Raw genomic sequence first — 121,896 nt, 5'->3', positions numbered from 1 at the left:
GCTACGATGAAACTGTCTCGCATGAGGATGGCCCCAGGAAAGGAAGACCAAGAGTCACCTCTGCTGCTGAGGATAAATTAATCTGAGTCACCAGCCTCAGAAATCGCAAGTTAACAGCACCTCAGATTAGAGCCCAGAGAAATGCCTCAGAGTTCCAGTATGAGAGGAATCTCTACAGCAACTGATCAGAGGAGACTGGGGGAATCAGGCCCTTATGGTCAAATAGCTGTTAAGAAACCACTACTAAGGAGAAGCAAAGAGCAGAAGAGATTTGTCTGGGCTAAGAAACACAAGGAATGGACATTAGACCAGTGGAAATCTGAGCTTTGGTCTGATGAGTCCAAATTTGAGATCTTTGCTTCCAGTGGTACTGGTACATTGCACAAGGTGAAGGGAATAACGACTAAGAAGAACTACCTCCAAAGCATTAAATTTTTACTTAGATCAGTGGCTAGATGTTTAAAACTTGGACAAAAATGACAGTCATGACTAAACCCATCAAAAGTGGTTTTGAAATGGATCAAGCAGGCTAACACTAAGCTTCTAGAATGGCCTTCCCAAAAGGTACATGCCAGGAACCCAACCAATTTAAATAAATGATCTCAATTCCTTCAAGAAGGATGATCAAATATCCAAACAATTATGTCAGAAGCTTGTTGATGGCTACAAAAAGCATCTGATGAAGGTGCAACTTGTTATAGGACATTTCACCAAATATTAGTGGGCGGAGTTATGAGTGTATTTGAGTTCAAATACATAAAAATCTCAACTTCTGCACCTAATTCTTGTTTTTTTAACAACTGTACCCATTATTTAGTTACTGTATAGTAAAAAAAAATCCAGGATGAATGAGAAACCATGTCGTAACAAATTATATTGGTAAGTTCTCCCAGTTTGAAGATGTGGTAGAGGATAGAGAGGCAGACACAACTAACAACAAATTATCATTTATTGAAATTGTAGGTGGAAAATTCAGATAAATAAACTGCACCACAAGTTAAAAGTCCAGCTGTCTTTCTCCAGATCTCCACAACACAAATGTTTTTTCTGTACCACTAAAGCAGTGTTAAAGTGAGGTGGCTCACGCAGTATTCTATCACTCGTAATTTTTTACATATTACAAACTTACTGCCTGTATCCTGCGTTGTTCATCAGATGCCACCGGAGGGCGACAGAAATACCTAAAAAAACAAAAACAAATCACATGTTTATGTTTACCTCCAGCTGTTTCACCATTGATCAAAAGGACGGGGCCACAGCTGTGAGCTGAGCAACTCTGAGTAAGATATCCCGCATGCGCTTTCTAACACTTCACTGTTACCTCACACAGATAGTCACCGAGACAGAAACACACTATTTTTCCCCTCTTGCGTGTGTGTTTGTGTGGCTCTGTGGGGAGAAAGTCAGTCACAAAAGAAAGTACTCAAACAGTGAGCGCACGCTGTCGACCTCCACCTCCGTTTTTTCCTTTCATGGCTGATCTTTGAACCTCGTTAACTCCACACAGATTACTCAGAGCACCGCAGCGGAAACTGTACCTCTATAATAATTTAGGCAACTGGATAAAACCCCGATATCTCCGACCCTGGAATGGATCTGCCTCTGCGCTGCGTGCGGTTTCCACGGACAGCCTAATTCTTATTTCCTGGAGGATCGGTGAAATGCTTTGAGTAAAGCAGAAGTAAAAAAAAGAAAAAAAAGAAAAAAGATTTATGTCCACTAGAAGAAACTACATCGCGTAAAAGTAGAAACTACATCGCTTAAAAGTAGACAATGTTGAACCTCATATGTTTTCTAACGTGCGTCTTGGCTTTTATCACAACTTCCCAGAGTGTGCGTGGGAATGTCACTGATGGAGACGCGTTTTTGGAGAATATTATCCACTACTATGGTGAAAATAATTCCATTACAACAACGAATCTTGAAGATTTACTGCTGTTGATCTCAGCCAGACGATCTGACTTAATAAGTAAGGAAAATCCACTGGAAGAGCAAGAGGTACAAACGTATTCTATTTCCTATATACTGCAGTTTTTATTATTTAAAGTTATTGATCATTAAAGTTGCTTACGACCAAGAATGTTTCTCTGGGGCTTACAACCACACACTATTTGACCTTGCATGTAATCCTTGAAATATTGTGTAGCAATGATATATGAGTAGTCTTGTAGTGTAATTACTCATTTCTTACCCCCATATATGCAATTATAGAACATTTTAACCTTTATTTTATTACTTTTTATTATCATTATTTTTTTTATTTTTTTTTACATTTTTACTCAAGTCCTCAAAGTTTCTCCATGTGCCATATGGTATCATTTCTGCCTTTAAAAAGACTCTAAATGACCTTAAACTTTCATTACTGAGCAGAATTGTCTTCAAATATTTCTTTACTGCATGTCTCTTCTGCCACTTATAATGAAAGTTTTAATTACACAGCATATCCAAGTACATGCATCACAAAGGGCTTCAGAAAAGAAGCCGGTACATTTATATTTAAATGCATGAAAATTATGTCTAATAACAACTTTCTGTCCCTCAGTGTCTCTCTGCAAAGCAGATCTTATCCCAGTTTGGCTACAATAATGTCAGTCAGCTGACTGTGGAACATCTGGAGAAGATCTGCCCTGCTGTGTTGACCCAGGTGCTGCTGCCTTCCTGCCCTTACATTGCCCCCGAGGAACTGCTTCATGTGGACTACTCTGGTGAGCCAAATCATCCCAACGTGTCTATTTGTCAAGACCTCTGTAAATTAAATAATTTGCCAGGGTTTGCTTGTTTACTTGAATTGGGTCAAGAAAATTTTTGTGGACAGTCCCATTTATGGCGAATGATTTTTAAAGCTGCTGTTGATAGGTTTTTTTTCTTATACTGACCCTGATAAAGAAAATGTGGGACATTCTTGATTCTGATTGCTTAGAGATGGTTTGAGAATGGTAATAATAATTTATTCCTGCTGGACAGTGCAGAAGAAGAATGTTGTAGTTGTGAAGCTATAACGTGCCACATTGTCGGACTCACAGAGCCACTGACCTCGCAGATATCGGCCATATCAACAGTCCTGCTCAGTGCTGTTGACACAGTTATAGCCAACTGTGACTGTTGTTCAGCATGTTGTTCCCGAATCATGCTGTTTCCTCTGCTGGCCTGAGAAGAATTTCTCTCAGGCAAATAAATAGTAATAGTATGTTTTAAAATCTCGAAATAAAAGAGGCCTGGCACTGAAAATAAGAAAATCTATTCACCATTAGATTATATTTAAGAAAAGTAATTTGTGCCCACATTAAAATAATAACTTATATCGTCATATTTCACTAAATAGCATTATTGCTGGTCTAATAACAATGTCTGGCACATTTATTGAAGTTCTTTTAAAAAAAACTGGCAATTTTTCAAAAACAATAAAACACACACATTTGCAGATGGTGTTACAAATGCATTTAAGAAGGTATATTTATTTCTGCAGGTGAGTTTGGTTAGCTAGGGTTTAATACTGCAGTGTTTCACAGGTTGCACATTCCAGGTTCTTGTCACATTGCCAGGCCCCATTTTAGTAGGTATGTTGGAGGTATCGAGGCTGCATTTAAGAGTCCAGAAAGAAGTAAAAACCTTGAATTCTCGAGAACCTTTTCTTTTCGTTTTGTGCCGTGACAGTGTGGGGTTATGGGTTTCTGGCCGTTACTGTGATCAACCTGGCATCCCTGCTTGGTCTCCTGCTCATCCCGTTCATCAAGAAGTCTTATTTCCCCAAAGTGCTGACCTACTTCATTGGTCTGGCCATCGGGACGCTTTTCTCTAATGCTGTTCTTCAGCTCATACCAGAGGTTTGTAAATGGATGAGTGAGTAAAATTAAGCTTGTCACTGGTTTTTTGAGAGATGTTTAATTGTTTCATAGAATAATACCTATGAATGCACACACACACTCTAGAAGTCTTCTCTGCACCACTGACATTCTCGTTTTTTCCATAGGCCCTGGGGTTTGATCCTAAAGTGGATCACTATGCGACAAATGCAGCTGCAATATTTGGAGGGTTTTACCTCCTGTTCTTTATGGAAAAGATACTGAAATTATGCCTCCGGATGGACCACGAGGTAAGATAACAGTGCAGGAAGTTTCTCAGGTTCAAAGAACTATAATGTTCTCATTCCCTCCTGTTTTACATCTGACATTGAGTATGTCTGTTTTATTGGATAATTTGATCACTCTAATAACACTTCAAGGTAGTCATGTGTACATAAATAATTTCTTATCAGAAATGACATGCGAGATATTGAAGTTCACAGCAATTAGGTGCATTTACAGTTTGGACAGTGACACAGTTTCTGCAGTATGTGCACATTACAGTGACTAGACTGACTGTTTTAAAATACACTATGATGATGTAGTGAGGCAAATCTGCAAAATAAAAAATGTGTCATTGTCTCATTATTCATGGATCTAACTGCATGCTGACCTTATTATTTGAAACCCAGCCCATGTTTAGCACGAGTAATCGTATATTTAGGGCACATTTAGGGCAAAAGTCCAACACTGAAATCTTTATCTTTTGGGTCATCCACACATGATCACTCAAAGAGTGTTCAAAGAGCAGTCCAAAAGTTGTACAAAAGGAGAAAAGATGTGGAAAATAACAAAGCGGTAGTATGCAAAATCGAAACTAGAAGAAAAAGAAAACATGAGGAAACCCACCAAAACCATAAATCATGACACAGATAACAAGTAAACACCTAAAATAGCCTAAATGTAATGTGTTTTTAAGTTCCTGAAGTGGAAAAGGCTTCTTTAACCTGAATTTGATGTCTGTCTTTTTAGCACGGCCACAGCCACTTCACACTTTCAGAGACATCTCAGGAAAACTCTATCCACAACGGAGACGTGGTGGCAACAAAGGACTCCATCATTTTAACTGCCATCACCACCGTCGCTACAGACAAGAGCAGCCCAATCCTAGATACAAACGTGGAAACTTCTCAGGTAACATTTGACACATGATTGCTCTTTAACAGCAGAATAAACTGCGCAGGTTTGGAAGCCAACAGGTATCAGCTCTAGGTCACATCAACCTTTGGAACAATCAATTTTATAATCAAAGACATTTTATCTAGAGTAGCTCAAATGTTTTGTTTTTATCAGCTTATGATAAGCTTGTCAATCTACTGAACCTCCGTTGAAATTATATCTACAGCATGTGTTTGATTGATAGAGACTTGCTGTCCAGCAAATTTTGCTATAAAAGACACACCTCACAGGAAGCAATCATGATATGCTGTTAGGATGTGTGATATGCATAAATAAATTGAAAATTTAGGCAATATTTAAAAATATTTAATAAGTAAACAGCGATAGTTTTTTTCCTGGAGCCGTTTATTGAGCTGTTTTCAGGCTGATTGGCGTGTCTGTTAATATTTAACAACATTTCTTGTGCCATATGGAGGCCAAGCAAACAGACTTGCTGATGACAAGAAGGGACCGAGCAGCGAAACCAAGCTTCAGGTCTTTCCCCTCGGTCTAAACGCTGGAATTGTCAAAGGAGCACAAAGACTCCTTGTGTGCCCACTGCTAGTAAAAGGGGTTTATTGTTACTGCAGAATGTCTTTAATCAAATCCCAAAGGCGCTGTTTGTGTCCACATGTTCTCAGGTTTCCTATTAACAGCACGCGTGCCATTATATGTGTAAGCGAGGAGTTGTGTGAGTAATGCAGTGCATCCACTTAGAGAAAATATTTCCTGTTTTCAATTAATCAGTATTATTCTGTGGGTTAAAGATGAAGACTCTTTCATGATTAAAGCCTTTAGTACCATCTTTATTTTTGGACTTTCTAGCTGCGTTACTCTTTCTATGACTGTGTAACTATCGCTCAACCTTGAGATCCAACTATTAATAGGACTGCTGATAAATTTCTTAGAAACACACATTCATTTAGCATCATGTCCATGTTCTGTGGTAAATGTCGTAAGAACTGGATGAAATCGTTTAATATCAAGATTTGTGTGTATCCTTTACAGTGGATTGCAACAACATTGGCATTAGCATCATAATTCAGTCAGAATTTAACATTCCAAACTAAGATGTCAAACTATATTAACGCTTAGTTTACTTTTTATAATTATCCGAAACATTCACCAACAGGGGGCAGCATTTTCCTGGTGGGTGTGTTTAGTCTTTGATATGACTTTATAGCTATCCTCATTTCCTCAAAAGACTATGGCAGGTTTGTAAATAATAATAATAAGTTCTGTTGTTGTTGTGTTCTTATTCATGTGAGGTTCTATTTATCTGATCCTGTTAGAACAAGATCATTTTTATTGTGTCATGATAATATAAAACCTTAGAATTGAAAGAGGATGTGCTTTCCTCTCACTGTGAAAGTATGTGATGTAGCTACATGTTGTCTTTCACACTCACTATCAAAACACAATCAGGCATTAGTCGTAGCCGTGTATGTGTAACTTCTCCTGCCACTCTTCCAGGATGCCGAGGTGCCTGATGTCATGTGCCGCTGGTTGCGGGGCCAGCGCATCCGCAGCATCAAGACTGTGGCGTGGATGATAACTCTAAGTGACGCACTCCATAACTTCATAGATGGTCTGGCTATCGGCGCTTCCTTCACAGTGTCTGTCTTGACAGGGTTCAGTACATCCACTGCCATCGTGTGTGAGGAGTTTCCCCATGAGCTGGGTGAGTGATATGTAGCGGAAAATCAGTTTCAGCCTCCTCATGAGTCATTCCAAACTCTGCTGTGCAGCCAAACTTTGCATTGAATGTGCCTGTACATCCTGTATCTATGGGCATGTAGAGACAAGCTGCAGAAGTGCCCCAAGAATACATGTTCTTAGAAATAATGGAAAATATGACTTGCAACTAAAAAACTTCAGAAAAGACATGAGTGGAAGGAACATGTATATATTTACAGTTAGAGTTCAAACTTGCTTTCTGGGTATAAAAATGAAAATAAATCTTTTCATGAAATATACTGTAGCTCGCTTTAAAGGGGGAAATGTGACTAACAGACAAGACAGAAAGAAAAAATGTTGCTTTAAGTATAATGTTCAATCTGCTTGTGTAAAAGAGCTATTTTGACCTCTCAAGGTGACTTCGTCATCCTGCTGAATGCTGGAATGAGCATCCCGCAAGCCATTTTCTTCAACCTGTTGTCAGCCGTGTCGTGTTACATCGGCCTTGTGTTTGGCATCCTGCTCGGCAGCAACTTTGCCCCCAATGCGATCTTTGCCATTGCAGGAGGAATGTTTCTGTATATCGCTCTGGCGGACATGGTGAGTTGAGTTCTCTTGATGGCAGATACAAAAAAAAGCAGAACCAACATTTATTTAGTCAGTCACTGGACTTCCCCAACATGTTCGAGGCTTCCACTCTATTAAATTACTGATGGGTTTCATGGTTGTCTGCATGTAGTTTTTTATGATCATTCAGCTCCATTGTCTTTGTTTTACAATGCACAACTTTTCAGCTTAAAATCGCTCGTGTTGAGTTTATCAGTGTTATTCCTAGAAAAAGTTGTGTGCTATCTGTGTGAAGCCTCTGATACCTGTAAACTCTGTGTACACTCCTCCTGTTCAAACACGCTGTGACCAAAATGGAGCATTAAGACAAACATTTCATGTGAATTAAAAGTAGAGAACATATTGGACCTATCTTTAGCAGATACTGGAGAGACTGTCAGCTGTGGATGGTTTGATAAAAAATTCAGTATGCCAGCTTATATAATATGATAATATATGTCAGTTACACTCTGTGACCACTATGTTAGGTACAGCTATTCAGCTGCTCGTTAACCTTGATTCATTTAGGATCAAAAAAGAACTGCTGAAGTTTAAACCCAGCATCTGAATGGTGATTTAAATTACTTTCAATGGTATGAGTTTTGCAGAAGGTGCTGATTTACTGGGATTTTCCTCCACAACCATCTCTAACATTTAAAATAAAATACCTTGTTGATATCAGAAATCAGAGGAGAATGCTAAGAGTTCTTCAAGTTGATAGTAAGGTGGCAGTAATTCAAAACCAAGGTATGCAGAAGAGCATCTCTGATAGTCTTTAGAAACAAAAGGCAAAATGAAAGAACAGGAAACTGAGCCTGCATTTTGTGTGGGCTCACCAATATTGGACAATAGAAAGGAAAATCTGGTTGGAAGAGCAGGTCAACAACTTGAAACAACTATTAACAACTTGAAAACAGTGAGTTTGTGCACATATACAACTTGAAAACATGGGAAGGTGAGGGAGAACATTTCTTGACTCCTTAGTACCAAGTGAGCATTGTTTAAACATGGCAGACTACTATTGCCAACCATCTCCACCCCTTTATGACCACAGTGTGTCCATTCTGATGATGGCTTCTTTCAGCAGGTTAATGCACCATGTCCCAAAGCTCAGATCTTCTGAAACTAGTTTCTTGATCAAAACAGTGAGTTCTCGGTACTCAAATGTGCTCCACAGTCAGAGCTCAATGTAACAGAACACTTTTAGGATGTGGTGGAATGGGAGATTCATATTATTGATGTACAGCTGTACAGCTACAACTGTGTGATACTGTTATGTCAATATGCACCATAATTTATGAGGAATGTTTCCAGCAACTTGTTGAATCTATGCCAGTTTTTCTGAAGGAAAAAGACGCTGAACTGGTACTTACACCTAATACCTAATAAAGTGGCCAGCAAATATAGCAGTATCCTGGTAATATTCAAGTGTAGGTTTAAAATTAAGTCAAAAATACATATTTAATTAAAAGGTTCAGAAATGTGTATGGCACCAAATAACCTTATATTTTCCTGTATTTCTGTAAGCTGTCAGTGCCTTTTCTACCTTTTAAGTTTGGTTAATTAAGGCCAGTGAAATAAAAATATTCACTGCAGTATTTGGTATTATAAGTACAATGTGTTGTGTGAAGAACTTTGTTTTTGTTCCTGTTTTGTTAATCAACTCAAACCTTCAGCTGTTTCATGTAAAGGAACGTATTTAAGAAGGGCAATTTATTTAGTTTTGGTTTTCATGGAATTTGTTAACAATGAGAAAACTTCCCTCGTTTCATATGAACCACATGAGAACAATATAACTGTAGCCATACAAACCTGAATATTTACACTTCTTCTTTTTATATTGTTGCTTCCCAAATCTAAACCTCAACCTTGCTAATTGCTATTCCTCATTTCAGTTCCCAGAGATGGACAGCATAGCACGGGAACAAAAAAAAACTTCTACGAAGATTGTTTTCTTCCTGATCCAAAATGCAGGGCTGCTAACCGGGTTTACCATCATACTTCTGATCACCATGTTCGCAGGAGAGATCAACCTGGGCTAGAGGACACAGAGACACAAGCTGGAAATAAAAATAGATTCGAGCTGCTTCTGTTTCTGCTCACAGCTCACAGAGCTGGACTGCAAAGTAAATTTAAAGTGAAATCCTGATGTTAAAAGTTAAAACAATACTTTTCTACCTTTGTACAATCAATATAGTGGAAGTGTTTACTCCATAAAAAGGGAATACCTTTACATCGTCATGTATGAAATCTAGATGTATTTTAAGGAGACAATAAATTATTTTTTCAGCCTTCATGTATTGTGAACTATTTTATTTTTTAACCTTTTCAGTGCTACACTGTAAACCAAATTTTTTGTTTCCCTTTGTGGCAGGAAAATGAAAATGTTTGACCTCTCTGACCTTTTCCAGGTTGTGTTGCTGCGGCTGTATTTCAAACGTGCAGATTTCTTTTCGCTGCCCTTTCTCGTTTAGGGATTTAACTGAATGATAATTACACCAAGACTGAACTGTGATTGATATAGCAACTCTTTTAATACAGCAATTAATGTAGCACAATATAACCTAGTTATTATGCTCCACTGGACAAAGACATATAACAAAAAAGCTTATCAGAATATGTTTTCTTACTTTTTTATGAGCTCTCTTCATTATCCTCAGGGTGACCTGACAATGGAGTGATTAGGACACATAAGACATGGGAGAAAATGCCTTCAGTGGTGGTTCCTGTTTAGCTGGGCAGTCTGCTCCCCTATCCATCCTCTAAATACCCTCATTTCCCATCTCTCTTCACTGTCTTTGTTAAGTTAAAGCATTCAAATATTTTCAGAAATGAAATAAAAAGTGATTATCGTAATATGTGTGACACTTTAAAAAATAAATTACTTTGCAATGAAAAATTTTAAAAATGGTTTCTATATACAGACTATGAAATCATGAAATGTACAAAAAAATGCTGATTACATAAGTATATGTGTATCTGAGGATATAAACAGTGATTGAGCAGAAGAATACTGCATATTAGGGCTATACATAGTTGATGTGTGAGGACATCTTAATTTTTTAACTCATGAAGGTGAGTCTTCAAAACAATACTCTTAAGCAGTAACATGTATATGCAGTGTACTTCTGAATCTGCAATACAACTTACACATCACAGAGAAGGCTAGGGATACTATTTATCCTTGTAATGTAGTGAAGTTGTTTGGAAACGTAGCAGGAAACCTGGCAGTGCACCACTGCAAAACTGTGATATTACAATGATATTGCAAGTAAAGATTTAAACTTTACCCAACATTATCTCCTTATCTGGAACAATATCTCCAAAAAGGCTGTAGCAACAGCCTAAAACAGTAACAGTAAAAATACATTAATACATTAAATGCATTAATATCAACCCTAAAACACTTTCACGCCAGCTTTCAAAGTTCTTCCGACGATCCCTGAATGTAGCACGGTAGACATGAGGAAGTAGTTTAGGAGCCAAGCGAAATGAAGGGCTTTTGACTTGGGTAAACTGAATTTACACTCCACTTTCAAGGACTGGCATAAAACAGGTAAGTCGCATTTATTTTGTGGTTTTTGTGAGTCATAAAATATCAGAGCAAACTGCAGTCCAATCCTCAGCGCCTTTGTGAGGTTAGCACTGATGCTAGCTTCTGTTGGCTAATCTGGATTGTTTATTCACCTTTTCTGAAAGGACACGACGAGTTTAATATGTGAACGTGTCCCGTCTAATATCTGGTCAAATAGCGGACAGTTAGCATTACTAAAGCTTATTTCGGTTTTGGGCTAACTCATGTGATGTGCCTTCAGGTGTGTTTAACGGACATTTCGATCAGAGATGAAACTGTTTAATTTTTAAAATAGCTTCCAACTCCAGCCACACCGTGTTTGTTTATTTATGTTTACACTGTTTATTCTGGTGCATACTTTACGAGTCATTTAAGCCAGCAGGGTTTTCTTAATCTTTGTGATGGTCGACATTTTCGCTTATATTTGGAAATAGACTACAGTCAACAGGATTTATAAAGGGGTTGCATATGAAATAAAGAAGAAACCTGTTCTGCAAGTGTCTTAATGACTCTGTTATTGTACTCACATTACAATAAATCAAGCCATCCGATGGAGGATTTCATTATTATTAACATTTATTTCGAGAATAAAGTCAAAATGTGGAGATTGCATTTGTTGTTTCAAGTGCCACGGCTGTTTTACCCTGTACAATATGCCTTGTGCAGAAGAGTTGGTGAAACAACGTGATCAGCTGTGTCTTAAAAAAGAGGTAACGGAACAGGGCATTTGCATCACGGGTGTGCGACCGATAAATCTGCAACAGCTGTGTGATGCTGTCGTGTCAACATGGACCAAAGAAGAAGAATTAAGGGAATTCTAAAGGCAAATCGGTGTCTAACCCGATACCAGAAAGGTGTACCTAATAAAGCAGATGTTGAGTGTATTATCTCACTGAAATATATTGGTGTCTGTATTTTTAGGTTATAATTTCTGCAAAGACAAAATATATTTTTCTGGAAATTGAATTGCATTCAAGTGTTGATGATTAGATGTCTTTACTACCACTAATTACTACAGAAAATGATTGTTTTCGCCTGAGATAAAGAAAGCTTTTGTCAGAGTGAAAAAAGTGATTTTGTATTGCAGATTTGTTTGATCCCTGCTTGTATTTTGACATCTCTCATGTCTTTACCTCTGTGATTGAAAAGCTGAACGAGCCATGGACAACATTCAGATCCGGAAGTTTAATGATGAAGATGCTGATGTTGTGAAGGAGCTCTTCACCTTGGGGATGAGTGAGCACGTGCCTTCATCCTTTGTGCACGTTCTGAAGCAGCCGCTGACCCAGATGGTCCTCATGTGCATGTTCTGCGCTCTCCTGACCAGCTCTAAGTCCTTCTTGCTTCCCGTCTTGGCCGTCACCTTCTGCCTGGCTGGAGCCCGGCAGATGGTCGTCTACATGTTCAACAAATACATCGAATCCACGCTCGGAAAGGACCTCAACAACATCAGTGAGACCTACCTGAAAGGGAAAGACTCATGCTTTTGGGTGGCTGATAGCGATGGCCGGGTAGTGGGTTCGGTGGCTTGTCTTCCTGCTGAGGATGCTCCTGGTTGCTTGAAGCTGAAACGCATGTCGGTCCGCCGCAGTCACCGCGGGATGGGCATCGCAAAGGCTCTGTGTCGTACAGTGGCTGAATTTACTCGCGACAGGGGTTACGGAGCTGTAATACTGCAGACTTCTGTGGTGCAGACAGATGCTCAGAAGCTGTACGAGCACATGGGCTACAAAAAGATAAGAGAGTTTGTCGTTCCAGAGTTTCTTGCCAAAATCCTAAACTTCACCCTGCTTGAGTACAGACTTGATTTACAGCAGGACTGAAGAATGGACTGAATCAGATATAAACACTGACAACCATTTCAGGGCAGCAGTACAACACATTTATCTAGTTCCTCCACTCTGTGTTTTCCCAGCATGTATTTGATTGAGGCAGAAACACTCTGGACAGGTCGGGCATGGGGGGTTGAGATGGGGGTGTGTTTACTCAACACTTGTAGAGCTGGTCCAGTTGTGTTTTCTCCTGTTTCAAACACACACAAGATCGTTACTGTTTTATTTGTGTGTAAAATAGTTGGTTCCACAAAATGTTAAAGTAGAAAAACTCAGCTTTTGTTAAGGGTTTTGTGTTGATTTGTCATTTTATTTAACTTCTACATGATTTTAACAATAAATGTATACATCTGAACACAAAAGCTGCGATCACTTTTGCAGTGTTATTTCAAATCTGTTGTTTTTGCTCAGTTTGTGATGCATTGATCCAATACAGGAGATCACTAGAGGCCCTTTTAGTAACTTAGCCACAACAATCTCTGGTGTCATTAAAATATTCATAATAGTTTGGTTATAAATTTCTCTCACTGTACTTTTCTGTGTTCATAATTCTATTAATTTGGACAAGATCTTTAACATCACCAGATGTTAGCTAGGTCCAAACAATGAGAGAGCCTCCACTGTTTTTAACAGATGGCTCTACACTCTCACTGTTGCATGTCTCTCCTTACCTCCTCCATATATGTATTGAAACATTTTCTAATTTGGAATAATCTCTCCATCATCTCCTTCGACCTGTTACCACTGATTTTCAGTCCAGTTCTTATATCATTTGCCATACCTTATCCTTGACAGCCACTTTTCCACTGGTCAGGTACAAAGACTGGACTGAAAATACACGAAAAAGCAGTCAATGCCGACAGAAAACTTTAAAAGAACTTTAGAAACCTTGAAGAAGTATTCCTCAAGGCCCTCTTAAAAATGTTAAGATAGTCTGGCTGCTTGGAGTAAAATATAGATAAGTGAGGGGTAGCTTAGGACTTTTGCACAGTGGTGTGTAATGTTACAATGCATGCACTACTTCTGTTTTATCCAGAAATACACTCATATATGTACAAATCACTTAATACCTCTATGCATGGAAAACTACCTGAAGTCATCTTTATTTCTATGGTCCTCTGAGCAGAGTGTTGAGACTATAGATTGTACTGCTGGAGGCCCAAAAAGGAAGCTGACAGCTGTTCAGCCCAACAGTGTCTACTGTGGGCCAGGGGGAGGTTGTGGCTGCAGGGTGAAGAACCCAAACAGATATTTTGGGTCACTGCTTTGGTTTGAGTTTATTTTACATGCTATATGCCTCGCTGTAAATGACTACCACCTCAATGATGCTCACCTGTGTCAGGTTGTTGTTTTATTCCTTAAAAAAATAATTAAAGCTGTGAAGAGTATTTTTGTTTCATTTAAAATTTATACTTAAATTGTGATATAAGGTACTTTTGTACTTGCCTGTAATCAGGAAATAAGTACAAAATAATGCCACGATAAATAGCACAAAAATGACAGAAAAAAGCAAAATTTAAATTAAAAAGTTATTTCATTTTTTATTGATATAGCCTCAGTCTGTATGTGTTTAAACCGTGTCATCTTTGTGCTGCTGAGCTCGTTTAAATACTTGAGTTTTCATCGGGCCCCTGAGTTTGTGTCAGGCGGGCTGAGTCAGGCAGCAGCTCGGCCACCTCGAAGCGGATGTGTCCGGCCAGACCTCCATGGATGGATGTAGCCTGTCAGGGACGAAGCGGAGCAGTTAGCCGGATATTTTGACGTAAGCAGGTAGGTATTAGTGCATATTTATCATCTGACCGTCGGGGTTTTAACTCAGAATACACACACACACACCTGTCTTAAACTATAAGCTTGTGGGGTTTCTTAATATTATCTCTTGGATATTATTATTTTTATTCATTTATTGAAATTGCCAAACGAAGCTAACGAACGTTGCTGCTAGCAGCTGATCAGGGAGTGTCTGCCTGACAGCTGACAGCACCAAATGTGAGCGTTAAAATTAAGGTTTAGTATTAGTTACAGCTGTTAAAATTAAATGTTCTCACATTAAAACGACTAATAATGAAGAACATGGCAAGTGTAATGAGCCTTGCTTGCTATTAAGGCGGCTGTGTCGATATCCAATCCTAAAGGGATGATTATTCTCGGTTAAATTAAATAATCTTCTAATCCAGATTGTTTTTCTTAATTTGTCATCCAGTTTGGTTAATCTGTCGGGAGAAAATGTCCTGTAGGGCTTCAGCCACACCCATGCTGTGATTTATTGTGATTACCAGCAGAAGCAATACGCAGAAATGTATATAGTTATTATTTTAATGTGTAGTAGTATCTTAATTCTTTCCCAGTAATACATGTATAAATAAGATATCATTGTATGTCCCGATTATTGCAGCAGAATTTCAGCCTTCAGTAGATTTTATACACACTAGATGGCACCAGATTACATATGTAAACATATGGTACAGACTATAGACATGCACACTATAAATACTTTATACCAGTTTATACTAAGGGTGCTTTGTGTTTTATGCACTCAAATCCTAATTGAATGCATACAGGGTTGAAGTGCTGGCTTTACACAACTATTCAACTGATGACCTACTTTTCTTTTATGCATTGCTCAGTGATGAGACCATCCTGAATATCATTGACATGCAAGCATTACAGGCTGTAATTCCCCCAGTATTCTCCAGCAATTAGACACATTTAAAAACATTGTTTGAAAAAAGGTTTGCATGGTCACATCTGCTGTTTTAATCTCACTTCAAATAAACTTGAGTGACACTGCTCAATTACACTGATTACAATTTAAATGTATAATTCAGTGACTCAAGTAAGTCCATTAATTATGTTTGTTATTCACATAAAGATTAATAAACCAAGCTAAAAATAATCACAGTAACCTCAATATTTCCTGACCTAAAATGAACAAATTATTTATTCAATTTATTTCAGTTAGTTTCTTTTCTTTAACGTAGTGTCTCCTTTTAAAAATGGTCACCTCTAAAACTCTACCTGGATGATGCTGCAGTTTCTTTTTCAGTCGACCGTCAGCTGCTGTGTCCATATTGGCAAAATTTGTGTCATATAAGCCAAGCTTGTGCTAAATAAAAGCTGCCTTGGAGCAATAGTTATGCTCGTTTTTACCTTGTTGAGTGATATTGATTTGTTCCTCCCGGACAGACAGACAGAGGTGCAGTGTGGCTGTAATTTTCCTGCTTAAAATCCCAGAGTGTCACCTCTGTTCCTGCGTCCTTCCCGTTCGCTGGTCTGAGTGGGCTCAAAGCAGCAGCACCGCCTCTTTCTCAGTTTCTCTTCCATCATCTTCTATAAGGAGGACGAGCTTTGAATTAGACTGTCTGCTAGTCTTTAGAGAGATAAGAGGCTCCCCTTCTCTATTTCTTCCCACAAATGCCCAACACCCCCGTTTTTTGGTTCTGCCTCCATCATTTGCATAAAAGGGTGCAAAGACACTGCAGAGGTTTGTTTTGTCCCTAAACATCCCCAGCTATCCCCCAGCTGAAATATTAGTCTGTGGATTGCATATATGGCTGGTTTTTGTTGTTATCCTGGCCCATGTTTGTTGCTGAAGCTTAATATGTCCTGCATCATTTTGAAAGGAAAAATATTCTCCTCTTGAAGGCTTGGGTGCCAGCGTTTCTCATCAGCCTCTAAGCTGAAAGCTTTTACACAGAAACCCTGCAGCGCTTGCTTCCATTGCAAAGAGATGACAGCAGAGAAACAGAGATGACTGGGAGTTGAAAAGCTCCAGCCATGCAGTTAGCAGATAAAAGAACTAATCCTTGCTCTGTGATGGGCCACAGTTTTAGGCTGGACCCTAATGCAACCTCTGCTGCTTTTTGCTTACAATGTGCTGTGTTATGGAGCATCACCTGGACCTTTTGTGTTCAACCACAATGAAACAGCAGTTGATTAACTTGAACTGGTTCACCTCCCACTGGATGAAAAATGCTTAGCACCTGTTTTTTTCTTGACTTCCCCCCCCTCCCAGTTCTCACTCTAGCAGATGAAAGAAAGCGGAATGCTTTGTAATAAAAAAAAACACACAAAAAAACCCTGGAAATCCATTATAGGCTGCAGTGCAGCGAGAAATTAGGCTTAGTGTAATTTCAGCCTTTTCTTTTGATGTATTTACGACCCCGTATGTTTTTTCTTTTTCCATTCCCTGACTGATTAATCATAACTTGAGTCAATATTATTAATTTTTACCTTAAAAGTCTGTGTTGCCGAGGCTGAAAGTAGCCTTTGATCAGTGCACTCATGATAAGAAGTAAAAAACAAGCCTGAACCTCTGCATCATCCTAAACAATGAGGGCATGCACGGGAATAATAGCTGTCTATTTTGAGAAGCATGTCTGCAGGCTTTAGGACCCAGCAGCACTGTCTGGGCCTAAACCACCCTCCCTCCTGCAGAAGCCAGCTTAGACACAGCACAGTGCAGTGCTGCCCCTCAGCTGATGCGCTCACAGCAGACCCAGCTTGGCTTTATTTTTTTCCCCCGTCTTCATATCGCTGCTGTTCGCCTTTGGCACCTTTAATCAGAGGGCTGGATTGGCAGCATCCTCCCCAGCAGAGACTTCCTGATATGGTGAAAAAAGCTCCCGCAGACTTTGGCTTGTGGGCAGCAGAGAGGCGGGACGGTGGAGTTTTGGGAGCTCGGGCTGTACTGTGAGCAATAGGAGAGGGATGGTGTGATTCTGCAAGGAGACAGAGAGGAAGAGGGAGACGCTCCGGCAGCATCACTGAACCCCACTCCCCTCTCCTCGACCCCCTTCTGTCTGGCTGACGCTCTCCCCAATAACACGCTCTTTCAGTCAAGACTGGCAGTTTTGAGTGGGGGGCTCAGCAACCAGAAATCATGTCACACACTAGGAGGAATACGTACACCCGGGTGAGTGGATATATATATACGCTCAAGGTAGTTGAATGAACGGTCTGAGTGGCGTTTAAGTTTGTCCTGCTCAGCGGGCCATTGTTTCTGTAAGGTTTCTTTGATTTGTTTCACTCTGTCATCCCCTCCTTGTCAATTCCTGCCTTCAATAGGAGGGTTTCTAATCCATTTCACTGCTGCATTCCTCTGTCTGAATTGTCGCCTCTTTGTTCGGCTCAAATGCCCCTCTGGGGAAATATCAACATTGCTGCTGCGATGTTGAGAGCTCATACCTTTGCTATGACTTGACTCTGACGACCTGTGAACTAGTAGGTAGGTAGTTGGCTCGCTTTTTGTTATCAGCTAAACACACAATCCATGAGCCCAGAAGACTTCCTGTTTGTCATCCGTGTCTGAGTCAGGCGACTTTGCTGTCAATGGGAGGGATGACATCAGTGTGTGATCTTACATGTCAGCTTACTAAGCAAAAATAGCTCCTAGACTGTATGGATTTTAACTTATATGGAGGCGGTCTGTGGCAAGCACGCATATGACAGCTTTTCTTGCTTAAATACAACATCGTGCTGACAATCAGAAAGCTACATGCGTGTTTTTCATCTTATTTCAGCTTTAAAGTCAGTGCGAGCCTTGCGTGTGTTGTAAGAGTAGAGTGGCACTAAATAATTCAGCACGCCCTCCTTGGGTCTTCTGCCTCCAGCACATGGCAAACGGTTCTAAGCAATGACTGAACATCGGTGAATACATCATTACAGACTCGTTAGCTTTCAAGTTTTCATTATGACTTCAAGTATAATCCCCTGATGGATGTGTGATTGCAGATTGTTGAGCTGTGTTGCCCTGTGAAGCCATGTAGACTGAAGTGATTTGACGCTTTAAGTAAAAGCTTCAAGGACTCAGCTGTGACGTAGAAACTGTGGAAGCATCATTTATTGCTCATGACTAGTTAAAATGTCTCGCTCCATGTTGGTCATGAATTATAAGAGGAGTTAATTCGACTTTAAACAATTAAGGGGATCCAGGCTTTGAATAAAAGCTGCCACTTAAGTGAATATCAGCAGTGACTGTCTGACTTTATGTGTGAGGAGCTATGGTTGTTTATAATAAAGATACATGTATGTAACTTTCATTCAGTGTGAGGTGAGTGCCTTTAAATCATTGAAACACCAACTTTATACTTAAATATGTTTTTCAAGCCAGGATTTTATGACCATTAAAATTCTTGGAGTGATTGTGCAAAGCGCTCCTTACTTTACAGCATTCCAATGTATACTTTGCAAAGTTTCAGTGACCTTACATTAGGGTACTGATTGTCTAAGACCTTTAGGCATGTGGTTTAACCAGATTTTATGTTTTAATGTTTTCATGAATACTGAAACTCAAGAATAATGCACAATGTAGTGGAAGCTTCATGCTTTATGTGGAGCAGATGATCAGATTAGATTTTGAAGACCTAAAAGCTAACAAGTTCAAACTTATACCAAATATGTAGTACGGTAAGCCACATGTTTGAATAAAGGGGTTTCCTTGAACGCATGAAATTATAATCCAGTTAACAAAATGTGTGTCTTGGTCCATAAATCACATCAACTGTTTTTGAAGCTTTTGCTATCTGAAGAACAAATGGCAGTCCAGTGTACTTGTGTTGATTTCTTTTGAAGAGAGTAGACACCTGTTCATAATACGTTTTGCCTTTATTGAGGACCTTCACTGTAGACTTAGACGCCACTTTAATCACCATGCAGGCCAGAGAGGACATTAACTGAGGCTCACTAAAACAGGACTGGAAAACTTGTTCAGCTGGTGTTAACTGTTTGGACATTTTTGGAGCGAGTGTGTCACAGAAAACAAGAAGTAAAGTCAAATGTTTGAGGTTTATGTTTAGAACTAGAATGACCATAATGTACATTTGTGTTCAGAAATTTACATCGACTCATTGTGGACATACATGTCACAGGGCTTTGAATTATTTCTTTAAATTGTTCTTTTTGCAGAGTGGAATAATTGTACAGCATACATCTTCATTGACTTTAAAAGCAAGAACTGGGAACACAAGTTTAAATTTATTTTGGACTTTCTCTATTCCACACAGGGCAAAAAAAGTTACAACCACCTCCAGTTTGGTTAAATGTCCCTTAGCAGGTTGCACCTTGACCAGGTGCTTTGGCTGAATATTTGACAACATTTCTTGGAAAAATTGGTAGAGTTCATTTACATTTTAAACTGGTTTATTGCCTTCCTTTTGGGAAGGCTGTTCCAGAAACTTAATGTCAGCCTGCTTTTTTTAAATTCCAAACCAGTTTTGATGTGTGTTTGAGATGATTGTCCTGTTAGAATACTGTGTTCAAGTTTCAACCGTAGCTGTTGATTTGAGGTGAAGTTGAAGGATTTGGAGGTAGTCCTCTTCCTTCATTGTTCCATTCACTTTTTTCAGTGTACCAGTACCACTGTCAGCAGAACAGCCCCAGAGCATGATGCTACAGTTGGTACAGTGTACTTAGGTTTGAAAACCTCACCTTTACTCTTTCAAACATACCTTTTGTCGTGACCAAATAGTGCTGTCTTTGTTCTGTCTGACCAAAAAACCTTTCTCCAGAATTAGTTTGATTTATTAATGTGGGCAGCTACAAATTTAAATCAAGCTTAAAGGTGTTGATTTTACACAGGCCCAATGTGTAGTGGATTTGAAGCAGAGGTTTCTTTCTTGGGTGGCACAAAAGATGGCTCTTAGTCCATTGCAACGTGAAACTGGCTTCACTGTGGACAGTGACGCTGTCATGTTGTGCTGCGTGGAAGGCAGGAGATTGGACCCAAATGCAGGACTCGGAAAAGGTTAAACTAAAGTGCAGCATTTATTGCTGGACGAACTCTTCATGAATACAGGGCAAAAAAACAAGAACTCAAAGCACTAAGCATTACCTTGGAAACTGGAAAGCTAAGCTTTGAACGGAGAACTAGAAAACTATCGTAACACAGCGGTGAAGACACAACAGGGAAAGGGTACGACGTGACAACAAGCTGGGGATGACAGGGGTAATCAAGAACGGGAGACAGAAGGGAAACACAGCTGGGACTAATTCTGCAGGATAAGACAAGGGAAGCAACACAGAATACAGACACAGACTTTCAAAGTAAAACAGGAAGCACAACAACTGAACTTACAGACTCAGAGACCCGATACTGACACGGTACAGAGGGAACTTAGACAGGAGATGTGGGACCAGGGCAGGCACCGAGACACAGACTAGACACTAAACAGAGGGAGCACAGAAATCAAACCTAGGAACTAGCAAATCTTAATAAGAATTAATCAGAAACATAAGCAACTCTTAATCAAAACAAAAACACTGAGTCAGCAGTCCCAGGACCATGACAGATGCTGGTGTTCCTGTAGTTTTCAGCTCATGGCAGGCTTGAGCCTTGGTGGTTCCTGGGTTGATCCTAACCAATTTTCCCACAACTGATGATAACAGTTTAGGTCTTTTTCCAGACAAAGGCAGAGTGGTGACTCATCCAAATAACATCGGGATCATCAGGTCAAGCAATTGTACTCATTCTTCGATCTTCACTGAGTTTGTTCGACTTTAATACTGTGCCTATATGACTATTGGGCAGTCCAGTGAGATGCAGACAAAGCAAAACTATCAGTTCCTGTCAGTCATGATCGCTAACGACAAGTTAATAGGGCTTGGCATTATCAAGTTAAAAGACACAGACCTCTTTTTAGAACCTTCATCACCACTTGTTACCAGATTTGAGCGAGTTTATGTATATATTTAAGGCTGTATACTTTTCAACATGCGTAGATTACAGTTATTCCAAAATAAACTAGATAAAAAACTTGTGCACGCAACTCTTGTTTGTTAAAGTCAGTAAAGATGTACGATGTACTATCATTCCACTCTGAAAATGAACACTTCTAAGAAATCATTAAAAGCCCCAAATTAACATAACAGCACAGCTTCTTGCAGCAGTAGTGACAGCAGAGGATACAGTGTCTGTCGAAGAGTCTTCATGCTATAGGTGTTTTTCTGTTTTTGGTTAAACTTTCACAAAGGTTTTTGTGTAGTTTAACCTTTAAGTTAAACAGCAACACATAGACAGTGTGTGTTTAGCTGAAGCAGAGAATGATATCTGCTCCTCTCTGCACTGTTCTGCTGAGTCACCATCAATTCTAGGACATTGCTCTGTAAATTGGGTTATGCAGTATTATTTGATTACAAAATATTGTAGCTGAAGCCAATTTGAAAATGTTCTTGTGTGCATTTTGTTCTTCACACATCCAAATTGCATTGTGACGTCTCAGGTGTTTGTTGCCATGGAATTACCATAAAGTTTGCCTCCTCAGCTAGAAAGAAAGAGCAGTGCTGTTCAAGCGTGCACTGACATTTAGAGAGAGCAGCATCAGGATGAGGCCTGGTCCTCTGTCCCTCAAAGGTGAGCCACTGTGTCTCATAAAAGCACCCGCTGTTGTATCACCCAACCAACCCTAATCCCTGAGCTAATCGGTCTTTGCTACAGTCACACAGTGATTGAAAACAGCAACTTGACCAAAAATTACTATTAACATGTGCAATCATCTTGCAATATTGTTGCCTGTTAAGGTCGGCGACCACGCCTGTGACCACTCGCGGTCAGTTACTCTCTTCTAAGAGTCTTAGGTGCATCAGGAGTGCAAGAAAATAACAATAAGACTGAGTCAGTTTGCTGTCAGTCTGCTATCAGATTAAATTGGGTTAAGTTGGTAGTTACATGCAGTTGTTTGTTATAATGTGATGATTAACTGTGATAAATTGGGGAAAATCACAATTTCAAATTCATTTGAACTTTTTATTTTATTTTTATTTTTTAAAGAAATTCAGACGTTCCCTCACAAATTGTGACAGAGTTTCTGCATGACTATGATTTAACTGCAAAAGGACACAAGTGTTTGGCGACCTTACTTTTATATAGAAATATAACCAGAACACAACCAGTTCAGTCATCTTGACAATCTATTGAATGTGAAACATCAATTTTTTGCAAACCTTTGCCAACACAATGTGGAAAATGGTTCTTTCAAAGTAAACTAAACAGTAGCATTTAACATAAATACATTAACCTAAATCTAATGCTAAACATTAAATACCTCTTAATACCACTCAAACTAAATCACCTGTGATGTTGAGCTGATTATAAATGCCTGTTTTAACAGCCCAGGTCTGTGTTTTCTTTCCTCATCCCACCCAGACCACCAGCAGTGGCAGCAGCAGGATGAGCTCAGACGGGGGCGGGCGGCCCGTCAAAGTGGGCTCCCTGGTGGAGGTGATTGGGAAGGGGCAGCGTGGCACAGTGGCCTACATCGGGACCACCCTCTTTGCCTCTGGAAAATGGGTGGGGGTCATCCTGGATGAAGCCAAGGGCAAAAATGACGGCACCGTACAGGGAAAGCGTTACTTCACCTGTGAAGAGAATCATGGGATTTTTGTGAGACAGTCACAGGTAAATACAGGTGTATTAAGTAAATGTCTTTACCCCAGTTATTTTTTTTAACACATAAGAGATTTTGTTTTCCTTTTATGTGGCACAGTGTGCTGTGTGTGTGGGCTGATATTTTCCTTTATTGTCTTCTGTGGTGCTTTTGGTTTTTGTTGCTTCGGGGTCTTTGGTTATTCTTTTTGATCTGCAACAGCTCCGAGTTTCTCTCCCTCAAAATTCTGCATAATGTGACCATAATTCAACTATAGTGACCTGGAGGAGATGATAGAATAAACTAAAATTACAATAGTTTAACTTTTTTGCTACTTATGTTTTTTGGTTTTTTTGTAAATTAAAACTTCTTTCTTGTGAAACCGTCCATCTATATTCTTAACTGCTGAACCTGATCAGAGTTGCAGAGGGTTTAATTCAGTTCCATTTTATTTACATAGAACTAATGCACAGCAACAGTTCAAGCTCAGAGAAACGGGTATAGGTGTACAATATGCTCTAAATAAAGAGATCTTCACTCTGTCCTTACATGCATTAAATATTCATTAATGGAAGCTTGGTTATGATTACATCATCCAGCTGTGCCTGTAAATAACTTTGTCATCCATCATTTGATCTATAATAACATGTTCAAGATATTTGACCTTATTGCAGACAGCGTTAATATCTGAGTATTCAAATTCTGGAAATACTAGGTGTTTATCTCCTTGGTTCTATAACCATGTGTATATGTTCCACACCATGAGGAGAACATATGTGAAGGAGCTGCTGGCGACCAGCGGTACGAGGACACAAGATCATCTGCATACATAATATGGTTCAGAATATCTAGAATATTATCAACCATGCACACAGTTTTACAGGCACGCAAAATCTTCAACCAAAATATTAAAAAGAACCGGGATAAAATTCTTCCTCCTCTAACACTATTAGGGCTGAAATGCTGTCTCTTCATTTTACTTGTAACGTCTGTTTGGAATAGAAATAAATCAGAACTCTCACAATGTATTCAGGCATCCCTTTATGACTCAGCTCAGCAAAATAACTCTGTTTTACACAATCAAAGGTTTGCAGGCATAGAAATAAAACAAATACAAACTGATGACTTCTTTTCTTGTGTTTGTTTATAATTTCCTTCAAAATATACATACACAGACCAGTTCCATGTTTGGGTTTAAATTTAAAAAATGTATTTATCCTGCAAAAGTCTTTCTGAAATATTATACTGGCTAAGGTTATGGACCTGTGATTATTACGATGGCTTACTTTACCTGTTTTATCCTTCATAAGTAGCGCTAAGAGAATAGGCCACACTGAGTCTGGCAATAAATAAATAAATCTGTTTGGGAGGAGCAAGTTTACAGTGAGGTTTATGTTAATCATATGACTGTAATCTACATCTCTAGGGTTGCCAACCTAATGTGGAACTGGACTGTTACTACTAAAAAGAAAAAGTCAAAAGATTGGAAGAAATGGTACCTGCAGGATATCTCTTATGTGCGGGCTCACAATAATAAACAGTCAGTGTAATGTAACTTGCAGTATTGTCATATCTGTCTTTGTGACTGTCAGTTTAATTCTATTTGTTTTAGTGCTGGGACAAGCACCATTTTACGGTAGCTTATTATGATCAAATTACACAAAGTTGTTGCAGTCATCAAATCAGAACGAGATGTCTACATTGCTGAATCCAAACACATCAATCACTCTTTGGCTGCTCGTCAAATCCATCCACTTCAGGGCTAAAAAATCATTACCAATTAATGTGATGGTGGTTGTACTTAAATGTTAGCAGAGAACAGTTTATACTTTGTGTGTTCTGTTACAGTTACCAGTAACTGTTAAAGCTTTTTACCTTTTGACTGTGCTGAAAAAAAGTGATACGAATTTAATGCTAAAAAGAAACATCAAACCTATGTAGAATTACACGTTTATGCATAAGATTCAGCTTTACTGTAGATTAGCAGTTGTGTCACTAATCCTCTTCAGCGTGTCTCCTGCTTGGCTTAAAAGGCTCGCTTGTGGCTCTTCTTCTCTGTCACCTCTTTCATTTAACAGCAGCACTCACAGTTGTGTTTTTGGAAGACATGACTAAACGTCTCTCTCCCGCTGTCTCAGATCCAGCTGGTAGATGATGGGGCAGACACAACGTCTCCTGAGACACCTGAGCCCGGCACTGGCAAGGTTCCCAAACGAGGTGAGAACGCACACACACATCCAGATGGTCATATTTGCAGGTCGTCTTTAGTATTCTGCTGGTACTGCTTTATCAGTAAAATTTAAAAAAATGCCCAAACACAGTAAAATCCAGTCTATCCTGTCCTTATAGAGCCTGATAGTAAGTGTGCATGCCATATTTGAAACCAATAAGCAGGGTTTATTCTCACCTGCTCTCCTGCTGTAGTTTAGATAGACAGCTGAAGATCTAAGATATAAAAGCACTTTGGTACATTTAGTATCTTATTACAGGGATGCTGCCTGGTTTTACTTATGTGATGAGTGAATAACAAGTAAAAATTGTGGATTTGAATCCCACGTACGGTAAGTTAGCCACCACCAGATGTCAAAATCTTTATCGGTGGTTGTTTTAAAGTGCTTTATAGATAAAGGTGATGATCATGCCACAGTTTAAACAATAGCTGTGTCTTTATTTAAGAGTACTTTGCTATATCTTGAGCCACCCCTCATATCTTTGTATTTGTCTTCTAAGGAGCCCGACTTTTTTGCAAATCTTTTGAGCAGTAGTTCTCCAAACTTCATTTCTCTGGCTGTTTTCAGAGGAATGTTTTTATATATTTATTTTTTTAAAGTCACGTAACACTGACCCGTAAATCGCTCAAGCATAAAAAAGGCACTTAACTTGTGTCTATGTCTCTACGCATTACAGATAACTTGGCACAGAACAAACTTTAAATTCCCATTTTATGCATGTTGTTACTAACAGCCTGTCACAAGAACATGTAATGTGCTCCACTTCTTGAATCTATATAAAATGTTAAAGATAACATAGTTTAACAGGCATAAAATTGATTTTTTTTGCACAAATAAGGTGATTTCGAAAGACTTATTAGCTGAAAACTTGGTGTGTAGCATGTCCTTAGAAAAATTAGGAAACTGGATAAATGAAGGACAAAAGAAGTGGCAGGTCTAAAAAACATAAAACGATCTACAGCAGATTAACATTACGAGGAAATATGTTATCATGTCATGTCTTATCAAGTGAGGGAATTATGAATGTGGATCCCAATGTGGATTTGAGATCTTAACACACATATATGTGGATAACACATTATTTTCTCCCCACTAAACTCGTGATGTTTCAGTGGTAAACACTTTTTTTGTGAGATTTTTGATGGACATCTGGGCCATGAAAAGGCAGATTAAATGAGACTGGACAGTTGATTCAGATGTAACCTGGCAACAAGACACTTTTTCATTTAAAGCAGTGACGCGAAGAAAAGGCCTTGAAACGCTGAGTGCTTCTGTAAATGCTGCTATGCACCAAAATGCAAAGGGAAAGATGAGCAGTAAGTGTAGCTGACAGGTATAAGTAATAACATTCAAAAGGCTCCAGTCTATTTAGGTGAGCTACTTTTTTTTACACCCCATAAATATATTTAAAAAATGTCTGTCTCTTGTTCTGGTACCTTTTTCAGTGAGTTTTATATCCACTCTGGCTTTACCGTTATCCATTCAATGTTATTGAATTCTTATAACATGCCTTCCCAAGTCTTCCCATATTACATCTTCATATCTTCAAATATATTCAGCCACTGTGGGTCTCAACTTTACAGTTTTCTCTTGTTTTGCCTGTTGTTGCTAATTTGCGGCAAGGCACATTGTACACATTGTAATTTTACCTCTGCCTTATTGCCAATATTTTCTTATTTTTAAACATGAAGGGCCTCCAAGACACAAATGAAATCAATCAGCCAACTGAAAACAAGAAAATATCGGCATTGGAACATCCGGTTCTGTCGCCCTTTCATAATAATCTCTGACACGCAAGTTTGTAAACCACAATCACATTTCTATTAGTTTTATTTTGTGTGAGTGGAAGAAAGAGACATTATTCAGATTATTACTATTACACAAATCTTCCAGGATGCAGATTTTTGTCTCTCTTACCTGCTGCTGCAGCCATTATGTGAGTTAGGGCCTTTAATTTGGAACTCTGCCAGCCTGAAAGCCAGAAAGAAAAGTTATTGTCTTACGATCTGGCTTTTGTCTGAAAGTAAATGGGGCTCTGAAAGTGATGGTGAGATCACCAGCATGCAAATAACACTTTCCCTCAATAACTTGAGTAGGGAAAAAAGGGCATGGAGAAGTGAATTTTAAATAAGGGTGCATACAGGTTTCAACAGCTGCCAGTCAGGTTTGACCATCTGGTGAATGAACAATAAATTATGTTGACTCTGTTTGCGCCATAGCCTGCTGTGGGACTTTTATAACTCTTAAAGATTTTTATCTTAATGTTCTGGGAATGTGTTTCTTCTTTATCTCGTCAGAAATCCTGGAGTCAGCCAAGTCTGCTAAACTGGTGAGTCAGATAACGCTGCACTGTGACGCAAAGTTTGCAGGAAAGCCGAGGCAAACGTGCCGCCTGACACCTGAATACACACACACCCACACTGCACGTACACACATTTATGCATACAGACTTCCACCTGCACACACACACACACACTCACACATAGACGTACTAAAGTAAGTGCTATGTGTTGGTGTTTATTGTTTGGCGATTTGCACTCTGCAGGGAGATTCATATGTGAGATATTTAATTTATTTCTGACGGCTGCTGTTTTGTTAGGTTTTGTTAGGATCAGGTGTTTGGGGAAAGTGCCTGCAGTAGATTAACATTTAATTTGGCTTCATCATAGCATGGCTGGGAATTTAAAAGGTGATTCCTACATGAAACTAGTGTAACATAACACTGTGATGTGGTAATTAGTTTTAATTTACAATAAAAAAAATAAAGTAATGGGATTATTAAACAATATGCAATATTATATGAGGCTCTTGCATATTTACATCTGTAAATATTTCCATTTAATTCATCTTAATGCAATTACAGTTTAATCTGAGTTTACCAAATTCAGAAATGTGCTAAACCAAATTGTAGCTCTAGAGCTGAATGAGTTCTCTCTGTCCAGTAGAGGGCGCCGTTTACTCACGTAAGTCCAGTGTTACTCTGCATGTTTGGTAGACACTAAGAAAAATGTAGAAAGAATCCAGCACATCAGAGCCATGACTCAGGAGTAAAAAAGCACTGATCTAACTAATAATTTATTTAGTGTGCTTGACTTTTGCCTTCACGTCAAACTGACACTTAAATCCATTGCAGTAATTTTTCATAGGAATTGTTATATGTTTTAATAGAAATCTGGTGCTGAAGAGAAGTATACTGGTTAAATTTACCTTAAACCTGCAGTCTGTTAATATGGTGTGAGTTCACTTTTGATGAAAAGAGCAAAAGCAAACATGGTTTATGGATGTGACTATAGTGATGTATGGATATCTGGATTTAAAGGAATTTTGAGAAGTTTTGGGTTTGAATTAAACTTTAAAGTTGTACACATCAAGGAAAAAAAAATCTCTTTGCTGTTAAAGGTTAATCCACTGACAGTCCTGGATTCAAATGTCAGCATTTTGAGAGAATCTTTGCACAGGGAATAACCTGTAATGATAAGTTCACTCTGTCAAGTGGAAACCAGAACGGAGGCATTTGATTTAAAAAGTATATTCCAAATTAGTCACATTTAAATGACTTTTTTCTATGACCAGATATGTTGTTTTATTTATGCAAATTGTACGGTCATTGTAAAAAGAAAGTTAACTGTAAGGTTTCATGTATGAGGACATAATGAAAATAATCTGGTCCTTAGTAAGTGATAAAGTGAAAACAGTCACTTCAGGTTTTTGTTGCTGTTGGTGGTTTTACAAGGTACTGAATCATGGGGTGTGCTTCTGTTTTTCACAGGCTGCTTCTGATTTTTCACTCAGTTTTTGTTAAATATATTACAACTTGTACTGTGTCCTGTTTATTGTTCATCTCAGGTTGTGTTGATCTAATTTTAATACCTGGTAATGACCAGATAATCTTTTATGTCCTAATATGTAAAACCTTACCCTTGAAAGAAGTAGTACTTCATGTTTACATATACTGTATTTGTAGGATCTCATTGTTTCCATTTTTATTGCTTGTGTCATAGAAAATGGAAGAATAATTTTTTTTGTTGACCAGCCATGGGAGAATGGCTCAAATTATTTTAATAATAGGCAATGAAAATATTTTTACACGAAAGTGTAGTTTAATGTGTTTTTAATGTGGAGAAAATGAACAAAATGAGAATGAAGAAGTGAGTATGAAGAGATTTGTGTTTGTGAAAGTTATTGAGGTCCAACACACAGGTCCAAACCACCACAGTTCCCATCACCTCTGGCATGCTGCTGACAAACTCCTGATCTTTAACCTTCACCCTCCCTCCCTCCTCCTTCCTTTCCTCGTCTCCTTACCTCCTTTGACCGACGCAGCGAGGAGTGAAACCCAAAAAGGTGCTGCATGTTTCTCTAACCTCGGTACAGTGGTAATGTTATGATGATGACCGTAGTAACCGTGGTAACCGTGGCTCTGAATGGCCTCGCTGCTGCATGGCAACAGAGCCTCACCCCTCATTTTACCCATGACTCCTCGCAGCCATCTCTGGTCTCTACTGAAGCGCTCTGTGTTTGTATGAATGAAAGCTGTGTCCCATCACCTCACCGCCCTCTCTGCTCTCTGTTCGGTGCAGCTCTGTCCAACATTGTCTGCTTGGTCTTCTGCTTTCTGTGCACATTCAAACATGCTAAGTTTGCTAAGTGTCCAAAGGTTTTTCAGAGGCTCTGTGAACGTGCAGTGGTTCCTGCATGGAACCATTGTTTTTTAACAATAATGGTTACCACTTACCACCTACTTCCTCTGCAAGGTTGCATCTATAAAAGTAAAATGACACACACGAGCTAACAAAAAGGACAAAAAGCAGTCCATCATTATCATGTAACTATCTTAGGCTTCTGACCAGGGATGTCAAACAGATTTTACATTATGCACCACATACAGCACTTTTTGGATGGGCCACAGTGGTGAAAATCCTCTTTGTGTCGATGTAAAGAAGTTTAACTGCACATTTAATCTCCGCAATATCAAATTAAGAAAAAGAAGTATGATTTTAACAGTATGTCTCAGGTTTTCTACATGATAAAGAAATCTGTCAACACAACTGTTACGATCTCCCCCCACCCGTTAAAGCCATGGTCTGCTGTTTGGTTTGTATGGGAGGGGAGGGTCACCTGTGTCTTACAGGCTGTAAAAGGTGTAGAAGTTGTGGCAGCATGTTACCCACACTGTCCTGTAATTGTAAAGCACAATGTTTTTGTTAATTCACAGACACACTTTTAAAAAAAATGTATAGTAGACAATGAAAAAACAGGAAATTGTCTTACTTAACTGTTTTTCTATTGGTTAATTACTTTGGTGTTGAATGAATGGCCATGGGGAGGTCTTTGTTTAGTAGGAAATGTTGTAAAAAATACTTTCAAAAATGTATATCCTCCGTCACATTCTCCAAAGACCGGCCAGATTTGAGTCTTTGCCAGGCCGTTTCTGGATCTTATGTTCTACACCTTAGCTTTGGACTTTTTGGTTGGCAATAGATATTTTTTGCAGCAGATTAATTGCATGAAATAAAAATAACTGTAAAGATCGGGACATGTTTTGGGGTTCATGGGTTTTGGTCCTGCCCTCTCATTCACTCCTCTGTCACTTTTGGGATATTTCTGCTCAGTCTAGATACTAAGTTGTATATTCACGCATTTTTGATAACATTAACATATCTTGCAACCTATTATGGAAGTTAACACTTTTATATTAAACCCTGAAGTCTCTGTTTTTGTGAATGAGATGGATTAGTTCGGTTGTTGTTGAAAAGTCCAGTGATTCAGCCTTTGATTCTTGAATGAAAGCCTTACTAAATCACTTTAATTTATTACTAACTAAAGCATTAGTATTAAGAGAACAAACTAAATTAAACCAGTCTTTGGTGTGACCGTCACCAAGTTTCCAAGGTTGTTTTAAGCATCTTAGAGAACTGCAGTTCTTCTGTCTTTTCATGTAATCCTACACTGACTGCATGATGCTGACTTCACTGCTCTGTGAGGGCTGGACCATCTGTTGCACCACTCCCTATTACTCTTGTTAATAAAGGTCTTTATTAAAGACAGGGTGGTGTGTACATTATCCTGTTACACAATAATTTTGAGACCAGCCACAAAGTTAGAAAATATAATTTCCTTATAATATTGTATTTGTTCCCACACGTCTATCATGAGATCCAAGCTGGCTGTCCGCTGCTCTTTGTCATTCCTGGCTGACTCATACATGCAGGCGTTCCTTGAAAATGTCAGAATGCGACTGAGGTGAAATGAGCTGCCCTCCTGCCTGCAGTAACCTGCAGAGTATAGATTTCCCGTCAGCTCGGTTCTTCTTTATCGTCTCCTGGTCTGCATCTCCTCCTTGGCAAGCTGACTTTGAACATCAGGAGGGAACTTTAAAGCAGGAGGATCAAATGTTCAGTCACAGAGCCGGTGAAACTGAGGAAGAGTAGGAAATGTTAGACAAGACCAAAATGGAAACTCAGCGAAGGAAAAGCAAAGTAAAATGCTTTTGTACTGCTGTTCTGAAGCTTGACCCATAAGCCATTATTTTTCTCAGCTAAGGTTTTGGGCTTATTTATGCTTTCTGGACAGTAATTTTATCTCCTTTCGTTTCGTTGAAGCTGCATTGCAGTGACCTCGGAGGCAGCGATCCTCCCTCTGTGTGCTGGGAAAGCAGGAACCTGATACATCTCCACCCATCTCCGCATCCACTCTGTCTGTCGGCCGCTCTCACTCCATCGCTCTCAGAGTAGCACTTAGTCTGTGTGCTGGAGAGAATTTGAGTGGATTATGAAAAGATATGTTTAATATTTGAACAGGACAGTTTTCTCTAAGCTGCTCTGTAATAGATACTCATAAGCTGTTTTTCTTTCTGCCTCTGCTGCCTGACGTCCTGTTGTTTGTTTTGTTTTTTTCTCTCCACAATCAGATTCCTAATACTCTTAAACATCGCCCGTTTACTAAAACCTCATTGGACATTTTCTCCCCATGTTATTTTTGCCCATGACGTGAAAGTATTCGAGGTTTAAAGCTCACAACTAATCAGAGTATCTTATACTTTGTGGATTAATCCTCTTAGATATCCCTCTCTCTTCCTGCTGAGCTGTTGGTGCAGAGCAACAGATTAGTGAGGAAGGTATCACGATTGCTTCCTTAGACGGCTCTTTAGGAGACTGTCGAACTATTAAATCTCCCTTTTAAATAAAAAAAAAAAAAATCCTTTTGCTACAGTTAATGTTACTTTTAAAGTTCGGATCTTATCTCTGGCTGTCATGATGTTTGCATTTCTGAGTTTTTATGTGAGGCTTTCTTAACCTCTGTACTCTGGGTATGTGTCTATGTAAAGCACGGTTAGGCGCAGTTCAAAAATAGCAAGACTCACTAAGAAAGGTAGACCTCATAAAGCCGCTCAGGTGTCGCCCCCCCCCCCCCCCCCCCCCCACCCCTTTTGTTTTCATCAGCCTCATTTTAATGAACCTTTTTGAGGATCTGCCAGCGTTGCTAGGAGATAAGAGAGGCTTGCATCAGCATGGCTGCTCATTTTCCCCTCTCACCTCCATTTACAGTCCCGCCCTCCTCTCCCTCACATCATCCCTTTCCTCCCCTGTCTGTCCCCAATCACCACTTTACACCCATCCCTCCCTCCCCCTCTCCCTCCCTCCCCCCTGTCTGTCTGTGTTAGAGGTGGTGATGAGTGGGTGAGCAGCAGGGAGGGAGGAGGGCACACAGTGATGTAATGCAGGAGCAGCTGACAAATCCCAACAAGCGAGAGAGAGAAGAGGGGGGGAAATGAGACAGAGGGTTGGAGAGAGAGGTTAGGGGAGGAGAGGCGTCTCCGGTGTAGCAGGAAACGGCAGCAGGCTGGAGGCTCGTGGCAGAGGGATGTTCGAGTCCTAATCAGAGGCGAGAGCAGAAGAGAGGTGCTGACAGAGGGCGCCGGCAAATGGATTATGAGAGAAAGAGGACATAAAGGAGGACGATAGCAGGAGGAAGGGACGAACAGAAGGAGGGAGGGGGAGCCTGGGAATAAATCGCCGCGGCCATTTGCACCACTGCAGCTCCCCGGCCTGAGCCGCTGCCTGTCTGACTGTTCAGCTTCAGCTTTCCGCCTGTCTGTTCTGAACCCGCTGTCTGTGGATCTTTGCCTGTTTTATCAGCTTCCTGTTTGTGTGTGTGTGTTTGTATGTTTCTGGGTGACCGTGTGTGTGTATGTCTTCTTCCCTTGCAAAAATGATGAGACAGACTCCTGCACCCCGGAAGGTACAGAACTCCATGTGATGCTCTTTTTCTGTTGGGTTTCTTGTGTTGATGTTATCATCCTTTTCGTTTTGTTGGCAGAGCTGTTGTAAAGGTCATGTGTCCTCATTTTGTTTAAGGTGGAATTGCCTTTTTTCCCATTTTTTTCCCCAGACCATTGATATTTAATATTCCCAGCATAAAAGTAAAAGTGTTTGCAGCTCAGCTGTGCTCTTTCTTTGACTTCTAAGTTTATTTTGCCCATGCTGTCGGTAGCTGTCCATGCTTCTACATGTGTTTGCAGTTGTTGAGTTGCCTTGTATCATATTTATTGTTTTATTTAGCCTCATCATACAGAAGCTATGTCTTACTCAAGACTATACGTTGATTTCCATCACTGTTTGCAGATGTGGCAAGCAGGCAGATGTGGTTTGAGTACAGTTTGTTCTGGCAACTATAGCACAACATGGTGGTTTAAGAGGACTGACAGATCTTAGGTGGTACAGCTATAAGCTTGGGCAAGTTTCTGTTGGATGGTAGTGCTTTAATCCAATAAAGAACAATAACAAGCCAAAGCCCAGATGGAGATGGATATTGATTGAGTGTACTGAGGGCAGATAGTGGAAGATAATTGGATGCAACAGATCATTTTACATGAATATGGTAGAAAGTATACAAGTGTCTGGTCAGGCTTGGGTTAAGTTTAAATCATCATCATAGACGTACTTTAATATGAAGTGATAGTCACAAGAAAAGATTAATATTGTTAACTGTAGATTTATTGTAGCAGTGCCTGAATGCTTCAGAATTTTCTGGTATCGTCAAAGATGGTTTCCTCTGTAATTTAACACTAATTACAGGTAACAGAGACAATGGTTAATTGGTACATTTGTAATATATTAGAAATCTTTTCCATGTGCAAATCTAGACTTACTAGTCGCAAGACTTACTTCCAGGATCTTTAAAGAAAATAATTTGAACTTTAGTATGTTGTAGAAAAACAGACTATGATTTTAATCTGCTGAATAGCGACTCAGTTTCTCAGTTTCATGTCGCTGGAAAATAATTAGGTCATGTAACCTGGGCCTAGAGATCAGTCTATGAAGCCCTGATAACCTTTGGTTAGTTGGGGAAAAATGTATTTCTACCAGTCGAATGTTGGAGGTTTTTTGCTGTTAGTAGGTGAAGTTGGGTTACAGTGCTGTACCGAGCACCTCCTTGCAGACTTATGAAAGATGCCAGCTTGTCTGCATATACTCCCCAAATACTTGCTAAGCAGTCGTAAAACTACAGAGTGTAACACAAACCATAAATGGAGACCACCAAAGTAAAAGTTTTAAAATGTATTGCTTTCAATCTCTTATTTTGGAGGCATTCCCAGTTTGCATAAGTTTTACTACTGGTAGTGGTTAGATGGCAAGTGTTTGCAGACAAGTTGGTATCTTCCATGAAAACTGTAGTCGGCCGTGGTAGTCTGCTACCAAAACCAATCACAAGGGCATTTGTGTTGCAGCAACTTTGCAACTGGTTTCAAAAACCACTCTCCAACCCACTGAGGAATACACATTCCTCACAGGGGATTGTTGGCTAGTCTATAGGCCTGGGTGACTGAAGACTTGTGGACAAGTTACCAGGGAATCTATAGTTTAACTGCATTTGTCATTGTCATCCTCGAGGTAGGAAATCAAAAATAGTGTAACCCATGTGTGTTATACAGTGCAAAGTGTTTCTTTACAAGCTCAACTGCAAATCTTGTCATCCACCCTGCGGTGTAGCATGTCTGAAACACATGTTGTACCTGAATGCTGCTGTTACCTCAGCAGTATGAGTGTAGTTCGACATAGATGAAGCTAACTGAGATACAATGCGGTCATTGAGGTCACAGCGGCAGTACCAGTCAGTGTCTCTGTTGTTGCCAAGACTGTGGTCATATGGGTGGATGAGATGAGGCCCAGAGATGAGTTAAGACAATAAAGATCATTAGAGAAACAGAGCAGAGATCTGTGTAGATGTTATTATGATAGATGATAGTAATATAAGTAGGGGCGTCTTGTCAAGAAGAATACATTAACAGGGTTTCAACTGTGAGTGAAGCAGCAAATATTCAACAATGGCCTAAAGTCATATCAGCTTCATCCACTCATTCTTACTTTTTATTTTTTTGGAATCTTTCTTTACTATGACTTTGCCTTGAATTACTAACCCTGGTTGTTTGTTTCCTTCCCTTCCCTCCTCTCCTCCTGCTGCCCTTTGACCTTTACCTGCTTCCTCTCCTCTTCTTCAGACCACGGCCAGAAGGCCAAAGGTGAGCCCAGTCTTCAACATCATCAGGGTTTCCACCTTTTGTCAGCCTGCGTTATTTGAACATGCGATTATTATTTTCACTTCACGAGGCAGATCAGATTTATGCACATAACTCATAACACGAATCATATTTTTGTTCAAAAGCATAAAAGATGGTCCACTTTAATCTTACAGATTTTACACTTTTTAAAACATCTTATGTTTATGTCAACACTACATTTATTCATCTAAAGTTTGCTTTATTTCTTATTGCTTTCCATCTGCTGCACACCTTTTTTCATATATTTTTAGCACTTCTCATTTAGTATTACATCGGTATTTGTTTTCTCTATTTTAAGGTCTTAATTGTGTCTGAGGTCACTATTGAGTTCTACTGAAGAAGGGCCCATTTGTATATTTCTTTGGGAAATTTACAACAGCTAATAAACAACTCAGTCAATTTTTAGATAAACTGAAATTCTCTTTTTAAGGTCTGAAGCTAACAAAACAATGAGCATGAATAATCAAATATCTGTTAATATACTGTATAGACATTTAATATTATACAGATGTTCAGGTCTCAGCTAGTAGAATAAAAAAATGTAATGATAAATAATTTAACAATTATTTTGATGTAGGTGATTTTATAGAGAAGCTAAATCCAGCCCCAAAGTTGAGTTAAATTAAGAGCACAGTGCAAAAGTGGTGAACTTTACCCAATGTCTTTACATTTCGCTTGGAAAGAGAAAGAGGTGCAGTGATTAATTAAATCATGCACAAACATGAAAGAAAATGCAGCATCTATGGCAGAGTTCGTACAATTTTAAAGACCGTGTTGTTATGACCATGTTTTATTCTTCAACATATTTATTTTATTGAGCTATACATTTTTTTTGCAGTCTGTTAGTAACAATGTGCTTAATGGTACAGTTTAAAAGTTGTCCTGTTTAATCGGGATCCTTGGAAAGAAAATATAAAGAAATGAGGGAAGACTTTTCCACAGCACTGTAACTCAGTCAGATGCAGCTATTAACATTTCTCATGGTGCTTCTTCTCATGTTGCTTGTAGACACCACATCCTGAATCACAGCTGTCAAGCCAAAAAAACCCCAACTACAATAATTAAATGCAGTCAGCTTGCAGAGGGACACCTTTTTTGGCCTCATCCACACAAATGATTTACTCTTAGCTGCTTTTTGCAAAGTGTTTCTCTCTTTTAAAAAAAAAAAATGTAATTCTTGTTGTTGATTGGACTTTTTTCTCGATTCCTTCAGCAGCCCAGCCGACCTGCAGGAGGGAAGGGGGCCGCGTCTGGCTCGGCTTCAGCCTCTGCTGGGGAGATGAGCAGCAGCGAGCCCAGCACGCCGGCACAGACCCCCCTGGCTGCTCCGGTCATCCCCACCCTCCACTCCCCTGGAAACCCTCCAGCTCCCATCCCCAGCAAGGTCAGTGTGTGTCTGGATCAGAAGTTCTATTCACCCTGCGTTGGACAGATCTGATGTGTTTTACTGTTTATCTATACATTTTTCTTTTCTTTGAATGCTTATTGACCCATTATGAAGGAAGCTTCTGTGGCAGCACTTAGTCCACAACAAGTATTTATGCGAATGAGCAAAGCCTGCTTAAAAAGGCACTACCCATAGTCACATTAATTCATTCATACATTTTGTTTAGCAGGATTTAATGTACCACCACAGTCAGTGGACTCTGAGTATAACCCACACAAGCCCAGCGAAGGAGTAAAATCAGATGTGACAACGTTGTCAGTATCTCTCCTCTAAATTTAAGTGTATTTTTTGACCCAGCTGTCACTTTGTGTTGACATCATCCAGCAGAGTCAGAACGAGAGCCGAAGGCCTGAAACGCTTTTTAGGCAACGTGACAGAATTTACCTTTGTTTTTGTGAATTATCTGCCTGTTAATGTGCTGATAACAAATCAACACCAAGATTTTATCTGTGTCTCTCGTTTTCTTTTGCATATTAAGTTGTATTTAAACATCAGAGATTATCACATCAACCTTTTGTAAAAATCGCCTTCTGAGTGTGTTGTTTTTTTTTTTGTTTTTTTTTAATGAAATGTTAAAGTCGGAATAATCAGTCTAATTGGTATTTTGTCCCCTCAGGAAGATGTCACTATGGAAACACAGGTGCAGCGAGGTGGTGTGATGTGATGTTTCTGCACTTGAAGTATTGAAGTGTTGTTCTGCTCTCACTAACGTTTTAATCAGCTGAGGCGTGGCTCCTTTTTTAACCTGTGTGTGTGCAGTGATTGTCTCTGCTGCACGTTTATCACAGGATTCAGAGAGTGTTTAGAGGAGTGTGATTATCTGTGTGTGCACACTGGATGTGTAATACAGCATGTGTGTGTGTTAGAGATGGACCGATCCGATATTACGTATCGGTATCGGTCCGATACTGACCTAAATTACTGGATCGGATATCGGAGAAAAATAAAAAATGTAATCCGATCCATTAAATATCACGAAAGCACCTCACAAAACTTGCAACACGCCGTAACTCACCTCAGAACGTTAGCACGTCGGAGCAGTATGCATCACGTGATAGAGCGGCTGTGGCATGCAGGACCTGTCGGTGGTCTGGATAGCATGTGGAGCTTCGCTAGCAACCCGGCATTTCATCTCCGACAAAGTTATCCCCGAGAGAAGTAAAGCAAGTGTGTAAGTCCATCTCTGAATGTTTGTAAAGCATTCCTGCGTTAAGCTTAACAAGCGATATATGGAGCGACTGCCTCTCCTGCTGCTACTTCAATCATGAAACTGCTTAACGATCAGCTGATCGGCTTTTCTGTCGCCAGTCGTGTCTCTAGTTTGCTTTTGGCCCACTTTGCACCAGAAAGAGGAAACCAGCGGCTGAACAACAGCAGCACGTTTAAGCTTGATCAGCTGTTGTTAGAATTTATTTAATATTACTTTCTACTCGAGAATCGTTTTCTACGTAGCTGACGCTGGTAACTGTGCAGGGGCGGATCTAGCAAAGTTTAGCCAGGGGGGCCGATAGGGCATTAACTGGGAAAAGGGGGCACAAAGACATACTTTTCTTTCTTATTCTCATTTAAAATGTCTAGCTTTTAATAAATAATTATCTGACACCCAAAGTTTTAATTTGATGTAAAATGAATAGAAGTCAATTACTGTATATAGTAACTATTAAGTCTAATATACCCTAGTAAGCTATAGTACTTTTTCCTTTGGGAAGGTACCATCTGTGCAGTCTGCAATTTTGTTGAAGAAAGATGTTGAATCTATTTAATATTTCTTGAAAAATAATTGATTTCTGTGCATTTTTTTTCACACTGCATCAAATTAAGGTTGATTACGTCGATTAAGCATCATGAGGTGGCGCGTGAGGGGTGGTTCCCTATTTTTTATTTATTTATTTTTGTTGTTGCTGGGAGTTGGAGCCCTATTAGTTAGGTTGCTTAATATTTATGCTAAGTACTCTTTAAAATACCAGAATAGGGAGGATGGTGTAGGTTTAAGTTTATTAGATTGATCAGTATTGCTGAACTATGAAATATTTTTTTTTTGCATATAGGTATAACAGAATAGCTTTAGTGTAGTTGTTGTTTTAAACTTGAGTATGAACTTATACAAAATGCAGCAAGATATTTTAAAAACAGTTTTGTTGATTAAAAAACACTATATCGGATTCATATCGGTATCGGCAGATATTCAAATTTATGATATCGGTATCGGTATCGGACATAAAAAAGTGGTATCGTGCCATCTCTAGTGTGTGTGCGTGTGTTTTCTCTCCACAGGTGAATTTTCTGCAGGTTTAATATTTAATGCGTAAGTGCTTCTAACACAAGACTTTAAACCTGATTCACTGCTTTCGGTCTTCACTCTGAAGAATCATTAAAGAGAAATGATTCATAAAAAGAAAAGAAAATGGAAGTTTGAATCCTCCTTTTGTGTTTTAGAGAGTTTCCTCTAATATGTGTTTATTTAAATCTCACTTTTCCCCTTCATCTTGTCCATATAACTGTTACCCAGGAAGAGGAGGCGCTGCGTAATCAAGTGAAGGATCTGGAGGAGAAGCTGGAGACCCTGAAGATGAAGCGCACGGAGGACAAAGCAAAACTGAAGGAGCTGGAGAAGCACAAGATCCAGCTGGAGCAGCTGCAGGAGTGGAAGACCAAGATGCAAGAGCAGCAGGCCGAACTGCAGAAGCAGCTCAAGGAGGCCAAGAGGGTAAGGAGCCACAGATGGAGGAGGGAGGGGAGTGTAGATGCTCAGGCTCAGCTGAAAAAGTGTTAAAAAGCAGCAGTTGACTGCTAACAAAAACTATCCAGCAATTGCATTCCTTCCTTAGCTTCCAATGAACTACAAATTTAAAAATCTTATTAATTACTCTTAATTTAAGTCTGTAGGTTTTGAGATTATTGGGCCTAAACTCATCTCAACCTTTATTGCAGATTATTTATTTATTTTGGTGAAGTGTTCACAGTGTGTTTGATTAACAGCACCTGGCTGCCACATACCTTCTTACTTTCTGTAAAATTATTATTAAAGGGGAATAAGGGGAAAAGTATACGATTTGCATGCAGTTTAAATAACATGCAGTTATGTAATACTTTGTTGAAACTAAGCTTTTCTGTGTGTAGGAGGCTAAAGAAGCTCTGGAGGCAAAGGAGCGTTATATGGAGGAAATGTCGGACACAGCGGACGCCATCGAGATGGCGACGCTGGATAAGGAGATGGCTGAGGAGAGAGCAGAGTCTCTGCAGCTGGAGGTGGATTCCCTCAAGGAGAAAGTGGATGAGCTCACCATGGACCTGGAGATCCTCAAGCATGAGATTGAGGAGAAAGGTACTGAAGAGCTGATTTTATCATTGCAGATGTTGTATCCAGGCCTCATTTCTGTTAAATCAGGACATGAACAATCAATACAAATACTGAAGTTTGAGTCTGGGTTTTAAAGTATGTAAAATGAACATCAATTTAGAGTGAAAAGTTTGCAAGCTTTAATGACGAGCTTTTCTTTTTTGTATTGTTTTTGGGTTTCTGTCAGGCTCAGATGGTGCCGCCTCCAGTTACCATGTGAAACAGCTGGAGGAGCAGAACAGCAGGTTGAAGGAAGCTCTGGTCAGGTAGGTCCGCTGATGTCTTCATGAAAGCCACAATTATACTGAACTGAACTTTAATTCAGAACTTTACAAGCTCCAAAACACTGATGCGTGTTTTTGTGTCCAGGATGCGTGACCTGTCTGCGTCAGAGAAGCAGGAACACGTGAAGTTGCAGAAGCAGATGGAGAAGAAGAACGTGGAACTTGACTGTTTGAGAAGCCAGAAGGAGAAACTGCAGGAAGAGATGAAAGCGGCAGAAAAGACCATCGATGAGCTGAAAGAGCAGGTCAGTGGACCTTATGACTCAGCTGTATGTAGAGGAAGTGAAAGGTAGCTCCCCCCAGGCCTGTGATCTTTTAATTCGTGGGATGGATAACAGCAGAAAAACAACATGTGCTCTGTTTCAGGTGGATGCAGCCTTAGGCGCAGAGGAGATGGTGGAGACTCTGACAGAGAGGAACTTGGACCTGGAGGAGAAAGTCAGAGAGCTGAGAGAGACAGTCACAGATCTGGTGAGTGACAATCGCCCAGAACAAACATGGCTAAAAAAAAAATCCCAAAGTGATTTTCAGTCCATAAACACTCTGATTTATTTCTCACTATCTCGTTTTACTGCTCAGACTGGCCTACCTGCATACATTCATAGTAATAAGGTCTGAAAAAATTGAAGTATTGCTGTTTGCTGACTCATTTCATTAATAATATGGGGCCGGGGTCATTAATATGCATTTGGAGCCATCTGGTGTTTGTCATCACTGCAGCTTTTGTTGGATTAAAGTGCTCCTTTGGTGTGCACTGACCTAGAACAATGATCATATGATCCTACACAAGAAACTCGTCTGTCTTGTGCCTGTCATTAAAGAACGTTGTTTTTTCCAAGAATAAACAAAACATGAGTTTATACAAGCTGCAAAATCTCATTATTATCCCACAAGAATTAATTGATCTAGAAAAACAGAGACAGATTTCAAAAATCAAATTCAAAAAAAGGAGGTGGCCCTGATTGTTTGTGTGCACATCTCCTTTGTGCAGGAAGCTATAAATGAGATGAACGACGAGCTGCAGGAGAACGCCAGAGAGACGGAGCTGGAGCTGAGGGAGATGCTGGATCTGGGAGCAGCGAGAGTCCGAGAGGCAGAGAAACGTGTTGAAGCCGCACAGGAGACCGTAGCCGATTACCAGCAGACCATCAAGAAGTACCGCGAGCTCACAGCTCACCTACAGGTAAACATGTAGAGGAAATATGTAAAATGTGTTTTCACATCTAACCTGTTAATCACGTGTTGGTGTCCTACAGTCAGTCAGTCACGATTGTTCTCATGTGTTTGCTGCAGGAGGTGAACAGAGAGCTGACCAGCCAGCAGGAAGCCTCAGCAGAGCTGCAGCAGCAGCCGCCAGCAGAGATGTTTGATTTCAAGATTAAATTTGCAGAGACGAAGGCCTACGCCAAGGTCAGAAACAATCACAGGGTTTTGGTCTGAATAATAAGTAGCTCTCATCCTCTTTTCACGTGTTTACAGGTTTTAAATCAAAACTTCTGATTTTAACTTTGGAGTTTAACAAAACTTCTAATGTCTGTGTATGTTTTAGGCTATTGAGATGGAGCTGAGGAAGATGGAGGTGGGTCAGGCCAACAGACACGTTTCTCTTCTGACCTCCTTCATGCCAGAGTCCTTCCTCCGTCACGGTGGAGACCACGACTGCATCCTGGTGTTGTTGCTCATCCCCAGACTCATCTGCAAGGTAAAAGCCACTGCATCTTTTAGAAACTGGAGACTTGCTCTTCGTGAGGTTTAAATATGTTTTTGTAACTGTTTACATGTCTTTTAGGCCGAGCTGATCAGCAAACAGGCACAGGAGAAATTTGACCTGAATGAAAACTGTGTGGAGCGAGCCGGCTTGAAGGGAGCTTTGGGTGAGCAGCTGAGCTTCGCGGGTGGTCTCGTCTACTCGCTCAGTCTGCTGCAGGCCACGCTGCACAAATATGAGCAGTAAGTTTCACCACAGACTCTAAACTAAAGATTAACAACTATTCTATCAGTTTTTTAAGTTGTAACTGTATTTTCAGTGTTAATGTCCTGGCTGTGCCGGACGCTGTTTCACTGCTTCCAAATAAAGAATTTTTTCAGGGGTTGCTTATCATTAGAGTAACTCCTCCATACGCTCTTCTTGTGCTTGTCAGAGCTCTGTCTCAGTGCAGCGTGGAGGTCTATAAGAAGATCGGCTCTCTGTACCCAGAGATGAGCGTCCATGAGCGATCTCTGGACTTCCTTATTGACCTGCTGCACAAAGACCAGCTGGATGAGACGGTCAATGTGGAGCCGCTCACCAAGGCCATTAAATATTATCAGGTACACACAAACAAACGTAATGCGTGATTACTGCAGTTTAATATAACTGTGTTTTATTAAAACATAAAGTATTTAATGTCTAATATTCTGCCTTATTTTCATTATATTTATATTATTTATTTTTATACTATAATACATTTTCAATATATTATGGTATATTTTTCTATATTGTATTACAAAATTCATTTGCATTATGATGAAAACATGCAATTTATACTCCTACTGCTTGTTTAATGATATTTGTCCTTTTTCAGCACCTGTACAGCATCCACCTGGCAGATCAGAATGAGGACTGCACCATGCAGCTCGCTGATCACATCAGAGTGAGTATCGACATCACCTGCAGTCTCCGAGGAATCTGTAGGAAGTTTATAAACCCCATCGGCCCTCAATCCAGCTTTGTTTCAATCTTTTTTTCATGTATTTTTATTAAGATGCTTCTGTTTCTGCTGCCTAAAGAAAATAGACTTCACTGGTTACTCGTGGCTTATGTTCATGTGCAGTTTACCCAGAGTGCCTTGGACTGCATGGCTGTGGAGGTGGGTCGTCTGCGGGCATTCCTGCACGCGGGTCAGGAAAAAGCCGATCTCGCCGTGCTGCTGAAGGATCTGGAGACATCCTGTAGTGACATCAGGCAGTTCTGCAAGAAGATCCGTCGCAGAATGCCTGGAACTGACGCGCCCGGCATCCCAGCGGCACTTAGCTTCGGACAGCAGGTAACCATAGTGACCAAACCATCAAGTTAAAAAAAAAAACCCCAAAACAACAAGAACCCCAGATCTATGGTGAAAGTCACAGTAAAAAAAATAAATTTTTTTAAAATCTTTTTTTCATTTCATGTTCGTTTTTACCTTTTTACCCAACAGGTGTCAGACACCCTTTCAGACTGCAGGAAACACCTGACCTGGGTGGTGGCAGTCCTGCAAGAAGTGGCAGCAGCCGGAGCTCAGATGATGTCACCTCTCGGTGAACAGGAGGGGCTGTCGGCCGTCAAACTGGAGGACGTGGCGTTCAAAGCTGGAGAACAAGTACATTACATTACATTAGTACTTAATTAATAAAGGCCAAGTGACCTGACTGAGACGTATGTCCAGGACACTGCTTAGAGTCATTTGTAATTCAGAATTGTGGCTGACAACAAAAAGTAATATTGATTTAGGTGCAAAAATTCTTTTATAGCAGAATATTTCAATTAAATGAATTAAAAACAATGCAGTGACACAGTGACAACAGTTTCCATTAGAAGTCATCTTGCAGCAGGAATTATTGGAAATTTTGCAAGCCAGCAATTTTTTGAATGAACTCAATGTGAGCTGAGAAAGTGTTTATGTAACGGAAACTATTATAAAAGTCTCACCTGCTAATCGAGGAGTTCATGCACTTTGACTTTTGTTGTGTGTCTGAGCATGTTTATGGACAACTGTTTTGACAGCCTCCTGGACAATCATACTTTCGTTTTCAGATCTATGGATCCCAGGGTGCCAACCCCTACGAGTATCTGCGACAGTCCTGTAGCATCGTCATAGCAACCATGAACAAGATGGCGACTGCTATGCAGGAGGGAGAGTATGACTCAGAGAAGCCTCAAAACAAGGTAATTAGCTCAGTCTGGGGCCACTGTGAAGGTGTGTCGGTATTTTAGTTCTGGCTTTGTGAACCCAGAATATTATTTTCATATTACTCCGTTTTTCTTCCAGAACCCTCCGCCAGTAGATGTGCGAGCGGCAGCTCTTCGAGCAGAAATCACAGATGCAGAAGGACTCGGCTTGAAGCTGGAGGACAGAGAGACGGTCATCAAGGAGCTGAAGAAGTCTCTCAAGATCAAGGTAGAGAGAAGCAGCAAATTCACTGTGAATAAAAACATTAAAAACACAGAACTGCCGAATCTTTTGTCAGGTTAGAGCTCATGCAGCTGAAATGATAGGTATGTATCTGGAGTTTATTGTGTAATCGTGTTTTCTGAACTGGTCAACGTTCACATCTGTACACACTGAGGGAATCTGCTCCAAAATATCTGAAGAAAAGTCACAAATTCTGCAGAGACACAGTGTTTTGATTTAGGGGGGTATGTGTGCTTTTTCAGGGAGAAGAGCTGAGCGAGGCGAACGTGCGTCTCAGTCTGCTAGAAAAGAAGCTGGACAGTTCATCCAAAGATGCAGACGAACGTGTTGAGAAGATCCAGACTCGACTGGATGAAGCCCAGACTCTGCTGAAGAAGAAGGAGAAGTAAGAATAAGAACACGTCTGTAGATTACTGAGATCTACAATTGTGTGATGTTGTCCTCTCCTCTGCAGAGAGTTCGAGGAGACGATGGACGCTCTGCAGGCCGACATCGATCAGCTTGAGGCAGAGAAGGCCGAACTGAAGCAGAGAATCAACAGCCAATCAAAGATGACCATCGATGGGCTGAGAGGAACCGGGCCGTCAGGAATCGCTTCCATTGTCACAGGAATGGCCGGAGGTGAGTGAAGCAGCTGCATAACATGCTCTTAGTTTGGTGGTTCTCTGGTAATAGATAAATTCCCACTTTAACTAACCTACCTGATAATCACACTGCAGGATTGATACTGAATTTTGTGGTTATATATCATTATTTTAACTCCAGTTTAATACCTTTCCTCAACAACCAATGATTCTTCTCTCCGTATAACTCTGCTTTAATTCCTCTTATTTTCACCTACTCATTCTTCAGAGGAACAAAAAGGTATCTACTTGCTTCTATTGGCATCTGATGTGATGATGCATGCTTATTTATTTTATTTTTTTACCTTTAGTGGTTCACTCGCATGATATGAGAGGAGTTAAACATGACATGCATGTGTCACTACAAATAATAATACCACTAAACCAGGACGTTGTAGCACAAGAAAGAGCTTTGAATTAAATTGAAATAAATAATCTGACGGTGGATCAAACAGCATCATATTGTTTGTGTTGTACTCAGTATCTAAAAGTCTTAGTAAACCTTGTAGGAACTCATTTTTGTGTATATGCATTGTTTTGGCATGCACACCATATCCCTCCCATGTCTTTAAGGACATCTGCTTATTATTTATGCATATGTTTGTATGCAAGTCAGTCAGAATGCACAGGAATGGCATCTGCCAAGTAAATGCAGTGGAATAAAAAGTCAAATGTATTTTTGCTTCCACCGCCGTGCACCTCTAGCATGCAAGAGGATTATTTACTTTTTCATCAGAACTCAATGTTAAAGACGAGAGTGCAAAGCTGTGGTCAGAGGGTCAAACGAATGTGAAAATACTGCCAACATTCAGGTTTAAATAAAGCTTTGGCTGCACTCAAATACTCATAAGGCGTTCCTGTTATCGTTCACAGCAAACATGGTGTCAGGTGTCGGCTCTGGATCGGGCGTTCAAGTGATCGACTCACCTCTGCTGACTCAGCAGATCGAAGCTCAGAGGCTCTGCATCAAACACCTGAAGAACGAGAACAACAGGCTGAAGGTAACGAATGCCTCTCCACCACCTCAGCATGCGACGGATGCAACAGTGAAGTCACACTTTAGAGGTCAAAGAACCTGCAGAGGCTACACAAATAACTGAAGAGTGAAATTATTCCTTCATTAAACACAACAAATATGGTTAAAAAAAACCCCAAACTTGTAGATTTTCAAAGCTGAGATTTTACTTCGACTTCCACATGGTTTGAGGCTTTTTGAGTTAAGATCACCACACCTAAAATTAGATGGATTATTTTTATTCACCATCAACATGTGTTCTCCAACAGGCGGAGAAGATGCGTGCTCAGCTCGCCTCTCTGCCTCCTCTCAATGTGACCAAGCTTCCCTCCAAAGACGGACGTCCTGAAGTGCTCTCCAGCGCCCTCTACCGTAAGACCGATCAGCTCCTTGAGACACTGCTGCAAATGAGTGCCAATGTCAAGGTGGTGGACATCACTGGAAAATCTCCTGGTATGTGACATTTCTTCCTCGAGGAAAGGAATTCATAAATATTTGACACGACAGTGTCAAAAGCAGCACAGTTAGACTGAATAACTTTTAGCTGAGTGAAGAATTAATGTGCAAAGAAAACTAAAATGTTCTCCTACCTGATATCTCACCACCAAGAGTAATTATTTTGATTAAACTGGCATTTTCCCATTTCTGTAGGCTAAAGCAGGTTAGGTAACAGGAAGTCTTCATAATATTTGCCTTGTATTGTTTGTGTTGTCTGCTAAATCTATAGAATCCTGGATGATCTTAACTTAATTACACCAGAAATCATGTGCAAATATTTAGAACTGATTGTTGGGCACTGATTTCAGAGATTTTCTCATTTTGTTTTTGCCCTGCAGTGACCCCTGGTGCTCAGCTTCTGGAACAGACAGCTAGACTGCAGTCCCTGAATGACACTCTGGACAGACTGAAGGTGCAAATAAAACACAAAGCTGTGAAGCACAGAGAGAATAAGCTGATAAAAATGCACAAAAGTTACATTAAAACATTACTGTTCAAGCTGATGCTGAACTTGAAGTACTCACCTTAGTCTTCATCTCTTCTGCTTCTGTCAGGACGAGGTAGCAGAACATGTCGTCAACCTGCAGCCCGGAGCCCGAGTCTCATCTGATTTCGCCACGTTCCCTTCGACCTCATTTGTTAAGGTAAGTCTGCTGGTCCATGCACTCTGGTAAAGCTCTGTTTTGACTTGGAGGTGGATGAATGAAAGCTTTTGGAGGTCTCACAGTAGCAACAGGGTACAAATACTTGTGAATTTAAAGTTCTAAAGCCGACTGCTTTTCTGTGTTTAGGTGAAGGAGGAGAAGAAGGGTGACACTGTGCTGGTGGGAAGGGTCATGGTGCCGTGTCCCCGCGGTCAGGAGCAGGTCCACCGCCTCGTCCTGTCACAGTCGGAGCTTTGGCGAGTTCACAGTCTGCTGCGGACCTAAACATCACATGCCCCGCCTTCCCGCCAGCCGCACCAAAACACTCCACCACCATCAGCTTTTTCTCCAGGGCCAAACAAGTCAAACCAGGAGGCTTTTTAGGTTATTAGCTATGAGATTACAACCTGCAGCTCTGGCATCAAAGTGCACAGGTGAAGGCTAAAACGTAGAAATATAGAAGTCTGAATTTGTTAGTCGACTGACAAGCAGCTTATTGGCAACTGTGTTAGTCATTGTCACATTAAGTTTTGAAGACTGAGAAGTCTTCCTCAGATTTTTAGCGTTTTTAAATGTCGAGGGTTTTCATGTGTTATTTGAATATCAGTGGAATCTACACTGATGGCTTGAAAAACATTTATTGTAATTATTCCTATTTTAAGACATTTTAAAAGAACTGAGAAAATAACTGGGGAGATTAACTACTAGTGATTACTTTCAGTCCAGGTCAGAGGCTAAAGAGAAGGACTGTTCTGTTTTTTCACACAGCCAAAATCAGACTGCACATCTTTGCACATGTGACTTGTTTCAGGCAACTCTGCATTTGACTGAGGCCTTGCTGGCTGTAAATTGGAACCTGGATGATGAGATTGTGATGCCATCCTTGTAATTTACGTCTAGATTTTGTTTTATGGCCAGAAAAACAGAGATACAAGCGACAATGCTCTTGCATGCTGCCCAGATTCACCAAATCTATGTAGTAGAAAATGAGCCAGCCTCCTCCTGCACCCTGGTGTGGTTTATATTTGGCCAGAACATTGGATGTTGTTTCATATTTCCCGTTTGCAGTTATTGCCTAACGAGATGTGAAGAATCATGAGCCTGTGCTGTAAACTTTCATGAGGTGTCACAGTGACGTTCTCCGTTTTAAGAACATTGCTGTAAAAGGAAAGGAGCACTGAAATGATGGATTTGCCAGTTTAAGTGAGCGGGCATTGACACGGTTTTTTTGGGGTTTTTTTGCACATTTAATTTAAATACTGAGCCTTCTGAAGTTAAATACAAACTGAGGGTTTTAGTGTTTACCTCTGTGGCTTTGCTGGCTGCACAGAACAGAAAAATAAAACAAAAACATTAAGCTCAGTGGTTTTCCTGAAATTCTTCTGCAGATTTACACACAATCTGGCTGCACTTTAGCCAGAGCATTACATGGTTTAAATGATTTCACATATACTACACTTTTGGTGTAACCTGTAACTGTGTACTTTATTGGCTTGGTATAAATGACACACTGGTCGCACTGGTGATATTCGACTGCATTGCTTGTGTTCTGCCGAGCTTCCCGTTGCTGTAGATTTTGTAAACTTTGTCCGAGCCTTAAACCTGCAGAGAGCCTTTTGGTAAAGATCAGTCACCTGTCTTATTTTCAATTTGTTTCAACCAAACATTGTTTAAGCAAAGCAACATCTTTGCCAAAGAGTCTTTGTTTTTCTTCTCTTCACATCTGCCATGTTTGATTTTCAAGGAGCTTTTAATTTATTATTAATTTGTCTAATAGACTGTTTTGTTTACACAGTGCTGTCATAACTTGAAGTTTTATTTATTAATGGGAATCTAAGTAACTGTAGTTAAAGAGGGAAATGCAGACATCTCTTATTTATTGGTTGTAATATTTATCTGTGCTCTCAGTGAGCAGCTGATGTACTGAAACTGCAGCTTGTCTTACCTTTTTCCTTGTGTGGCTTCTTGCTCATGCACAACCAATAACTGATCAATAAAGACATTAAAACAAGCATTTCACCGTCTTGAATCTACTGTGGGTTAAGCAAAAACAATAATTTACATCTAAAACATGTAAATTTGTTCAAATTTAGTTTATTTTAACATAAAAACATTTTCTAGTTGCGAATTTGACCTTAAAAACAAACAAACAAAAACATCAGAGATGTTTCCATTTAAATGTAATTCTAATTTCAACATAATCTTTAAATTAAAAATATGTACATTAAAAGTGTAAAAAATAGTTTCACGTCGTTGATTTCAATATCCAGTCTCTTGTTCTGATTATTGCCACGCTGATCTTCTGCCCAGGAGTCTGTTTGTGATTCTCTAAAAGAGACACAAAACACAGTCATTGATTCGATTCACACAACGTTACAGTTTGACACAGCAAGCAGTCTTAAAGACATCTGTGGTTTCAATCATACAAACTGCTTTAACACACAACTTTCTTCTAATTTGAGCGCGTGAGGCTTATTTATAGGAACATGTAATTGGAGTGCTCGAAGCACGGACACATGAATGACAAAAGGTGTTTGTACCTTGTTGAAAAGTTGTGCATTCAGTCGGTAAGTGTGATACTCTGCTTTCCTTCGTTCCTCCTCTCTCCTCCTCTGCACCTCTGGCAGATTCTCGTATATCCTGACGGAGAGACAGTGTTCAGTAGAAGATAGACTGACACTGATACTGTGTGAGGTACAGTTATGGTTCTGATGTCGTCACATAAAATGAATCATAACAGCAGCTTACTGTTTGGACCTCTGGATCATCTCCTTCCTGGGAACGGCCCTCTGGAGCAGAGCAGCGCCTTCAGAGAGAGAAACAAACCATAATTAAAAACTAACTGAATAACTCTCTAAGCTAAATCAAAAAAGACCTTATAGTCCCTCAGGTAACATTTACTGGATATAAGAAGGACAAGTGGACAGATTATCAGCTCAGTAAACTAAAAGTTCTTTGAGCAGCATCCATCCCCTCCGCTGTTTGGTACCTGCAGGCCTTGGCAGCCTCCCAGCTCCTCCTGGGTGGTTAAATAGATCCCCCCTCTCTTGGATTAAAGCAGCTTGTAGCTTCCTCTCCTCCACCTGCAGAAACAGACGATTCACCCTCTGCATGGACCGGGAAATAAACTCTGGACGATGCATCTCCAAGGCCTCCTGCAAAGTAACAGGAAACCGACAGTGTTACCTTTTTAATTGGTATTATGATGGTAAAGTTTATCTTGCTGACACCCATGATAGAAGCCTTTAAGTAGGTAAGTTACACGTCTGAAATTCAAATCTTTTCATACAATTCCTACGACTATAATTCTCTAAAGAGGAATATAAGCTAACCTGAAGTGACATGTATGCTGGACCAGAAGACATCATGTGTTTAGGATCAGGCTCCGGCTCCAGTTCAGGCTCAGAGTGATGTTTGTTTGTGTCCTCATGCACTTGTCTCTGTCTGAGCGGCTGTCTCCATGGGTTGATTCTGCTGTACGGTTCAAACCAGGCGATGTTTGGTCTCTCTTCCTCCGGCTGGTTCTCCTTCCTTGCCTCTGACAGCAGGCCGTCAGCAGAGATGAACCATGAAACGGCTGAAAAAGCCCACAGAAAAAATTTAACCAAGAATAAAACAGGGATTTAATTTAGAAAATGAAAATTTACAGTTAGCTACAAACAGGGATGGGCACCGGTTCTAACATAAACGGTAGTAACCAGACCGAAAAGCAGCGCACATTTCCTGAGATTTTTTTCCCTGAGATGCCGTACACTTTTAATTCTAGCCAATCATTTTACCCTTGCAAGCGTAGTAGGCGGGCCCAGGTACATACGTTCTTTTAGAGCAGAGCTACAGATTAAAAATGTCCAAGGCGAAGCGGTCAAAGTCTGGCTGTACTTCACAGCAAAAGATGCAAACTCAGCAGCCTGCAACAAGTGCTTTAAGGTGATACTGTGCAAAGGAGGTAACACCTCGAATCTGATGAAACACCTGGCGAAGCATAGCGTTATTTTTAAAAGCCGAAAAATGCACCGTATTTGATAACTTGCTGCAAGACCTCACACCGAGTGCAGGTGTGGGGTGTGCACCTGTTATCGGACCCGGAGTTAGCAACATCCCCCAAGAACCCGAAGAATAGAGTCCTGGTCCCTAGCCCTGCCAGTGTAGCAGAAATGATGATGGATGATGATGGCAGCAGCCGTTCTTCTCTGCGTGAGTAGCTTAATGTTGTTCGTGTGTATTTTACGTTGAGTAGGCTAACCACGTTATTACATTAATGCACGTAAGGTGAACTAGCAAACACCGTCGTAGTTACATGCGGCTGTCTTCTTGTTTGATGGCAGATACTCTCTTCACCCTGGCCAAAAAGGCTAAAATGACCAAAGAAAAAGTAGAAAACAGCTAAACATGAGAGGTTTTTGGACAAAGTTTGTGTTCTCCATTCTTTAAGCACCGGCACCGTTTCAAAAGTACTGGTTTGACACCGGTATCGATAAAACCTAAACGATACCCACCCCTAGCTACAAATCGTTGCTAGTTTACAAACCTTTAGGGTAAGGCTTTGGTGGGGTTCTCTTGCTCCTCCTCCGCCCTCCTCTTTCTCTCACTACGCTGGACGAAGACAACGAGATCTGCTTGAAAGCTCTAGCTCCTCCCGGGGAAGGGAACGTGGTTCCAACATCTCTGGTGTGTCGTCGAGTCCCGTTATGAACAATCTCCAGGTCACCTGTGTGAATTTGGACTGAATGTATATTAACTCCATCACATGTGCTTCACTCGTGTTAAAAAACACTCCTGCCTTATTTTCAGGAGAAAGCCTTAAAAGCGTGACAAACACAAATGAATACATTTTATGCCAAGGAATTTTAACAGAAATGTAATCTTAGCACAGACGATTTCACAAAGATTTTACAGCACCAGCAGCTGGTGCCAATAAACCTTTACAAAAAGGACCAGAATGTTCTTGTATATCACAATTTTAACTAAATCTGATGAATCAGTGGGACATGCGTCTTCTCTGACCTGCCTGGATTCTTTTGTTCACCAGTTTAATGGCCTTCCTACCCGGCAGACTCCGGGAAGGCCTGTGGTGTGAAGGGACGCTGTAAGTGCTGGTCGACGATACAGAGTCAGCAGCAACCTGAAGACGAATACAGTAACATCAAATGTTATAAAAAGTTATAATTTTTCACTCACCTGCCACTTTGTTAGGTAATGTTCAACTACTCATTATTGTAAATATCTAATTAGTCAATTATATGGCAACAACTTTGTGCTTTTAGGCATGTGGAGATGGTCAAAATGACTCGCTGAAATTCAAACTTGTTGGTACCAGACGGGCTAGTCAAAGTATTTCAGAACTTGCTGATCTACTGAAACACAACCATCTCTAGTGTTTACTTTTGCTTTACAGATTAGTGAACATTCCTTAAGATCGGTTTAATAATCTCTTACTCAGCAGCACGCAGATATACATACCGACTGATCAGTGCTGGTTGTCACTGACAGTGCAGAGGCGTGAGGAGGCTTTCTGTTTCTTCCTCCACTGTCCTTCCTCTCTTCTTTTTGCTTGTTGATGGTGTTGTACAGTTTACTGAGGCTTGGGGCGCTTTTCAGGTGCTGTACTTTGTGGGGGCCAAAGACTCGGATCAGTCGGGCTGTGTCCACAGTGGACATGGAGCCAGACGTGGTAGACAGGGTCTCCAACACATGTCTGTCTCTGGGAGAGGCGTACTGGCTCGGGGAGGAGCTGTGGGAGAAGCTGGAGGTGAGGGAGGCATGGCTGCCATCCTCTGTAGACCGGCAGGTTTCATCAACACGAAAGCTCAGTTGAATGGGAGATTCAGTTTTTCTCTGTCCTCTTAATTTACTCCCATCTTCTCTGACTTCACCTCCTACACTCCTCTTAATCTCCCCCAAAGTCTGCTTTATTTCTTTCTTCCTCTTTGACACATCCTCTCTCCTCCTCTCCTGTTCTGGATGATAACCAGTCACCTTCTGTGCATCACACACATTAAATCCCCTTGCACTTTGAATAAGGCGAGAAAGGTGCTCTAAACGCTCCAGAAGTGATGCTTCTCTGTCACTGCTGGGATGCAACTCCTCCGTGGTCCACTGATCGCAGAACTTTTGCCACAACTGGTCCAGAGGGTGCTCAGAACCCCTCTGCTGCTCGCTTCCTGTCTGAGGCTCAGAGGTTTGGACCCAGTGATTGTTTCCTTTACCGTAGTCCATTTCAGAAATAAACGGCTGAAACCTCTCAGGGTGAGACTCGCTTTGATGGTGTTGGGTGAACTGGATTGGGCTGGTCCCCTGGTCTCTCTTGAAGGTTTCTTGATTCCTCAGTAACGATTCCTCGATAAAAGTGACAGAAACCTGAGAAGAAGGCTTTAGTCTTTGGCTCACAGTCTGCAAGCTTTTATTCGATGTTGTAGAGGCATCTGTCAGGAGACACACACACAGAAAAATTACACACAGTAACAGGACACCAAGAACCAGCTAGTTTTCAGACACAAAACTGTCCAACTTAACATTTACAGCAACTTCAAAAAAATTAATGAACTCACATGATTACCTTTTTTCCACATACTAGTAACATAATGTTTCAGAATCAAACCAAAGAAATAAAGGAGGTATCCAGTGTGAATATGCATGCGTCGTGTTCAGGTTACCTCTCTTCCTATTTTCTTGCATGGTCAAGTTGGCAGTTTTCAGCCTCTTGCTGTAGATGCCCTCTGTGTGTCTGATGGTCACTCCGCGGTCCAACCCTGGGTCCTTGTTCCCGAGGACGTCACTGCTAAAGTGAGGAGGCACGGCGTCGTCTGAGCCTAGTTAGAATTCAATACTCTCTGTTATCTCATGAGGAGTGGCATTCAGAGCAAAACACGACTATTCTTCTTGTAAAAGCAAAACAACAACAAAAAAAACCAGTTAAAAAAAGTAAGCGAAATATTTTGGGTAAATATTTTGAAAAGATGTTCAGGGACAGCCTGCGCTTGTCGTCTCAGGGTCTCAGCCCTGCCTTTGTTTCACCCAGCCCCTGAACATGAATAATTAATGTGCTGCTTGGTGTACATTACAAAGAACCAGCTGCTACCCATTCAAGCACAGGAGAAATGAGAGCTCACAATTCAATTCCCAGCATGCCTCTGAATTCTTATTTCTAATCCTTTGAACATGTTTTACAGCTTGCAGTGTGATTTACGAAAGCATTAAAGATGCAAAAATGGCCCCAAAAATTCACGTTATAGACATAAATAATATATTTTATTAATAATATATATTAACAGACCTCTCTGCATTGAATCATATCTGTTATTAACCTCTGTCTCTCTTCCACAGCGTGTCTTTTATCCTGTCTTCCTTCTCTCACCCCAACCGGTCGCAGCAGATGGCCGCCCCTCCCTGAGCCTGGTTCTGCTGGAGGTTTCTTCCTGTTAAAAGGGAGTTTTTCCTCCCCACTGTTGCCAAAGTGCTTGCTCATAGGGGGTCATATGATTGTTGGGTTTTTCTCTGTATCTATGAAGCGCCTTGAGGCGACTTATGTTGTGATTTGGCGCTATATAAATAAAATTGAATTGAATTGAATTTTGTTCAAAGAAAAGAAAAAAACCACCCTAAACTCACCAGGTATGAAACTGTGGTTTAAGATCTAACAGTGTGAACAGACTACAAGCTGCGAGCTGAACTGCAGATGTTAAAATCCTCATCTTGTGACACTTCAGCACAGCAATATGGGAACAAGGCTGAAAAAGAAAAAAAAATCTGTGATAAATGTACCTGTGTGGGTGCTCTCCATGGTGGTGTCAGATGCCTCTGTGGAGGAGAGATCAGCCTCTATGTGAGGGACATAGAAGACCTCCTCACTGCCATGAGGTTTATAAGGCAGCAGGACAGGCACTGAAGTAGGAGGGAGATGCAGTTGGAATCAGTTGGTATTATGACTGATGTATTGCTGAAATTACAGACAATTAAAAAAGGGAAAAAAAAAAACTACCTGGGGTTTCGGTGTTAAAGGGTCTTGTTGAAATTTCAGATCTTTCACGTGGTGTAAAGGGCTGTGCAGACGTGGTGGTCATCCTCTCCTGAGGCACAACAGTTTTAAAAACAGTAGAGCTGTTGGATCTTTCAGGCAGCCGCTGTCGTGATGGCTCTCTGGTGTCGCACCACTCAGGTGGACTGGACAAACCGACACCTTCATCCGGACTGCTGGCGGCTGATAAAGAATTTGTCCCCCTGAGACATTCATTAGGTGGCAGCCTTGAGATTACATCAGCCTGACTGGAGTAGACTATAGAGGTGAAGCTGGGATCTGTAGCTTTGGGGGGCAGAGTGAGATCGACATGTGAGCTGTGACCTGTATGGGCGGAGGTTTCAACTACAGATGAGCCTGTGGCCTGATCTAAAGCATGACTAACACCCATACCAGAAGCAGATAACTTACTATCTGGCCTGAATGACTGTGTGCTGTTGTATCTGACAGTCACATCTACTTTATCTAAACCCTGTGAGGGAGGAAGCGGCTCTTCAAACTGGCCTCCCTCAGTGTCTTGCCTCTTCTGATTGGCTGGTGCAGACTGAGTCACATTTTGATTCGTGCTGTGCAAACTGTTACTAGGTCCATGCACTGATGATTGTTCCCTGGTTGTTGTTTGTAGTAAATCAACCCCATGCTCTTCAGTCAGTTGCCTGTCTGTTGTTGTGGTTCTGACGGCTCCTGATGAGAGCTCGGTCAGGCGGAGGGGCTCTGGGGCTGGGCTGATGGGAGGTGGGGAAGTGGAATTTGAGGGGGAGGTGGAGCTTCTGTGGGTGGCGATAGTGATGGATGTGAAGACCTGAGGTTTTTTAGTAGGAAGCGTCACTCCTTCTCTGGCAGCAATTTCACACACTCGAGCTTCTAGGTCTGACTGAAGAGCAGTTTGTAGCAGTGTCCTGGAGTCGCGGGTGGTCCTACTCAGGCTGTGCAGCAGCTGGATTGGCTCATTTATAGCATCCCTAGGAACAGCAAACGTCTCCGCAGATTGAGATGGATCAAGCTCCCTCGAGATTTTAACACTGGATGCTACACTGCTCTCTGTATCTGTGCTGAACTGGCTCTGAAAGAGGCAAAAAACAAGTCTGTGTCAAATAGGGAGACCAGGAAAGGACATTGTTGGTGTTATACGTGTTCTTCATTCACCACACATCAAATATTTTTGCACTGCAAACCTGCATGTGAACCATAACTGGTGACAGTTTTATTATTATTATAATTTGTCTACAACAAATTAACATTTGCCCACAGCAGTCCTGCAACACACCAGTTACCTTGAGTATGAGAGCTGTCCAGACACGTTTAGCAGATGATAAATAAACGTTTACACAAATTTAGTTTAAAATGCATACAAACGTACGTATTTACATTTTATAATTCACTATATTTAAGTACATTGCTACAAATTACATACGGCGGTTGCCTACTTTGTAAAGTGCAGTAATTAAGAGTCGTTCTTATAATAATTACCTTTATGGGATTTTTTAACAGCAGTTCTCGCTTGATCTCTTCTATCCGCCTTCTATCTTCTTCGTCCAGCTGCAGAGGCTCACACTGCTGTCCTGATAGCTTCAGCTTAATCCATTCTGCAACATTAAGACACGCTTTTTCATCTGACAAAGACGTCTTTGATGTCTTAAGCTACAATTTAAATAGGATCACAATTTAAACTAGATCAAATCTAAACAAATTTGAAGGGTCAAGTTGTGCAGCTAGTGGTCAGTGCGGCAGGTGAATTTTTGAAATTATCTAAAATGTTAAAACCTTAGATGTAAGAAACTCATTCATGAGTGTATGTTAATTGTTTTACCTCTAGCTTTGCTCTCCTCTTGGTCTGAAATGCTCGGTGTACTGGAGACCATGGTGGATGGAGATTCACTCTGCAGCAACTTGGCCACTCTGGCTGTCAGTGAGCTTTCACAGCTCCCATCACTCATCACTCCTTGATCAGCATCCTTGAGGATGGGTGAGGAGGACCTGCTCTGTGAAGCACCTTCAGAGGGAGTGTTTTCCTCCTCCTCCTCTGGGACATCAACTGAATCTGTAGGCGTAGAAGTGAGCTCTTGTGTACTCACAGCTGGTGGAGGTTTGATGGCCACCGGCTGTGTGGGGGCTTTGTCAGGAGGTGCAGCACTGCAGCCCTCAGGCTCTGTCCGGAAGGCTGATTTGGAGAGGACAAGTGACATCCCTGCACCATTAACATTGCTATCTTGTGGTGTTTTGTATGCCACTTTGGTTGGTGCAGTAAAAACAGCTTGTGTGGATAAATAATCAGATTGCAACGATCGATTTACACCTTTCTGACCAAAAGAGCTTTTCCTCATCTTCTCTGAGGTCAGCATGGAGTCAGAGGAGGATCTGGTCCAAAGCAGTGAGGAACATGTTCTTTGGTCTCCAGTTGTAGAGGACGAGGACAAATCCTCAAGTCTGCTGGTTTTCTTCTTCAGTAATGGGGATATGTCCTGATCGGGGAGAAGACGGGGGCTAATGGGGGAGGTTGAGGAAGCCGCAGAAGACCCAGTGGACATTATGGTCTCTGTATGAGAGACCAGTTTACGGATTTCCAACAAGGCCTTGGAGCTAACGAAAGAATCTTCTGCACTTTGATCTGCACTACGACTTGTTTGTAAAAGCAACTCCAAGCTTCTTTCTCTGTGCCTCTCCTTGACAGCTGGTGGCATGTCAGGGTTAAATTTGTCTTCTACCTGGCTGATTCCCCCACTGCTGCTTAAACTGCTGTCCTTCTGCTGTTGGCAAGGCTGCGGTATGGAAGAACGAGTGTTTTCATTGGGTGAGGTGTAAGGTGCCAGTTTGTGTTTACTCTGTCTAGCTTCTGTATGTGATGTAGGAGAAGTCCACCTGGCCTGCTCTGGGATAGTTGCCGCTGGACAGAGACTGTCCAGGCTGAACGGTATGGATATGCTGGAGTCTACTGACAGAATGCTGGACTGGGAAAACTCCTCTTTGTGGGGACTGCCACCTGAAAACACAATACCATATTTCAAACTGTAAAACCCCTCAAATTTGGGTACTTAAATGGGTGTGTGAACAGGATATATGACCATATTTTCATTGCCTGAGGAATTTTTAAAATCTCAACAGCTTTTCATAAAAGTAAACCTGTAATAGTAATTGTTGAGGTTAGATACCCTCGGAGGGTTGAGTGCTTTTAGTTGGGGTTCCAGTAGATCCTTTAATTGTGCAGAACTCAGTGGGAGAGAATTCAGGCTCTCTGATTGGTCCCCTGGGCACAAACGGAGTCAGGATTGTAGATGGAGACTGGTCTATACCCAAGTTACGAAGATACAACTGGAAAAAAAAAAAAAAAAAAACAGAGAGAAGACCAGATAATAAAGTGTAAGTCTAAACATAGAGTATTTTTCCCAGGTTGTTTTTTTTTTTTTTTTTTTTTAAATTTACCGGAATTCGTTCATCAATGTTGAGCTCTCGAGGCTTGGGGAGAGGTGGTGTTGACAGTTTTGAAGTCCACGAGGGTACGTAGTTATCAATTTCTAGGCTGACAACAGATGACGTCCCAATGGAAGTTCCTAACTTTACTCCGCTGCAACTATCTTGAGAACTCGAAAGTGTCAAGTCTCGATCAAGTGACACATCACTGAAGTGACCGAGGCTTGTGAGATGTGAGGTTTGAATTGTATTGGTTTGATCATGATGATGAGCATCATCATCCTGGTTTTGACTCTTGTCTCTTTCTGAAGGGCTGTCGATCTGCTGATCTTTTTGAACTGACATCACAACTGTGCTAAGAGAAGAGTGAGACTGTGACCTGCCTAGGGGTGAGGCAGAGGGTGGTACTGCAGACCCCGTGTTCTCCTCATCAGCAAGAGCACTGCCCACTGCCTCCGTTCTTCTTGGAGAAGAATAGCCAGAAGGTGCTGTTGAGGAGGTCTGTGTGGCAGCACCTGAAACAAGAGGCTGCTGTAAACTCCTAATCTTCTGACTAACCAGTTCATTCAGGCTGCCAGATACTGCGTCATAACCTTTCTGTTTAGAGGGGATGCTAGAAAATCCCTGCAGTGACAGTCTATCAAACAAAGACACCTTGCCTGAACTCTGATTTGCCCTCCACGCATCTACTTTCTGCATATAGTTTAGACTTGGGAGGGACTGGACTTTTGCAGAGGCAGCATCCTCTTGGCACTGAGTGGCTGTGTTTGTGTTATGGGTGCAAACTACAGGAAAAGCTGGTTGTTGAGAAATTTTTGTGACTGACTGATAAGAGTTCTCTTTACTAGATTCAATGGAGGAAAGGTGCCCCAATTTATCCTTAACACTGGATTTGGTTGGGGCATTAAAAATCCCTGGAGTGGACTGAGACTGTGGAAGAAAACCCAGGTAGGAGCCATCCAACCCTGTATGGTTTCCTGAGGACCAGAGGTCTTGCTCTCTGCAAACCCGTTCAACACCTGTTGAAAATGGCCCTGTCCATTGCATACCAACCACATTTGTTCTACTCGCACTTGGCTTCCCCTCAGACATCTGTTTGAGATTAGGTGTGAGAGATGGACCAGGTGGCGTAGGACGTTTTTGCTGTTTGTTTTTGGATTCAGCTTCAATCCTGCTGCGTTTCTCTACTTCAGAGAGCAGCTCTCTATGTAACATTTCACTACTCTCATCAGGCTGAGTACTGCGGGAACCCACAGTGATGTTAGACACTTCAGATAACACTGTTTGTGGTTGGTCAGGATCTGAAACTTTGTGCTGCTGTTGTGTCTGCTGCTGGGGAAAAGAGACTTCACCTGGAGGGTGTTCTCTTACATCAGTAGTTTGCTGAGTGGTCAGTTCACAAACCTCAGTACTTTTAGACTCTTCTGTAGAAGGCTCTGTTCTCTTCACAGAGGTTTCAGAGGCAGAGGAAGTAGCACTGCTATTGCTGCTAAGCATCCCAACATCTTTCTGCAGGAGCTTCAGAAGATGCTGAGCAGGTATATTCTTACTCAGAAAGAAAGTCTCATCTTCAACAGGTTCTCCTTCTAGCTTTGCTCCAGGTTTAATCAAGGTCTCTAGGTCCTTCTCTCTGCTACTCATATCAATGACAATCACTGGGGGATGAACCCTTTCCTCTCGTTTACTTTGCTCCCCTGGTGATAGACTGTGCTGAGAGAGGGAGCAGCAGCTGCTTTCTCCTTCTTCAGAAAGGATGCTTGCCTGGGCCAATGGGTGCTGGGATAATGAGCCACGCTCAGAGGTACAAGTGGTGTGATCCTGGGATAAAAACTGAAACCGCTCTGAAGCCATGGAAACATCAGGGTATGCCCTTAAAACGTAAATAATAATTATCCATCTACATGTTATACATTCACACAATATGTAGAAAACTATGCACACAGAGCAAGCGATTAAGATGACTTTTTTTTCTTACCTTAGAGGGGCAAATTCTGTCTCACTTTGTTGTAATAAAGAAAACTCAGTGAGGTTGTGATCAACTCCAGGTAATAGGGAAAGGGCTGGAGACATGTTACTGTCCTGAACATCTAACAAAGTGCAGAATGAACACACACAAATTAAAAAAAGCAGCAATCTAACATAAAACTATGGTAAGACCCATCAGTGTTGGCAGCCTCCTGTTGTCATGAATAAATCATACATCAAACAAAATCTGTTTGATGACAAAGTCAGAGTTAAGTGGGCTGAGACACTTGCAAAAGATGAAGAGATTAAAGCTCTGCTGACACTCCAGTAGTATACAATCTGCAAACTCTACTTTGTCTATACCAAATCTACCAAATGTATCATGCAGAGGAAATAGGGGTTTAATATACTGATAGCATTGCAATCTACAATCATTACTGTGTTAATATCCATACCTAACTGTAGAGCAGGTGTTCTTGGCTGCTGAAGTTCAGAATGTCTTTGTGTTCCTAGTTGGCTTATGTGTGTTTGTCCAGCGGAACGGCTCACATCTTCATCTGCTGTCAACTCAGGAGATGCTGCCCTCCTCTGTGAAAAGAATCACACTTTAATTCTGGCAGCATTTCATTTACAGGAGGTCCCGCATTACTACATGGTGGTTTGAGGGCATCAAACGAAACTGAGCAATCAATAACTCTGCTTGAGACAAGCCAATGTCTGTTGAGAAAAACGTCTGTTACTTGATGAGCAAAGTGGAAAGCAGAAAGTTCATACATTCATCCCATGCAGCTCTGATTCCAGTTTGATTACACCAGTATTACACTGTTGTCAGTCAGAAGTCAGAGGAAAATTCCCAGACTGATTTGAGCTGATAGGAAGGCAACAGCAACTCAAACAAGTGTTTGTTACAACCAAAGTATGCAGAAGATGTACAATACATGAAACCTTTAACAAATAAGCTACGGTAGGACCAGCAAGACCAGACCACGTGCCTTTGGTATCACAGGAAAGCAAGAAACTGAAACCAAAGTCTGCAACGGGCTCACCCAAACGGGACAAAATAAGACGAGAAAAACGTTGTTTGGTTTGGTTTCAGGTGGGTCCTTTCTTACCAAATGAGCATCATTTAAACACCGCAGTTTACCTGAGTATTGTTGCTGATCATCTCAGTACATAATACAATTATCGACACTCTTCTATTTTGGATAAAGAACACGCTCTTCTCCTCGTTTCTTCATTCGTAAAATTTTTGGAGTTCTTCCTTTTAGAAATGATGGTGGATAGCTACAGACTGTAATGATCCTCATAGCAAGTCTGTGTTTTTTTGGTTTTTTTTTTAACTATATAAACAAAGCATTATTGTAATCTAACATCTCTATCTCAGTTAATTTTATAAACAAATCTGCGGTTTTTCGAGTCGGCACATTAGCAGCATTTAGTCATCAAAGTGATTTATTTATAACTAACAGACTAAATGGACTGACAAACTAGAAGCAACAGGTTACATTTAACCTGGTGTAACTCAAGAGACTAACCATTGACTAATGTGCATATTCTTTACGTTTGTTGCAACTGGACATGGAACAAGGAACATTATACTGGAGAGACTTGGGTAACGTTAAATGCTAGTTAGCAAAGCGGTTAGCATTTAGCTAGCTAGCCAGCTAGCTACTAATATCGCCAACACTGTGATTATATTCACATTTCCCGCCTTGAGAATTACTTTAAAGGCTCCCGAACCACGAGTTCCAATATTATCACACCAGAAGACAAGCTGCAATCGTGCAAATTACCTCTGGAGGTTCCATGCTGTCGTTTTTGTTGTTGTTGTTGTTGTTACTGCTGACAGTCCGCCACAACGAGCGCGCCTCCACCTTTTCCTAGCAACAAGGGGCGTTGCTAGGAAATACAAGCTCCTCAGCAAGGGACGTTCTTCTTCTTCTGTGGTGTTGGCACTTGGCACTTTACATCTCCTTATGTTATCTTACTGCCTCCTTTTGATTCTTTCAGTCGTAATTTATATTCGTGAAAAAGTCCCATTCCCTCCACTGATCTATAGACAGACGAGCTCACTTTTAGATTGATGTCCAGTATCTCCGAACTTTGTATAGTTGGGTCTTGTTTTACAGCACTCAGGAATGAAGACATGCTCCTGATACATGTTATAATAGTCATAAATGATTTTTTATTATTATTTTTTTGTGCATACTTGTCCCACTTACATTATTCAGATAATCAAATAAATGTTTAATATTAGACAAAGATCTATCTCTCTATCTGGTAGTTAATTAGTTTGAGCAGCAGGTGGCGGTGCTGCATAAAATAAATGAATTCACCTAAGACTCAAACATATTTCAGCTCCTATCCTTAATAACTGGTCCCAAATCAATTACAAGTCATGAATTAGCCCGCTTAAATGATGAGACCAGCTAATTTATCAACACTAACACAGCATTGTAAATCTGAATATTTCTATTTTAAAATCTACAACATTATGAGTAACTAAAACTTTAATAAGTTTACTCAGAAACTTTTCCTTTTGGCTTGTCAGAGTAAAAGTTTGATGTACCAGATGTAACATCTGCTACATCTTTTTCCAAAACAGCAGCCAAGGGCTGTGAGTGAGCTAAGGGGTAAATTGAGTTAGCAGTTCACCTTATCCCACCATAAGCCACTGAAATTGAATTAAATCTCGGAAATATAAACTGGTATTTTAATGTAATATCACATAATTGGCTTGGTTTTAGTAATTTATTTTAGTTTACTGGGTTTATTTGATTGGTGTATGTGTGCTCTGTCCCAAACTCCTCCTGTCATGAGAAGCAGAAGATGCTTTGAACCAGATTATAATCATAAATACATTTCCACCTGTAGTCCTTAATAGCCTGACAAGTTAGATATGACAGAAAAGCTATTGTGTTAAGAAACTAAACAATAAAAGACTGGGGTTCATTGTCCCTTTATACAGTCATTGGTTTGAATCTTTGTCTACTAAAGCTGTGTGACTAAGAATCAGCTGCTTTTTTTTTTTTTTTGCAGGTTGTAGGCCCTTGTCTGTATTTTTTCCAGCCCTTGTAAGTTTATAAATCTAAGTGATAGACACACTAAAGTCTCAGGGTAATACAGTGCAATACACCAGTGATCAGCTATAATCCTTAACTTTACTAAAGGATTTATGCAGCACATTAGGTTCTTTCAGCGTGTTTCCTTTTCTGCTTTTTTAACTTTACTGAAGACATAGAGCATAATTTCAGTGAGGATCTTGTCAGGTCAAAGGTCAAAGCTGCCACTTCCCTTCCTGGAAGCTTGTGGTCAACATAAGCAGCTGTTACCGGCAGTGTTGAAAGCTGCTCCATTTCTTTCTTTCCCATCCCTTTCTTTAAAAAGCACTGGGCAACGTGCCAGTGTACTTTTTGCGTCTTCATTTGCCCTCTCTCACATCCACAGCACGCTCGCACACTAACGCCCGGTGGAGTGCATGAACACATGAGTACACACATGCAAAGCAAGCCCCCGAGGGGTGCCCAAAAGTTTCCGGTCCGGAAGGCCGGACACAGAAACTCAGGAAACAATTGGGTGTCAGAGAGGTCCATGGAGTATTCGCTCCCTCCTGAAGTGTCGTTGCTGTTTTCCAGGCAGCAGAAACAACTCTCCATCTGGTTCCCCGTCTTCCTTTGTTGACAGGAGAGCGTGCTGGCATCATTCTGTCTCAGGATGAATGTGCTGCTGATACACAATGGAAGATGGCATTTATGTATTTATACATGCTATTAGCCACCGCTTTGAGCTTTTGGCTTTTGTTTTGCAGGTTCTAGACAAACATGTGTAACGTCATAGGTGCCATTCAGACTTTTGTTGTGTTATTAAAATAAAACAAAATAACAAATTTTTTTTAATGGCATGTTAAGTTGTTCTCTACCACATTTTGGGTTGGAACAATGTGTAAAAAGTAAATAGAGGTAAAAAAACAAACAAACAAAGTTTTTTTTTATCACTTTGTCATTAAAATTCCACATTTGATTTAAAACAGTAAAAAGAGAATGTGTAAAAATCTGAAACTGACAGAGCTATAGTTTTATTAAATAATGTACACTCTTTGTTCTAGGTTTACTTGCTCATATGCTCATTGTTCTAAATGCAGTATGTAATTGCATGGCAGCAGCTCAGTGCATTCAGGCATTTAGACATGATTAGTCACATCTTCCTTCCTCATCTGCTTGACCTCCAGTTTCCTTCATGTTAGTTTTGTTATGCCTATTTCCCATGCTTTTTTTCAACTCAGTATTTTTGGTGTAATTACTTTTGGTCTTTTTTGTATTTGGCATCCTAGTCTGCCATATGATGGCCCAATTTAAACTACATCTTAACAGGAAGACGTCTAAAAACCATTGTCAGTGAGCATAGTCCAAAATTTAGATTCAAACTTTAGCGTGCAAAGGGAAAACAAAGACTAAAAAGAACATGAAATGCTATCAGCCACCTTCTCTGGAAACACGTCCCATGGATGCTGCAGAAAAGGGACCAGCTAGCTTGTTATCAGCATTGGTGAAGGTGTGGCGGGTGGTCATTAGTACACTTTTCATAGATAACTTGTACATCTGCGAAGGCACCATTAATGCTAACTGATGTGTACAGGTTTGTGGGGAGCATATGCTACAGATGTGTTTCAGCAAGACAATAATAAACTTAATAATAAAGGTTTTCATGCATTCTGCACAGTAAAAGACTCCAGGCCCATAAGAAACATTATACAAAGTAAGTAAGGACAAGGGAGGCACCAAACTGTCAAGCACCTGATATATCAAACAAGGTAAAAGTACAATACCAAGCCCCCACTTAAACAACTTGTTTTTTTTTCTATTTACCCCCCCCCCCCCACACACACACACACACTATTCTGCTTAACTCCAAACCCGTTTTGTAACGAGGTTACCAAAGGTTTCAGTTTTCTGACAGAAAGAGCTTGCTAAGCAGTCTTTGACATTTCACAATCGTTTCACATGAAATCTGCAATGTTAAACAAAAACCTTTTAAGGAAACTCTGCAGGGTGCAGGTCCTTGCATAACCATATCACAACCATATAATTATATAAAGTAAAAAAGCTGTGCAGCTTTTAGGTGTTCTTGAGTCTCTTCATTTGAGTATTTAACCTGATCTTTTCTTTGTTTTCTGGTCTTTTGAAACAGCTTCAAATAACTGTCGCAGCAGTGCAAGGAAGGAAGCGCTTTTGAAATGAATAATAACATTTCAGCTTCAGTCTATGATATGCTGTCATTATATCTTAAATCACTCTATCTCGCTTGAATCTGCATTTTACAAAGCGGGTAAACTTTGTAAAAGGTGATAGGCTTCAGTGTGATTCTAAATGTTTTCCCAGAAGTCTTGCAGCTGCTGTCTTACTGTAATCTATTACACAAGCTAATAAGGAAGCTGTGCCAGAAAGTGCTTTGCTGATGGGATAGACAGAGGAGGCTTTGAAGCGTGGTTTAGGTCATTCTTGCATTATCGTACTCCCTAAACGAACAGCACAGAGCACACCCATGAAGAATGGAAAACATGCAGGTCATTTGATGTGCTAAACAAGGATAAAGTTAAAGTTTTACTGTAATATAGATATAATTATTTGAGTATTAGCAGTTAAACTTTATCTCATCATTGCTACTTTGTGGCTATCCATGGAGGACCGATACAGGTTTGATTTTCCACCACGCCCTCTACACCTAGAGAAAGGTGTTTGTGTTTTTAAATTCTCTTATAGTCTTGATTTGTTCCACTGTTTCATGTAGAAAGTAATTTTATGACATTATATAGAGATATTAACTTCAAATTGATACACATGATTTCTTTTTTCCATGATGTGATCAGAATATCTAAAATACCCGCTGAATATTTGATCCTGTTTTGTGCGTCTTTGTTCTTTATGAGCTTATAAAAAGCTGCAGGAATGTAGATTCAAAGGTCAGACTCTTTTATGACAGGTGAACTCTGAACTTTACAAGTTGAGATTCTAGGTGACAAGTGCCAATGTGCAACCCTTTTGCTTTATATTACTTCTAATTATAACATAAACTTTATAAACTTTGGACCATAAACCTTAGGGTATTTAGTGTGGCTCAGATTCAAGTTTCCAGATAGAGCCAGCACACTTGATGGAGGCATGTTCTATCTAAAGTGCAAACAAACCTCTCACCCTGATCTAATCTGACTCCAAAAATCCCCTAACCATATAAAATCTTCATGGCTGACATTGTGATAAAATGTGTGAAGCGTAAGCACCATGAAACCAAAGACACGAGACCCTCTGATCCTCCTTCACCTGTCCTTTTTCTAACCCGGTCACTTTTTGTTACTCCCCCCTCACCGCCTAGACCCCTCAGGGGAACGTAACAGTTATCGCCCCATGAGCATGACGGCACACACAGCCACCAAACAAGCTGCTCCCTTTTGAGCCGAGTGCCAGACAACACTGACTCTTTGAGTCCGATCACAAAGACCAACTGAGACTTGTCTCAGACCAAATGCCAAGTATCCCGAAGGCATCTTGCACATTGCAGTTACTCTTATGATGAAGAGAAAAGCCTTGAATACACTCTTTGCACACATTTGTACTGTGATGTTCAACACGTGCTGCCTCTCCACAACTGCCTGGTATTCCTGGCTCTAATAATAAAACCATGAAATAATTGCTCACGTACATGCAGTACGATTGAGGCTCTTTTAGCTGCACATTCAGATGGTAAATAGACAGTATTTCAGACTATATTTTTTTCAGACTTGCAGACAAAGTGCTGTTTTTCTGATCGTAGCTTTTAAAAACCTTCCAATTCAATTTTGTTTTTGTAGCAATAATTCATAAGAGTTGCTTTCAGGTAAGAGGATCAGATCAGTCAATCAATCCACTTTGAACAGCAGTTGGTGACAGTGGGATGAAGAACTCCCATTTAACAGAAAGAGATCTCCAGCAGAGGCAGACTTGTGAAGGGCCAGCCATCTATAACAACTGATTGGAGGGTGAGGGCAAAGAAAAGAGAACAAATGGATCATTGAATAAATGACATTAATTGATTTTCTTAATGAATATGTCTAAACACAGGAGGAGTGATGATGTTTCTCCATTTCACAGCTTTATTTGCAAGTGTTAAACGATGCCTATTTTAGAATGGAATCACAACTGGAGGATAGCCGGGTAACAAACTGTAGGTAAAAATGAGGCCTTTCATATGATAGAACCTGTTTTAACCAGCAGCCCATCTCATATGGTGATGTGACCCTTGAAATGCACTTTTTGAATCTTCCTTCAGTGCATATCAGAAACTGGATCGAACATCCAGAGCACCAAAGCTTGTTTCTGTTACTCCATCTCACAGCCATTATACATCATTGCTGTTTAATGTTTATGTTATAGCCCATTATTTTGATGCTTCGATTTATGGTGACGATTGGAGTGAGTGTAAGACTGTATTTCTCCCTGATTTTTAAAGCGATTGAAATCTTTTTTTTCTGTCCTGACCTTTTTCATATGGATAAATCATGTACTTATTAACTTATAAAGGACTAGATCTCTAGAAGTGGTAAACTTTTACCTACTCTTGTTTGGGTATAGTAGCTATATAATATGTAAAAGTTTAGATTTGAGATATTTAATAGTTTGTTACATATGGCACAGGGAGTGTAAGCATTTACGCAGATGGTACTTATATTCCCCTTTGTTTTAATTTGACTTTGAATTTGTTTTCTTGATATGAAAGTATCCACAGAATAAACCAAGATAAAACAAGAATCTAAGGCTCAAAAATACTCAAAGTTTGAATGAAAAAGTGGAACATTTCAAGCCACCCCCGTATACTTCTGTGAGTTAGATATGCAAGAGTTATTGCATAGAAAATGTGCTTATTTAGAGGTGGCAACATTTGTTTTAAGACTTTGTTGATTTTAATTGAACTGACCACTTAAGAAATTGATTCAAAAAACTCAGACTGAGTCGTTTTGACGAAGTTGCAGAGTGATGATTTAAGTTTTGCTTCAACCGCACTGTAATAGGAGACGTTTGTGTTTCTGCCACGCTCAGCACGTTTTCATGCTGAGCTCTCCTTTTAGTTCGGTTCAGTGAGAATCATCAGTGCTCAGCATCGGCTCATATTCAAAGTGTGAGCACTTTCGGATCTTTAAATTGTGTTTCGGCTCCGCTACCCAAACGACAGATACGGGAAATCTGTCACAGCTCATGCAGTAACTCTACAGTGTAGCAGATATGTATGAATAATAATCTGTTCTCACGTTAATAGTTTATCTAAGTGTTTGAACGATGAGTATTATTTCAGTGATTTCATTAACTATGTAATTACACTTGGTGCCACTTGCAACATTTTCTCCCATCAAGTGAGAAAGACAGGTGTTAGGACCCCTCCCTTGTCTGTGAAGTATAGGGGGCACACTGGCTGGCCACAAAACAGGAGAAACAAACTACGTCCCACAAATTTGCCACCTTAATCTTCAATAACAACTGAAGCTAGACAGGACTAACGCAACACTTCCCAGCACTTAATGGTTAAAAGAGAGGGCGAAGCACTTGTTGCTAGAGCTATATGTACTTTTCCACAAATGATCTTGATGCTGCTCTGCTGTGGCAAACGGGTGTGGTAACCTGGAACAGAGAGGGAGGGAGGGAGAGCAGCTCTCTTCTAAGAAGAGGCTAAAAGGTCAGTGGACATAACAACAGTTAAGAAACTCATTATTCTCACTTCTGAGTAAAACCCCCTGTTATAACCTCTGAGATGGTGGATTTGAACCTATGACCTTGTTAATATGATGCAACAGTTCTAACCACTGCTCCACTATTGCTCAGTGTCAGTGTGCTGTTTTATTAATTTCCCCCAACTACATGATGTTCATCTTACACCATTTTCACACACCTTCAAACGGAGACGCAACAAAAGAAAAAGAAAAAAAGTTTTAAATAGAGATTAAAAATATCAGCCGCTGTCCGTTTTAAGCCTTTTCTACAACTTTTTGGAGGCTCTCTGAGCAGATTTCTTGTAAGTGGAAGACGATCATAGTTTCTGTGGGCGACTGTGCCAACAAAAACTGGTTGTCAAGCAAACATTAACCTTATGTTCTTTTAGCAGATCAGATGTCAGCAGCCTGGCTCCACCCTTATGAATAAACTGAGTGTCATTATCATAGCTGCTTTTATTGCTTTTAGCTGCTGTGTCTGTGTTTACTTGTTGTCTGCCAGCATGACCATGACCCTGTACAGACTGAATTAGTGTTTCCAAAAAAAGGGGGGAAATAACACAATTACAGTATTTTTAATACTGTAAATGTAACTTGAAGCGTTACGTTCTTATAATAAAGGACAGACTGTAGAAGATGAAATGAAAGTATCATTAAACCTTTGAAGGATACTTAAGATGCATTCCAATATGGATTCAGTTTAAAAGGAAGTCATTCTGCTCATTTCCAGAGTAGCTTTGCAAGATTCACAACTCAAAGTAAATTATCAATTTAGTATTATTTATCTCATAATTTTATTGAATCCTTAGTTTAGTATTTTAAGCCAACTTTCTTCTGATCGACTGGCTCTCACTATCATAAGATAGAACAGAAAATGGTTGGAACTAGTGAGTGTCCTTGACTCACTCCATAAATTAGGTGTTGAGAAGGAAAAACAAATTATGCCCACTTTAATGGATAGTCTATGTGTGCTACACAACTTCTGGGGCTGCATAGCAAAGATGGTGTTAAAAACATGTTTGCAATCCATTTTTTTGCTCCTAGCATAGATAAATAACAGAAGAAGAAGAAATCTATAATGGGTGCACAATGCCAAAAGCTGGACTTTTCCCTCTAACGGCCACTTGAGGCTGGCTCCAAAAGTGAGTCAATGCCCAGACTTGCGTGTTTAAATGTCCAAATTTTGCAGCATGCAACACCAAATGCTTTAGATCTCTGACCAGTTTATATTTAGGCTTGAGCTACAACTGGTATGAAATTGTTACAAAATGGGAAATGGCAGATTACACGGTCACTCATCATTGAAATGATGCCATCCCTGGAATTTATTGTCTGCAAACATGGAAGCATTCAATTCATTGAGGATTCACCATCCAGTTTAATTTTGTCATTCATGGAAGTGGGAATACTGTGGAACTCATCTGGCAATTAGCATGGCTTGCTGAAGTATAAAAGAACATTAATCCAAAATTTCAACTTCTCTCATAAATACATAGGGGTAATTATTTTTTTTTTAAAGTAACTTGCCCTCTGAAGTACATTTAGTCGAGCAAGTGTTACCAAGAACAAAGCACTTTTATTTTTAGCTATACAACCATAACCTGCATGTTATGGTTGCCAAAATTTTACAACAGCACAGTTTTTAAAACACCGTTCGTCTATTGTGGCATGACTCAAGAGCTGAGACATGAAGACGTGAGGAAACCATCTGAGATCATTTCATGATATGAGCAGGAAACCCCCCCCCCCCCCCAAAAAAAACAAACACCCACAGTGGGGTGACCAGGATAGATTTGTGGTCATTTTTGGGCAGCATACACAAAAAATACAGGACTATTTAATCCCCTAAACCACCCATGACTACAACATTTGGAATGCAGCTAGTGATGGAAAGGATATTTGGTGTATCCAACTGTTTTTCCTTATTTGTGAAAATAGGGTTTACAAATGTAGCATAATTTGAACTGTGTATTACTACCTGCGCAGAGGAAATGCCCTTCAAAACAAAGGGCAGTGCAAAGTTACATTCAAAAACTTAAAATATCTGCACCAAAATGCCCCCCCCTCCCTCTTTCAGTTATATGATGCATGGCCACAGCCAACCATGAACTAAGAGCTACCTCATACCTCCACCACTGGAAAAGACATCAATGCATTACCAGTCCAATAAATGGAGGGGGAAAAAAAAACAAAAAACAAAAAACAAACAAACCTCAAGATTTCATTCAGTGTTTATTTTTAACGAAATATACAGTTTTGTTCAGAACTCATATACAAAATTTACACAAAAACATGAATAACTTAATCATAACAAAAAGAAACTTACAGACGAGTATAATGGAGTTTTATTACACCATGGAGCAACATTAGGAAGGAAACAATGAACAATGGCCCTAAATCTACCTAACTTGTTCTTAAGTAATCATTTTTTGCTAGAAATTCAGTCCACACACACACACACACACACACACACACCCCAATGCTGCACTAACACATCTCAGAAAATGTGAAAAGAAAGAAAAATAAAAAGTGGCTCTGATGAAACACAAGAGAGGAAGCAGAACTTATTTCCTCATCTTCTTTCACCCAGTGTGAAAGAACTTTTCAGTGAGTCACATTCAACAGATGTTACAGTGATGTTCATCTACTGCTTCACAGTGGATTTAAAGCCATTTCAGGTGATGGCGGTCACCTGCAAGGCAGTTTTCATGTTTACATGAGGAAAACAAAACAAAACGTTTTAATGTGTATTTTATGAGTTTTTAATGAACTTTACTAAATTTAGTTGGCTTTAGATTTAAAGTAGCCCTTTGTGGCACTGGATCTCTGCCATTTTACCATTCGGAGTAATACTGTTTCAAGTTTGTGTGCCAGTTCACGTGCAAAAAAGGCAGAAATAATTAAGGCTGAGACGCATCAGACATCAACAACTGACAGGCCTGTGCAGGCACGGCTGAAACATGCGTCAAAGAGGATCGATCTGCTCCGAGTTAACCTTGGCTCCCTTTCACAAGCGGCACTTCAATCATTGACGGCAGTGCGAGCCCCCCGAAGGCAAACATGAGTAGCAAGGCCGCGTCCCAAGCCCGAGCCATGTTTGAGGCTACTGACGGGCCTTCAGCCAATATTTACATGGCAAATAAAAATCATGTAAGAGTGGTAAGGAGGAATGTTTTTACTGTTAAAGGCTTGTTCCAGTCAGGCAGCGCCATCCCAAGTCAAAATACCAACTTTAGGAAGCAAATGCCTAAGGAGGCATCGAACAGATGTGCACAAAACCACAACACCGCCCCACAACTTCACAAGTTTGGAGTCTGTTCACAAAGACGTTTGTTCTAGGACGCATGTGTAGCAGAGTACAGTCATATCTGTTTCTTACAGTCAAAATAAATTGAAATCTCAGACACAGCAATAAGATTTGGCCCTTCATTTTTTTTAAGACATGCTTGGCTCAGATTATATAAAGAACAATGTGCACTGGGATGAACTTTGGTCTATCCTCACTTGGTGGAATTGTGCAACGGGAAACATAAACCCACGTAGCCACTGAATAAAAGCTACCCTTTCCTTCATTTGAATAAATATATTAAAAACCAAAACAAAACACCAATATGGTGATTATAAATACATGAAAATACAGGAAATCAGAAGAAATCCCATGTGAAAGTAGAAAAAAACAAAACAAAGAAATACTTGCTTCTTTGGACATGACAAAATGTTGCTTATAGTTTTTCCAAACCGTATAAAACAAAGAAACAGATCAGTCGTTAAATACTCCTGGGGTTATGTGTCACGTACTTTGCAGTTCAGATTCAGCAAGACAAAGAACACGTGCTCAAGAGTTTGATTTGAAATTTGATCTTGACTTCTCATGATCAGACCCCTTCAAAGTGCAATGCAACTTTCCTCTCAAACACTTCACATTACAATGCTTCACGTGTGTTGCCTTCACGTGTCAGGAGTCTGTGTTTTCCTCCTTTGCATATTCCTCTACCAGTTTCTCGTACGAGTGGCTGTGTTCTGAACCGTCACTCGTGAAGACAGATCCTTCGGACTCGGAGCTTTGCTCCTCCTTGGAGTTCGTCTCAATGTTTTCGTCGCACGTGGTGATGGAGAGTTTTGCTTTAGAATCGTCGTCGTCGTCCTCGAGCTCCTCAGAGTTATTGCTGAGGAAGTTCTCCTCGTCGATAAAGGTGATGTTGGCATTTTGGAACATTAGAGAATGGTACTCCTTGGAGTCCCACGCCCTGTGACCGACTGATACACATTCTCTCTCTCCTCCATTCTCCAGATTCACATCCTTGTCAAGCTGGTTCTCAAACATTTGATCATGGTTTAGTTCTAGGTCACCCTCCACCTGATCTTCCTTTAGCAGTAAACCATTGTCTGAGCCCAGGAGGTAGTTCTTAGACTTAGAAAATGCAACAGTGACGCAGTCACTAAAGCTATAGCGCCTCTTTTGACGTGGCGAGCGGTCCAGGCTGAGGATGGTATGGCCGTTAAACATAGGAGCATCGGTGCAACTCTTCAAGCGACCGATCTCTTTAGAGTTACAGACCGTTTTGCTGCCATCTTTTTTGTTGCCAATCTGTTTAATCAGGTCATTGTAGCCTTCCTTCTTCTTGGACAAGAAGCTGAAAATGTTGACATCATTCAGAGTGGGAGGCGAAGTAGGGGAAACTTTGTTAGACTCTTTGTAGTGGCGGAGCTCTTCGAGAGATAGCTTGCGCAGCTTGCGGCGTTTCTTCAGGGCTTTGTGGGCTTCAATCACCATCCGAACTTTCCAGTTAAAGAACAAAGAAAGCCAGGCCAAGCCTAGATAAATCCAAACCTCCACAAAGTAACGATACAGAGGTGGATATTGTTTGTTTGGATCCACACCTGCATGGACAAAGAACAGTGTGAGTGATTTGCATTGAAGTTCAAGGTCATCAAGAGGCACCTTTTACTATACTAACTTAACTGTCTAAATTTTAGAAGCCAGCTTACCTGCCACCATGTCTCCAAATCCAATTGTGGTCAAGGTAACAAATGAGAAGTACAAGCCATCAATGTAACTCCAACCCTCCTGAGACATGAAGACTAAAGGCGGGAGGACTAAATGGATCAGGACACCCCAAAGAAGAAAGATAGCCGTGCAGGTAAACTGAGATTTCCTCTGGAGGGAAGAAAAAAAAAAGTTACTTCAGCTGAACAACAGATTAAAGTACTTTTCAAAGAAATTAAAGAAGGGAGTGAGGGGAAAAAAAAAAAAAAAAAAAAAAAAGGAGTATCAGCATACCAGTGATAGGCCTTTTTTGGTTAAAAATAGGCCCAGGTGCTTGGCTCTACCGCCAAAAAACTTCCCCAGTTCACTGATCCAGGTAAGACACAAAGGCACACCAAACAGGCCATAGAAGATGCAAAACACACGTCCTGCTGATGTTTTCGGAGAAATGTTCCCATAGCCTTAAAAGAGAGAGAGAGAGAGAGAGAGAGAGAGAGAGAGAGAGAGAGAGAGAGAGAGAGAGAGAGAGAGAGAGAGAGAGAGAGAGAGAGAGAGAGAGAGAGAGAGAGAGAGAGAGAGAGAGAGAGAGAGAGGGGGGTAAAAAACAAACAAACAAAAAAACCCCCCAAAACAACCTCCATTGTATTATACAAATAAGTGGCTCATGATCAAATCTGCAAAACTATGCGGACTGACTACCGTCAGAGTTACAACATCTGATACTCCTGTTGGCTAATTTGTAAATAATTTGTTTTTCTGATTTATCTTTGAATTTACTTTTATTATCATTCCTAACAGCATGCTTACATTTGGACAACCTATTGGTTCCTGACTACTCCCTGAAATGTCCTGCGTTGTATAATCAGAAAACAAGAGGCCATTTAATGCAACATGCAAAGATAATTTAAGAGGATTTGAGAGTCCTACATTAGAGGTAAGCAAGTTATAAAAGACTCCAAGACGCCACTTGAGCATCTCTTACAATTTGAAGATAAGCACACTGTTGAAACGTATAAAAATGCATGATGTAATGTTACTTTCAAGCAATAAACAATTTTACTGTTCACATCTGAATGGATTGTAAGTTGCTCTGTTGCCTCCAAGAGCTTTTGGACTAAATTCTGTGTAATGGAATCCAAAGGATGTGAAGCTTTTAGGTTTGTTCCCAAGTGTCTCTTCCACTTACAGCTTCAACAGTGAGCAACACTTCACTAATCACAAATGCGAACAAACATTCAGCTCCCGGGACAACACGAAGTCCTTAAAAGGACAACACTAAAAACATAGATTTTGCTAAAATGTTAGCTAGCATCTGCCCTACCAACTCAGCTGCCCATTTTCCAGTCACCAAAAGCTTGCTGGCTCACGATATCACCAGCAAAAGAAAAAGCATATCCGAGTGGAAACACTAGTTGACTAGTTTGCCAAATTACTTCAATATTTAACTCTACAGTACTGATTTTAGAAATCACGTAATGGCACAAAACAAAGAAAAGCAACTAAAACTGGCTTTCTACAGCAAACTGTTACCCATCAATCTGTTACTTGGCTACATAATCACAAAACCATCTGAGATCAGTAGCTTCACAATGTCCAAGTAAACTCTGCCGTCAATATGCTGATACTCGGCTCAGTCTCTAAGTGGTTGCATGACATACACTACAAACAGGACAGACTGTATATCTCATCGCTTTGACTGATACAAACGAGCACGATCTGGTGTCATTAATAACTGTCCTCTAAGTTTACACGGTGCTCCTTTAAGATTAAATTTGAGTGTAAATATAAAGACATTTAAAATATAAAAACCACCAAGAGCCCAGCTCTAAAGTGATCCTGCATCCGTTTTATAAATCCAGCTGTCAAACATCCAGAAGAACTTACCGATGGTGGTAATAACTGTAGCGGCAAAGATAACGGCATTTGGCCAGTTCCAGTTATTGAAAGTCTTATTGCCTGTTATTGTGACCCCTTGGCCTGCAGCATCTGACACCACCTGGGGACAATAAACATAGACTGTGCATGAGAAAAGGCTGGACTTTGTCTTAGAGAGAATTAAAGATAGAACAACAGATGGGTGCTATCAACTAGCATTTAGAAAACAGTCCACCGAGCTCAGTACAAGATAGCAGGAAGTGCATCCTGTGCAACCTGCGTTTCTTCTAGCACATCCTTCCTGTGATATGCTGACAGTATCTAGAGTACTACTGATGAGCTGAAACGTCACTCTGGCACCCTTGAGACTCATCTTTAACCTGAGGGCTTCTAAGTCTAAGCCTTTGCTTACTTTGGTAGAGAAACAGGAAGGCAAGCACTGCAAACCTAAACACCCATTTCATAATCGCATGATTATGCAGCATTAAAAAGATCAGGTAGTTTGAAAGCAGTTCTTTTGTTGGACTGTTTTTCCTTTTCCCAAGACCCAAAAACCCGGTTTAACCAAGTTATGTGTGGAATATGTCAGCCAACTCTTTCAATGACATTTTGAAATCCAGATGATGAGGCAAAAGGCGCTTAATCAATCATCCCCAACCATACGTGTCCATCCGCAACCACAACAAAAACTGAATTTTTCCTCCTGGGAATTAGCAAACACCCAACCATGTGTGCCGGGACAATGCACTACCCCACGCTCTCTCTCCCCGAGGGCTGAAAAGGGGGGAAATGTGCAGGCGTTGGCAAAATTCACATAAGCCCTCAAGTCCTGAAAGATGCTTGGTTCTCTAATAATAACAGGCCTGTTACAGTTCTCCTCTGTAATTACCAGAACAAGGGGAGGCCAGTCTTTTGTCTTCTGAAACAACACAGTTGGACTGTTGGGCTTTAGGATGACAGCGGTGATGACCAAGTTTGTTTTCAATCCATGACTAGAAATTAAAGAGGAAAAACCTCAGTCGTTTGCTGTTCGCTTACGCACTTTTGCCAATCCTCCCAGCAACCCAGCACATCTAATGACTGCTTACATTTATATGCATGAGGTAAACTACTTATTGGCCATGTTGAGGCTTAAATTTTGCTTGTATAAAACTGATTACAGGAACTGCAACTGCATGTACCAGATGATCAGAGCAAGCATCTAACTTAGAGAATAATCTACCTGCATAAAAGAAAGAAAATGTAGTATTGTATCTAGGGATGGGTACCGGTGTCCGGTGCCATGATGGCACCGGTTCTGACATAAACGGTAGTAACCAGACCGAAAAGCAGCGCACATTTCGGTGCTTTATTTCGGTGCTTTTTTTTCCTGAGCTGTGATACACTTCTAGCCAATCATTTTACGTTTCCCAGGATAGTAGGCGGGGCCAGGTACGTACGTTCAGTTAGAGCAGAGCTACAGATTAAAAATGTCCAAGGCGAAGCGGTCAAAAGTCTGGTTGTACTTCACAGCAAAAGATGCAAACTCAGCAGCCTGCAACAAGTGCTTTAAGCTGATACTGTGATACTGTCAAAGGAGGTAACACCTCGAAACTGATGAAACACCTGGCGACGCATAGCGTTTTTTTTTTAAAAGCCGAGAAATCCGCCGTATTTGATAGCTTGCTGCGAGACCTCACACTGTGCACGTTGGGTGGGTTGCCAGTTATCGGACCCGGAGCAACATCCCCCAAAAACCCGAAGAATAGAGTCCTGGCCCCTAGCCCTGCCAGTGTAGCAGAAATGATGAGGATGATGATGCAGCAGCAGCCGTTCTTCTCTGCGTGAGTAGCTAAATGTTGTTCGTGTGTAATTTACGTTGAGTAGGCTAACCACGTTATTACATTAATGCATGTAAGGTGAACTAGCAAACATCATCATAGCTACATGCGGCTGTCCTCTTGTTTGATGGCAGATACTCCCTTCACCCTGGCCAAAAAGGCTAAAATGACCAAAGAAAAAGTGGGAAACAGCTGAACATGAGAGGTTTTTGGACAAAGTTTGTGTTTTTTTTCCATTGTTTAAGCACTTCTTCCAGCCAAGAGTGATACCATATATGCCCCATAGCTGCAGAAAAGGCTAACATTGTTATCTTTTTACAAAAACAAAACAAAACAGCTGAACATGGGAGGTTTTTGGACAAAGTTTGTGTTCTCCATTCTTTAAGCACCGGTTCGAGCACCGTTTAAGCACCGGCACAGTTTCAAAAGTACCGATTTGGCACCGGTATCGGATAAAACCTAAACGATACCCATCCCTAATTGTATCAGACTCCTCTTGGTTAGAGGTAGGAAAAAGAGTTTAGGATCTAAGAGGATTTTTAGAATATGTGTCACAGATAAACAGGCTAATTGGCTGGATATAAACAATGTTTGGTCAAGTCTACGGTCAGCCTTTTTTTGGGCACGTATAAAAATATGCTAATTCCATCATCCTTTTTATTTTGCTGACCTTGAGTGGAGAGCTGTACACCTACACTCGCGTGCGACTACAGTGCGATCCATTTTTCTTTCACTTTTGTCCACTTTTTCCCCCACAATCAAAGGATCCCTAAAAGTTTGAGGATTTTGAATTCTTGCATGCATTGCACATCCATGCTTGTGCAACATATCCCCAATCGCTGCACTGTCGGCAAAAAAAACTAGAAAGTTTTAACATATGTTAAAAAGCTATTACGCAAGCTGCCAGGGTGGAGAGATCTATGTACAGATCTCCTCTCTCGATGAACAAAACAGGTGGCACCGAAACCAGCAAGCTGAGGAACCTGAATAAGATGAAGGATGCTTTGCAGCCTCTAAATGAACAGATGGGAAAAACACATGGTATTAGCTAGCTTACCAGGCATGTGAATCATGTTAGAAAGTGTAACAGAGACTCCCACATAGGTGCTTTGTTCCACAGTACTACTCACTAATCTTTTCAAAGGCTGTGTCATAGAGTGTATTAAAAAAAATGCACCTATTCAGCTGATCAACAAAGGTCTCTTTAACCTTATAAATTCTAGATACAGATATAACGTGTCATCTTCTAGATGATGACGACGACTCTCCAAGAATCTAATATGCGCAACAAACACAGCTCTAATCTGAGCAATGCACTTTTTAGACCTGAAAAACCTGTCTGGTTTTTGTTCTTTGTCAGACTTTGATAGCTTGGGCTGCTTTAATGCAGAGTGATGGCATTTCTAATAACACAGCTAACTTTCTGGAAATCATGGTGGATATTTAATCTCAAGATGAAGCAATAAATAATAAGCGATTCGTTCATTACTCTGAAACTGATGTGAACTCTTCACCTCATTCTCGCATTATACAGAAGATCTGAGGATGTTCATAGTCTGTCTGGCAGATATACATGGCTCAAGTTTAGCACATATAAAGCTACTGATTCACCTGAATGGAATGAGCACAGCAAAGGCTGACGCATGGAAGCAAGTACCACATACCTCCGGTGTATGTCAGTCAAATAGAAAATGTGATGACATCTAAAATTAAAGCAGACTGAAAATGCAAGTCTTCAAATTTCTTGTGTTTCCACAACTAAACTTTCTCTCGAACAAGCTCTGCAGAGCTAAAAGTCCGTGAAAGGTTAAAAGGTCAGCCAGAGGCCACCTCAGGTCACTAATGAGCATGAGGAATGAGCAAAAAGCACAAAAGTGTGTTTGTGTCAAAACGGGACCAAACAAGCTCAGGAGGAAGCTGTTAAACTGGCTTCATCACATGTCTGCCACTGTCCAAATAGTAGCTAAACCACACAGATTAAACTCCCACGGGGCAGCTTATTTTGCAAATAAAGTGATCACAGAATGTAAAGTTTATTTATAAAACGTTTATCTCTAAATGCACAAATTTAAAAAAAAAAAAAAGAAAAAAAAAGGGTAAAATAAAAAGAAATTTGGCAAATCTTGTTAAGCAAACTACATTTTCCCCAATTTGCACACAGAGCACATGACAAATTAAATGAGGGAAAATGAATAAAATGCTGCTTTCAATAAAATGAACCACACAAAGACTTCATTGCATTACTGGACTATAACATTAATGACAGCAAGATGCTTGTAACTTTAAGCAGGTTTAACATGCTTTAACGCCTCTCTATCATGATAAAGTTTTATGTGAGGAATTCTGAATGGCACACTTTTAGTTAGGTCGGAATCAAAGACTGCTTATTAATTAGAGAAAGAACAAACAAATTTAACTACTGTGGAGTTGGGCAATATCTTCAAATCTTCCAAATGGAGATCTGTGTGCGACCGCTCTCCCCACTGCCTCATTCACAAAATGAGAGAGAGAGGAAAATAAATTAAAAAAAATCAAAAAAAAAAAAAAAATCCACCCCTTGCCAGAACCGTTTTCACATAACAAACAAACAAACAAAAACCCATGGCCCAGAATCAGCCCATGGACCATCCTAATCCAGCCCCCTGAACACCCAAAAGAAGGAGTGAAACAACTCCACCTCAATAAAAGAAAAGAAAAAGAAATGCAGCTTTATGTTAATGCATCTTGAGCTGATGGATGTAATAAGTCTGTATTCAACTCCATTTCAACTGAAAGTAGCCCAGTTATATGCAAACAAGCGCTTTCTGTAATGAGCAACCACACCTTGACTTTAATGACAGAACTATTGAAAGCATTAGAGTGCATCGTTTTACGTCACAATATACAAATAACTAACATTACCATTTGTGTCTCTCACGTAAAGTTCCCGGACCAATTATCTGTTTCACCAAAATTAGAGAAGAGCATAATTCTGTGTCTCACGTTTTCAGTGTGCCATTTTTTTTGTTTGTAATTCAGAGCTACAATCTTGTCCACTGAAAAGACAGAGATGAAATCTTTAAATATTTCAAATTACACCACTGTGTCACAAAAAAAAAAAAAGTAAAAACAAACAACCCAGCCCAACACTAACACTCATCACACACACATCGCATGACAGAACACAGTTCACTCCTCTACTAAAAGCTCCTTTCATTTCTGTATAACTAACTGAAGGTTTACCACTCTGCTGCAGGACACAGATAACAAAAATAACAGTTAAGAAAAAAAAAAAAAAAAAAAACCCTCCACAATGACAAACTGTTATCAGGACAGCGGCAGCTCAACATGCCACTCCAGCTCTTCTGTGTTTTTCCACTTTCAGTACAACAGAAGCAAACAGCAGTGTACAAAAGCCCTTTCTGAGCTGCAATTAATGAAGAAACTGAAGCTCTTCTGTCTCATTATGTATTTATTCCTGAGGAAGAGGCAGATAAGCTGCAAACAATGCATCTGAGTAACAGTACTGACATCTGACTGCATGTACGGTACTGCAACCAAAGATCCAAGCATGAGGAAAAACAACAACAACGTCTTCAAACTTTTTTAGGATAAATGAAGTAACAGTAAAGGAAAAAAAGGACTATCCATCTTTTTCATGGATTTAATGAATGTATAAAAAGGGGAATAAAATTGTAAGCCAGTAAAAGTGAAAAGATTTTTATATCCAAGATGGTGAAATCAAGATTTGTGAGTGGTTGCTTTGAATTAGGTTGTTACCATCACATGAAGCAGGCTTGCTTTACTGACACCACAGTGCGTTCTTTATTATCCAATTTATTGAGTTTATTAGTATTTAAGTAAATTAAACCAGGCTCACTGAAGGTTCAGAGGAAACAGGCCTTATCTGGAGAGAGGCTGCACTGACCTAAATGCTGAATCAGCATGTACAGACACTGTATAGTATGTGCCGTTATCTGGATAAACGCTACAGATTATTTAATCCTTGCTTCAGCAGGGTTTCCCCATGCTATTACTGCACAACACAACCCTCAAACCTTAATGTACAAATTTCTGTTGAACTACTCTGCTTGCCCACATTTTCTTTCAGATATCCTGGTGAAACGGCAGGTTTTAATAATAATAATAATAATAATAATGGATACTTTATTGATCCCCATGGGGAAATTACTTGTTTTTCTCTGCATTTGACCCATTCACTCAGTGAAGCAGTGGGCAGCCCACTAAGCAGGCGCCCGGGGAGCAGTGTGTAGGGACGGTACCTTGCTCAGGGGTACCTCAGGGTAGCCGTTAAGTGGATTCGAACCGCCGACCTTCCGATCATGGGGCGACCACTTTACCTACTGAGCTATCCCTGCCCATATTTTTTCATATTAAACATGGCCAAAGTTTAAAAAAAAATAAAAAAAAAAATTTGGTCCCACTGGCACCTCTGTCCATGTACACAAACAAACAGATCCCATTTCCACGAGATGTTATGATGCTGTGCTTCATTAGAGAATGAATACTGTATTTGTTAGAGCGCTAGATAATCACGTTTTGATTTTGTTTTTGAATGAGTCCGGACTCCATATTTTTGGCCCTAATGTTAGTCAGCGCAAACAACTACCAACTTTATGTCACACTTGAAAATGTACAAATATTTAAGACTCAAGGCTCCTTTAGATCAGTGTCTACAACTAATCATGTGCTCACCCATGATGGAGAACAATCCTGGCTTTAATTGGGACTCAGCTCAGTTTAACCTCCTGGAGACTAATGTATGAGTTTTGAAGAGCACCTAAAGGGAGTCACCGACACCCTACAGAAACTTACAGGGCCGCACCCTGTGATTTCTTCACTTTCCAAAATGAGGAACCAAGTCTTGGTTATCACAAGTCAGTGACCGGTGGACAACATTTCCAGGCACATGACAAAATAAGCTGTCCCCAAAAACAGAGAGCCACTTCTCTTTTCTGCTTCTTTTGAATTTCTTGCCAAACGCGTGAAAGCAGGACTGGGCGATATATCGAGTTTTTAAATATATCTTTATATTTTTATTTGAGATATAACAATATAGTTTAAATCGATAGTCTATGTTACGTCATAATTATACTTGTGGAGACGCAAGTTTGCTTCTCTTTCGTCTACTTTTGTCTCTCCCACACACGGGGGCTGCAAGGCCTAAAATCCTTTCATTTTCTCAAAAATCGACAGCGAGCCTTATGTATGAATTCTGGTTGTGCTTACTGACCTCGAACCGATTTTATGTGGTGCTCAGCAATCTGTCAAAAAATGTTTTAGTACGACTTTGGTAAGCTGCGAAGTCGCACCACTTGATGGATTGTCGGAGCATTACGGCTATCGTAGTCAGGAGCCTCGCGGAGTGATACGTACTGTGCTTCAACGTAATATTACTGTATTGTGTGCATATACGGACCACAAATGGCACCTGTAAGAGACATGGTTGCAAAGAGGATTTCAAACTCAAGGCGTCAGTCACACAGTAGAACTTGGGAACAGAGCAGCTGCGAAATCGGTCTTTGTTATTATGCTCAGCGTCTTTTAGTTTAGATTTAACTGCACAGTTCTGAGTTTTTTGTTATGCACAAAAACATTATTTTATTTATGGAGCATTATTATTTAATAAATGCTGATAATTTATTTCTGAGTAATTTTTTTCATGTACATCTACACTGTATGTTAATAAAAGTGCCTGTGTGAGATCTGGGACACAGCTTTGACTAAGAAAAAAACAAACAAACAAAAAAACAAAAAAAACAAAAACTTTCCATCAGAGACTCAAAAATACTTAAATCTTAAAATATATGTTAGTGAATTTGCTAGTGTAGATGGCTGTGTGCCTGCCAGTTTCTTTTAAAACTCGGACTCATCCATGGAGAGACTGCACTTTAAAGCACCAACTACACATGCATTCTTCAAGTGGACTTCAAAGAGTGACCACTGGTCTGGTTATCTGCAGTTTTCCATGTTTACAACAGAGCATAATCCCACCTTAGACTGAAGGTTAACCTGGCAACGCAGCAGATAATCAGAGGATACAAGCACTACAATTTGTATGTTTGTCTGGAGCCAGTCATTTGAAACAAACAAAAATCCTGTAATTCACTTGCATTTTCAGGAAGTGGACACCTTTTTCCAAGATCATTTAAAGTCATTTTACTGCAGAATTCTAACCACACAGAGTTTGAGTGGAGTGTTTTTTTTTCCCCTTCTTTTTTTTTGGGGGGGGGGGGGGATTGTGGGGAGTCAGATTTATAGCGTCAGTTTATTTTACTCATGCCAATGGGAGTAACAACTGAGCTGTACCTCTTACCAAACTATTTAGGGGCTTCTGAGTAATGAAAGACTTCTAAAAACATGACTTAACACCAAAGCCGTTCCAGTCTGGATGATTTCATCTCAAGGTAAATTTTCTTCCAAGAGATGTCACATACCTTAAAAATGGCTGACTTCTTGATTTTTTTTTCAGAAGGCTAAAAAGAAAAGGCCTAAAATTGTTACCTGTTGTGCTACATAGTACAGTTTGAAGTGATCGAGAAGCCATCTCAGTGTATATGATAGGCAGGATAATGATGACGTAACTGGTTAAAATCTGCAGACTGTACATAAAAGATGGATATAGCCACTGAGATGTAACCGACTGGTTTGAGAAGGCAGGTTTTGAAACATCGAGCTGAGGGTGACAAGTAAGGTGTGAACCTGCCTGGCAAACTAAAAGATATTCATATGGTAGCAAACTGTCAATCTCAAGTTAGCACTGTCATAAATCACATCCTCTTGACGATAATGTGATCTAAAATTAATATCACATCGTATTGCATAAGACTTCAAACTTGCAAGCCTGTAGATTCATTTAGCTAATTTTCTCAGACTTTTGTACAATATGATTTTTGTTTACACCCGTACGTTACCCCCTGGGTGGCCATTAAGAAGAATGCTGATTGACCACATTACGGCACTGGATTCATTTTGCAGACCAAGAATATGCATCACACTTTTTAAAAACTTTAACACTTATTTAATATTGTGTACACAGGCCTCAGGGCTACACATGGAAATTGTACATCTTTTCTCTTACTAGATTAGTGTATAGTGGTGATGAAGAATACAACAAAACGTGCTTCTATTTGTGCCATAATTGCTTAAAGATAAAAACCAAACCCGAGCAAATAAAACACCACTTGCTGCAAATGCAGCTCAGAACACTTTTTACCTGCATGTGTAAATTTCAGCTCCTCCTCCTCTTGTTTATTCTGGGCTGTAACAGAAAGCACGCTGCTTCCACTTCTCTTATAACAGCTACTGCTTTCAGGAAACTTCAGTCGTTTTTGTGGGAGAGATAATGTTCACCCCCCCCCCCGCTGAACTTTTAGCAGCCTCTCAAGAGCCAACTTTGATGGGCCATAAAATCCAATCTGCAAACTGTGACCACTTCAAGGCTCCTGCAGTTAATAGTAAAACTCCTTGTTAATAAAACAGAACTTTTACAATAGTGTTACAGTCTCTCGTTAAGCTTGCTTACATTTGATTTAATCGTTAACGAGCTGGGCAGAGTTTCCACAGTGGAAATCTAATAGAATCTACTTCTTAAAAAAAATCTTGTTATTAAAATGACTAATGCTTTTGCAGCAGGTGTTTCAGCAAACAGCAACAGAGAAAACATAATACCACAAGAGGAGAACAACTGTCTGCGCAGCTGGGGGAACATGTCAATGTGACCCCCCACCCACACACACCATGTTGCCTAAGACTTCAGAGAGAAAACAGAAGCAGGAGTCATTTCTGCTGCAGCTGAGCAGCTACTAACACCAAATAAACTTCTCACTCTCAGCTGATTTATAGCAGCAGCTGCTGCTGAAAGGGAAACTGCCAAAATCTCTCAGCCATATTATTCTCAACTACATTCATATGCAGATTTGGCCGCTTCAGGGGTTTTGGCTGTTTGAGACTCTTTCAACTGCCCACAAAGAAGCAGAAGGGGGGGGGAAGAATCCCCCCAATACTGGAGGGGGGGGGGGGAGGAACAGGTTGAGACATGTTCCAAGTGCAAAATGTGAGAAACAGGACCCAGATACCATCTAAATTTTCACCTCTGGCAGATGGTGAGGCTTCTCTCCTTTCTCTGATGCGTCCCAGAAAACAATGAATGCCTGGCCCAAATATGGGAGTATTCTGTGGCCTTTATTGATGCTCCCAACTCTGAAATAATCTGAGAGATTATATCGGCCACTTGTTGGGTGTGTTGGCACTCAGGATGCGTCAGGCCCTTCCACCCCTTTCCTGCACTGAAACAGAGCTGAAAGTGCCACAAGTAGCCTGAATATGTCCCAAATATGACTGCTATGGATTGTGATAAAGCATGTAATGATGATAAAACATACTTTGAGCATTCATTTTCACACAGCACAAATTCATTCACAGTTTAGCTCATCTAAAGTGTCAAGATGACAAAAGGAGAAGCTTTGGTCTTCAAGATCCTTCTAGAAGAAGTGCGTTTCTGCAGGTGATCCTTTGGAAGGACTTCTAACGCTGGGAGCATTGCATGCCAAGAAAAGGTGTCAGTTGGTGGCTTCAGCTCACCATCAACCCCTGCCCAGCTGCCTTGCTGTTCTCATGAGGAGCACGAGTTCAGTCTTATAACCCATGCTGAGCCAGCATGGGTTATTCCCAGTTTTGGGGGGCCCAAATGCAATTAATGAAAAATCCATTTTAATCGATGAAGTTGGATCTTTGGCTGATTCAAGGAAGCTAGAAAACTGCAAATACGGGCCAAACAGTTTGTTTCAGCACTCTTCTTCTCCAGTGTAGGACTTCCCTCCAAGTTCAGATTCAACAAATGGAAACCAAAAGGTCATAAAGCTCTGACAGTCAAAGTAAATGAACAAACAGCATTGCGTGGGGCAAACAAACAAAAAAATTACATGATTGTTGACATATTGTGGTCATTCCATGCTGACGGGGGAAACCACAGAGGTCAGTGGCCCCGGTTTTTTGGTAAAGAAACTGCCACTGTGACAAGAAAGTAAATGGAACAACAAGTACTGCAGATTTTAAGATCTGAGGTCACAGATTAGGACATCCACACCCACATAATCACTGCTTTAGATACACTGTCACGTTTACAAGTAATAAAATAATTATCCTAATCATTAGGCATGGACAACAGGACGCCAGCAAAGATAATAAGACGGTTTGATGATAATTATTACATGAGTTCTGGTCCTGTAAATTTTAAGATTGGGGGCATGTAAACAGTTAAAGCTAAGTTATCTCTCCTGCTAAGCTTTTTCCCTGCATCAATTTCTCGTGGAAATTTGTTGCTTTATGATTTATAAAGGACTAAAAATAGGCACCGTTTAGTAGTGAATTTATATATTAGTGAAACTGCGCGAGCCAGTCTGACAGCAGCTGGTTAATCAGGCCAGGAGGTTTGTGTCGTAAAAGCTTACAAACCAGCTGGGGCTCAATAAACACTCAAGTGTCCAGTGCCTTCCAGTAAAACTAAACAGGAAGTTATCTTCATGCAGCTGTGAAACACAGAATGAAACGTTTGAATGAAGATGTCCATACCTCCAATATTCTGTCCAAATCCCCCCCGGACAAGCACGGATATTTCTCCAATATTTTGTCCTTCTGGGCATTGTACTGCTTTACAGCCTGGTTCCAGTTGGGCTCCTCTAGCACCTGAAAAATGGCTGCCCCGATGGACAGGTAAAAAATGATGGCAGAGGTCAACAAGGGACCTTTATCTACCATACTTCTGCACAAAGGCTCGGAGAGCGCGCGGGACGGGGGAAAAAGACAGAGGGAGGGGGGCAGATAAGAGCAGGAACCGAAACTATGCAGAGCTCATACTCTGCAAGTTTACCAAAAGTTTCCCAGAAAGACCAGCTGACAGCATCGGGCTCCGGACAGGGAAAGCTTTAAAAAAGCGCTTCAAAAAGCTCGTTGAGCGTGCGCGCGCGTGGAGCTGCAGGAGTAGTAATGTGTCCACGTGCGCAACCAGTGGTAAACTGAGCGCTGAGAGCAGCAGACTGCAAATGAAGAACAACGGGACCGAGCACCGCCCACGAGTGAACCACTCTGAAATCCGCTTCCTTCTTTCCCTGTTTTCTTTTCCTACAGGTGCACTCCTGAACACCGTTTACACATCCAAACCTCTTTAAATCGCAGAAGCTTCAGTCAAAAAGAATGAAAATTTTTAAGAGATCACCAGAGCAGGGGCGTTTCCACGTTTTTTTTCGTCTTTTTTTGTAACAGGGTGGCCAAGAGCAAGGGAGGAAGGGGCCCCACAGGAAATTAGTGTGGAAAATTGGTGTAGAAAAAGTCTGGCTACGATTTTCAGGGTCGCCTGCAGGCCCAGGTCCTCACACAGATGGTTTTATTCAGTGTCAGGTTATTATGTATTTTATTTTATGTATTTAATGTCAATTTCATTGGCATTTCCTGTTTTCATTGTCCTACTTGTGGCAATGCCAATAGATACCTCATACATTGTATTGTGGTAAGCACCAAAACACCTAGAAGATTCAAACCCAGGGCCTTTCTGTTCCGGTTGCTTTGGACTCTGAATGTGGTACAATTCACAGTCGTGAAGTCAGCTTGTTCCGACAGTTATTATAGTAAACTAAGTAAAAGAAAATTTATTCAATTCAATTCAAAATTATGCTAAAAAATAACAATTAACCATTAATTAAAACCACACCGTGCACTTGCAAAACAAGCTAAATAAAATAGAAATAAACAGTTAATGTCTTAGTTTTAGAATTTCTGAATGGGATCAGATTCTTCAGGTTTTACTACATCCATCTACATATGACAGATGCACGCACTTTGCCTTCAAAATAAAAGTCCTCAATTGGTTTCAGCGTTAACATTGAAAAAGAGCCAGAATTCTAAATAATAATGTGTATAAGTAATAAGAAGAAGAAGTAAAAGAAAATAGCTCTTTAAACACAGTTAATGTGGCCTTTGTTATAACATTGTTTGGCTCACTATCTATGCCTACATTCCATCCAGTTAAAGATTACTTATTTAATCCATTTATACAGACAGTTTGGTAGGAATTTACATGGATAGAGTGATGTAATTGTCATGACAAGTTCAAGTTAAATAAGCTTTCTGTCACAATACCATAGACTTAAATATACATCCCAAACCTTTATAAAATACAGAAACTGATGAATGATCTCCCCCACAGGCTATCAATTTTGCAAAAGGGCAGTGTTTGAAATAGCTGATTTGTATTCCAGAACATGAATTTCCCATCCTTATTTTTATGCCATCTCCATGTGCACAAAATTTATTTTCCATTTTTTAAGCATTAAAAAAAGTCCGCATTTGGAGAGTGGTTGGGCTAGTGTTGGAGTGAGTTATTTAGCAACCGCAGACCCAACTTTTACACTTCATTTGAATTTTTTTAATCTGTCATTCATTAAAATATGTGACTCCGTTGCTTCATTTTTCAGCTCTGGAGATGCATGCTTGGCTCTAAAATCGAAGCCACAACCCCTAATGTGGGGTTTCTTCTTTCTAGTGTTGGTTATTCAATGTTATTTCTTTGCACCAGCGGCAAGAAAAGCATGAAATTTGTAGACGTCTTAAATGTGGTGTGCTATGGTTTAAAAGTGAGCTTCTCTCCTGCCTCGCTGTAAAACCAGAAGACTCTGGTTTTGGGAGGTTTTTTTTTTACTGCTGCTACAAAATTATCTTAAATCTGATGCACATTTTTACACCATGACTATGCCTATGTAGGCCTGTTTTGACACGTTTCAAATGTGCAGTCAGTTCTGGTTGAAATAAACTTTCTCAACTACTGAAAACAAAATGGGTCTGAATGCATCTTTGGCATACTGATGGTCTTTATTTGCAATTTTTCCAGGAGGTAACAGGACAGTCACCTCTAGGAAAAAGCGCCAGCACAGCGTAAAGACATAAAACGAGGACTCTGTCTTGCAACATGGAAAATTACTGTTTTGGAGTGAACCTAAATATTTTAAAGAAGGACGCTCTTGTGTATAATTATTTTAAGTGTGTGTTAATGTAAAATGTCAGTGACATTCTTTGACATGATGAAGGTGTTTTTTTCTGCTACTTATTACTATATTTTATTTCTTCGGTATAGAAATCAAACAGGTTAACACTTGCACTGCCAGCCTGCACAAAGCTGTGTAGCCAGCCAGATATTTCCCACACTTTCAAGTGTTATGCCATGAGAAAATGAGCTATGGATAGGTTTGCCAATCGTTTGGTGCAGCTCTGAGTACAACTGTTATGTTAGGAAACTTAATATGTCTCTAAAAATCTTTTTACTTTTTACTGCAGAAAGCAGAGCTCTAAAAACGTGTGTGTGAGTCAAGCAACCTAAAAATAAACTGAGTTTATACCTAACTTGTACTTGCTCGAGCATAAAACCAAACACACTCAAGGAAAAAAAAGCCTAAGGCTAGCAGTACATGACTGATCCTGATGCAATACCTGAAATTCATTCAAGCTGAACTCATATACTCAGTATAAGTTACAAACTTGTAGTGTTTTTACCACAAGCTCGGTAAGATCTGACCATCCCACAAACAGTGTTGATCTTGATTAAGAATTTCAGAGCTGCAGGTCATCCTAGTACGTTTTGAGCCTTCATTACTTAATCACAGTAAGAAACGAGTGCAGGAACTAACCACGTGAAATGTTCAGGGATCAAGGCGACATTTAGTTAGCCATCTCTTTTCAGTGACTTTGAAAAATGTCTTCAGAACTTGATTGATATGATGCAGTCACGTGAAAAACAAAGGACACCCCATGTTTCAAAAGCTTGTAGAACCACCTTTCATAGGAATAAACTGAAATAATCAATTTCTGTTTGGCTTTATAAGTCGCTCCCATCAGTTGGGGGGAATTTTGGCCTACTCTTCTTCTTGCATCAGTTTAATGTGGGCATTTGTTTTTTCACAGCTCTCTTAAGGTCACAACACTTCAGTTGGGTTCAGATCTGGACTATGGGCCATTTCAACACCTTAATTTATTTCTTTGTCAGCCATTCTGTTGTGGATTTGCTGTTGTGCTTGGTGTCATTGGCCCTCTATATACTTTGATATACAGCAGCGTTCGTGGTTGAATTGGTCGACCGAACATGCTCAGGTCAAACAAGCCCAGATCATCACCCTTCCACCATTGTGCTTGCTGACAGTTGGTATAATTTGTTTGTGCTGATATGCTGTGTTTGGTTTTTACCAGACATCTCCACTTTGGTCTTGTTTGTCCAAAGGAGATTTTTCCAGCAGTGTTGTGGTTTGTTTAGATATAACTTAAGTTATGCTGCCATGTTTTTGTGAAGAAAAGAGGCTTGCTCTTGCAAACCTTCCAAACAACTCATACTTGTTCGGTCTGTTTCTAATTGTACTGTCATAAAGTTTAACATTAACACGCTAACTGAGACCTGCAGTCTGAGATGTATTCTTGGGCTGTTTGCAGTTTCTCTGAGTATTGCATGGCTCGACATTATGAATTTGCACATCCTCTTCTGTGGCATTGTGCTAAGATACACCTGAATACGCCAGACCAGAAATCTGCTGATTACTAATTAAGTATATCTGATTGGCAACACCTGGCTGCTGCTCTCTTAGTTCCCCATGCAAGCAGAAAGGGTTTACTTTTTTTTTCACAACTTTGTGCAGATATATGAAAATGTTCTTTTTTTTACAGGGTTACATGTCATAAAAAATGTGAACACCAATTTTGTTTCTCAGCTTCACAGCTGCAAGCTGCATTTCTGAATGTTATAATGCATAAAATATTATTTTTGGATCAGAAAACATACAAAACATCCAGGGTACCTTAACACCATTAAACTGATGCAGGCATACTACTGCAGCTCTGACATATTCCATGATATTGAACTTTAATTAGAAAAAGTCATAAAATTTTCATGTGACTATCTCCTGTGTTTCTGAAGTTATAAAGGCTCTATACTGTTAAAAAAATACTACAAACACCCATATTTCAGTGGCCTTAATATAATGAAGGTAAAAGCTACTTTACCACAACACCCCAGCTAATTCTAAGGATCTCTCGCAGGAGCTTTATTCATATTTTGTTAATTTTACACGAAATAGCCCAGCAGTGATTTTGAAAAGTCTAATTGGTGTAATTTTTTCATCTTTCAACCTTTAAAACAAACTTCAGACTCACATATAATGATAATAAACCCTCCTATCTCTGTCTGATCGCCTGAAACAGAACAGACATACAGATAAGGGTTCCTTTGTTTGATCTTTGCTCCTCTCAGTATCAACAAAGAAAACAGAGAGCATCACTTGAGCAAACATTTAAGAAGTTCATATCTGGACACTGACACATGTTACCTTTAGCCTTCCAGTGACTGAGTGCGGTCATTAAGTCATTTTTTTCAGCAGTTTCTTTTTCACCTTCACTTCTTTATTTGCATGTCTGCCACATATTGTCCTGATTAACAGTATCTTTCCAAACACCCTGAGGACATACAGTATACAGGCCACACCTGTCAAACAGGTTCAGGTACTCAGTGGCTCATCTTCAGAGACACTTATACTACATAACTGTTTGTGTCTCTAGTGGATTTTTAAAAAAAAAAATTTTTATTTTTGAAGTGGTAAAATCTAAAAACCCAAATAAATGAAATGTCTTTATACCTTTGAAGGACATGATGGGAAACCTGCATGTTCTCTATAGAGAGGCAGAGGCAGCACGTTTTCTCATGTACAGTGGGATGCAAAAGTTTGGGCAACCTTGTTAATAGTCATTATTTTCCTGTATAAATCGTTGGTTGTTACAATAAAAAATGTCAGTTAAATATATCATATAGGAGACACACACAGTGATATTTGAGAAGTGAAATGAAGTTGATTGGATTTACAGAAAGCGTGCAATAATTGTTTAAACAAAATCAGGCAGGTGCATAAATTTGGGCACTGTTGTCATTTTATTGATTCCAAAAGCTTTACAACTAATTATTGGAACTCAAGTTGGCTTGGTAAGCTCAGCGACCCCTGACCTACATACACAGGTGAATCCAATAATGAGAAAGAGTATTTAGGGGGGTCAATTGTAAGTTTCCCTCCTCTTTTAATTTTCTCTGAAGAGTAGCAACACGGGGGTCTCAAAACAACTCTGAAATGACCTGAAGACAAAGATTGTTCACCATCATGGTTTAGAGGGATACAGAAAATGGACTCAAAGATTTAAGCCGTCTGTTTCCACAGTTAGGAACATATTGAGAAAATGGAAGACCACAGGCTCAGTTCAAGTTAAGGCTCGAAGTGGCAGACCAAGAAAAATCTTGGATAGACAGAAGCGACGAATGGTGAGAACAGTCAGAGTCAACCCACAGACCAGCACCAAAGACCTACAACATCATCTTGCAGCAGATGGAGTCACTGTGCATCGTTCAACCATTCGGCGCACTTTACACAAGGAGATGCTGTATGCGAGAGTGATGCAGAGGAAGCCTTTTCTCCGCCCACAGCACAAACAGAGCCGCTTGAGGTTTGCTAAAGCACATTTGGACAAGCCAGCTTCATTCTGGAATAAGGTGCTGTGGACTGATGAAACTAAAATTGAGTTATTTGGGCATAACAAGGGGTGTTATGCATGGAGGAAAAAGAACACAGCATTCCAAGAACAACACCTGCTACCTACAGTAAAATATGGTGGTGGTTCCATCATGCTGTGGGGCTGTGTGGCCAGTGCAGGGACTGGGAATCTTGTCAAAGTTGAGGGACACATGGATTCCACTCAGTATCAGCAGATTCTGGAGACCAATGTCCAGGAATCAGTGACAAAGCTGAAGCTGCGCCGGGGCTGGATCTTTCAACAAGACAACGACCAGAAACACTGCTCAAAATCCACTAAGGCATTCATGCAGAGGAACAAGTACAACGTTCTGGAACGGCCATCTCAGTCCCCAGACCTGAATGTTATTGAAAACCTGTGGTGTGAGTTAAAGAGAGCTGTCCATGCTCAGAAGCCATCAAACCTGAATGAACTAGAGATGTTTTGTAAAGAGGAATTGTCCAAAATACAGGAAGGGTTTAGAGGCTGTAATTTCTGCAAAAGGCGGGTCTACTAAATATTGATTTCATTTCTTTTTTTGTGGTGCCCAAATTTATGCACCTGCCTGATTTTGTTTAAACAATTATTGCACACTTTCTGTAAATCCAATAAACTTCATTTCACTTCTCAAATATCACTGTGTGTGTCTCCTATATGATATATTTAACTGACATTTTTTATTGTAACAACCAAAACAGGAAAATAATGACTATTAACAAGGTTGCCCAAACTTTTGCATCCCACTGTATTTATGTTTACCCACTCCAGTTAATATTGCAACCTTATAATGGTAGTAATGTTTGTGTATTCCAGTGATCCCAGAAGCTATGCTGTCAAATTGCTATGCTGGCAATTTTCATTTGGGTAGGGTCTCCCATGGCAAATAAATCCTGGGTGAGGGACCAGACCTGTGATGACCAGAAGACCAAGAGACCAGTTCACCTCTCCTGAGACGGGGTTACTGGAGTCCTACCCTGGCATCAGGCCTGGAGTAGGGACTTATCATTTGATCGCTGGGACTTAGCCCATGGCCCCCAGCTAGGCTTAGCCGGAAGGAGCTACACAGTGTGGGTGCTCCATCTACAGGAACTCTAGTGTCAGCAAATCATCACCTGGTGGTGAGTTGGATCAGGTAGCAGGGGTGCAGGTGATTCTGATTCTGATTCCCTGAGAAAAGCTGGGGACATTGAGTCTGAATGGACCATATTCCACACCTCCCATGCTAAGCCTGCTGCACAAAACTGCGGTTACAAAGTTACTGGTGCTTGTTCTGGTGCTAAACCCAGGAGTTGGAATTGATGCTCTCGTGACACAGCAGGAATAGAGTGCTGCTGCGGCTGCTGAGAATATAGTCTATATAGTAGTCAACATATATAATATAGTCTCACTGAGAGGAGTCTGTTGAGGTGGCTGGGAATCACCAGTAAACCTAAGCCTAGTAATTGCTTGTTTGGAAGCTGGAGTACCTGGAGACAACCCACACAGACACAGGGAGAACATGAAAACTCCATACAGAATGGATAGATGGAGGATTCAAACCCAGGATTTCCGTGCTGTGAGGCAACCGCGCTAAACAACGTGCTACTCTGACTCATTAACTCACCTGTTTAAATTGTTTTAAGGCTTAAATTTTAAATCTTTGATGGAAACAGGCATCGTAGCTGCTAGCTGTTTGCCAGTCACTGGCAGTTAATTGGAAAATTAAACTGGACCTGTGCACTGTAATTTTTTTTTTTTTACTGTTGGTCTCTTATTTTACATTCCTGTGCTTTTCACATGGTTGGATTTTCCAGTTTTCCAGTTACTGAGATAAGCTAGCTAGCTTTCCAAGCTAGAGCCCAGCTGTCACAGGATGAAAGACAAGTTAAACCCTGGACAGGTCGCACGAGGTCACAGGAGAACCTCATTTAACCCTCCTCTCGTGTTAGGGTCGGCACCGACCCATTTTAAATTTCAAATGCATAAAAAAATCACATACATTTGTTTATTGTATCAAGGCTTTTTGACTTTGTCAGGAACCTCTATTTCTACAAAATAAAATAAAAAAAATTATTTTCACTAAATTATAAAATGCCCTAGTTGAAATTATGACCTTTGTGTTGTTAGGGTCGGTTTCGACCCAGGTATAATATTATGAGTATAAAGCAATAATTAAAGCCAAAACTGAAATCATAAGTGCACTGTCAGCTAAAACACTTACAGCAAGCGCCTCTCCTAATCATATGAGCTTTAGGGGATTCTTATTTTGCATGTTTTTTGCAGTATACCTGCACAAAAACAAAACAAAATAAACACGGGCATGTGAGGTGAATTCACTATTTGAGTGGCCATTTGACTTCCAGAGTGCACATTTACAATTTGCAGCATACAAAAAATGAGAAGAAGATTCACAGTGAGCTAAGTTCTGGATCATATTTTTGGTGAAAATGAAGGAGAGGACACAGAGCAGCATAGCGATTCAGATGGGCAGGTTTCTAAGGAGGAAGACAATGTGGACTATCATCCAGAAGACACAGACACATCTGATCAGAGGTGGAGGTCGCTGGTGCTGAAGCTACTCCTGCTGAAAGATTCAAGTCCAAAAATGGTAAGATCTTTTGGAGCTCAGTACCTCATGATGTACATGGCAGGGCAGCTGCTGCAAATGTCATCAAAATGACCCCTGGAATCACAAGGTTTGCTCTGACCAAAGTCAGTGACATCAAGAGATGTTTTGAGATATTTATGCCATTGTCACTAGAAAGAATCATCATTACTATGATAAACCTTGAAGGAAAAAAAGTCAATGGCGACATGATGAGGAATACCTGGATGCTTTCATTGTTCTTGCTGGAGTGTACAGATGCTGCAATGAGGCCACTGATCGTCTATGGGATGCATCGACAGGCAGAAACATTTTCTGGGCAACGATGTCACTTCACACATTTGATATCATTTTGATTCAAGAGTCCTCAGATTTGACAACAGAGAGATCAGACCGAGGTCTGACAAACTTGCTCCCATCAGGGATGTCTGGGAGAGATGGGTGCAGCTTCTTCCACTGATGTTCATCCCAGGGCCAGTGACAGTGGATGAATGTCTTGTCCACTTTTTGAGGAAAATGCCCCTTCCGGCAATATATACCCAGTAAGCAAGGGAAAAACGGCAGAAAAATCTGGGAATTCTGTGATGCAAAAACCAACTATGCCTGGAATGTACAGATTTTCACAGTCAAAGCTGCGAGTGGCACCCCTGAGAAGAAACAATGAAAATGTGTGGTCCTCCATATGACCACTGGACTGCAGGATCACAATATCAGCTGTGATATTTTATTTTATTTTATTTTTTACCAGATATGACCTTGGACAAGAACTTCACAAAGGAAACTGAGGTGAAGCTGTATCATTGGGAAGTGATAAAAAGCCCACAATTACCCACGGCTATAACCAAAACAAAGGAGGAGAGGACTTTTTCTTTTTTTCAGTTTATATTAAAGGTCTACTGCTGAAAAAAAACAAACTTTTTTTGTCTTTTCTTGATGTAAATGTCTATGGGTCGAAATTGACCCGTAACACCATCGATGTCATTTTAGTTATTAATCTTAAAATGAAAAAAATCAATAAAACAGATTTATTTAAGAGATGTGTCCTATACCCCTCAGTAATACTCAGGTAACACAGAAACCTTTTATTTATTAATATGATTCTCTTGAGGATAATTTTACAATTTTTTTTTAATTGAAATCGAGGGGTATAGTGACAAAAAAAAGACCCAGAGGCCCACACCAAAAGTATTAAAACCAACATTTTCATGGATAAGGAAGCCTAACAAGGTAACCAAGAGATGAGAAACAAATTGGATGATAACTTATTGTTTTTAGTATATTTTATAGCTGATTTAATTCACGGGTCAAAACCGACCCGCTAACATAAGAGATGATAACAGAAAGCTAACACGAGAGGAAGGTTAACACGCTGAACTGTGTCATGTGATCTGTGCGCCTGACAGAGCATCTGCAGATTCAGCTTTTTTTTTTTTTTTTTTTTAAACGTAATGCTTTTGCACAACTTTCCTGCATACATGGTTGAAACAGTTTCAGTTCAATTCAGTGCAGTTTTATTTATATAGCACTAAATCGCAAAAACACTCAGCTCAAGGTGCTTCAAAGTAGGGAACCTACAACTGACTGCTGCAAAAAACAAACAAAAATTAGAAAAGAGGTTAATGTTGTTTGCACAAATAAAGAAGGTCCAGTCAGGCCGCATTTAATAATTATATAACAATCGTTTCTTTTATTTTTTAAAAATATACACACTTTTATGTTATTTATGTATATCTGGAATAAATTAAGTCTCATTGTGTGTTTCACTGCCTGACTAGTGTTTTCATCAGCAAGTGGCAAGTTTGAGTCTTCCTTGGGTGATTTAGCTTTTGCAAGTTTCTGTCATTGTCCCAGGTTGTTTGTTGTCTTTTTGATGAGTGGATTGAATTTTTTGTTCTGGCTTTGTAATGAATTAGATTGGACATACAAACAGAAATGAACTTCCTCTTTAGGGTGTCTTGACTCTCCCTTAGAAATGTGTTGAGGAGCTTAATCATTCAGGAGAGGCTCAGCGAAGAGCCACGACTCCTCCACACTGAAAGTAGACAGCTGAGAAAATTTAGGCAACTGACCAGGATATCTCCTGAATGTCTCCTAGATGAGGTGTTACAGGATAAGGCTCACAGGAAGATACTTACATCCTGAAAGAGAGATTGTGTTTTTTGGGCTACTGTGTGTCACGGTTCTGAGTCATTTTGACCCAGCATTTTGAGTTTCTTATGTTTTGGTTTATTTTTGAATGATGGATTGTTTTCTGTTTCTCTGGTGCTTTGTTGAGTATTATAATAAATCTATGTTTTAGTTATTCTGCTATATTTCTGTATTATGATTAATGTTCTGGTTGTATTTTGTTATTATTGCAGGTTTAGTTCAGTGTCTAGTCTGTCTCACCCTGTCTAGTCCATGTCTTAGTTAAGTGTGTCTTGTTTCCTGTTTTACTTTGAAGGTTCCTGTTCATGTCTGATGTCAGTGTTTCTAGCTTTGTTCCCCCTGTCTCGTTAGGTCTCATTCCTTCCAGCTGTGTTCCCCTTCTGTCTGTAATTCCTTGATGACTTCCTCAGTGTATTTAGTGTTTCTTTGTATTAGTGTCACGTTGTACCCTCAGAATTGTGTGTGTGTGTGTTCTTGTTTCATGCCAGCAATAAAGCTGAGGTTTTCAGTTACAATTCTGTCTCAGAGTCCTGCATTTGGATCCTCATCTCTGCCTGCCCGCACAAAGAGCCCTGTCACTGTGACCCTTTTGGAAGAACTTTCCAAAGCAGTGATTTTGTAAAAAAAACAAAACAAAGCATCAACAACATTTAATCATGATTAGAAACAAAAATATAATCTTATCAGTCTTATCACACAAATTGTGTTTTGGAATTTTGGCCATGTGAATGAAACACATCACATATCCATTTGTTAAGGAGTAAACACTGAGTATTTTCACATGCCGTGAGAAAAATAGGGAGAAACAAAGTCCTCTGATATTGACGTCAATACTTATCTCATAAATTAAATCTGATAAATCTTTTGTAAATGTTGCTCGATTGGTCCCTTTTGGCTGCAGTTGTATGAAAGCCAAACATGAACAGATGCTGAAGGCCATCTTTATGGTTTGTGGTGAAAAGAGCTTTGGGATATGGGGGACTTCCAGATTTTCCGTCAACCCAGATAAGACAAGCAGAAGCGCCACATCAGATAAAACAACATCCACTGTGGGTGAATTAAAACAATGTTTCATTTGGAGGAGACAATCTTTGTAGAGATCTGTTTTGACATTTAAAAAATAAAAATGGTTTCTGTATTTACTGAGAAATGTTAGTTTTAAAGTGCACAATAACAGCTAAAGTACGCCATTCAGCTGTTATTTCTTTTCTCTGATCTCTCAAGCTATCGCACAAATAGTCTGTCAGATTTGCAAATAGAAAGTGAAAGAACCTTCTTTGTGGAAGCAAAAATGAAACTTTGAGTTCAAAGTTGGATTAGCTGGCACTGTGTGTACTTCTTCCTCATTGCAAAAATATCCTTTAGGCACAAAGCTCACCCTCCTGTGTAATCAATTCACAGTCAATGGTTATTTCCTTTAAATAGAAGAAAATGAAATACTTTATTCCTAAAGTTGGGATCTTATAGAAGAAGCGATTCAAAAAAACTCAAGTTACTCAATAAGGATCCTAAAAATCATCGTAGGTAAGATGAGAAAATGTTAGAGAGAATATTTAGCTGCACAGTAACCAGTACAGAGGGTGGTTAGCATCTCTTGATTATCCACAGCAGTTACAGTTATTTGGAAGTGCTTTTTGTCACCTGATGGAGGAATCCAAACAGCGTCAATTCAAACAGCAACAACAGTGAATGACGTGGATGCATACCCAAATTTAGTGGCTCAATATTCAGGACATAGAACCTACCTCTTGACAGAATGTCATCTGGGGTCACATCAGTTTTCCACATTTCTTCCTATTGTCCAGGTTAACATCTCTGTCAATGTTCTAAAGCCAGGTACTGTCAGAGGATTGGGAAGTGTGACTGTGTCACATTGCAACGTTACATCGAGGGCATCAAGCGCCACTCATCCTAATCAGCTCACCGAGTTTATTGATATTATTTTTGAAACATCCGCTATGATGATTACTTGAACAGCTCCAGTGCAATGAAACCCTGTCATTTCCTCTTTAGGTCCTCCAGGATTACAGCCCTCACTCAGGAGGCAAAACAGTGAGCACGATCAGCTGGTGTTGCCAACAATGTAATATGACGAAAAAGCACCGGTACACTTGTAAAAATAAACAAAATCGCAACAAGCAAGAAAAACCAGCCTTTTCCGGCAATAAAGTCAAAATTTTAAACTAAATAAGTAGATAACTACAAAAAGAGCTGCTTTAACAGACTGCCACTCAGCATGACACCAAAAAAATGGACTGTGATATTGTTTTATGCTTTTATAAACAGTAGTGACTGAAGGAATGAAATCACAGATACAAGGGAGGTTATTTGAGGTGGTTCAGGCATCTGACTAGAATGGAGGAGGCCCTGTAGCAGACCCAAGACATGCTGGAGAGATTATATCTCTCAGCTGACCTATGAAGACCTTGGTGTCCCTCGGGATGAGCTGGAGGAGGTATCTGGAGGAGGAAGGTTTTCTGCTTAAACTGCTGCCCCCATGAAACCGGGCCTCCGGATAAGCTCCCAGGGTAACTATAGGTGCATGCGTGGATGGATGGAAAATGTCCAGTCCTCCATTCCTTTGGCGTAGTCGCAGTGAGATTCTAGATTTATAAGCTAGTAGTTTAGTGCCAAAACCCCACAGAATAGTTTCTAGTTGTAATAGTTTACTGTGTAAACCTTTAGTCATTTTACTTAACAAAGTAATTTTTAGTGGATAAACCTAAACAAGATGTTGCTTCATTATATTGGCAGCATTTTTGAGCAGTGTAATATCATCTTTTACAGACTGTAACAAATGTAAGAAGATGCATGAGACATATCTGTCAGTGTTCTTCAGGTGCAATAAATGGCATGTCATTAAAATCTTTACTACAAAAGGATGAGAAAAAAGAAATGATATCATCCAAAAACTACCAGTATGGTGTCGGTACCCGTGACTGGGGACAACCACCAAACACAGGAGGAGAGGACAGGGTCAAAATAAAAGCCTACAGTGAGCACAACTACTAACATGACTCAAAACAATCCAACTACACTGACCATCCTAAAATTAACAGCAGTCATTGCTTTCCCTGTAAACAAACAGAGAATTAGTAAGTAAATATAACGTACAAATACAGAAATAAAACATTACAATAAATAAAACATGAACTTATTAAAGTATCTTTGGGTCCAAACCATATAGCGAACCCAGCACAGTCGAGGAACGTGCACGATCTGATATCCTCGTGTTGGTGTTGTTCCCAGATCATCATACTAAATGTTGTTCCAGGATCAACATTGCAAGTGACCAATCAGAATGTTGTGACGTCATACCTTTGCGACTTTGGGAAAAACCGGCGTAAAACAAAAAACTGTACTTAAGCTGCGAGAAACCACCTCTGTCTGCCGATCAACGGACCCTAACCCTAACTGTAACCCTTTAATAAACAGTAAGCAGAATTGATATTGTCCTTGCAACATTGGAATTTCATAAATGCACGAATGGCTTGGCGCGCAAAAGAATAACGTCACAACAATGTGATTGGTCACTTGCAATGTTGAACCTGGAACAACATTTTCATGATGGTCTGGGAACAACACCAACACGAGGATATCAGATCATCCCGAGGGGCACATAGCTGAGAGCGCCTATCACCTATTTAACACTTTGTGCCTCACCTCTGATTGGCTAGTCTCCCACTTAACATCCCTGTGCAACAACACTATAACTCATATTCAACAGGCTAACAAGCATCTGCCCTGTTAAACAGTCATTATGCAAGAAGAGCACACTGCTCTGTATCTGTCAGTGACCTGTGATTTTAGAACAGTGAGCAGGAGCAGTTTCTCAGTACCATTAACTTTACTACACACTCAAAAAAATAATTCATTGGATGAACGTAATTTTATCTTGCCACTTATATTCCATCTAAACAAATCATGTTATATTAATCCATCTTGATTGTGTTGTGTCAACACGATATATGTGTGTAGGTTTAACATAATATTAACATTAACATTCAATTAATTTGACTTTTGTTCAATCAACATGTTTGCACCACGTTAGTCTAATTAAATCTATTTAAATCCATCTTATATTGTTTAAACACTTTAGCACATCAAAAATCAGTCTTGTTACATGAACTAGTAAAATAGTTGTTTGTTACACCAATGATAATCTTGTTGAATGACTGAAATGTAACTTATGTCTGTAGTACATGTTGTATTCATATTAAGTAATGTTCAACCAAAAAAAATCAATGGATTTACAGCAACTTCCAATCCACCCATCTTCTTAGCTTTATCTGGGCTGCGGAAGTGATAGGGCAAGAGGGACAGGGTACATCCTGGACAGGTCGCCAGTCAATCATACAGAGACAAACAATCATTTGCACTTCAACACCTTTGGGCAATTTAGAATAACCAGTTACCCTTACAACTGCATGACTTTTAACTGTGGAGGAAACCAGAGTACGCAGAGAGAACCCACTGCAAACTTCGCCACATTGTGGATTTGAACCCAGGATCTCCTTGCTCTGAGGCAACAGCACGAACCACCATGGCATTAATCTGTCAATACAGACTTAACAAAAGTAGGAAAGCTATGCTTGATGATGCTTTATGTTGTTGTTCTTGACAAGTTAAACCATAAGAAATAGTAACAGCATACACGTGGTGTGGTTGTCTTCCTCTTGTAACCCCACTGATTTTCCTGTGGTTTGACATCTAATGTGATCTTGTGAATTTCGTGAGTCGACCCCCAAAATGAAATTGGGTGGTTGTTGCATGCATAAGATCCAAACTTGTAATTTGAACTAAATAATTCCATGTTTTTATGGTGACCGTAATTAAATCATGTAGGATCTGCATGAAATTCAGCAACTTAATTTGTTCTTGTTGAGATGACATCATACAATCTAGTAAGAGCGGTTAGTTGCCTGGATCCAGCCACTCTTACTAGTTCAAATTACAAGTTTGGATCTTATGCATGTAACAACCACCCAATTTCAATTTTTTGAGTGCAACAAATAATTAAATTTGCAGCTGAAGTATTTTTGTGAGGACATTAAAACAAAATTTAGTTTCCTCTCAATCACTGAAATGTCTGTTTATGGCAGGTTCTTCCTGTTTGTTAATTAATATTGTACGCCAGCCCTTTGTAAAGTGATATTTTTAGCACGTCCGGGTGTATAGAGTGATTTTACCATGTGTAAAGAGTGAGAAACTGCTTCCTACTTTCCCATTGTTTGATGTTTGTCTTGTGTGTTTTCCAAGCTTCTCGATAGGAAGGAAAGCGGCACAATCAGCAAGCTAATTTACCTGGGGTTTGTATGAGTTTCTGTGAATGCACATCGTTACTGTATGTGTTTCCAAACATGAAATAGAGGACAAATGGACAGAAGCTCCCAGGTTTTTCACATAATACTTCTTTAATTAAGTCTTAAACTTTGGGGCTACTAATTTAGCTTATGCTATCACGCTTTCTATATTCAACTGTAAAACAGATGAGTAAAAACTCGTTTTACCAGCTAAGTAGACAGATTTTTAAAAAAGTAACTACTTTAAGACTATTATAAACTACGGCCTTGACTCAGGGCAAGTTGTTACACTCTGTTTACTCCTGCGGTTTCTCTGACTTGTTGCATAACAAGTTAGTTCATCATGCAATTCTGAAGATTCCTCTTCTCGAAGATTCTGGTCCTTTGTAGCAGGACATAGCAGGAGTAGTGCAGTCTAAGTGTTACTATTGCTCCTGCAGATTTTTCTGCAACGTGTTTGCTTGGAAGAAACTCCAACTTGATTTTATTTAAAAGCTATCATAGTTAAATGCGCTCTGTACAAGTTAGCTTTTCATACTAAACATTTTCCAAGCATATGCACTAAATGCACAGAAGCTAAAAGAACACTTTTTACTGTGTTTGTCTGAGAGATTCAAACATTTTGGGAAAAGACCTGAAGCTATGTCTGCTTGGTTTGATTCTATAGAAAAAAATAATACTCACAAATATATTAAATGCCCAAAACACTAAAAGCGTTGTTATAAAACAACAATGTTGCACACTGTGCATGGCATACAGCATTATGAAATAACAGTGCAGAGCAGTCTGTGCATGTCTCATCCCTGTTTGGGCTGATGGTAGTGTGGAGAGGGCATTCACATATGTAAGAGAACGCAAACTGCAGTTCACTGCGGGTGTCATTAATAACAACGGTATGTCGAAGTTACACAAAGCTAATTTAAAAATGTGGCAAGAGTGTTTAAATGTTCTCAATGTGAAGGGATATTCATGGGACAAACAGACTGCTTCAGTCGGACTGAAAAATGTGAAGTCCTGCTCATCTAGTTTAACATGGGGTGTTTGATTCTGGACCACACAGTGGGAACATAAGCAGCTGGTAATGAAGTACGCATAGTTTCATAGAGAGAGTTAATGGGAACTTGAGGCCTACAGACACACATTCATTGTTCCTTATGAACATGTAAAGTGTTGCATAACTGTAATTATCACCCCTATGGCATATGAGAATGCACCGAGCAACAGGTTGGCACAGGCTACTAAATGTCTATAAATAACACACTGAGAATCTCAGCACTTTAGTGGCCTTCATTGCAAAGTGTCACATACAAAAAGGTTAGTTTATATCGAGATGTTTGGTGTCAGTAGGACGGGCGTTAGCTTCCTGTTTATTACTGAGAGGCTTCAGACTGAGATAAAATTAAAGAACAAGCTGTCTCAGTGACGCAAACAACTTCTGAGAGCACCTAGCTGCTGTTTGTACCAAGCAATATCCTGGATCAAAGTGAATCTTATTCTGCCATTTCCTTACTTTTGGTCGCATATACACTGTCGCAGCAGTGGGTGAGCATCTTGCACAAGGTCAAAGTTTCAGATATTTAGCTCATCACTGGTCTGAGGGCTAAACCCACAGAACATGTAATATTTATGTAAATATTGTGACTTCCAGAGGCACACAGATGTCAGAGTGATTTGAATAATTTTAAAAGGCTGTAATGTAATTTAAAAAGGAAGGCAGTAAACAAAAGTAAATGATTTAAAGAAATATTCTAACACTGCCACTGCACAAATGAAAAGGTTTACTTATTCCGCATTTCGTGTCTTTGAAGTTCAAAGGTTGGATTTTCATATTAGACATAAACAAAAACTAAAATGTGTATATATAATATTCATACAGAGAGAGAGAGTGACACTTTAAGAGGGGCAGCGAATCAGACGATAGTTGTCTTTAAGTGAGCCTGACCTTATAAGGGGAGGAGCTAATAGCTTGTTTTGACAGAGGGGCTAAAGACATTAGAATGAAGTCATTCTGTCTGTTCCTCCATTTACACTTTTGTGGTTGTCTCGTTTTGATAAAGCCCATTGTTTTATTGTTTCATTCTCTATAAGTAGAAGTGATGCAGAGGTGCAAAAGGAGATAGGCTTGACTTCTATTTATTATTATTTGTTTGTCACAGGTCTCTAAATTTATTCCCTTTGTCCTTTAATTTCCTGTCAAATGAAGGACAAGAGTTGTGATTACGTATCAGACCACTGAAGGTCAGTGTAGTAAGTATTTACCAGGCTACACTGCAACGAGAAAAGTATATCAAATCACAAATACACTCCATATGAAAACCAGATATAGATAAGGTTCCTGAGAATGCTTTTCAAACACTAGTACTGGGAAAATGTATTTACTGCCCAAAGTTGTAAGCAATCTCCCAAGAGGCTTTAAAAAAGCCAAGCAGAGGTGCTGACTAAACACCACAGGTTGTTTATGTTGCTGTTCACCTCTCATGCACAGGCTTGTCCACGCTGAAGAGAGGAAATGCTCTGGGATGAGTGAAGGCATGCCATTGGCTTGAAGTATAATCTCTAAATTCACCTTTATGAGATTCCTGAAAAAAGGCATGACAGAGATTATGGTTTCCCGTGTATTAGAAGTGCTTAATTCCTGGAAACCAAAACTCAGCTTCCTTTATCGGAGTTCAAAGTTTACTTATATTATCACACAGCTTCATTATGTGTGTTATTTAATAGCCAGATTACATTAGGGTCACCTCTCACCTGCCCCTCCGTAAATCACAACCTTATCATTGTGGAGGGGTTTGTGTAGTCTAGTGATCCCAGGAGCTGTGTTGTTGAGGGCAGTCTGTCCCTGATAAGGTTTCACAAAGGAAATGGTCGCAAGTGGGGTCAAAAGTTTATCATGCACCTTCTGTGCTCTGTGCCCACCACCTGCAGGAACCACCATAGGGATTTCATGTAATTAAATGGCATCACCTCTCACGGGGAATGAGTCTAAACTAATGCATCGGGTTTAGAGGTGATTAGATATAGTCTGAGCCCAAGAGACGGCCACACTCAATGTTTAAACTCTGTCAAAAACTTTGACCAAATCCATTTTACATCCACTGCACCCAAGTGTCTTTTCTTTTTGAATTAATATCATATCAGAAATGGTTCATTTAAATTATTTTGACCCATAAGGAATCACAGCTACAAGAGTAGGCAGCCATTGAAATGTAGGCAATCCAGAGACCCCTCATGTGGGCTTCATTTTGACTAGTTGCCTGTCAAACATTTTGATATAAGTCTTCAAATTTTTGTGGAAAGCATTTTTAAAAACATATCATCCAATGAGTTACCAGAACAGATGACACATCCAGGAGGTCAATGGCTGCTTTTGTTTCTCTACTCCATAGACGTCAAATTGGTGCAGTTTTGCTATTGCAACTATAAAATACTATGTTAATACAAAAATATCATTATAGAAATTTTTACAAGGCTTCAGTTAATATGCCTAAGACCATTTAAGATTTTAGACCCCCTGGACTTTAAATATTAAAACATTATGAAAAAAAAAAGAAGAAAAATACAGTTTTAAGAGTTGCTTTTTAAAGGTCACTGGTACAAAGCTTTCATTCAGCTGTAACAGCCAGTAATAAAGACAGCAAGAGTTTTATTACAGGCTCATATGACAGCAGTCACAAAACAGTTAGTGTATGTCAGTAGAGGCGCCTTTATAAATCTCTGCCCTTTACTGTGAACATGTGAGCAGCAGCCGGAGGAATGCACCCTGTAAGGATGCATTAATGTCTTAAAAATATTTTATTCACACAGGTCTTATTGAGAGTTATGTGGCATGAGTTCAGTAAGCGACGAGGAGGAATGTGCAGTGGTTTGAGTTAGTAAGCTCATCGGAAAACTTGTGTAAACTTGTGGATGATTCAGTTTGCTTTACCAGAAGCCTTTGCAATGCAGCTTGCACAAATTGTGACATTTTGTGTTAGAAAGGAAGCGGACTCTGTGTCTGCAGACTGGGTGTTCCTTTGAAAGATGTTGCACTGTTGCATTTTAGCATTGTGTCTGAACAAGTTAAAGTTCCAGCAAAATTCATAGTATGATACCCAGTTTTAGCATGTTTCATCACATGGGCTTCATCAGGGTCTAAGACAGGTTATCCAATGGGTATTCTAGGCACTTGCTCAGGGTCCAATCCAGAAAGAAGAAGGAAAAAAACTAAAACTAAACTAAACACACTTTTATTCTCTTAAACTTTAGTTCTTGTAGCCAGATTATTTATTTATTTATTGTTAAAAACATGTTTGTACTTCACCTGCCCCTCTATCCCCACCCCTACTGAGACTAACACTCTCTCCAAACTCAGCTATCTATTACACAATGTTGACAAAATGAATGACACTAACAGAAGAGTGCTCACATGACAGAAGAAAATATACAAAACAATGGGGATGCATAACCTTTATGAAAATTGCCATTTTTTGTTTAGCCAATTCAGAATGAAAACACAGCAGTTGATGTTATAATTGTTGAAACATTATTCGGCAAAATGACACTCAAACTCAGACAGGGAGGAGACAACAACAGGTGTGTGCATGTTATTGGTCATCTTGTTCATGACCCTGAAGTACATGGGCATAAATCAGTTCACACGAGGCTGGATTTAAAAATGAATGTCCACAAACATGAACAAATAGATTACTCCTTTGTAATTATCTTTTGATAGGAGAGTGGACTGTACACGTCTAAATGTTAGCATTCTTTTTTTTTAATGTAAAACAACTGTAGGAGACCAGAGGACATTACTATGCTTTCACATTGACCTCATTGAAGATGGCCTGAGACCTCGTGGAAAAAGTTCCTGTGGTCTCACCAATCAGAAAAATCATGGACGCTGCATCCTATGGGCTAAAGAGAAGAGGGATTATCAGCTTGTTATCAGCACACGACTCATAGCCAGCATCTGTGATGGTATGCGGGGCCGTAAAGCACATGACAGGGATAGCTTTCACATATGTAAGGGCCCATTAATAGTGAACAATATATAAAGACTTTGGAGTGACGTATGCTGCCAACCAGAGGATTTCTTTATCAGTGAATAACGTGCATTTAATAAAAACTGTGTCATTGTAATTATTTGATGTTTTATGTTAGAAATGAGAGGCTCTGAAGACAGTAGAAGAGGAAAAAAGAAATTCATCCAGTGGTTGAAGTTTTGTGGTAAAACAGTTGTTTCTTAGGCTGAGAAATGTTGGGGTCTTTAAAAAAACACCCACACACACAGGGGCCTAATAGTATGTTTTTAAAATGACTCTTGAGAGACAAACACACATATTGTCACTTTTGAGAGATTGCTGTGGTTATCTTCTCCGCTATTACTATGGATTGCACATCCGGATTTCTCTGATACGCAATTTCTTCCGCAGTCTGTGGTGAGTCAATTACGCACACATAAACACGTCTCTGCTGACAAACACACAGTCTCAGACAAAAGTCGTGTTTTTGTGCGCACGCCGTGTAGTAAGTATGTTGTGTGGGTTATCAGCGAGTGTGTAAACAGATCACTGTTTCAGCTCAGTTAACCCAGAAAAATGTTGACATTTAGGATTGAAGGTCAACACAAGGTCAGCTTTTAAGGAAGACTTTGGGTGCGTGCCAAAGACATTTTTCTGTTTAGTGGTGATACTGGTGTTTAAGGTGACATAAAATGAGCAGACCCAGAAAATAGAGACGTCTTTCTTTCTGGTGCAAACCCAAGATAACAGACTAAAAAAATGTCACTTTTTTCTTTTCTTTTTTTTTTCAGACATATTAACTTTATGATCTCATGACTTTTCCTATTTTTGGCATCATCAAATTACAGTTTTAATTGGCAGATTCTATATTGGGCACAGTGACCTTATATAACTGCTATTAGTGTCATTATTTGTTATTTTCTGGCAAGTTACTTCATTTATTCCAAAGTGCTACATAAATACGCTCAGTTCTAAGTCAAATATGTTCTAGTTTTGGAAATAGAAAGGCTGTGTGTAGAGTGCCTTATCTTGTTATATTAAAGAAAGTTATCGTCACCAAGTTTCAAACCAGGTTTACGCTCCAATGTTTGTGAAAAGCATTGTCAGATGGGCAATAAAGCACATTATGGCTTTTAAGCCATCATCATGTTAAGCCTGCCTTGATAATTAAGCTGAGTGAGCTTTGCAAGCATATACAGTGTTGTAAATAATTATTCTATCCCATGCTGTATTTGTAAGTTGGCTCATGTACAAATGAACAGTGTAGTTTCATTTTAATGGAGAGAGAGAAAATGTCATCCATGAATCCAGAAAAAAAAAGATCTCAAAGTAATGCTTCATCCCTTTTTTCACACCTTGGGTCATGTGATGATGCACATGATTAATAGTGGGTCAACAAACACCTTTAGAAGGTGGTATACCTGAGACTCTCCACTCTTTGATAAGAGGTGATCATCTTCAAAAAACAAAAACAAGTCCAATCACCTTCTTTTAAGCTCTTAACAATAAAAGGAAGTTCAAAATAATCTCCTTTAACAAAAGGATTAAATCAATAAGATTTGGACCAGTTTGTAGCTTAGCCAGGCGTTATAAATTATACAAATGTTCACCCTCAGTCTCATTCAGTTGGATGAATTTTGTGGCTTGTTTAACTAAGCTTGCTCTGTTTACATGTTGTCTTTTTGGAGCCCGAAGGGTTTATACTAAGACAAGAGACCAGAGTGCAAAGGAAAAGTTGATATCCCAAGAAAGGTAATTGTGGATGAAGACTCACACAGGAAGAATACAAATGATCCTACAAAGACTCAGAAAAAGAAATACAAAGATGTACAAGCATTATAAAGTGTATATACAAAGAATATAGAGAAGACACAGGTGGAAGTAAAGCATAGATGGAAACAATCGACCAAAACATGACATATAAACTATCAAATTAAAACACGGAATATTTCGGATTTTCACTTGTGCATGTATATGTTGTATGTTTACCTTAGTCAGGATGGCTCATTTTAAAGCAGACTATTGATTTTCAATCCAGTTCTTGTGCAATAGAAGCCTTTGATCTCTGTTCTCTTTCCTTAAGAATGGCTTCTTGACAGCCACCCTCCCACTGAGACCATTTCTGATGAGAACAGTAGATGGATCAACTCAAGAGCCAGATGCATCTCTCAGTTCCTGTGTCAGATCTTTGCTGGATTTTTTCCTATTTCTTAAGGTCATGACCTTCAGATACTACTCATCTGGACACACTGAACACGATACCAAGATATGCCAAGTTGGTGTAAAAGTATAAACTGGAATTGTGTTGCCATTCACTGTAGATTAAACTAAGGAAATGTGAATGAATCTGTGTTTTTGCAACAGGCTGGTATTAACAAAAAGCCTAAGCAAAGAAATTTAAAATGAGTTCTTTGATAAGTTTTCTGTCATGTGTAGACACAGCACTGGTTCTGTCTTGAGTTAGGTACTGTTTTCTTGAGTCAGTGAGTCATGGTTAAGTGGCTTACCAAACAAACAAAACGAAAAAAAACATGCCTCAGAAAATGGCCAGGTACAATGACTGGAGTGGAAACCTGGAGAACAATTGATCAAGACCACAAAACTTCAAGAATGTCTGGCTCCTTGGAAGTAAAACATAAAGAATTAAATAGTAAAGGCTTTTACACAGCACAGTGGTGCCAAAAGGTTCACACACAGTAAACTACAGTACAGTAAACACATTTCCTGCTGAGGTAAACAGTTGGAAGTGGACAGACGTGTAGCTTTGGCTCAGTGTGTATGCAGACAGACATGTTTTGACACATGTGCTGTGAACAGGGGAGAAACGGAATACATGTACCAGCGTTACATATTTAAAATACGTAAGGTGAGGTGAACTCTCATGTTTTGGGCAGGTCAACTTGTCCTGGGAACTTTATCTGTCGACTCTGCTCAGATAGTTTCAGTGTGACCTTGCTCAGAGCTCAGTGTTTGTTGGGCCGTCAAAGCGCCCGTTTTAATGCCAAACATCCTGCTTTCACACGTTCTCTTTCGCACGTTTTGTGTATAGCAGGCGCTCTGATATCAGGGTAAAAGCAAAAACACAGATGTGTAGAGGGCTGGCATACACCCAATACAAAAGCCACACTGCAAAATTCAGCCATCAACATGGAAAAAATTATAAAGATGGGAAATATTTCTTAAAATAAAGGAACTCCTCGAAAAACAGAACAGAAAATCTTTTAAATCAAAACCATTTCTCAAAGAAACCTCAGATTAAAAGTATCATGGGGATACAGAAAACAAGATCAATTGATTGGATATAGAAAATTGTTATAAATTATTAGAATTATTTACAGTTGTCTTAAAAATGAGTTCAAAGGTATATCATTGAATATATTTTTGATAACACCCTTTAACTTTTACAATAGCAAAGCACCAACACAGCAATCCAAGTATCAACCTCTGGAGTCTGCAGTTCCTCTAATGGCCACTTGAGGCTGGCTACAAAAATTATTAAATCCTTATAAACTTTCATGTTAACATTTTAGACGTTTGCAGTCAGATTTGGTAGCTTTTCCCCTTTAGATCTATAGATTTTCCACTTATAACAGTTGTTTTTAATCAATTTTATTAAACCTCAAAAGTCAGCATTACTGGTGTGGTGTTTTCAAGTTATGGATGGATGCAAGCACAAGTGGATATAGCACCTACCTATCTGCTTTGATGCTACTGAAGTAGTCTGAGTCCTTAAACCGGACCAGTTGATGCCTCTTGGAGTAAATTGAATGCAGTTATCCGATACAAAAATAAGGTTTACTGTACAGTTAACTATACTATTTTTTTTTAAATTTTTTTTTGTGTGTCCCGTTTGGATCTTTAGCCATCAGAATTGTTGTCTTAAGGCCAAGAAAGATGCCAAGCGGATTTATTTTACCAAGTGGATCATCATGGCCTTGCCATATTGGTCCATTTGATTGACCTTTTATTATAATTATGAATTTATTTTATTTTCAGTTGCTACAAACGGGACAGACATGACTGGGAGATAGGACAGGGAGAAAGAATGAAAGAAAGAGAGGGAGAGAAAGAAAACCAAAGGGGAGAAAAGACGGTGAGAAGGGGGGGAAGAAAGAGAAAAAAAAAAAAAAACAAAAAAAAAAAACACCTGGGTCACCTGTATGGAGAAAAAAAACAGAAGAGAAAGCAAACAACAAAGAGCAACATAATAAAAAAAACAGCACCATCACAATAAACTAGCTAGCAGTAGATATCAGTAGATACTAAATAATAAACGATATTGTGCAGCACGCAAGATAGACAGCGCACAATGTGCTTTGAGGCAGCAGCCAAGAAAGCTGTAGTCCGCGTCTGTGAATACCCGTGTGTACACCTGTGTGCATACCTGTGTGGATCAGCATGCTTGCATTCCAAAGGTTTCTCCATGTAACGATCTGCTAGGGAGTGTGGGGGGGCCACAGCCCCGTCCTCCAGGGCATGAAGCAGGTATGGAGGAGATCAAAACTCCAGACATCCAGAGGCCCCCAGAACACAAGAGACCAAGGAAGACCAACAGAGGGGCAGCCGCGCCACTGTCCCAGTAAGAGCTGAGGAGAGTCCCAGATGAGGGCTCATTCAGCAGCCGCGGAGCAGAAGCCAGGGGGAGTTGCAGTGACGCGCCCGTGAGCTCCGCCGGCAGCCAGCTGTGCCTGAGTGACCGAACCCCAGGCCGAGAGGCCGGGGGCACCCCACCTCCGAAGTGGCCCGAGCAAGCCCCAGGCTCCAGGCCCTGATAAGCGGCCGCCAAGGAGTGAGCCGGTGTGTACCCAGACGCCCACCCCCAGACACAAAGAACCACCAACGCACCGACACCTGAGGGAGTCCGCCACTGGCAGGGGAAGTGGTGGTGGGTGGAGATAGGCCTCCAAACCTTGGAGGGCCTGAGGTGTCCCCAGAGAGGTGGCGTCTGATACCCAACCTGACATATAGACACAGACATACAGGCACACACAGATACAAACATCCATTCCCACCCTCATGCTCTCATATGCACTTACTCCACACTCAACCAACGTGGAGACAGACATAAAGAGACGCTGTACACACGATCACACTCCCCAAGCGTACTCTACAAACCGGGTCTAGGTACCCTTGCCCCTGGAGGGGGGAACTGCACCCAGACCCAGGTGGTGTTACCCTTTTCCCTGCGGTGGGGAGAGGCAGACCGCCCCGACGCCGCAGCAGCAGGGAGGCCCCACACTCCAGACCGCAGTCGGACGGCCAACTCCTCCTCCTAGCCCCCCCGCTCCAGCAGGTCGCAGAGAATGGGGGTGAGAGAAGACTCCAAACCTCCCTCCACCCGCTCATTGTAGTGTTGATGCATGTGTGTTGTAAGGTGCATTTAAAACCCAGGAGGGCATGGAGCTACCTGCCAGAGAGCAGCAGGTAAGCGCATGGTCCCTCCTGCTAGCCCTCCATGTCTACGTGTATTCAGTTAACTATACTAACATACCACAAACGAGTCAGTGCTCCAGTTGTGGCAAATTAAATCCTAGCATTTTATTACAATTATAAAAAGACTGAACAAGTATGGCTTGTTTGGAGGGGCTACCAGAAGACAACATCTCCTCGCTAGAAAGAACGTGGCAGCATAGCTTAGGTTTGAAAATTTGCAACTGAACAAACTACAAGACTTGTCGAACAGTGTCCTTTGGACAAACCAGACCAAAGTGGAGATGTTAAGTCATCATGGCACAGCACTACATTTTGGCAAAACTCAAACACAAAACACCACAAAAACACCTCAAACCAATTATCAAACACGGTGGAGGAGGGGTGATGATTTAGGCTTGTTTTGCAGCCACATAGGGGAGTCACTCAATTGACCAAAGTATTCTAGACTTAAATGTCCAATATCTAAAGCTTGGCCTAAACTGGGTCATGGAAAGAGCATTGATCCTAAGCTAACCAGAACCTCTACAACAGAGTGGCTGAAAAAAAAACCCAAGAGGTTGCAATGGTCCAGCCAAAGTCCAGACCTCAAGCTGATTAAAGATGTTAGAACCTCAATAAAAGGAGACAGAGCTAAATTATTAAAAAAACAAAAACAAAAAAACCCCAACAACTATTCGGTCATATAGTGTAAATTCAGAATTAATTTCTCTGACTTGTTCAGTTTACCAGAGGCTATCCTGGTTTGGCTTTATCTTTGCGCTGCAGTTTTTTAGCAGCAGCGCACACTGTTGTTAGCTCCGTTCACCTGATTACAGTAATTGTTAGGATTTGTGTGAAGTGCAGCTTGAGCCGCGTAAGTAAACAAGTAGGCCGGTCGATCAGACAGGTTCAGAAATGCACACAAACAGAGGTTAGGTATTACGTCATAGGTGAGAGGTTAAAGGAGGGTAAGTGTGTCACAGCAAGGCAGATCTGGCAGAGGAGGAGGGGAAGGTAAGGGAAAATAATGCACTTTAGAGGTCGAATATGCATTTTGTCTTCTCATTGGCTCAAAACAGTAAGCTGAGGTCCAATGAGTAGGATGGAGAGAGGAATACGCCTAAGGCAAACATATCAGTTGACTAATATGAGAGCCAGCTTAGGTAGATAAATACTGATCATTGATCATACCTTCAATAAATATCCTCAAACACTTCTGAGTTTATCTTTTATCTGTCACAGTTTTGGAGTTTTACTGCAGCGTTTGCCCTTTGCAGCAGTAAAAGATTTAGCTTTATTACCCAGAGTTATCTGCATCGAGTTCTTTCTCTTTTATCACCATGATTAGAGCAAATGTTCTGCTGGTCAATGACTCATAACCACAGAAAAGTTTAGGCTGGCTGTGGAAGTAGAGCAGATTGTCTACTAATCAGAAAGTTGGTGGTTTGATCCCTAACTGCTCCAGTGTGTGTGCCAAAGTATTCTTGGGCAAGATACTGAACTGATACATGGAAGTGTAATGGCGAATTACATGAGGATAGCCTTGTCCAGTTCTTCTCATGTAATTCGCCATTACATGAGGAGAGCTGGATAAGACCATAGAAGGACATCAACCCACCAGCAGGACGAGCATCTTTTCCTGTGTGTTAAGAGGAATGACCCACAGATTACTCACATGTATATTTCAGACCAAACTGTTAGAAACAGACTCTATGGATATAGCATGAGGGTCTAGCAAGCTTTAGTGTAGTCTTTCTTCACAGCCCAGCCACTGTGCAGCCTGATTTGCATGTACCTGAGAACACCAGAACCTGTAGGTCTGCTGTTGATGCCCTGTTCTTTTATCCATATACATTTTTTCTTTGGTTTAGGTTAAGCTACCAAAACTGCTCTGTTAAGTTCAGGAAGAGGCCATGATTAAGGGTTGAATTAGATGTTTTCACAATGATTATTAGCCAACATGGCCAGTCTGCAAGTTAACGTTTCCTTGGGCAACTGAATACCGAGTTGGCACACTGAGCGTTTGTGAAAGTGCTCAGAAATAGATAAAAGTGTTGCATGAATGTGTGTAGGAGACTGGGTGAAAGAGACTTGTAGTAAGAAAGCACTTTGAGTGCTCAAATGAGTAGCAAGGTGTTGTATGGGTACCAATCCAATTCTGCTGAAAAGTTGGATGTGTTAACATGGGAGTCTATGGAAACTGACTCACTTTTGGAGCCAGCCTTAAGTGGATATTAAAACGTCTGCAGGTTTGTGACATTCCTCTGCACGTTTAATAAAGAAGTCAAAACTTAGCAGCAGTGTATCCCATTGAGAAATATTCAGGTTCACATTGCTGTCGGTTATAATAACAGTGTCACCTGGTTTTTGCAGCCTGCAGCCTTGTTTGTGCTGTAGGAAGCAATATAAGCAAATGATTTATAAGCTTTAATCACTTACTGTATTATGTGCTTGAGTGTATTTACATAACAGTAAACCCCAAGTTTGCCGTCACATTTACTGTTTAAACAAAGCAGAGGGTCTGAGTGGGGAAAAATGTCTCATGTCTTATATCTGTTCTTTTTAAAATTGGGTTTGGGGTTTTTCAAAACAACATTTCTCAATGAGGTGCCAGAAAAGGCCAAAGAGAACATCAAGCAGGTCACACACAGGAGCACTGAGAGCAAATCTGCATGATGAATAACCCTGGTCTCATGGAAAATCACAAAATAGTCCCGAAATGTGATCTGTTTGTTCATGCACACAAATTTTCCCTTTCTTTGACCAAACCACAACTAACCTCCAATGACCTACCACCTAAAGAGAAGTACTGGGCAGCAGACAGTACTGTGGAAAAAATACCCGTTCTGTTATGGAAGGCTGAAAGTGTCGAAATCAGAACTAATAAAGAAATGAAAACTATTAACTCCACTGCAAATTATGCTAAAATAATTGTGGGCATTCATTAAGTTTACTGAATGGCCATCTTTGAATGACATTCCTCTTATTTACATAGTTAATTAAGAATCAAATGTAGAAAGAAATAAAGAAATAAACAGGTTAACTGCATGTATATGTATGTATAAATAAATAAATAAATAAATAAATAAGAGAAATAAACTGGGGGAAAGAAGCAAATAAGAAGCATTTAAGTGATTTTGATCAAGATGACCAAATGTCATATTTCAGAAATGATTAAATATCTAAAAAAAAAAAAAAGTCAATTTATTTTTTATGTACATTTATTTGGCATATTTATTTGTGTCAGGGAAATTTTTATCCGTTATATGATTTTGGCTGTTTTGGTCCTCCATACATATATATTATGACGTCAACTGGAACCTGAAAACTAACATGGCATTAAGCAAGCTGAAGTAGCACTCCTGCATAAAAATAAAAGTAGCACGTAGGGTCTGGGCGACACAGATGGGCTGTTACAAATGAAAAATAAAAGGTGAAATGTCTTTTTTTTCTTCTCCAGGCTTTTATCACTTCATTTAGCCTAATTATAACCATGAATTCCTGTGTTTCTGTTATAAGTGTAACAACATAGACAGCTATGTCACAAAAAGTGTCATGGTCTACGGTGGGTGGCTGGAGTTTCCATTAGGCTCCTGAACTGACCTGGGATCCGCCCCTGGGCAGGGCCAACTCCAGCTCCTGCACACCTGGAGCCTATTGCAGGCTATCAAGCCAGAGGGATTTAAACCACACATCGATGTTCACTCACTGCCAGTTCGTCATCAACCCATGTTGGTAACAGGTCTTGTGTTTCAAATTCTCGCTGTGATTTATCTTACTAACAAAGACTCTTTTGTGCTACAGTTGCTGTACCCACCCTGGCTCACTCCACCTCTGGACTCGGGATACCTAGTGATCATTTTGGAAATCCCTCTGTGCCTCACCTGCCTGCCCTCCTGCCATCACACTCCATCTGGAGCCCCGGATCTCAGGTCAGCCTTTCCACGCCACTCAGCCTCCCCTGGATCTTCATCATCCCCCTCTCAAACACTCCAGGTCCCTAACTGCAAGTAAGAATTGCTGCTCTTATACTGGCCACTTCTGAGCTGCCTTCACTACCTGCCTAACTCCTATATCCTCTCCCCTCAGTGTGACTGTTCCCCACTCAGCTCCGTTCCACTTCTCAGGCCTCGTTCCCTCGCCCTAGCCACGTTCCCCTGGGCACGCCACACCAAGGCTCCACGTCTCGTCATTTTCTGTCTTTGCCACGTTTCCCTTTTTTTTCCCCCTTGCACTTAACCGTAATAAACTGTTAAATCATCTACTGTCTCCGCTCTGGGTTTCTGCACCTGAGTCCTATTCAGTACCGGCCATCCGTCGCCGTGACAGTACGAACTGGCCAACAAATGGACTCAGCAGACCCAGTACGTGCAGCAGTCTCCAAGCAGGGAGCCATTTTAGGGGCTCATGAGCAAGCGTTGCAGGTTCTCGACACCCGGTGTCAAGCCATAGGCGAGACCCAGGCTAGGATCTTAGCTTCCCTGCAGGAGATTCAGTCGGCTCTTTCCCCTCCTCCAGGCCCATCCTCCGCGTCCCCTGCGCCCGTGGCAGAACCTCCCCAGTCTTCCCCAGCTCCGACCCCTTCGGGCTCCGTGTTTCGCGATGCTGCATTCCCAGAACCCGAGCCGTACTCTGGGGAGCGGGGCCGCTGTACGGCCTTTCTACTGAAATGTTCTCTCGCGTTCACGCATTCACCCCGTTCATTTACTAGCGAATCAGCTCGGGTAGCATATCTGGTGGCTAAGCTACAGGGCAAGGCGCTGTTATGGGCCGAGGCGTACCTGTCGGCTCACCCGCTCCCAACCTGCTCGTTTGATGATTTTCTGTGCGAGTTTAAAAAGACCTTTACTCACCCAGTATCGGAGGGTAGTTCTGATGAAAGGTTGCTCGGGTTGCAACAGGGGAGCCGGAGTGTCGCTGAGTTCATTATCGACTTCCGTACTGCAGCCGCCGAGGCCAATTGGCCCGATCATGCCCTTCGGGGAGTGTTCCGTCGCGCCTTAAACGACGAGCTCAAAGACCAGCTCGCTTCCCGCGATGAGCCCGAATCCTTTGAAGACTTGGTCTCCCTTTCCCTTCGGATAGATAATCGCCTGAGGGAAAGGGAGGCAGAAAAGAACCAGAAACATCGTAAACCTGCGCCTCGTACGTTTTCACTTCCTCCACCGTCACGTCCGGTGTCAACATCCGCTCCCGTTTCCGTGGAAACGGACGCCGCTCCGGAGCCTATGCTAATCGGCCGCTCTCGTCTCACACCAGAGGAGCGAGAACGACGGCTTCGGTCGGGCGCGTGTTTTTACTGTGGCTCAGTGGAGCATAGGTTAGCGCAGTGTTCGGTTCGGCCAAAAGGCTCCGCCCGCCGGTAATTTCGGGGATACAGGTGGGCGGATCCTCTTTCAGTTCCAAACCCCGGTTAATTCTACCAGTCACCCTGTGTCTAAATAAGGTTTCTCACCCCCTCCATGCTCTCGTTGATTCCGGAGCAGAGCAAAATTTAATAGATTTAGCTCTCGCTAGACGCCTTCATTTGCCACTCAAGACTCTCGATCCTCCCATCCCTGTTACCGCATTAAACGATCAAATATTCTCTCAGATAACCCATCAGGCTGGCCCCGTAACCCTCGTCACCTCTGGAAACCACCATGAAGCCATTACCTTATTCACCTTCTCTTCTCCTGATTCACCACTCATCCTAGGCTACCCCTGGCTACAGAAACACAACCCTCATATAGACTGGTCTGGAAGTAAAATCGCTAGTTGGAGCCCTTTTTGTCTAGCCCACTGCCTCAAGTCTGCCCTATCGCCGGGTGCCCCTGACACTAACACCTCGGGCGTTGATCCGGTTGACCTCACACTCGTCCCACCTGAGTACCATGACCTCCAGGAAGTTTTCAGTAAAGACAAAGCGTCGTCCTTACCACCCCACAGGCCTTATGACTGCGCTATCGACCTTCTACCTGGTGCTCCGCTTCCCTCTAGCCGGCTATTCAACATCTCCAGACCAGAAAGAGAGTCCATGGAAAAGTACATCCACGAGTCATTAGCTGCAGGTATCATCCGCCCATCCTCCTCTCCAGTGGCCGCCGGCTTCTTTTTTGTGGAAAAGAAGGATAAATCACTCCGTCCATGCATAGACTACAGAGGGTTAAACGACATCACCATTAAAAACAAATATCCTTTACCCCTTATCAGCTCAGCCTTCGAACCCCTCCATGAAGTCACCGTATTCACCAAACTGGATCTCCGCAATGCCTACCACCTTGTCCGCATCAGGGAGGGGGATGAATGGAAAACTGCTTTTAATACGCCCCTAGGTCATTTTGAGTATTTGGTCATGCCGTTTGGGTTAACCAATGCCCCCGCTGTCTTTCAGAACCTGGTCAACGACGTGCTCCGTGATTTCCTGAACCAGTTTGTCTTTGTTTATCTTGATGACATACTCATTTTCTCCAAGACCCCCCAGGAACACCATGTCCACGTCCGAGCAGTCCTCCAACGCCTCCTGGAAAACCGACTTTACGTCAAAGCCGAGAAATGTGAGTTTCATGCACAATCTGTCACTTTTCTTGGCTATATACTCGCAGGAGGGCAGGTGAAGACTGATCCAGCCAAGATCCGCACGATCCTGGAGTGGCCCACGCCCACGTCACGCAAGCACTTACGTTTCCTCGGCTTTGCCAATTTCTACCGGAGGTTTATTCGCAACTACAGCCAGGTAGCCACTCCTCTCACTACACTCACATCCACCAAAAGACAGTTCATCTGGACACCTGAAGCTGAGGTAGCATTCAGTAGGCTCAAGCGCCTATTTACTTCAGCTCCAGTATTGTGTCACCCAGATCACTCCAAGCCATTTGTTCTAGAGGTAGACGCGTCCGACGTCGGCGTCGGAGCGGTCCTTTCACAGCATTCAGGTTCCAAGGCCAAGTTACACCCATGTGCCTTTTTTTCACGTCGACTCTCGTCAGCTGAACGCAACTATGATGTAGGAGACAGAGAGTTGCTGGCTATTAAGTTAGCCCTGGAAGAGTGGCGTCACCTATTGGAAGGAGCTGAACACCCATTCACCATCTTCACAGATCATAAAAACCTTACTTACCTCAAAACAGCTAAGCGTCTAAACGCCCGCCAGGCCCGTTGGTCTCTGTTCTTTGATCGCTTCAAGTTTGCCATCTCTTTCCGTCCAGGTTCCAAGAACGCCAAGGCTGATGCCCTGT

At 40.5% G+C, this 121,896-nt stretch overlaps 5 protein-coding genes across 5 annotated transcripts; 3 read left to right on the top strand and 2 right to left on the bottom strand.

Annotated features, from left to right (window-relative positions):
* The first annotated feature begins 1,258 nt into the window (after positions 1–1,258).
* Positions 1,259–9,569, top strand: slc39a8 (solute carrier family 39 member 8). Its single transcript, XM_085342573.1, has 8 exons — positions 1,259–1,998; positions 2,543–2,705; positions 3,655–3,824; positions 3,971–4,093; positions 4,815–4,976; positions 6,474–6,681; positions 7,093–7,277; positions 9,179–9,569. The coding sequence occupies exons 1-8, from the start codon at positions 1,774–1,776 to the stop codon at positions 9,323–9,325; spliced, it is 1,383 nt and encodes a 460-aa protein (XP_085198699.1). The 5' UTR covers positions 1,259–1,773; the 3' UTR covers positions 9,326–9,569.
* Positions 9,570–10,753: 1,184 nt separating this feature from the next.
* LOC146612020 (N-acetyltransferase 8F1-like) lies at positions 10,754–12,955 on the top strand. Its single transcript, XM_085343301.1, has 2 exons — positions 10,754–10,839; positions 12,007–12,955. The coding sequence occupies exon 2, from the start codon at positions 12,018–12,020 to the stop codon at positions 12,678–12,680; it is 663 nt and encodes a 220-aa protein (XP_085199427.1). The 5' UTR covers positions 10,754–10,839; positions 12,007–12,017; the 3' UTR covers positions 12,681–12,955.
* Positions 12,956–14,418: 1,463 nt separating this feature from the next.
* Positions 14,419–49,851, top strand: LOC146612019 (dynactin subunit 1-like). Its single transcript, XM_085342419.1, has 30 exons — positions 14,419–14,451; positions 22,831–23,082; positions 25,189–25,267; positions 27,579–27,610; positions 29,605–29,625; positions 35,783–35,803; positions 37,056–37,226; positions 37,906–37,929; positions 39,799–39,996; positions 40,410–40,614; positions 40,817–40,895; positions 40,999–41,158; positions 41,280–41,384; positions 41,905–42,096; positions 42,207–42,323; positions 42,463–42,615; positions 42,703–42,863; positions 43,055–43,223; positions 43,478–43,546; positions 43,727–43,939; positions 44,090–44,251; positions 44,686–44,817; positions 44,921–45,049; positions 45,307–45,449; positions 45,519–45,685; positions 46,561–46,688; positions 46,972–47,155; positions 47,539–47,612; positions 47,755–47,844; positions 47,992–49,851. The coding sequence occupies exons 2-30, from the start codon at positions 22,855–22,857 to the stop codon at positions 48,127–48,129; spliced, it is 3,744 nt and encodes a 1,247-aa protein (XP_085198545.1). The 5' UTR covers positions 14,419–14,451; positions 22,831–22,854; the 3' UTR covers positions 48,130–49,851.
* Positions 49,852–50,098: 247 nt separating this feature from the next.
* alms1 (ALMS1 centrosome and basal body associated protein) lies at positions 50,099–63,085 on the bottom strand. The gene is made up of 18 exons (XM_085342621.1): positions 63,025–63,085; positions 61,687–61,819; positions 61,242–61,353; positions 59,279–61,136; positions 59,008–59,167; positions 57,669–58,838; positions 57,329–57,444; positions 55,823–56,921; positions 55,606–55,725; positions 54,498–54,653; positions 53,305–54,266; positions 52,849–52,966; positions 52,373–52,552; positions 51,177–51,421; positions 50,834–50,999; positions 50,593–50,650; positions 50,385–50,484; positions 50,099–50,172 (listed from the first exon to the last, which is right to left on the bottom strand). The coding sequence occupies exons 1-18, from the start codon at positions 63,037–63,039 to the stop codon at positions 50,128–50,130; spliced, it is 6,813 nt and encodes a 2,270-aa protein (XP_085198747.1). The 5' UTR covers positions 63,040–63,085; the 3' UTR covers positions 50,099–50,127.
* Positions 63,086–72,296: 9,211 nt separating this feature from the next.
* Positions 72,297–88,644, bottom strand: LOC146612017 (potassium channel subfamily K member 5-like). Its single transcript, XM_085379167.1, has 5 exons — positions 88,221–88,644; positions 76,837–76,948; positions 75,247–75,413; positions 74,955–75,123; positions 72,297–74,846 (listed from the first exon to the last, which is right to left on the bottom strand). Exons 1-5 carry the CDS (start codon positions 88,404–88,406, stop codon positions 73,921–73,923), a joined length of 1,560 nt encoding a protein of 519 aa, XP_085235293.1. The 5' UTR covers positions 88,407–88,644; the 3' UTR covers positions 72,297–73,920.
* Positions 88,645–121,896: the final 33,252 nt, after the last annotated feature.

The sequence above is a fragment of the Diplotaxodon limnothrissa genome, linkage group LG19, assembly GCF_057381915.1.
Source record: "Diplotaxodon limnothrissa isolate DT_005_m linkage group LG19, D_limnothrissa_male_GT1.1, whole genome shotgun sequence".
Taxonomy (NCBI): Eukaryota; Metazoa; Chordata; class Actinopteri; order Cichliformes; family Cichlidae; genus Diplotaxodon; species Diplotaxodon limnothrissa.
Note: the sequence above shows the minus strand (reverse complement) of the source record. Positions and strands in the feature narration are given on the sequence as shown.

Coding starts and splice junctions, on each gene's coding strand:
- LOC146612020 (XM_085343301.1), top strand. CDS start 12,018: ATGGACAACATTCAGATCCGGAAGTTTAATGATGAAGATGCTGATGTT.
- LOC146612019 (XM_085342419.1), top strand. CDS start 22,855: ATGAGCTCAGACGGGGGCGGGCGGCCCGTCAAAGTGGGCTCCCTGGTG. Junction 29,626..35,782: donor GAGGAGTGAAACCCAAAAAG/GTGCTGCATGTT, acceptor CCTCTTCTTCAG/ACCACGGCCAGAAGGCCAAA. Junction 39,997..40,409: donor AGCTCAAGGAGGCCAAGAGG/GTAAGGAGCCAC, acceptor TTCTGTGTGTAG/GAGGCTAAAGAAGCTCTGGA.
- LOC146612017 (XM_085379167.1), bottom strand. CDS start 88,406: ATGGTAGATAAAGGTCCCTTGTTGACCTCTGCCATCATTTTTTACCTG. Junction 75,414..76,836: donor TACAGTTATTACCACCATCG/GTAAGTTCTTCT, acceptor CTCTCTTTTAAG/GCTATGGGAACATTTCTCCG. Junction 75,124..75,246: donor CCAAAAAAGGCCTATCACTG/GTATGCTGATAC, acceptor TCTTCCCTCCAG/AGGAAATCTCAGTTTACCTG.
- slc39a8 (XM_085342573.1), top strand. CDS start 1,774: ATGTTGAACCTCATATGTTTTCTAACGTGCGTCTTGGCTTTTATCACA. Junction 1,999..2,542: donor ATCCACTGGAAGAGCAAGAG/GTACAAACGTAT, acceptor TCTGTCCCTCAG/TGTCTCTCTGCAAAGCAGAT. Junction 4,094..4,814: donor GCCTCCGGATGGACCACGAG/GTAAGATAACAG, acceptor CTGTCTTTTTAG/CACGGCCACAGCCACTTCAC.
- alms1 (XM_085342621.1), bottom strand. Junction 61,137..61,241: donor ACAGAATTTGCCCCTCTAAG/GTAAGAAAAAAA, acceptor TTACGTTTTAAG/GGCATACCCTGATGTTTCCA. Junction 54,267..54,497: donor GCAAGAAAATAGGAAGAGAG/GTAACCTGAACA, acceptor GTCTCCTGACAG/ATGCCTCTACAACATCGAAT.